This window comes from Mastigoproctus giganteus, chromosome 10, assembly GCF_048544385.1.
Source record: "Mastigoproctus giganteus isolate SK-2022 chromosome 10, ASM4854438v1, whole genome shotgun sequence".
In the NCBI taxonomy this organism is placed as follows: domain Eukaryota; kingdom Metazoa; phylum Arthropoda; class Arachnida; order Uropygi; family Thelyphonidae; genus Mastigoproctus; species Mastigoproctus giganteus.
In genome coordinates, this window is record NC_143584.1 from 31,979,888 (window position 1) to 32,101,783 (window position 121,896).

A 121,896-nucleotide genomic window follows, 5' to 3' on the forward strand; every position below is an offset into this window, starting at 1 on the left:
ATGTCAGTATTTTGAAAATGAAGAAACACGTACACAAAAACAGGAGTGGACATTCATCCATTTCAACTCAGCATGTTAATAATGTCAAGGCAGAAGTATAAAGCAGTTGAAACAGATGATTCTTAACACTGACTGCATTGCCTGGGACATGGTGAAAAAGTTGCTGAGCCTCCAGAAAGTCTGAACACACAAGTGGTTAAGTAATTGGGCAATGATCACATAAACACATTGTGGCCATTGTTTTGCCATTTAATTTTTTTCCATTATAAAGTGAAACAATTATTAATTAGCAAAAGTGTAAATTAACAACAAAAAACTAAGGTATAAATTTAAGAAATTTTATTACATTTTTGTTACACAGGGTAAACATTTTGACATAACTTAAAATATAGATTTTAATAACTTTTCATAAAAATGAATTGTTTTTGGTAAAAGTGACTATTTTAAGCAGATATACTATTAACACAAAATATCTCAGGGTATATTTATAAATATATCTTTCCCCCATTCTTGATAACTTTTGACTACAACAAAAATAAATAAAATACCATTTAATCATCAAATTCTTACAGTATATACAACTGCTGGGGCTTATTAATTTGAGATAATAATATCTCCAAATTTCATAATCACAGAGTAGGAGATTATGAAATGTCGAACTAGTTCCATCATCAAACTTGACTCTTTCATTGGACATTAGATGAAGAATTAACACATTATACCACGTTTTTGAGAGAGCAATAATTTATCTCAACTGTTTTAGAAATTATTTCATATTTTTATTTCATATTTCTACTCTCAGTCACCCTGAGAATGACAATACATATTTCTGAATCAGTAATAATAAATTGTTTTCTCAACAATACAATGCAATCTGTGTTATTCCCTATTAACACTTAGTTTACCATTTCATGATGAAACTAGTTTACAAATATGAATCAAGTTAAGAATTTTACTTAACATATTAAATGTAGAAATCAAAAAATAGCTGCCAGTGAAGATTTCTATACTGTTATATAAAAATGCCATGTGTATCAAATTTCACTTCCACGATAAATTTTTGTTTGTGTAGAAAGTTGTACAAGAAATTTGTACAGTTATATAATTCACTTTCAAAGTACAATACGTGGCTACAGATCTCACACCTAACAAAAGTCATATATTTGGCAATTGTTCACAGGTAGATGTTATTCCATAAAAGATATTGGCAATCGTTCAACAGCACATTTTGCCAAAAAAATATATAACAACACTAAACTCAAAACAGCATCATTCTAGTATCGCACAAACAATGCACTGTTATAGAAACTTTTGTTCTCTTCAATGTATTTAAGAAATCAGCAGTGGGAAAGGATACAGGTTTCCATTAATTTCAAAGTAAAAAAAAAAAAGGAATTCAATAACACCGGTTTACAGTCTATCTGGGGTTTGAGTAAAGTATGTGACAGTTATTTATGCATGTTTACTGATTACTTCACCAAACTTTTTGCATGCACAAAAGTTTGGTGAAGCCAGATAAAATTCTTTTACCTCCAACTGCATATCAAGTTAGGCATAATGAAGCAATTTGTTAAAGCATTGAATAAGGATGGCAATTGCTTTAAGTACCTTTGCAGTAAATTTTCCGGTTTATCTGATGCAAAACTTGAGGGTATCTTCATTGGTCCCCAAATTAGAAAATTGGTTTTAGACAGTCAGTTTGAAACTACTATGACTGACATTGAAAGGGAAGCCTGGATTGCTTTTAAAAGTGTAATGGAAAACTTTCTAGGAAATCATAAATCACAGGATTATGAGAAAATTGTTCAAAATATGCTCGAAAAGCTTTGCAATTTAGGTTGCAATGTGAGCATCAAAATTCACTTTTTGCATGCCGTTCTTGATTCCCCCCCCCCGAAAATCTTGCACAAATGAGTGAAGAACAAGGGGAGAGATTCCATCAAGGACATAAAGGAAATGGAGCAGAGGTACCAGGGAAGGTGGAATACAAGCATGATGGCTGACTACTGCTAGTGTTTAAAAAGAGAGAAACCTGGCACTGTACATAAAATAAAAACGATTAAACGTTCTTTTCAAACAAAGAGACAAAGGTCTGATTAATAAAAGTTTCAGAATTTTGATTAACATATTTTTTGATATATGAAAATGTAATCCTATCAATTTGTCATTACTAAATACAATAAAGTTATATACTTTCGTAAAAAAACTACTTTTTTTATTTTTTAAATTGTGATGTATCTGGATGTGATAGAAAAAATCAAAGTCATATTTGAAATCACAGCAACATATTTCAGCAGTAGGACCTATTGAAATTCAAACCCCAGTGAACAAACTTAAATTTGTAAACTAGTGTAATTAATATAAAATGGCTATATATTATACATAAAATTAATAAATAAAAAATTAAGAATTCCTGTATTCTTTAGATCTTAACTACACAAACTACAGCAATTCAAATCCCATCGCTTATCAGTTCTCAAAAGAAATTCTTCACATTTTTTTATATAAAAAAGAATATCATGACAATGAAATATATATAAAACAAAGTGAATTCAAATTTGTAAAGAGGGCTGAGAAGCAAGGAAAATCTAGTGCTAGTATCTGCAGACTCCATAAATTCTGCTACATGTTTTACCCACAAAAGACAATTCTAAATTATTATGATTCATGAGGTTTTCTGTCTTATGTAAGAAAAAAAATTACAGCTAAGATCATCACTCGAACACTCCACAAACCATTACAAGTATCCTGAACCTTTTTCGATCAGGTTACACAACTACAGGTACACGGAAAAAAGATTTTTTTAAAGTGGTTCATTGCAAGCATTTATATCGCAAAAGTGAATTTTTATTTGTACTGTCTAAGCAATGCAAAATGAAAAATCTACCTTAGAAGTGCAAAATGCCAAATGTGTAATAACAATAAATATATATAAACGAGGAGGGCAAAACCAGTGATTCTTTAATGTGGCTAAATACTGTTTACTGTGCATTCTTTTTCATTGTCATATTTAGCAAATAATATTGTAGGCATGTGAAGATATGGTTACACTAAGACAATTCAGCAATAAATGTTGAATTCTGATGGTATGAACCAGCAGTTAATTTGTAATTGAAAGTAATCAGAATGGCTGATGTATCCAAGTGGTCAAAAATGAAGGATACAGCAGTAAAGCATTTGAGGTTGACCATGGTTCTAGCCTGTGTGACCCCTAAATATGTAATGTTCTTGAATTGTTCTTGGATACTACAATATGGTAACAAAGGAACTGGATGCAAAAAAATAATTTTGATATATACTTAGATTTCAGGAAAGCTTTTGATGCTGTTACACATGGAAGACTGCTGTACAAATGGAGCAGTATGGCATTAGGGGCAAGTTGGAATGGTAGAGTGGGAGAAAACAGAGAGTGGTAATCAATAGACACTGCTCTTTGTGGACTAACATTATTAGTGGAATTCCTCAGGGTCCAGTGTTGGGCCCATTGTTGTTGTTTTCTATATTTAAATATGATACTGATGAGGGTATAACAGGCTTAATGTCCAAGCCTGCAAACAATATAAAGGTTGATAATGACAGTATGCTACTATAACAGGATCTAGAAAAGTTTGGCAGATGGGCTGAGAGGTGGCAACTGAAGTTTAACACTGACAAATGTGAAATACTGCATATGGGTAGCAGTAACCCAGAGTAACATAACAACTGTGTGGTACTACACTCAGGGTAGTGGAAAATGAAAAGGACCTGGGGATAATTGTTCTGTCAGATATTAAGTTTTCTGAGCAGTGCAGACAGGCTGGCATAGAGCAGCTCGTGTGGGGGCATTGTCAATGATATACAACCGGAATTTTGCTAGAAGTGATGGGAGGTGATTTTTCCCTTGTATAAGGCAATGGTCAGGTCACACCTTGAGTACTGCATGCAAGTCTGAAAGCCTCATTTTAGGAAGGATATAGTGCTGCTGAAATGAGTACAGAGAAAGGCAATGAGATTGGTGGGAAGAACAAAGGGTTACTCTTAACAAGAAAGGTTTAAGTTCTGCAGAAGTTTGCTTTTAGCCAGCAGGTGGTTGATTGCTGGAACAAACTTCCATTTGTTGTGGATGTTGATAGCTTAAATAAATTCAAGGAAGAACTGGACAAACTTTTGGAGCAAATGGATGGGTGAAATGGAAAGTTTTTTTTTTTTTGCTGATGCTGTATAAGCATGCTATCTTGCATCATATGCTACTACTAATGCTAATTCCCTTATTTTGTAAATTTCTCTGATCCTATGCGACAATTGCCCCAGCTCACATTTGGTGAGTATGGGCTTGGCACATTCATAGTCCTGAGCTGGATATCATTCTTCTCTTTCTTGGTGATTCCCTTCTACTTCTGATTCTTGTTCTCTCTCTCTCAGGGTAATTCAGAAATTTTTTTTTTTTTGGCTGGTATAGCATAAGCCTCAGGCTTCTTTGCACCATACGTTGTTAATAATAATAATTCTGTAGTAAAATAGAATTTTTTTTTATTTATTTGATAATATTTGTAATATTATCAAATATTACACTGTAATATTTGTATAAAGTGCCTTACACCATATGAGATTGTTATTTGTTTTTTTTTTTTTTTTTTAGGAGCATTAGCAACTAAGGCCATATTGCTCCGGGATATGCGGTGGTCATTCCCTGACCTTTCCGCATCCTCCGTATTTGGTGGTGATGGGCTCGAACCCCGGTCTAATCAAGAAGCGTGTGTTACGCACTGCTGCTCCTTCCCACCTGGCTACGGAGGCGCCGCCATATGAGATATATCTGATGTAGAATATGGGGGGCAACTACAGTAACCATTTCATTGTATTTTAATTTTATTGTGATATGATTATCACGTTTGCTACCACCTAAATGTGAGAAGTCACACAGTGAGTCTTAATTTCTGCTGGGGATGTTGGAACGTTGAATTTTTCAACATTCCAAAAATTCTTACATAATGTTTGAAAATTAAGTTTGGAATTCATTGCTAAAAGCAAACACTTACTTTTGTGCTGAACTATAAATCCGAAAAAATCTTAAAATTTTATAAGTTTATTCATGTATATAAATTAACATCAACACAAGGAAAAGTCAAATAAAACTGTGTGCCAAGTCTATAAAAAAAATGTAAAGCATTCAATTAGTGTGTTGTCAGTTGAATGCTGAAGAACGACCACTCGTATGCATGATGGCATAGTGCTTGGGTGAATTTTGAATGCAGATATGCATTGAGGCAGCGAACATGTTATTGCTAACTTAAAGCCTCATTACTTGATTCCAAAGATTTTTAAAATTGATTGAGCAAATCTCAGCCAGCTTATTTGCCTTCTAAAATAAATTCAAATCAAATAAATAAATAAATACACAGTGTTTCACTGAGCTATGCTCTGTTCAGTACAACTGACTGAAGAAAGAGGAATCAAGTTATTGTCAAGTGTCGATGATGAATTGTAATATGATTATCATGTCTGCTACCACCTAAATGTGAGAAGTTACACAGTGGGTCTTAATTTCTTAAAACAGTATTCACTTGAATACTGTTTACATTAAGAACTTACGCTTTCAAATATAAAAAAAAGTAGGCTTAAATTCTATATCTTTAATAGCAGCCATGATTAAGAAACAGCTGTTCTTGTGCTCAAACCATTCACCATTGTTTACAAAAATAATGCCCAATTGAAAAGAATCAAGTTTATTGTATCAGAAATTTTAATTTGAATGGAGCAAACTTCAACATATGCTAACAATGAAATTTTTTGAATAATTTAAAAACATTTTTACAACTATTAATTTGCTTGAGAGGAGGGACAGCAATATGCAGGAAATAATATATACTAAATAGTAAACAAGTAAAATTTGGAATTAGGTTTAATGGTGAAGCAAGGTAGAATGTTACTGCATGCATGGTGCAACAATCTCTATTCAAGCAATAATGTTACAATTATTTGGTATCCATTAAAATCCAAATTTCACTTGTTTAGTGTATAGTAGATATTACTGCCTGCATAATGATTATTACAGAAACAGTGAACCTGTATACTGCTGTCTTTTCTTTCAATCTTGATGGTTGACCCTTGAAAAAAATTCATTAAGACTGGGCACTATCTATATATTCAATATGAAAGCTGTTTTCTTTACTCTGTCAGTGTGAACAATAGGCTTAACCGATCAGGCTGGAAGTGTTCTCAAATTTAAGATATTTCTTCCCAGGTGTGCACGAAGTTGTTAAAATTTAAAAATTCCGAATAGTTTTATTTTATGGAACATGTCATTTTTGTACTACAAAAGAGAATAGTTCAAAATTCACTTCATAGATGGAGCCACAAGAAGATGTTAACTCTTAAAAAGTTGTTTAAGTTGATAAGGCATTTTTTTCTGATTAACAATTTGCACATTCACAACTGTGTCCTTTGTTCTGAAAAAAAAAATATTAATAAATAAACAAAATAAATAATACAAAAATAATAATAAAACTCTGCTATCAGTTGCAAAATTCTCTACTAGCGCTGTCTACCTTAAAAGAAACAACTAATGGTTAGGATTCCACACAGCTCACTATATGTTCCCACTTTGCACATGCGAGCTCATACACTCATTAAGATTAATACGTTCAGAACTCATAATTTTATCGTTATCAACTTCGAGTTTATTTGTGTTTTTGTTTTGAGGTTATTTAAGGTAAGTAAATTTAAGAATTTAGAAGTATGTCAAAGCCAAAATGCTTCTCTGACTGATTGTGTTGAATGTACCTTGCGGCAAAGGAGAAATGCCTTTTCATATTTCTACAAATGTATTCAGGATCGGTCTTTCAAAATGATCCTGAATACATTTACACATATATATTGATACTACATGGCACTATATTTCTTTAGGACAGATAGAGAAAAACTCTGCTGCTACCAATTGCAAAATTTTCGCAATAGGTATAGCTAGCTGTAGCCATTGTGTACAATAGGCCTAAGTGATTTGGTCAGAAATTAAAGATAATTCTTCCTAGGTGTGCACAAACATGGGAAAATATAAAAATTCCGAATACAGTCAGTCCTCGTATAGCACGATAGTTGCGTTCCTAGAAACCCTCGTGCAATGCAAAATCGTGCAATATAAACAACAGGCCCTATGGGAAAAATGGGGTTAGGTGCCGACCACCCAATATTGAACACACATTTGTAACCAAAACATTACCAAACACAATAAATAATCGTAATAAAATACTTACGCATTTTATTACGACTATTACGTAATAAAATATTGCTAATGCTTTTACTTCTATTGTAAGCAAACTTGTTTTTTGTTTGATTTTCTATCCAAACAGATGACAGGGGTTCCATCTCTTCCAATTCTTTGTGTCTTAATCTAATGGATTTTAATTACACTTTGAGTTGTTCCTGCTATGAAAGTTGTTTTTATTTTCTCTGCGTTCTTTCTAATTCTCGGCGTTGCCTCATTTAGGTCTGTAGCACGTGCAATATCACATGGTCTTTCATTTCGCTCAAAGCGTTTCACAATTTCATATTTTTTCTCTATCGACAGAGGCGGACTGGCCATAAGCCTTACCGGGGAAACCCCGGTGGGCCGGAGGCCGGTGTGATTTTGGCCATAAACCATAGTATGAGGCCACTATAAATTTTCCCGGGTAAGAATTTTTGACCCAGTCCACCTCTGTTTATCGATATTGTTTTTCTTTTTCTCTCTGAATCTGCAGTATCTTCACCAGGAAGCTTCCTTTTCACACCTTTTAAGTATTTTATTCACTTTTAGGGAACAAAGCACACCTACAAAACGAGGAGGCACGCTTGATACACATAAACAAAGCTGCGCGTGTGTAGCAACTGAATAAACAACACCGTAAAGGCTGAGATATACTATTAACACCTCACATTTTACTAAAGCACATTTCTAGGGGTTACTACCATAAAACAATAAAAACAATTTCCAGTTGCGTTTCTGCTAGTGGAATCTGTTATAAACTGGTAGTAAACTTGATCTAATTGCATTTGTGATTATACCGATAGCTGGAATTGTGTTAGTTTTTACGTTATTATGGTGAAATGTGTTTCCCCTTCACTGATATAAAAAACATAAATACATTTTCAGAATCTTCTCTTCATTCCTATCGTGTTGCGTTCGGTTGGGATGATTCCCCGTTCGACTGCCATTTCTTGTAAACACAAAGGCGAATCGTGCATAAGCGAATTCGGTTCGTGTTATATAAGATATCGTTCCCCTATTTATAAGTCGTGTATGATTGAATTCGTGTAGTGTAAACACGTGTTATACCAGGACTGACTGTAGTTTCATTTTACAGAATGGGCCAATTTTCTCTACTAGCGTTGCCTACCTTAAAAGAAAGAATAGTTTTATTTTACAGAAATAAGAAAGGATTCGACGTGTACTGGCTTGCCTGCTCTGCTCAGGGACCAAACGCACTACATTTCTTTAGGACAGCTACAGAAAAACTCTGCTACCAATTGTGAAATTTTTGCAAGGGGTACTGCTAGTGTAGTAATATGCTATGTAAATATGTAACTCAACTTTAATCATGGCTGTAGATATAATTAATTCTGCACTTTGTAGATTCGTTTGGGTATATCATTTTCATTCAGATAGTCTCTTCCAATCTCAATATACAAGGTGTGGCAATAAAGTTCCCAGACTGCTGCAGGTGCAGTCACATTCAAGAGTTTGAAAATAAATGGAAGTGGCATGTTGTAATTCAAACTTCCTCCAACAGATGGTGAAACAGAAATTGCCCTACTAGGCAAATTTCTGGGCAACCATCTGTTGCAAGTAGCAACCAGTTTCGTTAGTAGTTTTAACTTTCTGTGTTAAAATTTTGCAATGAATGAATATCAAATTTTGCTTTAAACTCGGAAAATCAGCAACAGGAACATATGCAATATTAGAAAAGTATTTATGGTGATTAAATGGTTGTACAAATGTGTTTGAATGGTAAAATTGGCTGAAAGATGAACATGAGGATGTTCAAAATGATCCAAGATGTAGGTGTTCAACAACCACTTGAAATGAGGACAGAGTTGCGAAAGTTTGGGAAATTATGGCAAGATATCGTCATTTGATTCTCAGAACAATGGCTGATGAGTTGGATATAAATAAGATGATTCATCAAATTTGGCATGAAGATTTGGGTAAAAGGAAATTCTGAGCAAAATTTGTGCCACACAACCTCGCAGAAACAATGATGAGTGTCATCATGCAAAGACTTCATCCAGACAATCCTAATTTCCTCGACTGTATTATCACTGGAGATGAGTTGGGTGTTTCCAAATGGTGGGATTCACATGGAATCTGGATCTGAAGGGGAGAGAGTCAATGGTGCATTCTGTACAGGTGCTTCGAAGACTATCAAATGCATTTCTTGGGTGTGGCTGTAATTTTAAGAGAAAGGCAGCTGATTCTTGTTGTACAACAATGCCCCTGCCCATTCCACACTTGTTGCAAAGACATTTCTGAAAAAAACATGCCATTGTATAGCTCCACCATCCACACTACTCCCAATCTAGCACCAGTGGACTTCCCTCTCTTTCCCAAGGCGAAAACTGCCCTCAAGTGAAAGAGATTTTGGGATGTTAAGGACATAAAGTAAAATATAACCACTAAACTGAACAATATTTTTTGACGCCTTCACTGACTCTTTCCAGAAACTTTTACAACAGTGTAATAAAACATTCAAATTGGGTAGTGATCACTGTGAATAAAAATAAAACTATTTTTGAACCCTTCAACTCTGTGTTCTTTTTATTGCGCCAGTCCGGGGAACTTTATTGCCACACCTCACATATTCAACATTTTCATTATGGTAATAGAGTTTAATTCAATTGGCAGTGGCCATAGTCAGTCCATATCATATGGATAGGATATGATATGTTACATATTATATCATATGTAACAACATATAGTAATATATTTACACCTATTAAATACCACAATTATATATACATATAAGCTGAATTCAAATAGAATATTTGCCAGTAGCATGGCAAACCAGTAGAGTGAAAAGGAACTTAACCAAATAAAATAACATAACAATAACAGAAAAAAATATATAGGGGAGATAAATATATATGGGGAATAAATTAATTTCTGTCTTTTTAATTAACTGGATTATATATATATATTCATGATGAAGAAATGATCACATGCCAAAACAAGTGCAGTTACATATACCTCAGATATTGTACGATAGAAGAAACAATATGAATTACAGGTATACTAGAATGGGAATAATTTGGTATTGTGGGGGGGGGGAACACTTGTTGATGCATGATTATTTGATTGAGCAATTTCATGTACCACGGTAATTACCAAATTATCTAAAGTTGTCATCTCAAAGGCATATAATGGTGAAAACTAGCAAACAAAGAATGTGCAGATGTGCTAGTAGGAGGAACTCCAACAGGCACTGAATGATTAGTCAGGACTGTATGCAGGAACTTGCAATGTGCCACATTCGAATTCTTTCAAGAATACAAAAATTTTGGATATGGGAATGTAGCAACATTTCCATATCCAACAAAGCCATGAAGAGGAATTATACTTCAGTAATATAGCCTATCAATCTCATCACACTGAAAACCAGATGACAAAGACCAAAATGCATAGGCCAAAATAAGAATCAAATGGTTTTAATGGTTCTGATTTATATTATTGCAAAGAAATATTTTGATTCTGTGGACTTGAAATTCCTGGTTTTGGGAAACTCAATACATGCTGTATATGACAGGGAATTTGGCATCATAGAGAAGAGAAAAATAATAATGTCAGACCATGGTTCTGGAAGAAGTAGCAGAAATGGTTCGAAGTGCTAAAGTTTTCAAGCCAAATAATGTAATAATGATGAAGGATGAGGACTTTTTCGACTTTGCCGCTGAATGTGATAAATTTTTAAACACAGCTCCTCTTAAAATCAGCACCCTCAGCTGGATTAGACTCTCAAGAGCCTATTTCCCTATAATTAAAACAAGACAATCATATAACAACATGGAAATGTGGAAGGAGCATGAACTGTTCAAAAAAGGACAGTCGTTCAAGGTCATCACCAACTTGCAGAGTTTACAACCCCTTGGAAGATGAGGCCAAAAAAAAGGACTTATTATCTATGTTGGATTTCCTAGAAGAAAAGTATCATGCATTTTACAGGAAAATCTGTGCCTAATGTAAAACTTAAGTGAATTATAGTTTCACATAGAACTGATTTCCATATTGGATTTCCTAGAATGAAGAAATTTACAGACAAAATTGCCTAATTTTTTAAACTGAATTTGTAACACATAAACTGAGTGTATAGTTTCAATTTGCAAGCATTTGTTGTAATAAAGTCAGTAACAAAGTGATCACAAATCATTTTTGCTTCCCCTGAAAAGTTTCATTTTTGGCACTTACTACCCTTCCCATGTCAATGCCTCAATTCATAATTGCATCTGGTAGGTTTGCACACTAAAACTTACAGAACTGACGCTGCAAAACAACTACTGTTTCATCCATTTCTTTATCTTTCATAAACCAAGGAGTACTGGAAACTTGTCCACAAAGAAGTTCAAATCTGAAAGTGATGCACTTCCAACTGATGAAATTTGTGCTACCTCACCATTTATAAGAACCATACTTTTCAATGGGAACCTGTACACCATGAAATCACAAGCAGCCATAAAGTACCTCTTCACTAAGCAAAATAACAGAACCTTCTTTTGTTTTATATTTTACACGACACTGGTAAGAGAAATGACGAAGTAGTATTAGTGGCATGTGATGCAATAAAGCAAGTGTATGAGCCTATGCAGCATCAGCCAAAAAAAAAAAAAAACTCACCATTCCCTCCTGTCCAGTTCCTCCATAAATTTATTTAACCTATCAACTTCCACAACAACAGATGGAAGTTTGTTCCAGCAATTAACCATCCGCTGGCTAAAGGCAAATTTCTGCACATCTATTCTACATCTGTCTTTTCTTAATTTGGATTTATGCCCCCTTATGTTCGTAATCTGAACAAGTGGAAGGATCCCATCAGAATTCAGCGTGCTCAACCCATTCAAGGCCTTATACACATCAATCAGATCACCGTGCAGGTGCCTAGTCTCCAGCCACAGCAATTTTCAGAACTTAAGCCTCTCTTGGTAAGAGGATCCCTTCATTCCCCTCACCAATCTTGTTGCCCTTCTCTCTACACACTGAAGAAAATCTACATCCTTCCTAAAATGAGGCCTCCAGACCTGTACGCAGTACTCAAGGCGTAGCCTGACCATTGCCTTATACAGAGGGACAATCGCCTCCTTTTCCCTGCTAGCAAAATTACTATATATCATTGACAAAACCCAATGACCTGCCTTGGCAGCTTTGTCTGCATTGCTCAGAAAACTTCATATCTGACTGCACAATTACTCCGAGATCTTTTTCATTTTCTACCATCTTAAGTAGTACCACACAGTTGGAACGTTTCTCTGGGGTTACTTCTATCCATATGCAGTATTTGCATTTGTCAAGGTTAAACTTCAGTTGCCACTTCTTAGCCCATCTGCCCAAATTTTCTATATCCTGTTGCAGTAGCACACTGCCATTACTGTCATTAACAACCCTGCCAACCTTTGTATCATCTGCAAGCTTCGACACTAAGCCTGATATACCTTCATCAATATCATTGATAAATATACAAAACAACAATGGACCCAACACCGAACCCTGTGGGACTCCACTAATAACATTTAGTCAACGAAGAGCAGCACCCATTGATTACTACCCTCTGTCTTCTCCCACTCAACCATCCTTTTATCCAGTGTAGCAGCAATTTACCCTTACTACCAGTGTAGCAGCAAACTTACCCTTAATACCATTCGGCTCCAATTTGTACAATAGTCTTCCATGTGCAACAGTGTCAAAAGCTTTCCTGAAATCCAAATATATGATATCAAAATTATTTTTTGCATCCAGTTCCTTTGTAACCACATCATAATATCCTATCAAATTTGTCAGACAAGACTCACTCTCCCTTAACAAACCCATGCTGTATCTGAATTATTGCTGTAGTCTTGTCTAGATGATTCTGCAATGCATCTTTAACCAATGACTCCATTATTTTACCAGGAACAGAAATTAAACTAACTGGTCTGTAATTACTCGTGTCACCCTTAGATCCCCCTTTGTGAATTGGGGATACATTTGTACATCTCCAGTCCAAGGATACTTCCCCGGAGTCCAAGGATGCTCTCATAATTATGGCTAAGGGTTTGCTTACTTCCTTTGCCGCCTCCTTTAGGCACATGGGGTGGATAGATCCCATCCACCCCAGGTGCCTTTTTTATGTTTAACTTCCAACAATTTCTCCTCCACTTTGCTCTCAGTTATTACAAAATCATTAAGCACCCTGCTACAATTTGATAACCTTCTGCCATTTTCAAACCTTAATAACTCCTCATAAGTAAATGTAGATGCAAAATACTTATTCAGTTTGTTTGCTATCTGAGCAGAATCATCAACAATCGAACCATCGATACCAAGTGGACCAATCAGATTCATCACCTTCCTTTTAGAGTTTATATATGTAAAGAAATCCTTGCTGCTTTTCTTAGCATCCTTTGCCAAAGAGTGTCAAAGTCACACTCATCCTTCTGGTTTAGTCTGCAATTGCAATTAATTTCCAAAATGGAAGTGAAAGGTATGAAAACTGTTGGTAAAATAAATTCGCACATAAAATTTTTCAACAAATCTCGGAGTAATGACCTCAGTACATGGATGAGAGGTATACTGAATTGAAGAGCTATGTTTGGACTGTTCAGGATTGCTTTTACCAGAAGGATTGTTCAAGACTGTTCAGGATTGCTTTTACCAAATTGAAAAGTGCAACAAACGCTCACAAGTGAGTGGTCAAGGACCACTCGCTTGTTGCACTTTTCAATTTGGTAACTCTGAAAAGTGTTCATATGGTTTTTCTGACCACTTCTAACCTCTTCTTTAAACAGACTTGTTTAAGGTTGCCACTTTTCTATTCTACAAGTCTAATTACACATTTAACCAAAGGCAGCCAACATATACACCCAATGCTTCAAAATCTATTTCATTCCAGTGGCATGCATCAGCTGAAATTGCTTAAATCTATCTTTACTTTTACCATTTCTAGAGAGCAGTACACTTCCATCAAGTATTCATCCACTTTCACAAGAAGACATGCATCTCATTTCAGCACACAGATTAATAGGATGACAAGAACAGCCCATTATCACCAAGTGCTCAATCTCCTCTTTTAATACCCTTGCTCTGACAATTTTTAATGTACCATAACAGGTGCATTATCAGTATTAAGTGCCAAGCAGTTATTGAAGGAATCCATGCTTTCAGGATGTTCAGAAGATTTCTAATGTTGTATCACGTAGAGTCACCTTCCAAATACTGGTACTGAGAGCAGCTTCTTTCAACTTGACATTTTTTTTTTTTTTTTTATTACAAAAGGTCAATACAATGAAATGTGAATAGATATCAATATATATTACAAATATAGCTTGAAATCACTTGATTACTGCTATCTGTAGCAATCAATTTTTCAGAGTCATCACTAACTCTTCTTTGCTAATTAGTATTAGTATTAGTAACGGCCGCATGGCGCAAGAAAGCCTATGGCTTATGCAGCACCAGCCAAAAAAAAAAAAAAAAAATCCGAACAAAACAATGATAAAAAAAAAAAATAATAAAAAATAAAAATAAATAACTAAATAATAATAATTAATAAAAAGAAAAAAAAAAGGAAATTAAACCTATCATCCTATGCGCTTCCCTTACCCGAAAGTACTATCCAGATGACCTTTGAATTTTCCCAAACTGTCGGCCTCTACCACCCATGAAGGCAACTTATTCCAGTAATTTATAACTCGCCGGCTAAAATACAACTTCCTGCAGTCCAATCTAAACATTTCCCCCCATAATTTGAATTTATGTCCCCTAGTTCTAGCATCATTTATAATCTTGAAAATGTTGTCCTCATTCATTTTACTGATGCCTCTCAGAGCCTTAAACACCTCAATCAAATCTCCTCTAAGGTGTCTAGTTTCCAAACACTGCAACCCACATATTCGAAGTCTTTCTTCATAAGGACGCCCTTTTGCCGATCTCACCAGGCGAGTTACCCTTCTTTGCACCCTTTCAAGAAGCTTGATGTCTTTCTTTAGGTGCGGTCTCCATACTTGAACACAGTATTCCAAGTGTGGTCTAACATAAGAGTTATATAATGGGATTATCACGTCCCTATCTCTACTTGCAAAAGTTCGATAGATCATCGATAGGACACCATGGGCCTTCCTTGCAACCTGTTTACAATGCTCAGAGAATTTCATGTCTGACCGTATCGTAACACCCAAGTCCCTTTCCTCTAGTACTGGGTTCAGTTGAACTCCACCAAGTGAATAAGTTTTTTTTGGGATTACTGTTTCCCAGGTGTAATACCTTACACTTTGTTGGATTAAAGCACAGCTGCCATTTTTCTGACCATTCCTGAAGTCTTTCTAGGTCTCTCTGAAGAAGCTCAGCTTGACAGTGAGCATTAACTACTCTACCAATTTTAACATCATCTGCAAATTTAGACATCACGCCCTTCATCAATGTCGTTTATGAAAATTAAAAACAACAGTGGTCCTAATACTGATCCTTGGGGAACCCCACTTCTTACATCAACCCAATCTGAGGAATAGCCATTTATCACAACCCTCTGCCTCCTGCCCTGAAGCCATCCTTCTATCCATCTAAGGATTTACCAGTGATTCCAACCTGTTCCAGCTTATAAAGCAACTGCTCATGTGGGACTGAATCAAAAGCTTTGCTGAAATCTATATAAACAATGTCGAAATTATTCCCTAAATCCAGCTCGTGAGAGACCCTTTCGAAATAGCGAACCAGATTTGTTAAACGTGATTTTCCCTTTACAAAACCATGCTGAGTATCCTTGAGAATTTCAATTCGATCCAAATGATCCTGAATTCCACCCTTGATCATTGCCTCCATGATTTTCCCTACTACTGAAGTCAGACTGACAGGTTGATAATTTCCAACTTCACTTTTAGAGCCACCCTTATGTATGGGAGATACATTTGCACTTTTCCAATCCAAGAGAATCTCCCCAGAGTCTAGTGATGCTTGCATAATTAGCCTCAATGGTTTAATCTATGCAATTTCACTAAAAATGGGTTGTTTTGTTCTTCCAAAAGGATATTTTTTTGTTATTTCACTATCAGAAAACACATTTTTGAACAACATATCTGCAGAGGAAGATTATGTTCTATGACAAAAGATGCAGATAAATGTTTGGCATGAATAACATCATCGTTACCATGAAATTAAAAATCCATTTATGCATTTATTCTTCTATGCACTGCAAGTTGTTGTTGTTGTTATGCTTATTTGTTTACAAATGTCTGATTACATTATGTTTCCTGCTCCTTGAAATTTAAAAGTCACATCGCAATACAGGACATACAGTGAGGGTGTAATCTTTTTCAGATTTTATAATCCATGGAAAATCCTGCATATATGTCATCTGTACTTTTACATTATAGTTCTCCAGCATCTTACTGAAAAAAATTGTTTCAAACTTCACACTACAGAAGTACTGTGAAATGACTGCACAGAAAACAATGCTATTATCATGTGTTGCTATTTTGCAATTTAGGCTACCACAGCACACCCTACGGCCAATTCATTAAAGAAAATAAGCAGAAATTTACAAATAAAATAAAATAATAATTCAATTTTATTGTAGCTTTATTATTTGGGATACTTTTGGAGAATTAAAAGGCCAGCTGGCTCATACCTACACAAAGAGAAAGTCAAATAGGTATTTTACTTTATTAATATTTTTGCCTGGCACAGAAAAAGTGTACTGTTTCACGGCACCATATGGCTAATACTATAGTAGTGACCATCAAAGGCCTATATATGGCTGAGTTACTGGAATGTCAAGTTTCCTTTCTGTCTTGTTTACATAAACTTGATTATTTTTGCATAAAAACTTTGTGAAGTGTTTTTAATCTGTTATCAGAACAGAGTTATTTTGCAAACATGACTTTCTCTCAAGAAATTTAGATATCTTTAAAGATATAGCATTGCTTCAGTTATATTGTATGAAACAGATACAGAATTTTAAAATATTTTTAATCCTGTTGTTCTAAATGAAGAGAATTTTCTTAACTTTGGTTTCTAAGGAAATTTGTCAAGGAACTAGTTATTGTATTTATGCAATTGCTGGAAATCAGATTAGAGGTTATTTAACTAAGTGGAAAAAAATGTGCCTGAAAGCAATTATTAGTAAATAAAAAGATACAATTGTGAAGTTCTTTTAGCTATTAACCCTTGTTCTACATTAGAAGAATAATTTTATTTTACACTTAAATGAAATGTACTTAAGGTATTGTAACCAAGAAATCATCATAATCACAGCACAATCATCTACAAGTGTGTTCAATTCGCTATGATGTCACTAAATTCATGCTTGGGATAACAGTTAACTCTATAGTACTCAACTCCTTTGACACTACATGGCTACCATGGAGCTTAGACTGAAGATATAGACTCAAGGTGTAGAATATACTTCAGATTGTCAATAAGGTGTGCTAGTTTCTATAATTTTGGTATAAACTTGTGTTATTTTCATCAGCTTTAACTGCTTATGTGATGCTAGCCACATTAAAGCACAAGGTCAGTGAATGTTACTTATACAAAAAAGTGCATTTAAACAATCATTAACATGAAATAATTTTAAAGAATTTTATGGAATGTTTTAAGATTTCTGATGTGTGATGTGGTATCTGGGCAACAACAATTCCAATCGTCAAATTATACAGACCTTTCTTTATATCTACAACACATACAATATGATATTTATTTGCAAATTACAATAATATATAGGATCACAGACGTACATGTGAACTTTTTATCCCACTGTAATTTACAAAACCACTGACATCTTATTTCCCATCAAGTTTTTATTATCTACCCCTGAAAAGAACTACCATAGGTAGATTGGCAGGTAATGTTATGGACAATTCTGAGATAACATTATGATATTAATTCCCAGATTGCTTTTTGTTCCTGTATAAACTTGTTCTACAGTTTATAAAATTATTCACTAAAACAAACAGCCTATTCACTAAAACAAAAAAGTGTAGATAAATCTGGTATAACACATGGCTGCAAAATGCAATATAACAACACACACACACACACACCTTTCATCACAAAGACAGTAAAATATATCTGTACAAGTTGCCTACAACTTTGTTGTACTACGTTTTCTGCAAACTCAAATGGGATAAACTTGACAGCAAATCTTTAACATCTGAATCTACCTAAATAATAATAATAATAAAAAAATATATATCCATCTAAATTGTACAGGAAATTACAAAAATTTCAACATGATTTAAAATTTTCAGCATAAAGCATCATCAGGTAAGAATTTCTTCAATATCACCTTTCGTAAGTTAACAGAAGCAGATCCCCGGAATTCAGATCCAGAAATTGGTGAAAATGAATCAAGTAATACATATAAATTGATGTACAAATATTACTGCATAAAAACAGAAAGAATGGTTAAAAGACAATGAAAACTCAGAAAAAGAACTTTCAAGATTATTTTTGATTTTTATGAGAAAAACATATGTTGAACTATCAAGCCAAAATAAGAACAAATTAATATTAAAAGCACTTGTGAACATAAAACACGAAAATTTTCCCTCTTTGAAAAAAATTATATATTTTATATAATGTTAAATTTCTCACATTATAGTACTTTTATAAATATGAATATGTATGGACATAAACGTACCTTTTTGTCATATTTACAAGACCCCACCCCAACTTAGCAGATTATTCATGGTTTTGATTAACTGAACAAATTTATTGCCCATCTACAATGGACAATCAGGAGTCTATGTTGTGCAAGAAGGATAGGTGGAATAGGACAAAGGTGTCTGCCAGGGGCAAAACTGGATGACACTGTAGAGCAGATATCTTTTAAGGCACAAAAGGTGATATTGTTGCACATGTTGGCACTAATGATATTAAGAGTAGGAGATCTGAGGACTTACTTAACAAGTACAGGGCAATGTTGGCAAAAAGTCAAGTGTTAGGATTTGAAAGTGTCTGCAATTCTGCCTAGACATGATAGGAGGGAGTATATGTTGAGACATGCCAATCAATTAAGCCTTGGAGAGAATGATGTACAAGGCTCATTGGGTAAAATTTTTCTCAGTGTGTTCTGTGTTTGTTAACAGGAATGGGATAAACTTGAATAGAAGGGGGTGCAAGAATATTTGCTGATGCTATCGAGGCTGTGACAGGCAAGTCGGAAAACTGCTACCTTTAGGGGGGGATACACAGACTAATAGCTTAACTAGAGCCACAGGCAATGGCGAAAGCGATTCTTGCACTACTACTACTGGTACATGCAGCAGCCTGGAAAGCCAGGTGTCTGGGACTTCAGGCCCACTGTGGATCATCATGGAACAAATAAATACATAGGCTTTGTTAGGGAAACTAAGATTAAGAATGTATGCACATATACAAATATACTTGCATGTACACTAATGCTAGGAGTATTGTAAATAAATTTGACAAATTTGAAGTACTGATTAAGTTGTCAAATGCAGACATTGCAGAATAGTGGAGACATGGCATCACTCAGACATAAGTGATGCTGAATTTGAATATGGGGAGTAAAATGTATACAGGAAGGACAGACAGGATAGGAAAAGTGGAGGGGTTATGCTCCTAGTTAAGAAGAATATTAAATCTAAGGCAGTGCATCCAGTTGACTTGGGTATGAGTGCAACGTTGAGTCAGTTTGGAGACATAAGCACTGGGAAAACAAAATTGAGAGTAGGAGTGTGTTATAGGCCTAATGACCGTAATGAATACACCAAATGGCTATACAAGGAAATACAGTGGGCCAGCAAATCAAAATGTCTCATAATAGGAGATTTTAACTTTCCAGATGTTGACTGGAATTTATGGGTTGGTCACTCACACACTAGCAAGACTTTTGCGATTTCTTGGATGATTGTTTCCTACAGGATTATGTTAGAGCAGCAACAAGAGGAAGCAATACTCTTGATTTGGTTATCACTTGCATGGATATCATAATCATCAATTATGATTTATTATGATATATTATGATCAATTATGATTATAATCAAAGATCTGAGATGTGGTTCTTAAATAGAGACCAAAGCTGTGCAACTTCCTACAAAGGGCAGATTCACTCCTGTTTGCAGAGATTGTTGAAATAACATGTCACCTTTGGGAAACGATGATTCCTTATTATTTAAATCTAATGGATCATTTCTTGACTGTTCATTGTTGTTTTATCTTTTCAGTTTCAGTTGACTTTGGAAGGTTCAAACAGATTAGAGTGGAATGCAACAGTGAGTGATATAACACTTTTATATCTATGCTTACTCTCCAAACAGCAAGTCAGACCTAGATTTTGTGTGAAAGGTGTGACATAGGTAGATAACTTTAGAGCAATAAAATCAATAAACTTCACACAATAAACAGACAAAATATATAATTTACTAGTTCCTATGCAAAATACAATTACTAGAAAAAAAATTTACATAAGGCAATAATCTTGTCCTAAATTTGATGACATTTTGAATCATCTTTGGATTCCTATAAAGTCTAAAGAAAGTAGAAAGAGAAGAAAGGAGGAAAAATATAAATATTAAAAACTCAGTGCACTATAACACTTCGGTTTATAATTAAGGTGTTAGGTTACATTAGATTTTTAAAAATTTATATTATTTCTACTTTCTTCTCTTCCTTTAGACCTGCTAGCAGAGCTCAAACACTATATGAAATGTCAAATATAGGGCAAGATTATCTAGAACCTATTTTGTAGTAATTGCGCTTTGCACTTAGGAATCAATAACTTATAATTTTATCTGTTTATACCATGGGGTTAAGTGTTTTTACTGTTCTTTTATTTGAGTTATCAATTGTACCTCTTCTCTTGTCTGATGATGCTGAAGTCTGTTGGAAAATACATTTAGTATGTCCACTTCTGTTGACTTGCCAGATCGTTGCAGATATACTTGCATCATTTCTATGACCTAAATAGAAAACATACACTAATATATATTTTTTTCATTTGTGTGTGTACATTAATTTTCAAATACATAATAGCAGTAGCTTAGATGCTAAAATTTAAATAATAATAATAAGATTCTTTATTAATAAATTGTACAGTAGTGATTCCTTACACCGAAAGCCAGCAGAATCTTACAATACATTGTCTATACAGAGAAAAAATATAGAGACACAGATTTAAGCTACTTTGAGAAGTTACATTAAAAAAAAAAAAACACAAAAGAAAAAGATAAGTTGAGCAAAAACATAAAATGACATTGGCAAACTAGGACCGACACTTACACAATTGTCCTTTACAAACAGAAAGATGGGCCAAGATGTCATCGCGATATGCCTTGCCCACAGACCACAAGTCAATGTCGATGTTGAGTGTCCAGAGTCATATTTAGGAAATGCCTCTTGAAATTTTGTAATCTCTGGAGCCTTGAGCACAAGGAGGGGGTACGGCAGAGGTGTCTTCATGGCAAACAAGAACCAACCATGTCCGAGATGCTGATGTGATCATGCTTGGATGAGCACAGATGAAGGAATGCCTTTATTTTTAGCACATGGGCACTGTGGGCGTGTATTGCAAGTTGGAGCATAGTGCAGATTTCGACATCGTGTAAATCTGGTGAGACCACAAGTTGGCCTACTTCAGCACCCAGAATTCAAGGCTCCACAGTTTCCTGAGTTTGGTGCGGCGGACCAAACATCCACGACATAGGAGAGCACACTACTGAAGTAAGCCACAAGGTATTTCCTGATTATCTGTTTATTGTGAGTTTTGCACAGATCTATTTTCATTGCCCAGAAGGGCTCTACAGCCTTTGGAATACTAAGCTTGGATTTGTTGTTTGTGAGTTTCACTTCAAGGATTACTCCTAAGAATTTGATGTTGTCTGTGAGTCAGAACATTTCCTGCCAATTCCGAAAGTAGAAAAGATGCAGTATCAGCAGAAGTTTTCCGATTTGAGTAAAGATGAGATAGCTTGACTTCTCTGGATTAATTGACAAGCCAAAAAATTTGGCATACTGACAGAATGTATTCAGGTAGCTGTTTACAGTTTCAGAGCAGGTTTGTCTTTCTTGTGAATCACCAACAAGGCATGGCAAGTAGCACACGATATCATCTGCATATGATAGCAATGCTGGAACTTGATCCATAAGTGGAATAAATACTGCTGAAAACAGTAAGGCTGAGAGAACTGCCTTGTGAGATCCCTACCTCCACACTTTTACAGACTGTAATGTCATTACCTGTGAAGTGAAGCATTCTCCTAGATAACAGATTATTGAGGATCTCGAGTATATTTCCGGATATCCCGTAGAATCTTTCAGGTAAGGCAAGAAGATGATTTGGACCGAGTCGAAAGCAGATTTCATGTCCAGAAAAATGGTGTGAAGATCTTTGTTGTCATTCCACACGTGAAGTATTTTCTGTCGTAAGGACTGTAGGCAGGTTACGGTAGCTTTATTAGGCATGGTATAATGGGTATGTTCAGGCCTACGTGCAAAGATTGCAAGTGCTACATCGTTATAGATGCACTTAGAGACATTTCAAGAAGGGAGAGGCAATTGATACTGGATTGCAGTCAGCCGGTGTTTTAGAATTAGGCTTCTTTGGAACCCATGACTGTATGACAACAAGCTTGATGGCACCTGTGCATGTTTGAATACTTTGTTGTAGAGGTGGGTGATATCTCTGCTGATGAAATAAGAAGCAATTTTTTAGACTAAAAAGAGGTATTACGCAAATTCCTGTGGTGGACTTGTCAGGTAGTGAATTTGTTATTTTTATCAGCTGTTCTTCAGAAATTTCAATATTACTAGTATGCGGAGAAATGTCCCAAGGATATGCTTTGGACATAGTGATCTCTCTTAAAACGCGGCACATGCTCACACCATTCCTGGACATCTAAAGACAGGGGAGGTGCATGCAAGTATGACTTGTGGGCCACACGTTTTCCACTGGATAGTGTTTTGGACAGTGTAGACCTTGCAATGAATTTCATCCATCTCAAAAGCCAGTAGGCAGCCTCACTGATGTTGAGCTCTGCCAGTATGTTCTGGCTGGGTAAAGCTGGAAAACAGTAGTAACTTTTTCAATGTTGATGTATTTTAGATTGTATACTCTCCTGACAGCAATAGGATGGGTGGCAGTTCTTGGTTATGGTCAGGTTTTGCTTTACTGAACAGTTTGAGAAGATGTGCTGAAGGGTGGCCCTGCCATGTGAAGGAGGAACATGAATAAAACCAATGAAAATTTCTGACATGTTCAATGAAAGTGTATCTAAGAGCTTCTTTGAGGCTGGCAGTGGATGGTTAAAGTATCTTAGGATGACAAGCTTTTGACAATGATTGATCATGGATGGCAGTGCTGTCAGATTGAGGACACAATCCTCAGAATGAGGACACAATCCTCAGAAACCGGCAGAGGGAAATAAACAGCACACACAGAGATCGACAAACCAGCAAATCGGCAGATTTCCAGAACTTCTTCTGTCTTCTCCTGGGTAAGTGGATGACTTAATTAGGGGGGAGTGAGCTCCTTTGACAGACTGCTACATCGCCACCTCGTCTCCCAATTCTATTAGCAGCCAGCATGTGATAACCAAGGTTTGAGATGAAGGTAACAATTTCCATTTCATCTCTGAGCCACATTTCAATCAGAATTATGAAGTTGTACTCTGTGCAGGAAACTAAATCAAGTAGGCCATCTAGTTTGTTCTTGACACTCCTAATGTTTTGTAGGAAAAATCGGATATTTATCTCCACAGAGGGTTGTACCAGGATGAGATTACTCTCTGAACAGTATCTGCTTTTCATATACTGATCTGAAATCTTGTCTGGGGACAGATGCTGCATTCAACGGGCCCTGTTGCTGGATATTCTAATTGGAATATGACCAGTCTGACGTTCGCTCGTCATTACCATGCTAGACATCCACGAATTGCACCTACTCCCAGATATAATTTGGGAGACTCCGCCAGAGAAGACAGGTAGCTACGCTGATGCAATTATGCATTGTTGTGGAATGGGGCTCGGACTTGATGAGCATTTAGTCTTCCACAGTATGGCATAACTAACAGGCTTTCTGGGCCAGTATTCGGCATTGTTGGTAATTGGGTCCATCAATCTGAAACCTGAAGGAGGCATAAGACGGATACTTGGTATTGGAAGACTTACCAGGTATGCCTAGTTCCTTCAAGAGTGCCTCTGTTTGTTCAACTTTTGTCAGCAGATACAGCTTACTAATGAAAATATTCGAGTGAGTATTGCAGGTAGTCTGGCGATTTTGTATTCTGAGGCTAGTATGAACTACTCTTGTGCCAATCAAGGTGGTCTTGCTGTTTCTTGAATGCCTTTGGCATGGGGATGCTTGCATCGGTGCTGGTCCTCATTCGTGTCTGCAATCTCGGAGATTTTAGCATAACTCTACAGGCACTGTCTTTAGAGAGCGCAACTATTTCTGTTTCAGGTCATAGCGATGGCTCAGGTGAGGGAGATGGGTGTTCCTGTGAGACAGGACAGGGGAGTCTGTTGTTCAGGGACAAGAGAACTTGTAGTAGGATAAAGGACTTTCATTGGTAGTCTTCAAGCTGGCTCAAACATTCCTTTAGCGAGCTATTTTCTGAGTGTAGTTTTCTTAGAATGCCTTCAATGGTTTCCAGTTTCTCGGTGTTACAACTGCAAAAAGTGCAGCTGACTGAAGCTTGTGATTCTGTTTGCATACAGTTATCAGTAATCCCAGGCAAAAGTTTGCTGTTCATAGCCAGTTCACTGAGAGTGGACTCATTATGTGTGGTGACATTATTAACATCATTCAGAGTTCTAGAGGAAGAGCTGTAGGGGAGGGGAGGAAATGAGACAAGGGAGCAGCCGATATGTCACCTGTATCTGATAAGTCTATTTTTTTGTTTTCAGTAGTGAGCTCATCTCCATTTTGATTTCCTAAGTTGTGCAATCCATTTTAAATCTTTCATGCCACTACAAAAAACTGCAAAAACGAAGCTGGCAAAATCCTGCACATTTTATCAGGTAGCTGGAAGGTTTTTTGCAGCTCAAGCAGGGTTGCATATGTTTCGACAGCATTAGACGCAAAATGCACTAATCACTACAGGGAGAGATATGGCAAGGTTGCTGACAAAGTAAAAACAAAGAGTACTTACTGACCAAGAAATGTTCCTTCAGGCTATAAATTAATAATAAATAACTAAAAAAAGCACAATAATTTATATGAACAGAAAATTAAGGCCCACTTAATTTTTTTTTTTAAGTTCTGCCTTAACTGTATACACGAAACACAAACAAACTGTTTGTGTAATGAAGAATGCAAATTCAGTGGCAATATTGTTGAATTTTAGAGGTTTTAATGATAACCTTCTTTTCCAGATTAGCATTCTTCTAGGAGACCATTGGATAAATTCTTACAAGATGTTGGTTGTTGAATAGACTGGTGGTATCTTATACTGTTATAATTAACAATAACTGCACCTCTTTCAATTTTTATATTGTTAAATTATGGCAAAGAAGCTATTTTTCATGGTAGGATGTCTCATACAACTCTTCCTCCACATATGCCCATTTTGACACAGCTGTTTGAGTGCCTCAAAATTTGGAGGAGATCACTCTACAGAGCTTGTCCACAGTGGAAAACTCTTGAAAGGGTGAATCAGGTGCCGTGAGAGTTGATAAAAATAGGATAAGTATACAATAAGTATACAATATGCATCACACATAAAATTGGTGTAAACACACCATAGACAACACTTAAATAAAAAACTACGTTAGTAGTGTGAAAGGAATCCTTTTATCTGTATCTCACATTGTACTCTTCCTTCACGAGTTGCCACGTATTGCACTACCTCGAATAAGTAACGCTTCACTAAAAGAAAAGACTTGTTACTTATTCTCAGTGGGCACCACCACCCAGACGGCACCGTTTCAAAGCTTGTTTGTATATGTGTGGGATAATAACTCTACTATCCATTTCTCCCTATTAGACTTAGAAAAGCAAAAAGTAGAGGGAAAGTTATAGTAGGATTGGAAGAAGAAAAGAAATGGTATACAAGAATGAAAGGGACAGTAACTCCTTCAACTCACACCACTCAAAAACTCAAATTTTCGAATAGGCAATGCTTCCCCAGTAGAGAAGACTGTTCTTACCTATTCTAGGAAACTCTGTGAATATCCAGCTCCTCCTGGTGACCCTTTCAAGACTTCTTGGCCTTTTATCGGTGGGTGGGCAGGTACCCTGGTGTTCCAGACATAGCAATCCAGTTGTGAAGATAACCACAATATGAGAGATGCCAGGTGTACATGATAATATTTAAGTAAAATTAAATGCAACAAGGCATCATATCTTTAAGAGTATAATAATTTATATAATATTGGTGTAAACACACCATAAACAACTCAAATAAAAAACTACGTTAGTAGTGTGAAGGGCATCATTTTATCTGTGTTTCATATTGTGCTCTTCCTTCACAACAAGATGCCATGTATTGCATTACCTCGAATAAGTAACGCTTCACTAAAAGAGAATACTATTGCTACTTATTCTCAGTGGGCATCACCACCCAGACGGCACCATTTCAAGGCTTGTTGGCCTTTCAGCAGTGGGTGGGCAGGTAACCTGGTATTGCCTTATCATGTACACCTTCTGGCATCTCTCATATTGTGGGATTATCTTCACAACTGGATTGTCATGTCTGCAATACCAGGGTACCTGCCCACCCACTCACCAATGAGAGGCCAACTAGCCTTAAAACGGTCACCAGGGGGAGCCTGATATTCATGGAGTTTCCTACTTCCCTACTAAGAATATAAAATTAAAATTTTTCAAATATTTTAAAACTTTAATTTCATTTACATGATCTAAGAAAATATTGGATTAGAATTAAAACAGTAGGCCACTGTAGGATCAGAAGAGAGGGAGAAATAACACAGATTATCCTATTTCACTTTTGTAATGTCAAACAAGACTGAGAATCACCATTGGAGAAGAAATCACAACTGAGTTTTGATCTGAAGTGTCTAGTGGTCAACTAACATTAATAGCATGCTCTGAAGGGCTGCTGGTGAAGAAAAGATCGAGAGTGTTAGTTTGTGGTTAAGATTGGATTGTGTGGTATCCTGGTGTATAAACAGACAAGCTGTGTCGTGTTATTAATAATAACTACACTGCATTATACAGGGTGATTCACTACCAGTGCGACAAACTTGCAGGAGGTGTAGGGGGCACAAAGACGAATCGGAATCACATAGCATTGCAGGGTCTGAAATGCCTTCGTCATGCGGGAGGGGTCGCGTGAACAAAGAGGCAAAGGCAAAGAAAAAGAACAGAAACAGCAACAGCAACTCGTTAGTGTAACAGAAATCATTTTAATGACAAGTTTTACATTGGCAAAAAGCCATGCTACAGAAGGTGTTCGAAAGTTCGACCAGAAGCAGTCACACAGGCTTCACAGCACCGCCGCACGGAATCCCTAACGTTCTGGAAGATTCCTGGCATGTCTCGAATCTCCCCGGCAGCTACAGAGATGCGAGCGACGAGGTCTTCAACTGAATCAACGGGGGTCTCGTACACCAATGTCTTCATTTGACCCCAGCAGAAGTCCAGCGATCTAGCAGGCCAATGAACCAGACCACCACGACCTATCCAATGCTGTCCAAATGTAACGTTTAGGTGTTGGCGGACGTCATTGGTGTAATGTGGGGGAGCCCCATCATGCTGGAACCACATTGGGCGGCGCAACAACTGAGAAACATGCGCTTCTTCAATAAGTTCGGGCAGGACTTGCTGTAGAAAGATCAAGTATGCCCTACCGTCCAGACGAGGGGGCAGAAGGTACGGTCCAATGAGGTGGTCTCCTACAATGCCAGCCCAAACATTGACAGAGAAGTGGCGTTGAGTTGCACGTATTCACGTACCATGGGGGTTCTCCAAAGCCCACAAATGGACATTATGTTGATTGAAGGTTCCCTCTCTTGTGAAACTTGCCTCATCCGTGAACAATACGGACGCAGCAAATGTGCTGTCTGCCGCACTCTGTTGAAGAAACCAAGTAGCAAAAGTCCTCCGGAGTGGATAATCCACAGGCTCCAATGATTGGATGCGTTGCAGATGGTATGAACTCATTTGGTTTGTTGACAGTATCCTCCATACAGTGGATTGGGAAATACCCAATCATTGGCCTATTGCCCGAGTACTTGTACTCGGATTGCCTTCTGCAAGACGTAGGACATTGTCTGGCATCCTCGTTATTCACTCTCGTGAAACAACCAGTCTCACGTAACCTTCTGTGCACACATGCAAAATCAAATGATGAGGAGCATGCCTGTGCGGGAAACGTTCCTGGTACAAGCGCAGAGCGGCGCGCCCATTACAGTCCACAGCTCCATACGCGAGGTGCATGTCTGCCAGTTGAACGTTTGAATACTCGTCCATCCTACTGCCTCGGGAACCAGTTCGCAAATGCTGACTTCCAGCGAGATCGCTGTTCACGCGACCTCCCGTTCAACGTCCTCTACCGCATGACAAAGGCATTTCGGACCCTGCAATGCTATGTGATTCCGATTCGTCTTTGTGCCCCCTACACCTCCTGCAAGTTTGTCGCACTGGTAGTGAATCACCCTGTATGTATCTGCATATAATCTGATGGAAGCAGTACACATACCTTGAAAAAAGTGACCAACTTTCAAAGAATATATATCTTGCCTTAGTAAGCAGCAATATCCCTTGCAATAAGTTAAGAAAATCCAGTTTTCAAACAAGTTTTGAAATAAATTAACACATTTCAGATGAATTTACCATGAGAAAGAACTATCTCAATGATATCATCAAGACACTGGATGAAAAGTGCATCTGGACGTCTGTTAATGAAATGGAAGATGCTCATCATTGCATATTTATTATGTGAGAAACTATACAGAGAACCTTCTCATCTGCGTTTGATTGCAAGGTTCTCAAAAATGTTAACCACTGCCCAATTTCACGGTCTGTGAATGATTATTTGCAGTTATTTTATTTTTCGTTACTGTTCACATTTCCATAGATATGCAAAAAGTAAGGAAAATAACTAATAAAACATTAAGAGATAAAGTGATCAATTCAGGAAAAAATGTAAAATTAGAACCTATTAATGGATGGATATATAATAGTAAAAAAAAAAAATGGGAAAAATATAATAGAATGGATAATGACAGGCAGGCAAAAATAGTAAATAAATAGAGACCCATTGGCAAGTGAAGTAGAGGAATGCCAAGAAGAAGCTGGAAAGATGATCTATTCTAACTCAACAAGCAGCATGCTTGAAAGAAAGGGGTTCTTCTTTTCCCATGTACCTCCACGGGCTGCTAATTAATTTTTATTATACGTAAAGATATACAATATCATCATGGCACGCTGCCAGGGGTTGTTCAAGCAGCCTGTCTGCATTGCTCAGAGGGTTCTATATAATTTTACACAATTTGACCACATAATACTCCTAGGTCCTTTTCATTCTCCATTACTCTGAGTGCAATATCACAGAGCTAGTATATTAATCTGGGGTTGCTGCAACCCATATACAGAACCTTGCATTTGTTAAACTTCAATTGCCACATCTCATCTAATTTTGGCCAATTATACTACATTAACCATCCTGCAAACCTTTGTATCATCTGCAAACTTAGACATTAAGTCTGATTTTGATTTGGTTTTTAATGGTGCATTGGCAGATATTAAGTCTGATATACCTGCATCGATATCATTAATAAATACAGAAAACAACAATGGGCCTAGCACTAAACCTTGGGAAACTCCACTAATAATAGTAATCTAAGACAAGCAGTGACCATTGATAACCACTCCATCTTCTACCAAACCGTCCCTTTATCCACAGTAGTAACTTTCCCATAATTCCAATTTGTACAGGAATCTTTCATGCGAAACAGTGGCAAAAGCTTTTCTGAAATCTAAGAATACGATGTCAAAATTATATTTTTGCATCCAGTTCCTTTGTTACTGCATCATAGTATCAAATGTGATTGATCAGACAAAACTGCTCCTTACCAAATGCATACTGACACCATAATTTTCTCTGGAACAGAAGTCAAGCTAACAGATCTGTAATTACTCAGAATTACCAATGGCTTGGGTCTGACTGGCTTCTCTTGTCACTCTCTTTAGGTAGAGGCAGTGTATCAGGCAGTAATGATACAAGGGTGGCAGCTGACTGCGTTTTTTGTACTGTCTTTTGAGGATCAATAATTAGTGTATGATGGGCATAAATGATTCCAGTAGAATAGCCATTTCAGTCCATGTTCTTCCACTTCCCTGTAACCTTTTGAACATACATAGGCATATTCCTAATTATTGGTTTTACCAACTATCCTGCCTCTTGATACGAGATGTGTGCTTCTGAATTTTCTTTCCTTCCACATCTAGCATGCTCTAGAGCAGAGGTCACCAATTAGCAGGCCACAAAATTTTTTTTGCAGGCCATGAAGTAAATGAACCTAAATCATTAATTTCAATATACAGTTTATTATATTTAAATAGACTTTGCTTAATGAACTTCTTTATGGAAAATTTTTCTATTATTTCTGAATTGCTGTCAGTTGTACAAATCATTTCTTAAGAAATTCAACATATTTTCCTCTGATTTAAATGATGAGGCACTGCACTTTCCATGTATGAAAGAAATACTGATAGAACTTAATACACACTCAGATAAAAGCGAATACAACAATTTTCTAAGAAAACTAAAACGAATTCAGCAAAAGGTTTGCAGATTTAAAAAAAAATAGGTAAATTAACACAACTCTGCATGTCCATTTTCACTGGAAGCAAATGGGAAATGGACTAATGAGGCAGCAAAATGGTTTAAAAGTAATAAAGCTGCACTGCAACGATTTTCAAGATTTTGTTTTGGGGGAAAAAAAAAAAAAATGAATTGCGTGATTTGCAAGAGTTTTTGGGAAAATATGTGCAATATGAAAAGTACACCTAATTCTGTTTTTACACGATAGATACGTTCCTGAAAAATACGTGTAAAAAAAATTCGTGTAAAAAAATACATTGTATTTATGGAAGAAAAGAAGATTGGTTCCGGATCTAAAAAATCAGTAAAAATAATTTAAAAAAAAACACATAAAAATATTCTTTTTAAGCTTATTATTTTATTTCAACAAAATACACATGTAATAATATGTAATGAAAATGTATTAAAGTAAATTTGTATGCATATGAAATGAATTCTTCATGAACAAAAAAAAATCTGTTTTACACATAACAAAATTTTATTCATTTTCACTTTCTGATAATAAACGGCGAATACGTTTGCGTACGACTGGAATATCACTGCTATCACTAGAAATGTTGTGGACATCGTCTTCTTCCTCTATTAATGAAATTCTTTCTGTGATCTCTTGAGCAAAATCAGCACGAGTCTCCTCTGGCGCTGATGTTTCACCGGTTTTACGAACGAATTCAGTTATTAATCGTTGTGTTCGTGTTTTGGTTAGGCCGTTATATAATTCTCTGTAAGAGGCTGTCAACAATTTCAGTTCAAGTTGAAACTTCTCAGCGCGTTCCTCATTAGGGTCATGTTTGACAAAATGATTACCTAATTTTCTGGCCAGTTCCAGACCTTTTATTAAATCTGCATTTAGAACAGGATCATTTTCTTCATTATCACTACGTTCTGTGGGATAAGGAGTCCCAAGGACAATCTCTAATATTTCATCTTCGCTTAGGGCTTTGTCGGTTAACAATTCATCAATATCTTCAAACGATAGATCATCAAATCCTTCTCCACCAATTTTGTGTGTCATTGTAATGATGTTGGGAAATGCGGTCGTATTAAGGATGATGGGATCTTTGCTTTTTACACATTGTGGCCAAACCGCTTTCCAACACGCATTTAAAGTTGCTGGTTTTAATTCAGTTAACGCTAATCCAACTTGATTGATACAATCCATAATTGAGAATTTCTTCCACACATCAATGGACTGTTAGTGTTTCATCATTCAGTTTGTCCAAAACGTGTTGGAATGTTCGTTTTACGTAGTATGTTTTAATTGTCGCAATTATACCTTGGTCTACCGGTTGTATCAAAGATGTAGTATTAGGTGGCAGAAATAAAATTTGTACGTTTGGGTGTTCCAAGACAGGATGGCTGGGTGCATTATCAAGAATCAGAAGAACTTTAAATTCGAGACCTTTCAAATTCTTATAACGTCTGACTTCTGGGACAAAACATTTGTTGAACCATTCTATAAAGATAGCAGTAGTCACCCAGGCCTTCTTGTTTGCCATCCAGTGAACAGGCAGTTTATTGACATCTACACCTTTCATTGAACGTGGGTTTAGGGCTCGATTTACCAGCAGTGGTTTCATCTCCTGAAGCGTTAGAGGAAAATAATAAGGTCACACGATCCTTAGCTACCTTAAAACCACCAGCAGTTTTCTGCGATTTGGCTACATACGTTCTGTTCGGCATTCGTTTCCAGAAGAAACCAGTTTCATCTGCATTCCACACTTGATCAGGAGTGTATCCTCCATCTTCAATAGTTTTTGCAAGTTCCTGCGGGAATACTTTAGCAGCCGATTCATCTGCAGATGCAGTTTCACCTTTAATTTTTATATTATGAAGAGTATTCCTTTTAAGAAACCCTGTCATCCAACCTGTACTCGCAGAAAATTCATACTTTCTGTTTAATTGAGATGAAGTGCTTGGCTCCTTTTCTTTAATCTGTCTGTAAATTCTTAGTGCTGTTTGCTTGATGGCATTTCCATCTACTGGTACTTTTTTTTTTGTGACTGGTCTTCTATCCATATTACCAGAGCCTTTTCCATTTTTTCCTTGACAATATCTCTTGTATATGATGATGAATTAACACTTACTTTTGTTCCAGAACATACCGACTTCCTAATGCAGCTTCATTTTTCTTAATAGTTCTTACGGTAGCTTCATGTATACCAAAATGCTTTCCTACAGACGTAGCCCCTTGTCCAGTTGCAAGACGATCTAAAATTTGAATTTTAAGTTCCAAAGAAATCGCTTTCCTTTTCATTTTGGTAATAGGCGAATTATTCGACATTATATAAGGGCTACCGAAAAATATCTCAGTTATAATTAATAAAAAAAGGTATGAAAAATTTGTAAACTTACAATTTATTGACTATCGGCAAAATTAATAAATTTTTATGTGCACAAATTTCACTAAAGATTCTTTCACTTTGAAATAGAACGTACTACTAAATGTCTTCCGAAGATACAATGCACAAATACTGTAGATGTGCACCAAATTCAATAAAAACGTTGACGATTCATAGATATCTAGACGTACACATTGGTAAACAAAAGCACGCGTTTCAAAACGCACACACTAGCTGTTATCCAATCTATTGGTGCGTGTAAAATAGAAATGATACTAATATGCCACAAATTAAAAAAAAATTTCTTAGAATTTAGGCAAAAAAAATTAATTGAAATCGTGTTAAATCAAAATGACTCGCGTAAAAAGAGAATGAAATTTTTATTTTGAATTCGTGTTAAATCAAATTCGTGTAAAAAAAGTTCGTGCAAAAACAGAATTAGGTGTATCCTGAAATAAGGAAACTGTGTACTCAATTATGTACAATGTTTGGATCAATATTATATATATATATATATATATATATATACATATACTAAATAGATACGTTATAGTGTAAAGTTAATATCTTTAAAGTTTGAAAATCCATATAGCCATAGTCCTGCCATATCTCCAGTATACATGAAAACCAAAATATAAATCATATTAAGTAAATTAATAAAATAATAAAATAATAAGCCCAACACAGGAAAATTATTTTGCAAGGAACTTTGTCGAGGGCTAAACCCTTACAAAATAACCAACCCCTGCTAGACTGAGCCATCGGTTTCTGTTATCATCTGCCTGTATACTAAAGCCAAAATAGTATAATAGTGGAAATGTGGAATAATTTAGTATAACATTAACGTAAGATTTGAGACAAAAGTAAGTCTAGAATGCCAAAACAACAAGTGTCGTACCGTAATACCTAACAACAATTTATAAATGATACAGGCTGGATGATATTTAGCCCGACCGATCGCTACCACATTATAAGCACAACTGAGTAATTATTAAAATTTTTGCTGAACACAATTTAGCATAAAATTTTGCAGAAAATAGCTAATAAAGCTAACCGAAGGAGAACGGAAAAATGTATAGTAGAGCAATAGTACCTCACTCCCCCTCGAATTACTCTAATAGTTCGCGAGGTATGAAAAATAAGGCAAGAGGAAAGCTAAAAGCAAAAAGAAAGAATGAAAAGGTCAATTTATCGATAGTACATCGGATATTAACCGGGAGCGTAACTTCCCGACCCTAAAAGTAGGGATCCTGGTTAGGTAGTAAAGGCCTGTAAAAATATATCAATCGAATAAAAAGAAAAAGAAGAAAAAGAAAAAGGAAAAAACGGAATGGCTAATTCCTAATAAAGTTTACTTTAAGTAGGACATAAATAATGTCAGATAAAGTCAAATTGTCAGTAATGCTAAGAGAACGAAAGACGGAACCTGTCAGATAAGGTCGAATTGTCAGTAATGCTTAAATAATGTCAGATAAAGTCAAATTGTCAGTAATGCTAAGAGAACGAAAGACGGAACCTGTCAGATAAGGTCGAATTGTCAGTAATGCTTAGAGAACAAAAGAGGGGACATGGTAAAAACCCGTAAGGAATCTACCAAGCATACTTTACCGTAGCCCAAGGCGGGAAAAACAAAACGCCTGCAGCAACCTCACTAGACTTATATAACTACAAAGCGTCATGCGCCACCTAAGATTTGTCAAGAATTAGCCGGTGTTTTTTGGATGAACAAAAGCATAATAGCGCCCTCTATAATAGAGAAAACAAAACCAATAATACTCAGATGTAGAAGAGAAATCCTAGTATAATATAGAATTCATTCCTACTGTAAAGAACCCATATAGGTACCACTTTTCTAAGGCGTAAGCTATATATAGCGAGTTCAAAACAGCAGTCCCTAGTATGTACATGTATATACAAAGGCTAATTAGTACACCACTCGCTATATCTATACCCTATATTAAAAAACAATAATGATTACATTAAGACCACGGCAATATCCAAAATGTATATAACAGTTTAATAAACTGCCTGCCTAATATTTTCGATAATTTCCAACTGGTTTAAATTATCGTGGTACTTTTTTAGTGCTATGGATAAAGCAGTACTCATATGTTTCAAAATGAAATTATATGGGAAACCGTTATCCAATAATTTATGCTTAAGATCGATAAGCGCATATATAACATCACTTTTATTATTACAAATATATACTCTTCTGATAGTTTGTGTCACTATAATGTTTTTAAGTATACGTACAGAGATATTAGTACCCCAACGGGTTAAGTCTATAGTTTTGAAATTGAATTCTTTGCGTTTGTCAAATAGCTTGGTAGATAGTGTATTATTATTAATCTGAATATCTATGTCCAGATATGCTACTTTAAAAGGGTCACCGTTGTTAGTGACTTCTAGAACCAACTCCTGCGGGTAGTGTTTAACCGCTTCTGTAAGAAAGCTAGTATTGTTGAACACAATTAGGTCATCAATATATCTGAACATATGGATATCTTTAACAAAGTTGTTTTCAAAATGATGCAGATATAAGTTGGCGATGAGACACGAGCTACTCGCCCCCATGGCAATGCCAGCATGCTGTATGAAAATATTACTACCATTATAAATATAGCTGTTGGAAATACAAAGATTAATCAAGTTATCCCAATAATTACGTTGGCAGGGTAAAATTTGGCTATATTCTGTAAAATAATTATTTAACACCAATTTTAGACTATCATGTGGGATGCTAGTAAATAAATTTTTGAAATCATATGTATTTATATGTTTGATGCTATTCATATTGTTCTTTATAAAGGTTAAAATAGGTCTATTGTTATTAATAATTCTGGAGGAATCTATAGCCTTGAAAATCATGCTGAGCAATTCAACTAGCTTACTATGTGGGACTTTTGAGTAGCTATTTCTACAAGATGTAATAAATCTGAAACTAATAGGCGATTTGTGAAACTTGGGAATACCATACAAATACGGAAAATTAGTATTATAGTTACTAATTTTTAACCTTTTTTGTATAGCCAGTAGCTTTTTGGTAATAGTACCAAGGTTACAGTTAGATTTAGTATATGTAGCACTGCTATGTAGTTCATTGTATAATAGTGTGGCATAGAATTTTTTGCAGATGAAACTGTAATTATTAGCGGCCTTATCTATAGTTGTTATGATAAATATATCCTGTAACTCCTTTAAATGTCGTTTGATTAACTGCATATTATATCTTTTGCTATCTCTAATGGTATGATGCTTCCTATGTAAAAGCATACTAAATATATGTTGTTTAAAATCGCTATTAGTAAGAACTAGCCAATTATAGAAGGCCTCTAGTGGTAAATTAAACTTATAGGCCAATTTAAGGCAAAAATGCATAAGGTCAGAATGTATTAGTTTGGTTATAAGATTAGCCTTAAGGCTAGTGTTAGGTCTGTATTTAAAACCGTAGGAAAGAACAGATCTCAATTCCTGGTGAGGAACCAGGTTAAGATTACCAGTAATTACATGCCCATGATGTAAGTCAACGAAATCATGGTATTGTGGTAAGTGGCAGTAGCAAATAGCATCCTGGTAGACATTATCTAAGTTGCAGGCTAGCTGCTTATAATTACAAGCAGTAAGCCCAAAAGGTTTATTGTAACTAAACCTAGTTACTATATTCCTATTACTGAGTGGAAAACTGCTAACATGTTTATTTAATATCTCCTTTAACGGTAAGTAGTCAAATATAATGTTACTGAATTTAATATTGATATAGATGTTATGGATAACAGGTTTATTACAAAGACGATATTTAAAAATATCCCTAAGTAAGTGGTCAAGATGCTGGTTACGATGTGAATATGTCTGGTTAATTTTTTCTAAGGCTTTTAACTTGCTATGCTTGAGGCCGAATAAGATATCATGTATGAGTTTAATATTTATAACATTTTTATCCCAAGTATCCAGCATGTCGGTAAATTTTCCTAAAGTATGCTTAGTGCGCATTTGAATGCCAGTACCAGTATTGTTAAAAACTTTGTTTCTCATCTTACTACGTGGCAATTTAGGCTGGGATCTATTAGCCATATGAAAAAGTTTATAAACACAAGTATCTAAACTACCAATATTATAATTACGTCCATTAAACAAACTATTGAGACCATAAGGGTACAGGGTTTTATATTTAAGAATATTGCAGTTTTCACGTTGTAATCTAATGCTGTGTCTATGTTCAATATCTAATATAGTAATAGAAATATTATCGAAACTATGTGTTTGGAAGTGCTGCAGTTCAATGTCATTTTTATTAACAAAATTATTAATATGGGATCTGTGCCCATTAATTCTAATATGTAATTCACCTCCTGTTTGTCCAATATACTTAGCCATACACGTATTACATGTAATTAGGTAAATAGCTCCCCTAGAATGGCAGAAAACCGGATCATAGGTATTATGGGAGACATGTTTAATGTTCATGGCCGGGCAAGTTTGACATCTCATATTGTTGCATTTGTTGAATTTTAAGTATAGCTCCGATGCAAAAGTCCTCGTGTCCAAATGTAAGTTATTGTCTATAGTATCATTAACCGGGCGGTTACTTGGTAAGCCTAATACATTAGATGCAACATGGCTATTTTGGTTACTTATCGGATCACTCATAGCCATAGTAGAATCCGCGGTACAGTTTAGCCTACGCGACCGACGTAGTATCTTATGATTATTCAAAGTGTAGTAACTCATGATAGTATTATAAGGTAACAATAACTAAAAAATGGGGGAAATACAGTTAACCATCGACTATATATCTTACCAAACTCACAGAGTATGATAACTAGCATAATAGTATCCTTATACTTTAATATAGCGAAAACAAAAATATTGATATCAAAAGATGTAGAAATTTAATGTAATTAGATAACGATAACGATAAGGAGAATCCTTGCAGACCAGTCAATACAAAGGCAAACTCCTAATTAATAAAGCATCCATAAAATTACTGAGTTTAGGTTGTAAAGATGTAAAATTATAGTTAAAGTGTAATATATAGAACACCCAATTAATGCCATCAAACGATCGAACATTACATCGGACGTTATGTATATACTAAATAGATACGTTATAGTGTAAAGTTAATATCTTTAAAGTTTGAAAATCCATATAGCCATAGTCCTGCCATATCTCCAGTATACATGAAAACCAAAATATAAATCATATTAAGTAAATTAATAAAATAATAAAATAATAAGCCCAACACAGGAAAATTATTTTGCAAGGAACTTTGTCGAGGGCTAAACCCTTATCGAGGGCTAAACCCTTAAGGGTTTAGCCCTCGATAAGGGTTTAGCCCTCGACAAAGTTCCTTGCAAAATAATTTTCCTGTGTTGGGCTTATTATTTTATTATTTTATTAATTTACTTAATATGATTTATATTTTGGTTTTCATGTATACTGGAGATATGGCAGGACTATGGCTATATGGATTTTCAAACTTTAAAGATATTAACTTTACACTATAACGTATCTATTTAGTATATACATAACGTCCGATGTAATGTTCGATCGTTTGATGGCATTAATTGGGTGTTCTATATATTACACTTTAACTATAATTTTACATCTTTACAACCTAAACTCAGTAATTTTATGGATGCTTTATATATATATATATATGAATCAACATTTTCAAAAATGAGCCATATTAGGAACAAGTTTTGACCTCAGCTAATGAACAATCATCTGCAAAATTTGCTTCAAATGTTCCAGATTTTACAAAAATTGTTTAGAAAAAAATGCCATTTTTTCTCATTAATATGTATATGTACATAAATTTTAACATTGTATCTATAGTAATTACATAAATAAATACAAATATCACTTAATATTTATTAGATGATTTATTAATTTTATTTCAACTTCAAGCATGCAGACTGCGATAAGATATATTTTTCTAATACAGACCACGATAAGATAATTTTTCTAATACAGAAAACGACGAAAACTAACTGGTGACTCTGCTCTAGCATATGCAGGGTGCTCATTTTGATGATAGACAAAAATGCTTTGGTGCAGAATAGAAATTGATCTTGACCTACATGAAGTAGTACTCAAATACAAGTAAGAGTACCATGGCAGGCCTCACAAGAATGTCCCTATTGCATAGTATAGATACCCAGCTATGACAGAATTAGGGGACATCAGGGAATTAAATGTTAGGACGAGATTTCTAGTTGGTTTCCACTAGATTCTATCCCAGTGGACAGATATTCGTTTTACTGCTATCATTCCCCTTGTGATTTTAACTCAGGAGAAAATTGCCTCCTCAGAGACTTCAAAGAGATCCAATTCAGATATTACACTACATGAGGAATTCAATATCTTATGGAGGATTACCATAATTCCTCCCAATAGCAGTAGCTTGGAGGAGCTACACTGAATATGTATTGCTTTTTGCCTTAATCAACAGATTGCTTGATCATAAACATTTTGCAGACACTGGAGAGCTAGCCAAGCCTTTGAGACCCTTTTGTATAAAAAATGGTGAATTTTTTTTCCCTGCTACTTGTTCATCTGTCAAGTGAATAATCAGAAAACTAGGTGCAGAAAACTATCACTACTATATATCATTTAATATCATTTAATTAATAATTATGTAAATGAAATTATTTTACCTGAACTACTTCCAGTTTTAATTGGATTGAAGAACATTTACTGAACCTGATATGGCTTCCAACCTGGGTCAAAATGTTCCGATAGGAAACTTGTTAGGGGAGTATCAGAAGACCCACACCTCAACCAGTATGAATTCTGTTCCTCAGATCATGAGATAGGAGCATTGCATTGACATGGTTGTCCCTTGGTTGTGGACCCACCAGCTGATTAACCTTGAGTGAGCCATCCCAAGATCTCCCATCTTGTCAAAGCAAGGTAAAAAACGGTGTGATGAAGCTGAGCTCTTCAATCACCATGATCCCCCTTTCCAAATTTCACAGGTCACACCACATGGCAGGCACACTGGATTCCTATGATGTTATCCTGGAACCTAGGCTGCAGGTACTGGATCCCAGTAATGATCTCGAGTACCAGCAACATCACTGGAAGGGTTCCCTCACTGCATACAGGGGTCTACATTGATGTGTTTGAAATGTAGAAGCGAGGTTATTTTGAGCCAGAGGATATCAAAAAGAGAAAATTAGAAAGTGCTTGCTTTAAAGACAGAGGCAGGAACAGTATAGCAAGTAATTAAGGCATTCAGATGAATAGTATTCAAGGAAACTGACAGCTGAGACCACATGTATCTGTGAAATGAATTAGGAAATTTCACAAATTAAAGTAAGTTTTATCACTACTATATATCATTTAATTAATAATTATGTAAATGAAATTATTTTACCTGAACTACTTCCAGTTTTAATTGGGTTGAAGAACATTTAGTGTCCATCTGAAGTAACTTCAGTTTGGATTGTGCTAAGTGGAGAGGAGTACGCCCAGAGTTATCTAATGCATTTACATCAGTCCCTAAAATAACATAAGGCCTGTTTTATAATACTTCAAAAATTAATAATGGAAGACAGTTAACCCCTACAGTAGTATATTTTAAAACTGATGATGAACGAATTTGAAATAACAATTAATGGAAATAACATGTATTGTATAGGATGGCACTAAGCTAATAAATTGATAGCCACAGAAAGCGTAAGGAAAGAACAATTGTATAACCAGATAATAAAACTATTTTAACAAAATGTGTGAATGTGCGTGCCAGATACACTGTAAAAACATCATGACCACCTAGCTAATAGCAGACGAGTCCTTTTGCTGCCAGTACTGCCACCACATGATGAGGCATGTACTGCATAAGACATCTGAATGTTGCAGAAAGTATGTTGTACCACATCACCAGAATTGCATCCCATAGATTTGTGAAAGTCCATGGCAGAGGATCCAAATGCCAGATCTGTTGATCCACATAATCCCAGAGATTTCTATGAGATTCATATCTGATTACTTCAACTGCCAAGGTGGCGGGGAACATTATTCAGCTGGAACACAACTGTGCCATCCAGGAAGGCAGTCACCATACAGGGGTGTACCTGATCAGTCACAATGGATAGGCAGTTTTTAGTACTATTAAAACTACTTACCTGTGTATGAGCACTCTGTAAGATTCCCAGAAAAACATCCCCACACCAAAACACTGCCACCACCTGCCTGTGGTCTATTGGACCAGGACATCGAAGTGATTCCTCTCCACAGTTTGTCACTGTACCCTCCATCCATCATCCAAACAGCACAGCAGGAAAAATGATTTATCAAAAAATGCAACTTTTTTCTGGTCATTAATGGTCCAATGATGCTATTCAGGTGCAAACTGTGTTGTTGGTAATGGATGGCCATAAGTATAGTTACTGTGACTGGGTACCTGCTCAAATGGACCATATGGAACAGGGTTTGTTGGATAGTAGTCTTGGAAACACCACTGGTCATTCCCTAATTAAAGTCCATGGTCAACCATTCCAATGTTTCCTGTCTATCAGCTCACACAAGCTGGGACAGTCTACATTTGACATGACCATTGTGGGCACCTGCCACTGGTCCTGTGTTCACTATATATCCCTCTTTGAACACCTTAACTATAGCACTCTGTGAACATCCAATGAAATTTGCAGTATAGATACCCAGCATAGATTAGGATGCCACCCTTCAACTGGTATCTGACAGTCACAAACATTTTCAGCATCACATTTACTGGTTCTTACCATGACACGTACCACCAGTTGGAGAGGAATTTCCGCAAGGTGGGGTTAACTGCTGTTGCATCAATTAAATAATATAATCAACTTCCAAGGACCTGGAACAAATTACAAAAAAAAAAAAAAAAAAAAAATGTGTTATTGGGTTCACATTACGATATTGGCATTAGTGAAGGTTAGTGTTGCCTTAATATCACCATGTTTTTTGCATGGACAATTGATGACAGCTAAAAATCTCTTTGTATTAATGGAAAACAAATCAAAAATTCTGAAGAATAGGGGTGTGGAGGGTGCACTCCACTAAAAAAAATTAAAATATAAAAACATATAATTCAGGTTCGTATGACACAAGGCAGAAGGGAGCGAAGTGACCTTCTGGCTTGTATCAGTACAAAATTTGAGATATGCTGTCTTACACAAGGCACTGTAGTTGAAATATAGAGAAGAAATAGGTTTAAAGCTATAATGGAGTTTCATTGAGTAATTTTGGAAATGCTAAATGGAACTTTGTAAACAGAGTGCAGGAACTCCTTGACTTACGTAATACTCGACTTACACAAATTTGACTTTATGTAAGTTTTTGTCAACCGGTGCAAACTAAAAAAAAATATGGAAACATATTTTGCATCTGTAGGGATAAATGGAAGTATTGTGAAAATATCGTAATGTGAACCCAATAACACATTTTTTTTGTAATTTGTTCCAAGTCCTGGGAAGTTGACTACATTACTTAACTTCGAGAAGTCGACTATATTACTTAATTTGGCTATATTACTAAGCTATTTATCTCTCTAAAAGGTCATATTTATAATGGAAATTGCATTACCCTTTCATCATTATCACATGCTCCCGTTATCAGAATCAATTTTGAACACCAAATCTAAATCTGTGATATTTTTCTAAAGAACGTTTCTGGAGGTCACGACCATAAAACAAAAACAATTTGTACTTTCTGGTTTACTGGGCTTTTCTGTTAGTATATCCAATTATAAATGGCTAGAAAACTATCTTATTGCATTTGCAAAAATACCGATAACTGCAATTGTGTGGGTTTTTACGTTATTATGGTGAAATGTGTTTCCCTTCACTGAAATCTTCAATCGTATAAAAAACAAATTTTCCGAGTCGTCTCTTCATTCCTATTTACATATTACAATGATGAAGGGAAAGTGCAAGTGGTGGCAGTTCCAGGAAACAAAACAAAATTGATTTAGAAATAAAGATGAAAATGATTAAGAAGTACGAAGCAGGACAAAATTTGTCATCAAAGTTTGCCATTTTGCAGGACAAAGTTTGTATTGCAAGGGAATTAGGTCTCGCTGCCTCAACAGTGAATACTATTTTAAAGGACAGTGTGTGTATAAAAGAACATGGCAAAGGATCACAACACACTTAAGATCAACAATGATCATAAAACAGCATTCAGGTGCTATATCGAAGATGGAACAGCTGTTAATATGGATGGAAAATCAGATTCAGAAGTGAGCTCCTGAGTCTAACGACCATTCAAGCAAAAGCAACAAGCATTTACGAAGATAATTAAGGATAAGTACGGTGAACCCCAACCTAAGTTTGTGGCAAGCAATGGGTGATTTAATAGGTTCAAGCATCACACTGGTTTCCCCAACGTTAAATATGCGGTGAAGTCGTCAATGAGGAGCCGAGATGCTAATTCTGCAGCTGAAGAGAAATTTTGTGATGTGTTGGAAAAAATTATTGATGAAAGTGGCTGGCTATTCAATGCAGCAAATTTTTAATGTTGACAAGACTGCTCTGTATTGGAAAAAATGCCAGATCAAACATACATAACCAAAGAGGAAAAGACAATGCCAGGTTTCAAGGCTTCAAAAAGACAGGGCTATGCTCTTGCTTGGGGCTAACGCAGCGTGAGATTACAGATTAAAACCACTGCTCATGTACCATTCTGGAAATTCTTGTGCATTTAAGGGCATCAATAAAGCCACCCTACTCGTGCATTTCTGACTGAATCAGAGAGCATAGATAACAATCTCTCTCTCTCTCTCTCTCTCTCTCTCTCTCTCTCTCTCTCTCTATGAGGATTGGTTTGAATGCTGCTTCATTCCGAGGTTGAAAAATATTGTAAAGACAACAACGTTCCTTTCAAGATTTTGCTTCTATCAGATAATGCTCCTGGACATCCTATGCATCTAGATGATTTCAATTCGAACATGGGAGTCCATGATTCCAACCTATGGATCAGGGTGTTATTTCGAATTTAAAAGCATACTATTTACGCACAAAATTTGCTCAGGCATTGTCTGCAGTAGACGATGAGAAAAATGTTACGTTAAGAGACTTTTGGAAATCTTACAATATTTACCACACCATCTTAAACATTAATAAGGCCTGGGTGGAAATTACTAAAAGTTGCTTAAATGGCGCATTGAAGAAAATATGCCCACGGCATGTAAAAGGCTTTGACGGATTTGAAAAAGACAAATCATATGAAGAGGTTACAGATAAGATTGTAAAGGTTGCAAAGCTACCTCTCAGTTGGAGGTTGATGCCAAAGATGCGGAGGAGTTAATAGAGGAAGAAGAGAAGGAATTATCTAACTAAGAACTTATTGACTTGCAGGCAGCAAAAGTGAAAGAAAATGCTGATGAAGCTCAAGATGAACCAAATGAGGAGCTGAGATGCTTCATCACCAGAGAGATGGCAATGGCATTTCATGAAATTGCATCAGCAATGGCAAGGTTTGAGAAGATGGATGCTGACAGCAAACGATTCTTAAAAGTTAACAGAGGGTTGAATGATATGCTTGCTACAAAAAAATCTATGATGAAAAGAAAAAAGCCACTGTCCAGTCATCCATTAATAATTGTAAGGCTGATCGGCTGATCCCTTCTAAATCTCCACAGCCCTCAATCTCTGCAGTGGCGTACTTATCAGCTGAAGATGTCAATTTTGGCAATGATGCTTGAGGGGTAAAACTTACTGATTTTTTTTTATCTCATGCGCAGGAAAATGTTTTTAATTTTTTCTGCGCATGAGATAAAAAAATTGAATAAATGCAATAAATAATTCTATTCACATGTTCGTCAAACATTTCTTTTTTGATTCAATCAATTCATCGAGCAAAGTTGCAAGTGCTGCACAAGCATGGAGGAAATTCTGACTTATGTAAAATCCGACTTACGTAGAGTTCTGCGGAACCCTCACATAAGTCGAGGAGTTGCTATAATACTGTAAAATTAAAAGCAAGGAATTAGTAAATTGTTTTATATATATTTGTAAGATTAGCAGTGATACATATACAGACATCCTTACAAAAAAAAAAAAAAAAAAAAAAAAGAGAGAAACAGTCAACACTAATTAGAGGACTAAAGCTTTATTTTAAGGAACAAAGCCTTGATTTAGTGAAAGGTGATAAATAAACAATTGTTGGATTATGGAAAAATCAGGTCTGAAGTTCTAATTTTTGTCAAAATTCCAAACAACACTATTCATCAGTCAACTTACAAATGCAATTAAATTAAAAAATATCATTTAGGAGAGGCTGTGAATTTGCTTATTTATCAAAATTAACCTAATGCTTTATTTAATATGAAATCTGCATATGCTAAATTGTTTCAGCATAAACATATTTGTTTTCTCATTGAACTACTAGCAGTGTTATCATTCTGATTAATCACTCAGAGGTTGATAACTGGGAAACTACATGAAAAATTAATATTTGAAGAAACTGGAACCTGTAATTATAGTGAGAACTGTTAGCTACATTTAAAGAATATTACAAAGGATTAATTTGATGAAGTCTGCTCCAGTATCTCAGTTTCTTGAATTACGTTTGTAGAATGTCATTTGATTTTTGGTCTAATTTACCCAAGTAGAATTTACAGACATAAGTTATCTGAATGCATCATGTACAGAAAATGTATGCACAGTAAATTAACTGAAGTTATTATTGCGGCATTATTACATTACATCTCATATTGTGAAATCTTACAGAACAAGTTGCCTGTCTCGCACTTCAAATCAATAAACAGCCCTGAAATGGCTATCTGGGTGGTGGATCAAAAATCTGTTACACAATTACTACTTTATGGCACAGTGGGATAATGTGTTTGCTTAACCAATATCCCTTTACTTACAACACATTTGTGCATTCCAGTGTGAAATGGAGAAACCATTCTTTATTCACTGTAGTTATAACCCAGTCATACAAAAATACTATCTGCGAATTATCAGAATGATTTGAATAAAAATAGAATTCTGAATTTCATTATGAATAAGTGTAAAATGATATAACTTGAAACAGTGTTTCATTTCACATGGAATTATTCTATCAAAAGTTAATTAATATCATCTTTGGTTTCTATTCTAAAATATCTAAGATTTTTTTTTTTTTTTTTTTCTGTTTTAAATACAAAAAAAATCAACTTCAATACTCACCAGCTTTCAGTAATAAAGTAATCATTTCAATGTGGCTTGTACAAGCAGCTAAAAGAAATAATTTATCATCATTTAAAATCACTGAACTGTTGTTAAATTAAACTTATTTAGTGTATTAAGCTGAATTAAAAATTAATTACAGAGAACAAAAAGCAATTACACACCACTATCAATACTATTGTAAAGATCATGTAGTAGAATACTCATTTGATGAAAGTTTTCACAACCCATGCATGGCCCATTGTTAACTAAGTGGATGTGCAAGTATATACAGAAACTAATTAAGCAGAATCATTCTGAACATAGAAGGGCTCCATAAGTATGATTAAATGTGTCCACTGACGACTCAAAAGGATATTACTTCTGGCATCTATTGTAAACTAGGGGTATATGGTTATAGTGCTATAACTTTTTAATAGCATAATGATATGAACAAAATAAAAAAATACCAGGTAATAATAGACAGCAATCATATAAGTAAACTTAATATAATCTATGAAAAATTTTCTTAAGTGTTCAGACGCCATAAGAATTTCTAAAGCTTGACTCATCCATTCTGCTCTTCATTTTCCATCAGTAAAACTTCAATATCAAAGGAGAGAAAAAAAAAAAAAAAGAAAGAAAGAAAGAAAAGAAAAGATGCCTTCTGAACAAAATGCTGCCTGCAGTCCACTTTCATGTGCTTATTGAAATTTCCCAATCATTCTTAAAAATTACAAAGATTAATTTTTTTTTTTAATGAAGACAGAGGTACATATAAAATAAGAATGCGCAAACAGAAACATGAGTAAAAATGTTTTGCTAGCAGAGAACAATATCTAGTAGACTACTAGTAGTTGTCTTCCTCTTTCCAAGGTTTATACATGTGGTTAACAAATGAATGAGAACTATTTGCATGTATTTTTTTAATGAAAACCCCAAACACAGAAGGTATTAGAACCTATAGTACTTAGTACCATGAAAGATGAAAGAAGACTTGAGCACATTAAACTTGAATTTCTGTAGACTGTAATGTTCAGGAAATACATGAAGGGAATTCCATTTTCTGGAAATACACGTTCCAGAAAATGGAAGTTGAAAGAATTAATGAGGAAGAAGAAAAGTTGGTTCTGTAAGTTTGAAGTTGGACAGTAAAAGGATGCCGACTGGTTGTGGCATGTGTTCAGACTGGTTTGGGGGGGGGGGGGGGGGAGAATTACAGAAGCTAATTCAGAAGAACAATGCCAATGTAAGTACTACAGAAAAAGAATGCCCACGGAACCAGAATGTCAATGACAGAGAGTGGAGACTATAAGAGATGGATCATTAATTAACATGAATTGCCATCTTCTGTTGTTGTTATTTGGTTTTTAGGAGTATTAGCAACTAAGGCCATATTGCCCTGGGGATATGCAGTGGTCATTCCCTAACCTTTCCGCATCCTCCATATTTGGTGGTCACAGGCTCAAACCCCAGTCTAATCAAGAAGCGTATGCTATGCCCTGCTGCTCCTACCCACCTGGCTATGGAGGCACCTTGCCTTCTTCTGAATGGAGTCTAGAAGCCTGAGAGAAGTTACAGGGCACTGGAGGATTGAAATTAACTAAGTTATCTTTTCCCACTGGAGAATTACCTGGAGATCAAAATTTAAGGAACTTAAATTTTGATCTCCAGAAAAAAAAATTTAAACTGGTAGCGGAAATTTGAGAAGTTGAAACTACTTGTACAGGGCAGGGTTTCTCAAACTGGAAGGTGAAATGAAATGTGCTATTATCAATATCAAAATCAGCAAAACTATGGATAGGATTTCTAGTCAACAGAAGGTCATTAATATATAAAAGGAAAAGATTGGGAGTAGGAACTGAACCTTGGGGAATGCCAGCATTAGTGGAGAAGTAAGAAGACAAAGAGCCATAAACCATCACCAGCAGTGAGCAGTCAGAGAGAAAACTGAATACCCAATTTCAAAAAACAGATGGCAAATCATAAGATGGAAGCTTGTTTAAAAGACCTTTATGCCAAACACGATCAAAGGCCTTTGAAATATCAAGAGCAACTACTTGAGTTTCACCAAACTTTTCCATTAAATTTGTTCATAGATGAGTAACATAAGCCAGTAATAACTACATACATTGGCACTGATGGAATCCATAATGGTAATCATTGATCCTGTGCATCAGGCAAAACAGGGGCAATCTCCAAGGAAGAATGTGTTGGTCCCAAAGGAACTAGTTATTGTTGGTGACTATTGTCAGGGAGATGGGAAAAATACTATGCAAGAAGGATAGGTGGAACAGGACCAGGGTATGTCTGCCAGGGGCAAAAGTTGACGAAGTAGAGCACATATCATCTTTTAAGGGCACAAAAGGTGATGCTGTTGTACACGTTGGAACTAATGACATTAAGAATAAGAAATCTGCAGATTTATTCAACAAGTACGGGTCAATGTTGAAAAAAAGTCGCAAGTTAGGGTTGAATGTGAAAGTGTCTGCAATTCTGCCCAGATGCAATAGGAGGGAGTATATGATGAGAGCCTCGTCAATCAATTCAACCCTGGAGAAATGGTGTAAGGCTCAATAGGTAGAATTTTTTTCAGCCTGGTCTGTGCTTATTGACAGGAGAGACTGCTTCTACAGGGATGGATTACACTTAAACAGAAAGGGTGCAAGAATATTTGCTGATGCTATCAAGGCAGTGTTAGGGGGGGTCAGAAAACTGCTAGATTAGGGGGATACACAGAATAAAAGGTTAACAGTGGTCACTGGCAGAGGCAAAAGTGATTATTGCACTGCTTCTATTAGAATGAACAGCAGCCTGGAAAGCAAGGTAATGGAGATTTTCAGGACTGCTGGGAGTCATAGTGGAAAAAGTGAATACATGGGCTGTGTTAGGGTAACTAAGAGTAGGAACAGGTGCGTGTATACTTGCATGTACACCAATGCTAGGAGTAGAGTTAATAAATTTGACGAGCTTGAAGTGCTAATCAAGACATCAAAGGCAGATATTGTTGGGATATCAGAGACATGGTGTCACACAGATAAAAGAAGTGCAGAATCGGAATTTGGGAAGTACAATGTGTTATGCTGTTAATTAAGAAACACAAAATCTAAGGAAGTGCATCCAATTGATGTTGAGTCTGTCTGGTGTGAAATAAGCACTGAGAAAAGAAAAATGAGAGTAGGTGTATGTTATAGGCCTAATGAATCTGATGAGTATAATGAGCAATTGTGCAGAGAAATAGCGTGGGCCAGTAAACCAGAACGTCTTATAATGGGGGATTTTAACTTTCCAGATATTGACTGGAACTTGTCGGTTGGTCACTCATACACTAGCAAGATTTTTTGAAATGAAATAATGATAACATATAAATCCAGTAAAATATCTTTAATTATAAATACTTTGTAGCTTTCGAGACAGTCGTGTCTCTTTTACAACAGAATTTGAACTTAATGGCTACAGTTATGCGTGCAGTGAGGCGAGTGAAGGCACGTTATTCAATCATTAAACTGGTGTTCATTGTTGCTGCAGGGACATGCGCAGTTCTTCTCCAGCACTTGTCGAGGTATAAAACGGTTGTCTCCAAGATGGGGTGCAGTCTCATGCCCTTGGCTCTCAAATTGCTCAATATGTTGAGTGACTCTAACCATAGGCGGTGGTGGGAGTGCCTGGAGTGGTCTATTATTTCATGGTCTCACTTGGGATTGAGGTTGTGGTGGGTAGCCCAGAAGTACTCTGCGATTACGGCCTGGTCGGTCTCAGCAAGGCAGATTGCTCTGTCGTGTTCCGCAAGGCGGTCTTGAAGTCTCTCTCTCTCTCCTACGTAGCAGCTGTCAGTCTCTACAGGTTATGCGGTATATTACACTGCTGCGTAAGAGAGGGATGACAGGGGTCTTTACACTGGAGACTAGAGAACGTAGGCTTCTACAGGGCAACTGTACGCATTTTATGTGGTATTCCCCAAGGATTTTTGAGATCCGGCCTGACACGCCTGGATAGTAGGGAACGTAGGCAGTATGTGTGTTGTCTTGGGTTGGTGGTCTCGGGTGGACTGTGAGCTCTTGTGCTTGCAATAGGCACTTGTCTAGTACATGTGTTGGGTAGCCACAATTGATTAAGTCTGTCCTCACATGAGAAATCTCGCTGCACCTACATCTTGGAGCCATTCCAGCATCTGTGCTGGAATGGCTCCAAGCTCTGGAGAATAGAGTGCGGGCAGTGCTGTTGAGATGACTGGGGGTATGGCCGGATCTGTAGTTTGTGAATTGCCCTCACCACATAGGCTTACGGTATACTGGGTTCCCAGGTGTGGGCCCACACGTTTTACTAGGACATCCAGGAACGGGAGTGATCCGTTAACCTCTAACTCTAGAGAGTGAACTGGATGAACCCAGACAGGGAATTGAGATAGTCTAGTAATGTTGTTTCAGAGCCATGTGAGATGACGGTGAAGACGTCATCAACATATCTGCACCATGTTGTAATAGGTACAGGTGGGTTCAGGAACATCTGTTCTTCTAATTCTTCCATGGCAATGTTGGCTACAACGGAACTAACAGGGGCGCCCATAGCAGTGCCATGTACTTGTTGGTATACGGAATCCTCGAAAGTGAAGATGCTGCTTGACAAACACAGGTTGAAGGCGGTACAGATGTCATCAGTAGACAGTGATGTTCTGTTTGGAAGGTTTAGGTCATTCTCAAGGAGCCTCGGTGCAGTGTGTGGCCTGCTGGACAGGGATTGATATAAATAGCGATGCTACATCAAATGATGCCATAACAGAGTTGTCAGGAATTGAGGTCTTTAATAAGGCGAATAAATTCGCCACTGTTATTGACGGTGTGCGTGGTATTTCCTATAAGAGGTGAGAGGAGACGTGCAATATACTTGGACAGTTCAAACGTAGGTGCATTGCAGCAGGACACTATGGGTTTGAGAGGAACGCCTGGATTATGGATTTTCAGTAATCCATAAAACTGTGGCAGTTGGCAGCCCGTGGCATGAAGGAAAATTTCCGTGCTGAGTTGGAGCGGAGATTTTCTTTTTCTTTAAACATGCATGGACAAGCTTATTGACGCATGACTCCAGATGTTTTAAGACCTTAAGGGGTGGATCTGTCACAGGTTCATATATGCTGGGGTCTAGTAGGAGGGCCAGGGCTTTCTTTCGGTAGGCTGACCAGTCTAATACGACAGTCCGACGGCCTTTGTCAGCAGGAAGTACAACGATGGTGTTGTCCTTTCTTATAGAGGAAAGGGCGGCATGTTGATGGTGGTTAAGGTTTGAGCAGGTGGGCCGTGTGCTACGGAGGATGGCGGCTGTTCTGAAACGGATTTCATTAGCAGTTTCTTCAGGGAGGTTGGTAATACTTGCCTCTACTCCCATAGTGAGCCGCGTGATCGGTGGTTTTGATGACACAACGGCGAACTTCATACCAGTGGACAAGACGTTGAGCTGCTCCATGGTTAGTTGTTTGCTGCTTAGGTTTAGGACGAAGGAAGTCGTGTCAGTTGAACGGGTGTTTGCTCTCGAGGAGTTGGCCTCTCCATCTGAATTAATAAATTTTCATTGTTGCCGCGAACGATAAGTATCGGAGATGTCGTTAGCTCGGCAACAGATGGTATGTACCAGGTTGGTAAATTCGATAGGTGAGATCTTACCTTGTAGTTCTTGTAAGAGTCTGAATTTGTTGTAGCCAACTCTCTTGATTTCGTAGTGGAGATGGGTTATCCATAATTTCAAGGTCTGCAGACTAAAGTTAAAGCAGGCATGGTCCATGCGAGTGTTGCTAAATGGGACTTTATAGCGGAACTCTTCAGGGATTATGCGGTTGATTTTGCATCTATGTGCAAAGCGCAGATGTTGTCTGTTGCAGGCTATCAAATTGAAGGACTTCTGCAGCTGGACACAATCACTGTAAATGTTATGGCCATAAAGAGAACGTATAAGTACAAATGGGCCTACTGTACTGGGATCCATGGTCAAATGAAATAATGATAATGTATAAATCCAGTAAAATATCTTTAATTATAAATACTTTGTAGCTTTCAAGACAATCGTGTCTCTTTTTCAACAGAATCTGAACTTAACGGATACAGTTATGCGTGCAGCATAAGTATCGGAGATGTGGTTAGCTTGGTGACAGATGGAATGTACCAGGTTGGTAAATACGATAGGTGAGATCTTACCTTGTAGTTCTTGTAAGAGTCTGAATTTGTTGTAGCCAGCTCTCTTGATTTCGTAGTGGAGATGGGTTATCCATAATTTCAAGGTCTGCAGACTGAAGTTTAAGCAGGCATGGTCCACTCTGGACATGGGATGTTCTAAAGGCTCCTAGTGCCGTATGAAGGGCACTGTGTTGGATGGTGTTCAGTCTGGTTAGTGCACTTTTCCTAGCCGTGTCGTGTCATAGACAACAGCTCCATAATCTAAGTGAGACCTGATAAGAGCACAATACAAATGTAAAAGAGTATATTTATCAGCACTCCATGCCATAGCAGAAACGGACTGAAGAATATTTAGTTTCTTTAAACAAACAGTTCAGAGGTGCGTTATGTGAGAAACAAAGTTAAGTTTGATGTCCAATATTAAACCTAGGAAATGAAGATTACTAATTAGTGAGAGGTATCAGGTGGTTCTTTAGCCGAAGTTCTGGTTCTGGATGATTTTTTGCAGAAGTGAATTGCAACTGTTTTTTGTTCTGACATACAGTATCCATTCTTCAGTGTCCATATTTCTAGATTATTTATGGAGAGTTATAGCTGTCTTTCAATAGTATGAATATTTTTTGAACTGCAAGATATAGTTAGATCATCAGCATACATCTATAATTCTACAGTATTGGGAATGTTGTGGGTTATAGTGTTCTCAGCCTCAGTGAAAAAGAGTAGCACTAAGTATTAAACCTTGTGGGACACCTTCTTGGGTATAGATACGAGAAAGTATTGTTTGATAACGGACCTGAAAGGTTCTGATTTGGAGAAAGTTTTGAATAAATTTCGGTAAATGTCCTCGCAATCCTAGAGAATTAAGTTCTCGCAATGTACCATACCTCCAGGTTGTGTCAAAAGCCTGTTCAAATATCCAAACTTATCATTACAAGATGTTCATTTTTCACATAAGCATTATGGATATTAGTCTCTGCTTTCACCATGAGATCTAAAGTGGATCTATTTTGTTGGAATCCAAATTGATTGTTGTTTAACAGCTTTTGAGTTTCAAGAACCCAGGTTAGTCGTATGAGCATCATCCTTTCTAGAGTTTTACCATAGGGAACTGGTGAGGGAGACTGATCAGTAATTGATCCTTCCTGGTTTGGAAAAGGCTAAAATAATGGAGTGATGCCAGGTAGAAGGATATGTACCTTCAAAAAGGATCCAGTTAAAGAATGTTATTAGTAAATTCAGAGCTTCATTGTTTAGAAGTTTTAGCATTACGTAAAAGGTTCAATCAGCTCCAGCAGCGCTATTAGGTGATCTGGTTAATGATGTTTGAAGTTCAAAAAGATAAAAAGGTTGATTGCAGGCAAGAGATTGGATAGTTTGGAAATTTATCTTGTATCTTTCTGCTATGGCTTTGATTTGTAGAAAGGAAGCATCATAAACTGTAGTGGCAGACATTTCAGAAAAAGTCTCCGCAAGCACGTTAGCTATACCTTGCAGTGAAAATATTTCTTGTCCATCCTTGGTTAAAATTGGAGCAGAAACTGGTAAATATTTGCCATTTATTTGTTGACTTTTTTCCCAAATAATTTTACTGCTAGTGTCTCGTTTGTGATAGAGGAGGTGAACTGTATCCATGAATCTTTTTTGGCTTTTCTTCTAATTTGTTGTGCTTTTACCTTAAGCCTTTTAAACCGGATTAGGTTGTCAGTGGTTGGAAACTTATGGAGCAGATTCCAGGCTTTATTTCTTTCCTTTATGCTATGGCACAAGCACCATTCCACCAGTGTTTAAGGTTTCTGTGTTTGAAAGCAGAAGACTGTGGTATTGCTTCGGAAGCTGCTGCTAGTATTTGCAGTAATGTGCTCAGTTACATCATCAATGGATGCTAGTCGTATCAATTGGCCACAAAAAAGATAGTGGCAAAATACTTTTCCCAATCTGCTTTAGAGAATTTACATATTACCCAATGATCAGGGGACGGCATCTTCATTGTTTGAATTCTGCATATAACTGGGAAATGATCGCTGTCGTGCAGATCAATTAAACTGTTCAATTTATAATAGGAAGTAATTGAGGGAAACAAATAGATAAGACAATTGCTGATATAGATCCTGTGGAGAGATGAGTGTAGGTGTTATGACCAGTGTTCAGCAATGTTAGGGTCAGTTGGTCTATGAGCTTTTCTATCAAGTGTCCTCCATTATCCATGTGAGCAGATCCCCATAGAGAATGATGTGCAATGAAGTCACTAAGAAGACAAAAAGGAGATGGTATTTGTTTTATAAGATCTTCAAATTCTTTCAACGTGTAGATATTGTTAGGTGGAAGGTATAATGAGACTAGAGTTATTGTTTGTACATATACTGCAACAACTTCTAAGTGGGTCTGAAGCGGAATGTTTCTAGTTGGTATTTTACAATCATTGGTATTTTAAATCACGTGTGCATGATTCAATTCGATTGTAAAATACCAATGCGTGCGTAGCTTGAAGAATTTCTATCTTTTCTATAGGCTGTATAATGCTTAATTGAAAAAGTTACTTGTGGATTAAGTAAATCTCTTGTAAGCAAATGGCTACAGGATTATATACTGAGATCAAATCGTAGATATCATCAGTATTACTACATAAACTTCTGCAATTCCATTGTACAATGTGCTGCATTACTTGGTTTTAAAAAGGGAAAATGAGTCTGTTTCTTGTAGGAGGGAGCAGTTTGCTTTTGATGATCATATTTAGTCTTATCCTTTCTGGGATAAAAAAGAAGAGCGTCGATATTCCGTACTCCCTTCTATATCATCAGTTGCAGTAAGTGAACATCCAGTCTCCATGTCATCTTCTACATGAAGAATGTTTCTTCTTGTGCATTTACACCTTCGCTGTCCATGCTGCTTGAATTTGGTTGTGGCAATTTAGTGGCACGTTGCTTTTGTGGTTTCCTTTGTACTTCATCAGTTGATGTAATTTTAGGTGGAACTGAGAGTGGGGTATTGTTCATTTTGTTGATCGAAACAGGTTTGTTAGGGGGCTGATTTGTCAATAGTATAGATCATGCCCATTCTGCAATGGATGTGTTAGTTGGGATTGACACCTCTGTTTGGATCACAACAGTTTGACAGTTTTGGGTAGTAGTAGCACAGCTGCGTTTGGGGATAGTTACCTTGACTTGCCTTCTTGCTTCTTGAAATGATACTTTGTTTTCGATCTAAAACTTCTGTATCTTTTTTATTTATTTATTTTTTTCCATTTTCCACAGATCACATGATTTTGAACAAGCTGGGTGATCCCTCTTACAATTTGGGCACTCTGGAGATTTTACAGTACAATCTGTTTGAGAATGATCTTTCGACCCACAATCAGGACATGTAATTTTGCCTCTGCATGTTGTTTGGGAATGACCGAATTTTTGGCATTTGAAACATCTTAAGGGATTTGGAATGTATGCATGGATTTAGCAGTGCAGATAGTCTGTTTGTTTGTTATTTGGTTTTTAGGAGCATTAGCAACTAAGGCCATATTGCTCCGGGATATGCAGTGGTCATTCCCTGACCTTTCCGCATCCTCCGTATTTGGTGGTGACGGGCTCAAACCCCGGTCTAATCAAGAAGCGTGTGCTACGCACTACTGCTCCTTCCCACCTGGCTACGGAGGCGCCACAGCAGATAGTCTGCTTTCACTGAGTTTGGTAAATTTGGTGTACTGAAAGTCAATATGATATTTCGTGTTGGAACTAGTTTATTGTCCTTCCACATCATAATTCACCTTGCTTGTGTTACTTTTTCCCCCCCGTAATTCCGTAACTATCTTCTCTTCAGTGACGTTCAATAAATCCCACTTACTTATTGCTCCTTTTGAGGAGTTCATTGTATTATGAGTCATGACTTGGATTGGGATTCTGCTTATAGATGACAGTTTCAACAACAGTTCAGAGTGTCTTGCTTGTGTGGTTTCAATTAATAGATCTCCTGACTGGAGTCGTTTTACCATAGCTAGTACTCGCCCTAGAGAAACACTAGAAAATCGCACTATAAATCGCTTGGCACTCAGGGCCAAGACGGGAGCATAGGTTTTGGGAACAAGTGGAGAAATACCATCAGGACCAAGGACTTTTTTGGCATCAAGGTTGTTCAAAATCCTTCTGACATCCTTTTGATGGAGGACCACGGGAGACATTGAATGGAGCATACTGGGCTTTATCTTTAGCTGAGGAGGCAAATGAACCATCAAGTTTTAACAGAGTTGGAATAGATGAGGAAAAGTTGTAACCAATAGCTTTGGCAAGAGATCCGAACACTCTTCTGCCATTTGTATAAGAAGCAAGTTTTCTACATTTAGCCTTTCAAAATCAAGTTTGGACTGATTAATAACTGCTTTTTAATTGTTCCAAGCTTTAGTGTAGACAGAAAATGATTTGAATATTTGAAAGCAAGCCAACTGCGATACGTAACATTCTTATCTTGAACAGCCCTAGCACATTTATCGGAAAACCAAGGTTTAGATAAAGGAAGAAATTTTAAAGTGGAGCATGGAATTGAGAATTTCATCTCTACAAGGATAATTTCACTGACACAATATCTGAGCAAACATTAATATCACAAGATTTAAAATAGTAAACCAACCAAGGACAAGAAGAATAAAAATCTTAAAGATAATCATGCATGTTTATTAAAAGAGAATAAAAGTAATTCACATTTGAATTTTTCCAGTTTAAAGGATGGCCACCTTGCTCCTTTCAAGTATGCATTATTTAAATCCCTATAAACACTGGACTGTGTTAACATCATCTAATAATAGGTTTGGTAAAATTTAGTTTGGGCTGTGATAACAAATGCTAACGAAATTAAGAAAATTTATAATTGAATTTTTGTGGCTTTAAGGAAGGTTGAACAAATAAATGGAAAATCACTTAACATTACAAATTTGTGTTCTGGAACGAATGATCTGAAACAAATTTTGTGTACGAAACACACACTGTGTGCAAGCGAAAAGCAATTATGTAAACATCAAGAATGAGAATGTCTGGCTGTGCACGAAAGTGCATGGCAACAGGTCTAGGACTGAGTTTGAGAATGGCCATCCTTCTGTACCCTGTGCATGATGTCATTAGATCTGAATTTTGCTCCTGCATTCAGTTTTACAAATGTATTGCAGATAGTGCTGATGTGCATATCAAACAATGACATGCCATTGAATTTTTTCTGCAGAAGGGACTATGCCAATAAAGATTCATAATTACTTTAAAAAAATGTTACAGGATGATGAATATGTCACTAGAAGCATATCAAGGTATTGGGTAAATTCAATTAAGGAAAGGTGATATGGAACAATAAGCCTTGTGCATGATGGCCCACAATAGCCATGTAAGAACAACTGATCAGTTGATCCAAACTGATAGACAAATCTTAACTTTCAAAATGAATGCTTATGATGGAATAAAAAAAAAAAAAAGGGGGGGTGTACAAAGTAACGAACCTGGTTATTCAAAAGCATGTGACAAATGCCATAACTGTTAACTCCTGATGGCAGTAAATGTGCACAAAATACTCATTCACTTTAAAAAGAAGACTTATAATTCCCCTCCTCCCTTTCAGCATACAAATTAATCAGTCACAAGGACAACCTATTGTGATCATGCGTTCAATCTCCTCTTTTAATATCTTTGCAACTCCAGTTAACTGGCCTATCATAACAGGAACATTATCCACACTAATTGTCAGGCTAATTTTTTTGGCTCAATGCACAGAACAAGTATAGCTTTGTGCACTTACTTCATACTGTTGTGCAGCTGGTCGCATTACAAAAAAAAAAAGAAACAAAATTGTTATTGTGTGATTATGATTTTGATTTTTTTTCCACGTGAATTGGAAAACAGAAGATTTAATCACAGATATTTATAACCACTAGATGACAGACTATACAAATGTAAAATTAATGCTTTAAAAACCATTCTTGACAGTTTTAACAAATTTTATTAACTACAAAGTGAACATTCAGAAAATTTGCTGATGATGCTTAGATCTGAAAGAGACCCATGAACATTATAATAGGGATAGAAGAAACAGTAGTACCAACAAATTCTGATTTGCATGGGCTGCAACTAGGTGTGAGCTCCAAACCAAAAATGATGCAAATGATGATTCCCATGTTACAATTAGACCATTTTAACTCAAGTTTGTTGTTGGAAGTCAATGCAAAGAAATGCATACTTAGAAAATTTCCTACGAATTCCTTTTAAGACAAGAACAGAAATGCAACAGAATTTTTTGTTGTTAAACAAATAAATTTGACACACACACAATCATGAATCAGAAAATGTATATTATTTAAGACTTACCAAGGTGTAAGGGAGTATTTCCAACAACATCCCGTTGGTTTGGATCTGCACCCCTTTCCAAGAGTATTCTTGCTGAAATACAAAATTTGATATTACTGCCAAGAAAATGTACAAAAAATGAAATAAATAATAAACATAATTTGCATATAATTAAATTTAATCTATAATTTCAAATCAATTAATGCTTATTAAAAACTTTTGCATATGAATGTAATGTATTACGCTTATATTCTTAATATACATATAATTAATGATCAACTAAAACAATATGTTCGGTGTTTTCAAAATGCAATCCAATTTTCAGGACTTTAGCTGACGATGAATGGCCAAAAGTCACATTCCTAGCATTATTTTCTTGTTTGTACACTAATGCTAGGCACACAGTACATAAATCTGAGAATTCGAAGTATTGTTAAATCATTAAAAGATTATATAACAGGCATAATAGAAACATGGTGATTATAAAGTGTACAGAAAGGACAAACATGGCAGGGGGGGGGGGTTTGTGATGCTTTTACTTAAGTACACAGATGCTAAAACAGTACAACTAGTAAATACAGATTGCCATTGTAATACTGAGTTAGTCTGGCGAGACATAAATACTGGGAAAACAGTGTTTTCCCACTATTTACGAGAGTTGAAGTCTGTTATAGGAATGGGCTTCCATAGCCGAGTGGTCAGGAGCGGGAGTGCAGTAGCACACACTCTTTGAGTAGACCGGGATTCAAGCCCCTGACTGCTGAATACAGTCGATCTGCCAACCCACAATGGATCAGTGTGGCAGATTATGGTCCATTTCCCTCAGCATGAATTATTGAGGCTTCCATCCTGCAGTGGGTTGATAATGGCTGCACTTTACCTTTTTATAGGGTAAATGATGGTGATGAGTATAATAAACAACTATAGAGATAAATATAGTGTAGGCCAGAAAATTAGTCTTACCACAAAGGATTTTAGCTTTCCAGATATCTGTTAGAAACTTGTGAGCTGGCAGCTCAATCAGTAGCAAAACAATTTTCAATTTGCTGAATGACTGTTTCTACACCTACAGGTTAGAGTCATCAAATGAAAGCAATATTCTTGATCTGGTTATTAGCAGTGATTCATCACAGATTAAATAAGGAAACCTTCAGGTGTAGTGATCACAGCATACTGAAGTCGAATTTATTCAAAGAAATTTCCCAGAGTAAAGGGAAAGGTTTTGTTTCCACAAAGATAATTATAATGGGGGTCAGACATTTTAAAAATTTTTGAGTGGAACCATCTGATGTTGAAAATTGTAAATTCCAAAGCTAAGTGTTCAGAGAAGCAATCATGGAGGCCAGTAAAAGTTATGTCAACTAAGAGATTCTGTTCAAGATTTAGATCAAAACAGAAGTCAGACAAACTGATGAGCTTAGTGGCAGAGAAGAAAAATGCATGGGATGATTATAAATTGTCAGGAGATACAAGAGTCCTGCAATATTTACAAACAAGAAAATCATAAAGGAATTCTTTGTATATGTTAATAGAAGGTAAAGGATTAATCACATTGGTCCAGTGGATATGAATGGCAAAACTGTTGATGATGCAGTTCAGATTGCTGATAAACTGAATACATATTTTGCATCTATATTCATACATGAATGTTTTTAGATATGTGGTTAGCAGAGTCTGTCTAATGGTAACTGGGAGTTAAATGATTTTATAATAACAATTAATGCTGCAGCTAAAAGTGGACAAAGCACCTTGGCTGATTTTCACAATTCTCATTTAAAATGTTAAGAACCTTTAGGTTCATTGTGATGATGTGAGTAGACAATTAACATGTTCATTTAGTCAATATGAAAAAAAATAACAATTGTACAATGAAGAACTTCAATCAATTTCTCTCAATTGATTGATTTCTTCAATCAATGGTATAACTTAGCAATAATAACATATTACTAAGTTTTGTCCTTGTCACTATTAACTAATCATACAAGTTGTATGTTAAAATAAGTGCCATTATGATCCATATTTTGGGATATTTACTGCATAAGTTGCTTGTTCCAGGCAAAAAGGTGACATTCCTATTTTTTTTTGTACTATTATTCAGTGAACTTCAAAACATAGTTCCAACTTCTAGGACTATTAACTAGTCTAATATTACTTTAGAACAGTTGGAAAAATGAGTTTGATCACAAAAAAGTAAGAGGAAAAAAACATACATACACCAATTTGCTGGACATCAGAATTTTACAATTCTGATCATGGAGGTATTGATAAAATTTTTATATCTTTTGTCTTTTAACTTGATTTAGTAAAGTTCCTGAAGCAGCTTCTGTGATTAAGCTCCTCTACAAATAGAAACTTAATTTATGCACACAAAAAAATTTAACTCCATACAACTAAAGTAAAATTTCACAAATGTAACGAAATGCACATTTTATCAGCTATACCCATACACTGGACATTCTATCTTCACTTTCATCTGTTTATGCAAGGCAAACTGGTCACCATTTATACCAAAATATGGATACTTTTTCTTTAGCATATATGTACACATAATAAACAACATGGCTATTGCATTAATGTACAGCTTTCATATGTTGAGCTACATGATTATTATGGTGACAAAAATGAAACTCTGAAATCTTTATTACATGAAAAAAGATGAGATTTTACATACTCCAACAGTTATTTTATTAATATTAATATATAAAATTAATATAATTAATTTTATGTGTGTGTGTGAAACATGAGTTTTGAACCTTAGTGATTAGTTAATTTTTATTTCAGTGGCGTCAATAAAATGGATTATGTGTGTGCCTGTAATGCAACTTAGAGGTATGTGAATTCCCCAATTCCACAAGCAATTCTTGGGGAAGTGGATAAAAATGCAAAATTCAGAGGTGACACACACAGTATATAGTAGCAAATTTTCATTATAGTTACATTCAACTTGATTATAACAATGTTTGGCTATAGTTGGTTTCAACAGTCTTTTTGAATTAGACAATTTATTTACAGTCAGAGAATGATAGCGACTTCAAGCACATTACATTTTAAATAATTTTATATTGAATTAATGATAAATAGCATATTTAACTCTTTGCTGCAGAAAATACAATTAATTTCTCTGGGGTCTTCTGCCACACTTAAAATGTTTACTGCAGATGAGATGAAAATGGTATTTATCAAAAACTACTACTACAAAAACTTCTTCAGTATTCTTACATGACTGATCAAAACCTGCATCCAAAATCATATGAAAAGTATTATGTGATATTGTAATCTTAACCCATCAATATTTCATTACTTCATACAGGAAACAAAAAAAAAAAAAAAAAAAAAAAACCAACAACATACACATCTCTGCTTACCAACATCAGCATATCCTCTACAAGCTGCAAAATGCAATGCTGTTCTTTTTCTTTCATCTGGTGCACAAGGATCTACCCCTGCATCTAGAAGATTCTGAACTGAAATTAAATTTTAATGCATTAATCAATAATGAATTCCTAAAATAAAACTGTCAAATCATAAAAATTGGAAAGTTCAAGTCACAACATACTACAAATTTTGTTTTAAGAAAATTTAAAGAATTAGCTGAACATTTTGGTTATTATTATTAGCCATATGGTGCAAGGAAGCCTGAGGCTTATGCTGCACCAGCCAAAAAAAAAATTCCTGAGTCACCCTGAGAGAGAGAGAGAGAGAGAGAGAGAGAGAGAGAGAGAGAGCAAGAGTCAGAAGTAGAAAGAAATCACCAAGAAAGATAAGAATGATGTTATAATGCTTTTTACATTAATATCATACAGTGAACAGAAATGTAATTTAAACAACAGGTTCAATCACTTTTATATAACTGGTGGGTTACAATTGGAATACTAGTGCAGTTGTTAATTACTGGAATAAGTTAATTCCATGAGTAGTTAAGGCTGACAGCTGGGGAGAAATTCAAAGGTCAGTAGAATTGACACCTACGTGAGGAGAAAGTCAAATAGGGCAGTTTATTTTATTGTTTATATATTATTTTTTTTAATTTTAATTATTTTGGTTGGTGCAGCAAAAGCCTAGGGCTTCCTTGTATCACATGATATCTTGTATCTAACAGACAAATATGTAAAGAGACTATCTTCACCATGTCTGTCTGCATGTAACAACTCAGCTCTCAGTGAATGAATTTTCATTAAATTTTACATTTGTCTTTTAGCAATTTTTTTTTAGCTAGTATAGTAAGTCAAGGAGTCTCAAATTTCATTAAAAACCAAACCATCAGAAATCAGTTATCCCCCCCCCCAAAAAAAATTCCAATAAAGTTATCGCTCTACATGTATGGAACTGTTTCAAGTGTTTCAGCATTACTCGACAAAAAAAAAAAAAAAAAAAAAAAAGAAGTCATATCAATACTAAATTTTCAATGTACGTTTTGTTATTCCCTGGGAAAATTTCAGAAATGATTTTTATTTGATAGTCTCTCCCTCTCAGCTGCCCCACCCCTCACAAGTCTATATTAGTTTCAAGAATTCAAGCATTACTCAAGAGAAAAAGAGCCAGATCGACACCGAACTCTGTCTGTTCTCCAAAGAGAAATCAATATCAGTTCCAGATGTTCAAACACTTGGGAAGCAAAAGAATGATAAGTACAATAGATACCAAATTTTCCACCTACACTTCAATGGTCTGTGGGAAGCTCTTAACACCAATTATGAATCCACAGCTCTCCAGTTTTCCACCATCCCCATCCTACTCCAAAAAGAAAGCTATATAACAAAGAAACACTAGTTAGGAAAAGGAGGATTACCTACAATGAAACACTTTATCTATGCTATCAGTATTTTTTTATGAAAACCACAAACATGAACAGTAGTAGAACCTACAGTACTAATTAGTACTGTGCATGGGTCAAATGCTAAGAAAACAAAAAATTTGTTGACATCAGACTTGAATTTTTGCAGATTGTAATTTTCAGGAAATATATGTGCAGGAAGGTTGCTGTAGGAACAGAAGTAGAATGGATAAATGAGAAAGAGGAGAAGTGGGTTCTGTGAGTTTGGAGTTGGGTAGTGAATTGGTGCTGACTGGTTATGGTGCATATTTGGAGTGGTTTGCAAGAGAATTGGGGAATTACAGACAACATTCAGAAGAACATTACTCACAGAAATATCTATAGAAATGGCACACAGCAGAAACCAAGCATCCATGAGACAGAGAAACGTTGTAAGGGATGGGTCATTAATTAACCTGGCTGCCCTCTTTTGAACAGAGTCCAGAAACTTGAGGTTTAGAAAGTACTAGATGTGAGAAAACATCCCAATGGTAGGCTAAATTTGAGATTTGTATAGTGTAAGTAGTTGTTTAGGAGCAAAGTGATACCCAGAATGAAAATTCAGTGTTCTTATGGAGAGGAAGCAATATTTGTGTGTGTGTGTGTGTGTGTGTGAGAGAGAGAGAGAGAGAGAGAGAGAGAGAGAGAGAGAGAGAGAGAGAGAGAGAGAGAGCGCGCGCGCGCAGGGTAATCCCTAATAGAAATATGTGATATTGTTTAGAATTCTGAGGGTCATTGAAGATTAGCACGGGAGCAGTAGACTTTTTTTTTTTGTGACAAAAAAGACCAGACTGAGTTTTAGAAGGATTGAAGTTAACTAAGTTTCCTTCACTCCACTACTGGAGAATTATCTGGAGATTTCCACTTAAGGAATTGGTGGGAGATATTTGAGAAGTTGAGACTTTGTGCAAGGTTTCTCAAGCTGGAATGTACTGTGCTATCATCAACAAAACTATGGGTAGGATTTCTAGTCAGTGGAAGAAAGTCATTAATATACAAGGGGAAAAGAGTGGCATAAAGAACTGAACCTTGGAGCACAACAGCATTGGTGGAGAAGCTGGAAGACAGAGGGCTATACCAATGCCTTCAGTGAGAAAACTGAATATCTAATTGCAAAAACAGCTGGCAGAACAAGATGAGAACATTTAGATCTTTGTGAAACATAATAAAAAAAACATCAGAAATATCAAGAGCAACTCCTTGAGTATCACCAAATCTCTCCACTGAATTTGTCCAAAGGTGAATAAATATAAACTAATATATCACCAGTGTGATATACTGACACTGATGGAATCCATATTGGCAGTGACTGATCAAATGGAAGGTACTGAGAGAACTTAAGAGTAGGTGGTTGATGGATTTCTCCATTACTTTGGAAAGAGTAGAGGTAAGAGCATCGGGATGACAACTGGAGGGAAGGGATTTGTCACTCTTTTTTAGAAACTGACCAGAGATACCAAAATTTCCAAACAAAAGGAAATACATCATTGAAATAAGAAAAAGGTGATAGAGAACAGAAGCAATTTGGGCAGCACAAATTTTCAGAACAAGTGATGAAATGTCATCCATGAAACACATGGAGCTTCCTTACCATCAAGATTGTTCAGAATTATGTTGGAAGGCCATGAGAAGTATTGAGCGGAGTGTATTGGGTATGACAGTTGGTGGTTTACCAAGATCGGTGATACAAGAGAAAAGAAAAATAGGATGCTAGTAAGTTGGCTTTGTCTTTAGATGACGAGGCAACAGATCCATCCGGTTGTAAAAGATATGAGATTATTTATGGGTAGAATTTACAGCTAATAGCTTTGGCAAAAGACTAGAATGTTCAACTATCACATGAACAAGAAGTTCATGTGGTAGTTGATCTGCAAAATTTCTACTCTTAGCCTGTTCCAAATCAAGTCTCAACCATTTAATAATAACAGCCTTAGTGTAAGCAGAAAATGAAGTTGCAGATTAGATGCAAGCCAACTACAATATGATACATTCTTATCTTGAACACATTTAGCACAACCGTTGGAAAAACCAAGGTTTAGAAAAGGGATGAGATTTAATGTAAAATGTGGAATAAAGGATTTCAACCCTACAAGAATAATTTCAAGGACATGATCTGAGGGATCAGAAGATTTAAAAAAAAAAAAAAAAAAACAGTAATTCATCTGAGACAAAGAAGAATATAAATCACACAGTTAATCCCATTTCATATTATTGTAATGCCAAATGACACGAGGCTGAGAATGGCCATATCAGGGATGCACCATTAGAGATCAGACCATCACGAAGTTGATCTGAAGTGTCTAGAGGACCATTAATGTTGACCATGTACTTTGAAGGATCATTGGTGAGAAAATAATCAAGAGTGTTGGATGTGCATGATTAGGATTGCTGGTATTCAGGTAGGTAAACAAACAAACTGTATGTGTTAATTTGCAAAAGCCTCAGCATCTTGACCAGCTGGGTCTACAGGAAAACTGAATCCAACTGGAGTTATGACCATTAAAATTGTCAAGGAAAATTACCTCACTGTTACAAAAGGTAAGCATGGAGAAAGTTGAGTTTCAAAGAAAGGAAGCCAAAGAGTGATTACATGTGATTAGTGTAGTTGGGTGAATGATAAGGGCAACAGATAAATTTGAAAGAATGGAGAAGAGAAATTTTAAGGTAGAGGAAATCAAAAAGAGATTTTAAATTAGGAAGTCTCTGACAAGGACTATCAGAGCAGACATATTCACAAGTACCACCTTTGAAGCAAAAGCAATCAGAGCAAATACTTAAGGCAACTGAGACAAATAATAATTGAGGCAAGTGATAATTGTCAGAAAAAGTGAGGCTCAGTAGATTGTAGGTGGAATTGGAACTGAGACCATATATATCTATGAAATGAATGAGGAGGATTTTGGGAGGTTCAGATCTTTTTGTAGATAAGTTTGGTTTTTTAGTTTAACTATTCATAGTGCATTCAGTAGCTAAACTAAAAGTGTGGGGAGGACATGTATTACTGAAATTTTTGGTTATGTAGAACACTAGTTCCTTGACAATTACTGAAATTTTTGGTTATGAAGTAAACACAGTTTCTTGGCATAAAGTAGCCTCAACATATACACTACTCAGACTATCTCCAGTCAGTAGCTGTCAAAGCAGAGGTAACAAGATTATTCACAAGTTGATCTGGTTTTCCACCACCCCCCTCCATAAATTTACCAACAGGTTTGGTGCAGTGGATACTCTAGTGGCTGATTCAGATACCATTTTAGAGCCATACTCTCAAAATGTAAGGCATACTCAGGGGCTCACATCTAGTGAGTGTGGGCTTGGTACACCCAGGTTCTGAGCTGGATATCATCATTCTTCTCCTTTTTGATGATTCCCTTCTACTTATGATTCTTGTGTTCTCTCTTTCTCTCTCTCTCTCTCTCACAGGGTAACTGAGACATTTTTTTTGGCTGGTGCAGCAAAAGCCTCAGGCTTCCTTGCACCATATGGCTAATAATAATAATACTGGATCTTACCACAATGCCTATAATAACTTCAAAAGACATTGCACATACTACATGATGGAAGTATGAGTGATGGCTATCGACTTTGCTCCAGCAACCACAGTTTCTGTGGTTGCTGGAGCTTTGCTCTAGAGACTAAACATGGGGTTCACTAATTGAAGCCTCCAATAAGCAACATCATTGGGCAATGAGAGTCATCTACCACCTAGTATTTATGTATTTCAGTCATTTAGAACATTTTATTTTGGTCTCATTTATTTTTCTACAATTTGAAAAACCCAGTCTCCCACTATTAATTTTTTTTTTTTACTGGTAGGCAAAACTGTATTTGTTAAGTGAAATTGTGATTTATAGCAATCTTGTACATCATTTAGTTATACGTATATTTATTTCACCATCTCAAATACACTATCTGCAGCTCATGGTAAAAAAAGTTAGTCAATCTTCATGGAAGTTCAGCCTGTTGTTTTTGTATTATTATACTTTTAAGTTAAGAGAGAGATCAATTCTCTTTTCATGTGTAACTTGCAGCCAGCAAGATTTAATTACCTGTTAATGAAGTGGCCTCATCACTCATAGCAGACCTCTGCAACAAGTTGCTCTGGTATTGCGCTACTTTCAAACAATCTTTTAAATAAATGGCAGATTAACCTTTTGGCAATGTTATGTTTTGGTGTTGCACTATTTATTAAAAAAAAAAAAAAAAAAAAAAAGAAGAGGCATTACCAAAAGGTAATCTGCCATTTATTTAAAATTTATTTGAAATTAGCACAATACCAGGGCAATGAATTCTATTTCAATTTGGTATCTATTTCTCTTTTCTGTCTGCAAAATTTTTGCTGTTTCCTACTTTCTATTAGCAATTTCAGATTTAGATAGTCTGAGGACCCTGATATACATTTTTAGCAGCCCTGAAAATAAGTTCATGGTAGTCCTGGGGAAGCCTTCCCAGCACTACCATTAGCTGCACTACTTGGGGCCTCAGTGATCTTGGGTTCTTGGAGCAACACACCACTGCACCTCAGTAAACTTGGCTGTGTCCATCAGAGGATTGAGATTTTGAGCTTTTTTTTTTTATCTATAATGAAAACATGTTCACAGAGTAGTATCTGATCTTTTAAATAAATGACAGATTAACCTTTTGAAGATGACCATTTAAAGGTATTGCAATACCAGGGTAACTCAATGAAAAAGTAAAGTTTGTGTGGCTGTCAGCAATAAGACCATTCTGCGTTAATTACACGGGTTAAAGTCATGCTAACTGCAAAACACTTAAAGGGAAAAATTAGTCTTCCTAGCTTGACAAAATGAAGTGCGGAATATATATTTTTTTCTTTCTTCACAGGTTCTAAATCTGAAAACATACAATACACATATTCCTTATAAGAAAATAAATGATTTAACCCTTTCAGCATGTTTTATTGGTCCTCAAAGAGGTTTCAAATCCAATTCTCATTCCATATGCCTGCCATCAAGTTTCCTTCTTAAATAAATTCACACACACACACATGTACACACCTTGTGCAGAAAAAATGTTATTCTCATAAATAGCTGGTTCAGAAGCCACAAGCAGCAATCCTATCCAGGAGAGATTACAACTTACTCAAAATGTACACAAGATAAAATATAGGGCTTTCTTAGATGGAACTGTATGATAGCTGGTCTTATATGACATATAGGACCAGCTATCATACAGTGGAAGGATTTTGGAAAAGGTTCACTCTCTGGAACAGTGAAATTGGCAATACGGGATGTATATCAATATTCTCCAATCAATATATGAAAAGGCAACTGCACCAATACAGGTGCAGTTGCCTTTTCATATATTGATTGGAACTATTTTATCCAAAACTATTTTATGCCTATTTATAGGAATTCTTTTGCAAGCTAAATTGGAATAATAAAGGACTCAAGATAAATGGAGATTACCTGAATCACTTGGGATTTGTAGATGATATTATTCTCTTTGCCAATGATCTGGAAGAATTGGTGACTGCAGCATGAAAGCAAAAAGTTTGGTTTGAAGATTAAAAAAACGCAGGTTATGTTCAACGAATTTACCAGACCAAAGAAAATCATGGGCAATGGATAAGAATTAGAAGAGTGAAAAGGTTGTGTAACTTGAGCAGGAAATTTCAACAGATGGAAACTGAACAGCATATAAATTGGAATGGCAAGCATTTGGAAAGCTTAATGTAGTCTTCAAGACAAATTTGCCACTCTGTCTCAAACAAAAAGTTTTGATCGATGTATCCTCCCTCTCCTAACATATGGTCATGAAGCATGGACACTGAATACCAGAGCTTTACAAAGACTGTGGACCACAAAAAGAAGTATGGAGTGCCAAATTTTGAACATAACCAAAAAAAAAAAAAAAAAAAACCCACGCTTAAAATGGAAATGGGCAGGTCACATATCAAGAACTGATGATAGATGAGCTAAAGAATTTTGGAATGGTTATTGTTTGACTCTAAACACCCAAGAAACAGGTGAAAGATGAAACTGTGAAATTTGCTGGTGTACAATGGCAATGGAAAGCACAAGACTGCAGTTGCTGGAAACATATCGAGGAGGCCTTCAATCATGCAGTGGATTGACAATGGCCAATGATGATAATATATGGGGTGTTGAGAATCATAATGCCGTAAGTCAGTAATTTTTTAAATATGAGCTGTTGATATTTCCTGCCTTCTCTAGGTGTCCACTGTTCAGTTTCATAGCAAAGTAACTCAAAGTTACAGTTCTAACCAAGAGCTGTCAACACTTGTTTCAAATAGTTAACAATATGAGCAAAAGGTTTAGAATCATAGTGGAGTAAGTCTGACTTACACCATTCTGTTTCTAAACAGCTTGTGTGATGGAAGTTATGTTTCAAGTTTGTATTGTTGTAGCAAGATGTCTTTTTTTAGTTGAAATTTCAAGAAATGGAGGATTATTTACTCAATAGTGAAAAGGACCCAGATTCTGTGTTGTTAACTGATGATAGTGATTCAGAAGGTAAATTATTTTAATTATATTACAAACCATTATATATTAGGTAAATTGTAGGCTATATTTTTATTGGTTATGTTTAAACTTTACTATTGGTTTGAGATTCTACTATGAAAATATTTAACTAAACACATTCGAAATTTTAGCAGTAGGGTATTAGACAACAATTTTGTGTTATTCATTGCCTTTATTAGGCTAGGTTCTGATTTGAAATGTGTTTATTTCAGATGGGGATGCACAAGAAGATGGAGGTGATAATATGAATGTAGGAAAGGATTCAGCAGTCAACAGGACAACCAAGTAGAGGAAACATGCCAGGAAACTTCCTTCAAACCTAAAAAACATCAAAGGAAAGAGTAAAAAAGAGTTGTAGCCAGAAGACTGCAATTCGTGTCAGGCATATGTGAACTCAAAAGGAACACAAGTTGAGTGTAAGCGGTTTGAAAACTTAGACTGTGGTTGTAAAAAAAGATGCATAGGATCCTTAACAGAAGATGAAAGGAGAAAGCAATTTGATAATTTTATATCCATGGCTGATTTTTCTCGACAGAATGCATATTTATGCAGTCTCATACATCAAGAACCTACTTTTGTTGTATCTGATGGAGGGGTGACAAGAGCTTTAGAAAACGTAAGGAAGGGGAAAGTCTGCAGGAGAAGATTTAAGGGGTAAACATGTAGTGGCATAAAAGATAGCTGACGAACAAAAACAGTAATTTAAGGATCACATTAATATTTCCTTAGCAATATAAAGTCATTACACCAAAAAGATAATCCAAACAGGAAGTTCCTTAGCCTTGACTTGAATGTAAGTAAAATGTATGTGCTTTATTGTGAATGGTGTGAGAAAAAAGAGACTGAACCTCAAAAAGCATTACTATATACATGTCTTCAACACAGAATTTAATTTACATTTTTACTTTGCTCAAAAGAACACTTGCAAAGCCTGTGACAAGTATAAACAGTCAATCAATGTAGAAAATGACGAAGAAAAAAAAGGTGATTTGGAAAGGCAACATGTTTAGCATTAGGCAAAAGCAGAGAAAGCAAGAGATCAACTAAAGGCTGAATGGGAAAAGGCCCAAGGCCATTCTGATATCTATACAATCATGAGAGATTTACAAACGCCCTGCAATTCCCAAAATTAACCTATAGTAGGTTTCTGAGACCTACTATAGGCAAAATATGTACTGCTATAATTTAGGTTTGCATGACATCACAAATTGGTCCTTGAGGTTGTCACAGACATTTCTCTCAGATAGGCCAGACAAACTGTATTTGCTACCTGGGAGTCTAAAACACTGATGGAACTGATATTTGGGTGACATTCAAGTCAGTGGACCCAATTTTGGCAAAGTCCGGACGGTCTGTAACAGCCAAATCCTCTGCTTGCACCTTCGCGATGGTGGGAGTGTTAGTAATCCTGGGTATAACCTCCATGCACAAGCACACTGTGGGTGACCACACAACATGGAGGAATGCAGCCTCTGTGTTACCAGGCAATACTAGGTGGTAGATGACTCTCATCAACTAGTGCAATACCACCACTTTGCTTATTGGAGGTCTGAAGTGGTAGAACCCAGGTTTAGTCTCTAGAGCTAAGTTGCGGTCGACCCTTCCCCATCTCTTCCGTCATGCAGTATGACTGATGACTTTTGAGGTTATGATGAACATCATGGCGAGATCCAATCTTCTTTACATTTCAAGGGTACAGCTCTAAAATGGTGTTCGAAGGCTGGCCGCTAGTTAGTACACTGGACCAAACCTACTGGTAACTCTTTAGGAGGCTTCCGGATCAGCTAGTGTATAAGCTTGCTACCTCTACTCTGCCAGATAGCAACCGCAGGGAGTCTGAGTAGTGTGTATGCAGGGGGGCATTGTCGAGGACACATTATGTCAAGGATCTGGGTATATTCTTACCATGTGTATACCATGTCCAAAAATTTCATTACTTCATATAGCATTTCCCCCCACACTTTTCCTTACTATTGAATACACCATGAATTGCCAAACTAATACAGTAAGCTTATCTGCGAAAAGATCTAAATCTCCCAAACACTTCCTAGTTTATTTCACGAATATACGTGGTCTCAATTCTAATCTCAATGATGTCCATTTCCACTTGCAGTCTGCCAAACCCCATGTACTTTTTCTGACAGAATCTCAGTTGTCGGTTGATTCAACTAATGCTCATCTCAGTTGCCCAAATTATTTGTGTTATGATTCCTCTCGCCTCAAAGGCGGTACTTGTGCATATGTCTGTTCCGTTATATTCCCTGTCAGAGACTTGGTAATTTGAAATCTCCTCTTTTCGATCTTCTGACTTAAAATCTCTCTGCCTCATTGTGTCAAATTCATCTGTTTTCTCTACCGTTCTCCCAACTCCACTAATTACTTGGAACTCGTTGACTTCCTCTCTTTGCAATTAGACTTTCTCCAGTCCAACTTTACTACTAACAGTGAGGTAATTTTCCTTGGTGATTTTAATGTTCACAACTCCAGCTGGCTTCCGTTTTCTAGTCACACTGACCCATCTGGTCGAGATGCTGAGGCTTTGCAATTACTAATGACCTTGCACAGATTGTTCATTTACCTACAAGAATACTGGACAATCTTAACCATACAGCCAACACACTTGATCTTTTTCTCACAAACAACCCTTCTAAGTACACGATTGAAGTGAGTGGTCCTTTAGGCACCTCAGATCACAACTTGGTGATTGTCTCTTCTCCAATGGAGCCTTTATCTCATGGCTATTCCCAACCTTGTGTTGTTTGGCATTACAAGAATGCAAAATGGGATGACCTGCAAGATTTATTTTATTTTTTTCCTTGGTCAGATTACTGTTTCAAAACTTCTGATGTCAACATTTGCTCAGATTGTGTCAGTGAAATTATTCTTGTAAGAATGGAATCCTTTATTCCACACTCCTCTTTAAAATCTCGTCCTTTATATAAACATTGGTTTCCCAATACATGTGCTAAGGCTGTTCATCAAGAGAAGAACGTTGCATATTGTAATTGGCTTGTTTCCAATTCTTCAGTTTCATTTTCTGCCTGCACAAAGCTCACAACAATTGTAAAGCAGTTATTAATCAGTTCAAACTAGATTTTGAACAGGATAAGAGTAGAAAACTTGCTTCTTGCCCTAATGTTAGCAGAGCATTCTGGTCTCTTGTCAAAGCTATTGGCTGCACCTTTTGCCCACCTCTGTCAAAACCAGATGGTACTGTTGTCACTTCAGCCAAGGATAAAGCTGACCTGCTAGCATCCCATTTTTCTTCCAATTCACGTATTAATGATCTTGGTAAAACACTTCCCACCATTCCTAGCATGCTACATTTATTGCCTCCTGTGGTCTTCATCAAAATGATATCAGAAGGATTTTGACGCTAAGAAAGCTCCTGGTCCTGATGGTATTTCTCCACTTATTCTCAAAACCTGTGCTCCTGAACTTACTCCTGTTCTTTGCCACCTTTTTTTCACTTTCTTATTCCAAAGGTGTTTTTCCTTCTGCTTGGAAATTTGCTCATATATAGCCAATTCCTAAAAAGGGTGACAAATCCCTCCAATACAATTATCGCCCCATTGTAATTCTACTCTTTCTAAAGTAATGGAGAAATCAATTAACCACCAACTCTTAAACTACCTAGAAACCTTCCGTCTGATCAACTATTGCCAGTACGGATTCCGTCAGTGTCGATCCACTGGTGATATTATGGCTTATGTTACTCATTTATGGACAAATTCAATGGAAATGTTTGGTGAAACATAAGCAGTTGCTCTTGACATCTCAAAGGCTTTTGATTGTGTTTAGCGTAAAGGTTTTCTAAAGAAGCTCCAACATAAGGTCTTCTCAACCTCCAACCCAAGCATGGTACTAAGTACTATAGGTTCTAATACCGCTCATGTTTGAGGTTTTCATAAAAAAAAAATAACCTTGGTCAAATGTATGTTTGGGATGAGACCATTGCATCAAGAGGTGCACAAGGGATTGCTTCTTGCCTAAGCATATTAAGTTGAACAAAAAAAAAGAATGTGATAATATACAGCGACACATGCACTGGCTAAAACTGGAACATCAAGGTTTCCTTATCATTAATGAAACTGATTTAAGAAACTTCAGTTTGACCACCAATTCATGGTTTCTGGCCACCCTTACCTTCCAAATGACTCAGACTTTGGGTTGATTGAGCAAGCTGGAAAAAACAAGATTATCTATATTCCAGACGGATGGCATGATACTATGAAGATGTAAAGATGCAACAAGATGACTTTTTGAAAACAGATGCTCCTGAAAAAGGAATAACAAAACAGAAGAAAAGAATGTTGAAGGTGAAAAATGTAAACTGGTTGAAGTACAGTGGCTCCATTATGAAAGGAAAACCTATTTACGATTTTCTACAAGTGTGCATTGGATGAAGACATCCCTTTCAGCGAACTGAATGTCAAACCCAATAAGGAGGGAGGACCTAAGATCTTGAAAAGTATTTGAACAAGAAAAGTTGTATGATGGTCCTAGAGTGCTAAACTTTCTAAAGAAAAGAGACAGGCTATACCTTCTCAAATACATCCCTCCAGTTCACTATGCCTTCTTTAAAGGTATTAGAAGCTCAAAAGAAGTTGATGATCTAGATCCCTTATCTGACTATGAGGAAGAAGATGAAGCATAAACAGTAGTTTGTTTTTGGTGACAGTGCTTTATAATTATTGAATTAGTGATGACTTTTTAATTTTTTTTTTTTTTTTTAAATGAGTACATCAACAAAACGTAACATTTTTTTTTAATTTTCCGACCATCTTTTACATTATAATTAAATTCATTATGTTCATTAGCTTTTTCATGATCATTCTGCAAGCAACTAAAACAATCTTAACTATTTTGACTAAAAAATTCCCAATGTACCTGTCGCTCAGGTTTTTTAAAATTTTGTTATAGTGTACTTTATACGGGGAAAAAATATAATCTCTTCTGTATGAAATTATAGTTTTGATAACACAGTCATCTCCTTACAATAATTTACCATTTTAAAATAGGTAAACTACTTAGAAACATAATGGTGTAAGTCAAATATATCACACTCCAGACCAAAAAATTGAATATTAACAAAAATTGTCCAGCTCATGTAAATTTTAAGTTTTTTTAACCTCCAAGTATATCACAATTCATTAAATCATATTTTTTGAGTTTTTTATGAATGCAAACACAAAACACCTTGTTCTCAAAACTCAGAATGGACTGACTTACATCACCATGATTCTCAACAACCCATATGTAAATGACCTTTGCTAGTATAATAAATATTTTTTTATTCCATTTTGTGTGTGCCTCATTTACCCTTGAGAAATTCATATTTATGTCTGACATACATATTTTTTAAATCACTATCAGTTATTGGACCACCTGATCACAAAGAACCAAGCAGTCATGTGGGGCTCTGTGCTTTTGAGGGAGCATGTCATGAAGACTGACAATAACTGCTGTGAAACAATACTAAAGAAAAGTGAAAGCATAATAATAAGACAGACTGGAATAAATAAATAAATAAATGAAAAATTAATCATTATAGCAGAATAAAATAATGTTAAAATATATTATTTTACTATTAAAAGGATATTTATTTAGTTTTATCTTATATGGCTCAGTCCCTGCATTTTAAGTCAAGATTTTACTAATACTTAATAAGGATTACTGAAAACGGAGAACAGAATTCACATCTTCCTGTAAATTACATTTTCCTTGTCCCCTATGTGATTAAAACCATATTTATCATTAACATAAAGCAAGCATGCTGTTCTTTGTAATCATCCCCACTCTAAATATTATGTCATTCAAATAACCTGCTATGGACTTCTGATAACTTTTCATCAAAATCAGCATACTTATTTTGAGCTTTCTATCTAAGGAAAGATTCTGCCATTTTCTGAACTACCAGAAACCTTTTCATACTTTTGAAGGATATAGATAGTCCTAATATACATACTTATATTGTCTTTGCAATATGAATTCTAAACTCATTTGATTTTATTAAAATTCTCTTCACAATATCTAGAAATGACAGAATGAAATATGCTTATTTCATTTCACTGAAGTCATGTGTCATTCATTAATAATTTTTTTTACATTTTTTATGTTCAACAATGTACTGTATTACACTCACGTAGTCGAGTGGTCAGGAGTGCGAGTGCAGCAGCACACGCCCTTTGAGTGGGTGGGGTTCAAGCCCGTGACTGGTAAATACAATTAATATTTGTGTTGATGATTTACTGTAAACTCCACTGACCTCGTGGTCATACCAGAGTATAAACAAGAACACTCTAAAATATTAAAATGCCACAGTACTTTTAATAAATAAAATTCTACACAGAAAATTTTAATACCTGCTTCAATACTATTAGCATTCGCAGCTTGTCGTAGTTTTCTTTCACCTGAAATACATATAAATCATTAAATAAGCAGTACAAGGAAACTATGATGGTTACAACAATTTGAAATTTAAAGTGCACAGTAAGTCAATTACTATACAATATACATGTGTCTATAAAGTATTGAAAAAAAAAAAAAAAAAAAAAGAGGGCAACACACAGACTGCAAAGAAACAGTGCACTCTGGGTGATAGCACTCAACTGAGCAACAAGCCTTTTCTATTGGGAAAGTATTACTTATTATTCAAAGTGTAAAGTAACTCTTTGCAGAGTTTCACAAAAAATTTGTTCATACAAATTGGAGCAGTGTGGCATCATGGACAAATTACTACTATGAATAAAGCGAGAACACAGAGTTATCAATAGACACTGCTCTTTTTGGACTTGTGTTATTAGTGGTATCCTCCTGGATTTGGTGCTGGATCCACTGTTGTTTTGTGCATTTATTAATAACATTAATGATGGAATATCAGGCTTAGTTTTCAAATGATACTAAGGTTGGCAGAGTGGTTAATCACAGTAATCAGGGAATGCTACTGCAATAAGATCTAGAAAAACTAGGCAGATGGGCTGAGAAGTGGTAACTGAAGTTTAATATTCACAAATTTAAGATAACGTACATGGGTAGCAAGTAATCCAAGATTAATGTACCAACTGTGTGGTACCACATGCACGGTAATTATACAGTCAAACATGATGTTCTCTAAATAAAATGTGAGGGGAGGAGTGTGTTTTATGGCCTAATGATCTGATGAGTACAATCTTAAATAATAGGTGAAAACCTCATACTTTTTTTAGTAGGACTGTTAATCTCTCAACACTCAATTGCGAATGATTATAATATGAACTTACCCCCCCACATAAATCAAGTCATAAATAAATTTTTCCTTAGCGAGAATCTAATCCCAAAATTTGCGAGGGTATCATTAAGACAAAGGGTAGCGGGCATTAAGAAATTAGCACATGCGGTTTTGCAAAAAATTGTTAAGTTAACCTTGGATTTCAGAGATTGAAAAGAGAAGAGTTACTTTTGTCAACTACAACGTTTACATAATAAGATAAAGGGTTATTTACATATTAATGATTGAGCTTATCTAAAATCAAATATCGAAATAAGACATACTAATAAACTACACGCTTACTTCGTATGAGGAATAATAACATGGCAGTAGAGGTTTGGCATAGGGGGAATAATACAAGACAATATGAAGGGAGAGTGGGTCTACAGCATATGATTACGGAGAGGCTGACACGATATAACACAAAAGAATCTTGTGTAACACATACAGAGGAGAATATTATCGACCAAGGTGTGGTCAATTTATCCTCTTATGAATTGTACATTCCACAAATTAATCTTTTATGTAAGGGGCTCAATTATAATTTAACTCCCAGATGTCTTCCAAAAAAGCAAATAGTTTTTGCAAATTTTTTGCAAAACCGCATGGGCTGGTGCTGTATAAGCCTCGGGCTTCCTTGCACCATATCACTAATAATAATAACAATAATTATAATAATTCAAATTTGGCTTAAGGAATGCTATAAATAGGGGAGGGTTGATACAGCAGATCAATGGAATTATCAATCAGAATAGGGACCCGTATATACCTAGGTGATCAAAAGCATTGGTCTCCAAAAATATGAACATTCTACAGTAGATATCATGATGATATCTTAATAATTACTAATAAATATATAGTACAGAAGGTCCTGGATACATTTAATAACATTCATACTCGACTTAAGTTCACCCAAAAATGGAAATCTCACATCACAAATCCATAAATTTTCTAAATTTTACTTTAACCAGAGTTAATGAAAACATACTTTTTAAAATTTATAGGAAGCCAACGAATACTGGAAAATTTTTGCACCGTTCAAGCTGCCACACTTTTACACATAAAAGGAGCATTATTTTTAATCAGTTTCATAATGCATATAGATACAGCTCTACTCAAGCATCCTTACTGAATGAGCTCACGGAACTGACAAAAAGATTTTTAAATAGGGGTTATTCATTAGGTACCATTATGCAGATTAGTCAACAGGCAAAATATAAATTAGAGATGGGTACAACAAATGACAGGGTGGATCACAAACATTTTATTCAAGTTCCGTATATACAACATTGGTATAGCCAATTTATTAACATATTTAAGAACACTGAATTTAAGATTGTTCCACATCCCATGAATAAGCTCTATGCCATCTTGAAATATAGGGCATATGTAGTTCATACCATGGAAGCTCACAATATTTCTTGTGGTGGGTGCAATTCTACTTATATTGGCTTGACCCAAAATTTACTTTCGGTAAGGATACAGCAGCATTTGGCATCAGTTAGGGCAAGTAGGATGAGTGCCTCTGAGCTTGCGTTTCATCGAAGGTTCTTAACAAACAGCAGGAATATTTTAAATTATTAATTTTTTTTTTTTTTTTTTTTTATGAAAACCCCAAACACGAAAGGTATCAAAAAACCTATAGTACTTAGTACCGTGCATGGGTTGAAGGAGAAGTATGGAGGGAGGGGGATGCCGGAAACTTTGCTCTAGAGACTAAACATGGGTTTCACCACTTCAAGCCTCCAATAAGCAAAGTGGTGGTATTTCACCGGTTGATGAAAGTCATCTACTAATTGCTGAAACATTAGAAATTAGATTAAATGCTAACTCTATTAATATACGCAGACCCTATAATATTTTGGACTCGTGGACACTTACGTGCATGCATGAATAGCAATTCATACATTGGTTTATATAAATAATTTTGTGTCAGGTGTCGTTAATTTTATATAAAACAGGGGGGGGGATATCAGTGGACTGAGACAGTATTTAAATTCTATACAGTGGGACCAACTGATGATGTTACCAACAGCAAATGCAAAATGGGAAGCATTCAAAGAACTTATCTTGGAAGCTACTAGGCTTTACATACCAACTAAGAAATATTGTTCAAGGTTTAGGCCTAAATGGATGTCAGATGAACTAATGAGGCATATGGCAGAGAAGAAACATGCATGGGATACATACAAATTAACAGATGACACAGAAGCCTATGATAGATACAAGTTGATCTGTAACCAAGTTACCAAGGAGGTTAGGCAGGCGAAGGCAGATTACGAGAAATCTTTGGCAAGGGATGCAAAGAAAAACAGCAAAGAGTTCTTTACTTATGTAAACTCTAGAAGGAAGGGGATGAATCAGATTGGTCCACTTGACATCGAAGGGTCAACTGTTGATGATCCTGCTCAGGTAGCTAACAAACTAAATGAATATTTTGCATCGACATTCACACATGAGGAGTTATTTAGCGAGGGGAAAGCCAGAGGTGTATTCAACTCTAGCAGTAAGCTAGAGAATCTTTTAATAACTGAGAGTAAAGTGGAGGAGAAATTGTTGAAGATAAACACAAGAAAGGCACAGGGGTGGATGGGATCTATCCAGTTATATTAAAGGAGGCAGCAGAGGAAGTAAGCAAACCCTTAGCCATAATTATGAGAGCTTCCTTGGACTCAGGGGAGGTACCCACAGACTGGAGATGTGCAAATGTGACCCCAATTCACAAAGGAGGATCAAAGGCTGACACAAGTAATTATAGACCTGTGAGTTTAACTTCTGTTCCAGGAAAATTAATGGAGGCACTAGTTAAAGAAGCACTGCAGGATCATTTAGACAAGACTTCAGTTATAGCTCGGACACAGCATGGTTTTGTTAAGGGGAAGTCTTGCCTGACCAATTTGATTGGATACTATGATGCAGTCACAAAGGAACTGGATGCAGGGAATAACTTTGATATTATATACTTGGATCTTAGAAAGGCTTTTGATACTGTTGCACATGGAAGACTGCTGCACAAATTGGAGCAGTGTGGCATTGGAGGCAAATTGCTGCTGTGCATAAAGGGGTGGCTGAGGGGGAGAAGACAGAGAGTGGTAATCAATGGACACTGCTCGTCGTGGACTAATGTTATTAGTGGAGTCCCTCAGGGCTCAGTGTTGGGTCCATTATTGTTTTCTGTATTTATAAATGATATTGATGATGGTATATCAAGCTTGCACGTCTGCTTGCAACCCTGCCTACCTTTGTATTGTGTGCAAATGTCGAAGTTTGCACACAATACAAAGGTAGGCAGGGTTGTCAAGGACACTACTGACACTATGCTGCTGCAACAGGATCTGGAAAGGTTGAGCAGATGGGCTGAGAGGTGGCAAATGAAGTTTAACATTGACAAATGTAAAGTACTACACATGGGAAACAGCAACCCCAGAGCAACGTATCAACTCTGTGGTACTACACTGACAGTGGTAGAGAATGAAAGGGATCTGGGGGTGGTTGTGCAGGCAGATATGAAGTTCTCTGAGCAGTGCAGACAGGCTGCAAGAGTAGCTCATGGTGTATTGTCAATAATATATAGGAAGTTTTCTAGCAGGGATAAGGAGGTGATTATTCCCTTGTATAAGGCAATGGTCAGGCCACACCTAGAGTACTGTATACAGGTCTGGAGCCTCATTTCAAGAAGGATGTAGAGCTGCTGGAACGAGTACAGAGAAGGGCAACAAGATTAGTGAATGGAACAAAGGGGTGCTCTTACGAAGAAAGGCTTAAGTTTTGCAAATTACAGTGTCTGGAGACTAGGCACCAGCGAGGTGATCTGATAGAGGTGTATAAAGCCTTGAATGGTTTGAGCATGCTCAATGCTGATGGGATTCTTCCTCTCGCTCAGAATAATCACCTGAGAGGGCATAAATTCAAATTGAGGAAAGACAGATGTAGGATAGACGTGCGTAAATTTGCCTTTAGCCAGCGGGTGGTTGGTTGGTGGAACAGACTTCCATCCCTTGTCGTGGAAGTTGATAGCCTAAATAAGTTTGTAAGGCTCAGCTGGACAGGTATTTTGGACGAACAGAGGGATGAAGTGGAAGTGGTTTTTTTTTTTTTTTTTGGCTGATGCTGCATAAGCTTTTTTTTTTTTGCATCAAATGCCTCTACTAATGCTAATCATTCGCGAATCACTTTTGTACTTCTTGTGAACACGGTAACAAACCGAATAAGGTGGTCTCTTAAAAGTTAAAAAACAATTTTAATGTTTAACTTATATGTGAATTAATTTATTTGTTTCGCCATTTTTAGAATTTTGCGACAATTGTTTTTCAATTCTCATGATGGCTTGTGATGTTGGTTGGTGGCCACCGTCTTTCCATAATTCTTTCCGATTCCCTTGGTGTGATATGAGAGTTGAATGCATGCTTATTTTAATTAATATCTATTTTAACTTGATTTATTTATGACTATGCATGGGGTGGGTGGGTAAGTTCATATTATAATCATTCGTGATTGAGTGTTGAGAGATTAACAGTCCTACTAAAAATGTATGAAGTTTTCATCTATAATTTAAGATTATTATAATAATACAGGCATACCTCGAATAACGAATAGGATGCGTTCCACGAAATTACTTCGTTAAGCAAAACTTCGTTTTCAGAGGTAAAAATACTATGGCCAGAATAGGGATACGTTCCTACGTAAAGAAAATGAAAAGCTTTTTTTTCGAACAAAGAAAAGTTTTATTAAATAAACAGTCAACTTACATACAAAGTGAAATCACATTTTAAAATACGAGTCTAAAGTTGTTGTTTATGCTCTTTTTTCTCTTTCATTTAACAATTGCCTATACGGAGTTATTGCATTTAACACTGATCGCTTAACAATAACACTTCTTCCTAAATCAGGATCATTTTCACTAAAAAAATTTAAAACGTTTTCAATGTCATTTAAGCACCTTTTTAAATCTTTGGTTGTTAACACTTTTTCGGCAGGAACTTCTTTAACCTCGTCTTCATTATCTTTGTCTTCGTTGCTAACAAGGTTTTCTAAATCTTCCACTGAAAAACCATCATCTTCTGCATTCAATAAATTTCTAACATCCTCTTCATCGACATTTTCGAAACCTATTGATTGAGCCATCTGGATAACTTCATTTCTAATTTCTTGGATGTTATTTTCTTCTTCTAGTACAACTTCTGGCCATATTTGCGCCAAACTCCATTTAAGCATTTCTTAGTGATTTCTTTCCAAGAACTATCAATGGTTTCAATTGCGTTTTTAATGGTGTAGTTTTTCCAAAAAGTTTTAACTGTCATTTCCTCTTTATCCTCTAGTTCAGTTAAACTGCTTAATGTTCGACGCAGATAATAAGCTTTAAATGATGCTATTACTCCCTGATCCAATGGTTGAATCAGGGAAGTTGTGTTTGCTGGAAGAAACACAACTTTGACAGGAATGCATGTGTCCAACGTGTTAAGATCAGTAGGATGTCCCGGAGCATTGTCTAACAACAAAAGAGCTTTTTCTTCAAAGTTGTTTTTTTTTGACAATACCGTTTTACTTCAGGACAAAAGTGGTTAACAAACCAATCAGTAAATAACTCCTTGGTAACCCACGCTTTTCTATTTGCTTTTCATATTACAGGTAAATTCATTTTTACGTTACCTTTTAACGCCCTCAGATTTTCTGAATGGTAAACTAATAACAATTTTAATTTATAATCGCCAGAGTCTTTGGCTGCTTTGAACCCAGCAGCTGATTTTTCTTCAATAGAAATGAAGCTTTTTGTTGGTGGCCGTTTCCAGAACAAACCGCTTTCGTCAACATTGAACACTAAATTTGGAAAATTTTGACGTTCAATGATTTCCTTTAGTTTTTCTGGAAACTTATTTGCAGCTTCTCCTGTTAATTTTACACTATGAATCCTGGCCTGTTTTTTAAATTTCTCGAACCAACCACGAGAAGCCCCAAAGGTTTCCGTAATTTCTTCAATTTGTTTAGATTTCAGGTGATTGAACTGGAATATATTTTTTTTTATGTTAAATGGGGCTTGAAATTGCCGACTTCATTATATCGAAGCTTCGTTATCAGAGGTAACGTTAACCGAGGTATGCCTGTAATAGGACTTATTGGGCTTCATAGTCCCTTTTGATTTGGATGAGTATGATGAACAACCGTACAGAGAAATAGAGAGGGTCAGTAAATCAGAATGTCTTATAATGGGAGATTTTAACTTTCCAGATGTTAACTGGAACTTGTGGGTTGATCACTCACATACTAGCAAGACTTTTGTGGATTAATTGGATAACTGTTTCCAACAGCAGCATGTTCAAGAAGCAACCAGAGGGAGTAATACTCATGATCTAGTTATCAGCAGTAATTATTCATGCATTAAGAATCTGCACATAAAGAAACCACTAGGTGGTAGTGATCACAATGTACTGATGTGGGATTTATTTAAAGATGTAACTACAATCAAGGGTAAAAGGAAGGTTTTTTTTTGCTTTTGTAAAGGTGACTCAAGTGATCGAAGACAATTTTTAAATTCTATACAGTGGGACTAACTGATGATGCTGCCAACAGCAAATTCTAAATGGGAAGCACGCATGGAATTAATCATTGAAGCTACTAAGCTTTTCATACCAACTAAGAAATACTATTAAAGGTTTTGGCCTAAATAGATGTCAGATGAACAAATGAGACTTGTGGCAGAGAAGAAAAATTGCATGGGATGCATATAAATTATCAGGCGACACAGAAGCCTATGGTAGATATAAGCTAGTCAGTAATCAAGTCATGTTAGGCAAGAGAAGGCAGATTATGAGAAATCTTTGGCAAAGGATGCAAAGAAAAACAGCAAAGACTTCTTTACATATGTAAACTCTAGACGGAAGGGGTTAGATCAGATTGGTCCACTTGATATTGATTTTTTGATTGTTGATGATCCTGCACAGGTAACTAACAAACTAAATGAGTATTTTATTTCTACTTCACACATGAGGTATTCTCTAGGGAAGTGGAGGCCAGAAGTTTATCAAACTCTAAAAGGGAACTAAACTGAGAGGAAAGTGGAAGAGAAATTGTTGAAGTTAAGAAAGACATTCGGGATGGGATGGATGGGATCTATCCAATTATATTAGGAGAGGCAGTAAAGGAAGTAAGTAAACCCTTGGCAATAATTATGAGAGCTTTTCTGAATTGGGGGAGGTCCCCTAAATCAAGAAAAGATTGAAGATGGGCAAATGTATTTCCAATTCACAAAAGGGAATCAAGGGGTGACGAGCAATTACAGACCTGTTAATTTAATTTCTGTTTCAGAGAAAATAATGGAGTCACTAGTTAAATAACTAATGTAGGATCATCTAGACCTTGCCTTGTTAGTCATTGGTGCATCAGCTTCTATGGCCATAATGCATTTCCCAAAGTTTTTGCATTTTACTGTGATCCAAGCCCGAGGCGGGAATCGAACCCACGACCATTGGGTTGCCAGGCAGGCACTTTACCTATCTGGCTAGCCCGGTCGGCAGGATCATCTAGACAAGAATGGTTATAGTTCATGAGTTTGTTAATGGGAAATCGTTTGACCAATTTGATTGGATACTAGAATGTGGTCACAAAGGAACTGAATGCAAAAAATAATTCTGATATTAGCATTAGCAGAGGCATACGAGGCAAGAAAGCAAGCTTATGCAGCATCAGACAAAAAAAAAAAATCCCCCCCATTTTACCCATCTGTTCACTCTAAATGCTTGTCCAGCACAGCCTTAAATTTATTTAAGGCTATCAACTTCCACAACAACAGACGGAAGTCTGTTCCAGCAATCAACTAACCCCCTGGCTAAAGGCAAATTTCCACACATCTATTCTACAACTGCCTTTCCTCAGTTTGAATCTATGCCCCCTCAAGTTCTTAATCTGAGCAAGAGGAAGAATCCCATCAGCAGTGAGCTTGCTCAACCCATTCAAGGCCTTATACACCTCAATCAGATCACCTCACGTGTGCATAATCTCCAGGTGCTGTAATTTGCAGAACTTCAGCCTATCTTGGTAAAAGCACCCCTTTGTTCCCCCTCACCAATCTTGTTGCCCTCCTTTGTACTCGTTCTATCAACTCTACATCCTTCCTAAAATGAGGCCTCCAAACATGTACACAGTTTTCAAGATGTGGCCTGACAATTGCCTTGTACAATGGGATAATCACCTCCTTGTCCCTGCTAGCAAAATTCCTATATATCATTGACAACACTCCATGACCTGCTCTGGCCACCCATTGCACTGCTCAGCAAATTTCATATCTGACTGCACAATTACTCGCAGGTCTTTTTCACTCTCCACCTCCCTGAGTGTAGTACCATACAGTTGGTACGTTTCTCTTGGGTTACTACTACCCATATGCAGTATTTTTGCATTTGTCGATGTTAAACTTCAATTGCCATTTATCAGCCCGTTTTCACAACTTATCTAGATTCAGATGCAGAAGCATACTGTCTTTACTGTTGTTAACAACCCTGGCAACCTATGTATCATCTGCAAACTTGGATCTTAAGCCTGATATACCTTCATCAATATCATTGATGAATACACAAAACAATGGGCTCAGCAACGGACTCTGGGGATCTTGACTAATAACGTTAGTCCACGAAGAGTAGGGTCCATTGATTACTACTCTGTCATCTCCCACTCAACCATCCCTTTATCCATTGTAGTAGCAACTTTCCCTTAATGCCATATAGCTCCAATTTATACAGTAGTCTTCCAAGTGCAACAGTATCAAAAGCATTCCTGAAATCCAAGTATATGATATCAAAATTATTTTTGACATTCAGTTCCATTGTGACCACATCATAGTATCCAATTAAATTGGTCAGACAAGACCTCCTTTTAACAAACCCATGCTGTGTCTTAACTATTACTGCTCTCTTGTCTAGATGATCCTGCAATGCTTCTTTGACCAGTGACTCCATTATTTTCCCTGGAACAGAGGGTGATATGAGGTCTGTAATTACTCGTGTCATCCTTTGTGAATTGAAGATACATTTGCACACTTCCAGTCCATGGGGACCTCCTCTGAGTCCAAGGAAGCTCTCGTAATTATGGCTAAATGTTTGCTTGCTTACTTTGTTGTTTGTTTGTTATTTGGTTTTTAGGAGCATTAACAACTAAGGCCATATTGCTCCTGGGATATGCTGTGGTCATTCCCTGACCTTTCTGCATCCTCCATATTTGGTGGTCACAGGCTGGAACCCCAGTGTAATCAAAAAGAGTGTGCTACACACTGCTGCTCCTGCCCACCTGGCTATGGAGGTGCTTACTTCCTTTGCTGCCTCCTTTAATATAACTGGATAGATCCCATTCAACCCAGGTCCCTTCCTTATGTTTAGCTTCAACAATTTCTACTCCACTTTGCTCTCAGTGATTACAAAATCACTTAGCTCCCTGTTAGAGTTTTATAAGCTTCTGCCATTCTCCTCCTTGAATAACTCCTCGTTTGTGAATGTAGATGCAAAATACTCATTCAGTTTACCAGCTACCTGAGCATCATCAATAGTCAAACCATCTATGTTAAGTGGACTTATCTGGTTCATCTCTTTCCTTCTAGAGTTTAACATAAGTAAAGAACTCTTTGCTGTTTTTCATATATCATATACTTGGATTTCATGAAAGCTTTTGATACTGTTGCATATAAGACTGCTGTACAAATTGGAGCAGTGTGGCATTAAGGGCAATTTACGGATATGGATAAAGGGATGGCTGAGTGGGAGTAGACAGAGTGGTAATCAATGGACACTGCTTTTCATGAACTAATGTTATTAATGGAGTCCCCCAGGGTTTGGTATCGGCTCGTTGTTTTCTACATTTATTACTGATAACGATGAAGGTATATCAGGCTGAATGTCCAAGTTTGTAGATGATACAAAGGTTGGCTGGGTTGTTAAGGAAAATAATGACAGCATGCTACTGCAATGGGATCTAGAAAAGCTATGCAGATGGGCAGAGAAGTGGCAACTGAAGTTTAACATTTACAAATGCAAAGTATTGCATATGGGTAGTGGTAACCACAGAGTAATGTACCAACTATGTGACACTAAACTCAGATTAGTAGAAAACAAAAAAGACCTGGGTGTAATTGTGCAGTCAGATATGAAGTTCTCTGAGCAGTGCAGATAGGCTGTCATGGCAGCTCATCGGTTTTGTCAATGATATACAGGAATTTTGCTAGCAGAATTAAGGCAGTAATTATCACTTTGTATAAGGCAATGATCATGCCACATATTGAGTACTGCATACAGGTCTGGAGTTCTCATTTTAGGAAAGATGTAGAGCTGCTGGAACAAGTACAGAGAAGGGAAATGAGATTGGTAAGGGGGAACAAAGGGGTGCTTTTACCGAGAAAAGTTTCTGCAAATTGCAGACTAAGCACCCGTGAAGTGATCTGATTGAGGTATTTAAGGCTTTATATGGTTTGAGCAAGCTCAATGCTGGTGGGATTCTTCCTTTTGCTCAGATTGCACACTTGAGGTGGCATAAATTCAAATTGAGGAAAGCCAGTTGCAAAATAGATGTGTGGAAATTTGCCTTTAGCTAATGGGTGGTTGATTGCTAGAACAAACTTCCATCTCTTGTTGTGAAAGTTGATAGTTTAAATCAATTTAAGGAAACTTTTAGAGAAAATGGATAAGTAAAATGGGAAGTGTGTTTTTTGCATCATATGCCACATCTAATGCTGATGTACATAATTGCTACACATTTCTGCACAAAAATAAGGTCATATATGGAATCACTGAAATTCATAAAAGAATACCAAGAAATGTCGATAAACAGAACTTTTTTGAAATTTTGTCATGTAACATTATTGCTGATAAAATATAAAAAGTGAAAAAAAATATAAAATCTCTTCTGACACCCACAGAATGTGCTTCTAAAGTTAAAGTGCAGAAATCAGTCAGTGTAAACTGTATGATAGCTTGGTGTTTAAATAAAAAAATTATTGGTGCATGTATGTGATATTTCATTTAGAAAGGTTATATAAGAAAAAGAGCTAACCAAAAACAGATGTATAGTAGGCATTTCATCATTGGGTAAAAATCTACTTTAAATAGCCACTCATGTTTCAGAATTTGACGCAGCCCCTACCATGTTAATCAGCACAGTCAGATACTGCCTGCAACATTAGCAGACTTATACTGTATGTATGTACTATTTTGTTAATAAATGAAACTTCAGATAATTAACACTGATAAGGTCTGGATAAAAGAAGCTGAAAAATAGAGTATACTACAGAAATTTGATTTCTGCACAAAATATTGATATGCTTTTAAAATTATCTAATCAGTTAACCATAGTAAAAACTCAAAAAATACAGGTGCATACCTAACCTAATTCAACTTGGTGCACAAGGTATTCCACTTCAGATTTCCCTTCAGACAATCCTTATGCACAGGTCACTATCATTTTTCTTGTTTAGACTGCCTGTTACCTAGTATTACCCTTTGTAAAAATGTGTAATACAATAAGGAGTGTTGTCATTGGATAAAAACTGGGACTTGGAACATTTTCATTAAAATATAATTATAACTTTAATAGGGAATAAATATAAAATAAACAAATAATCTCTAAAGAAAAAGCTGACATTATACTTCAGCATTAAACTAACATGGTAAAACTGGAGAGTTTACATAATTTTTTTTTTTTTTGTTTTTAAACACAGAAAGGAAGGATGAAGTACAAGACATCTATGGTCAAAGAATTCCAAAATTATCATTATATACATCATGCACATTTGCATCTTTCTGTTGTGCAATCAGAAAAACATCACAAAACAGTATTTCATCACTGTAGCGAGTGTCTTTTATATATAAAATATACATACAGCAGGCCCTCGTTATAACACGGTTCACTCTACGCTGATTCGCTATGACACTGTTCTTATATTATAACCCATATCTCACTCTAACGCTGTCACAACTCACTGTAATGCTCTTTTACAGATTGAATTTTTGGCATGTTTAACGAAAATGTTTCATCTGATGTAGTTGATAGCTTGAAAATGAATAGCAAAGTTTCCCACGCTCAGTGAAATTTTCTCAAAGAGACTTGTTATGTAGTTTCGAGATCAACATTTTAAAAAATGATCAAGTATATTGCTTGTAATATTTGCGTTATATGCATTTATCCGAAGTCTAGTCATCACTCAGTACAGTGTTAGACATCATCCGTAACAGACAGTTTACTCAAAAGCTGTATCATAATTAATGCAATGCAGTTACATTTTCGAAGATTAATAATGGTGGATAAGAATTAAAAAGGAACAACGTCTGGATGCAGTACGAAGCCTATCAAGGTAAGAAAAATACTGAATTTGAAAATTAAATTATACGTTTTGAAGCGAATCGATTCCATTCAACGACAAGTGGATGTGTGCAATAATTTAGGATTGTAAGAACAATTATAAAAAATAAAGAATTAATTTTAGCAGGGGCAAAAACAGCTGTTCCACTGCAAGCAACTAGGCCAGCTATTATAATTGAAATGGAGAGACTTCTAAATAATTTTATTGAAGGTAATATCCAACGCACAATTCCGTTAAGTTAAATATTATTTTAAAGAAAAAGCGATTAGCCTATATGATGATCTGAAGAAAGCTCGCCTTTAAAAAAATAATAATAAAATGTGGAACCATTTAAAGCTGGTAAAATAAATTTAAAATCCAGGGAGAAGCCGCAAGTGCAGATCAAGAAGGAGCCAAAACTTTTCAATAATTTTTGGAAGTTCTTTTTTTAGAGTGGTGTTAAACATCTCAACAAGTTTTTAACATAGGTGAAACAGGACTTTTTTGGAAGCGAATGCCTAAAAGAAGTCTCATATCAAAAGAAGAAAAAAAAAACATGCCAGGCTTCAAAGCCGCGAAGCATCGGTTGACTTCATTGTTCGGTGGTAACGCTGCGGGGATTTTAAAGTAAAACCCCTTTTAGTTTACTAAGAAGACGGCCAAAGTACAACGCAAAATCGACCAAAGTTACAAAAACTTGACAGCCCAGGGCTGTCGAGTTTGATTTTAATTGGCATTTTAAGTTTAATTTTGATACATAATGTAGTTACTTACACATAATTATATACATATACATAACAGAGAATATTTTATATGTACAGATTTTTAATATTAAATATTTTGATTGACCTTTGTGCGTCTTTTCACTACTGTTTATTATTAATTAGGAAATATCCTATGGCATAGACTCACAAATACATATTTTACAAGACTCACAAATACATATGTTACATTATGGGAATATGGCGCTCGCTTAGTGCGATTCACTTAGCACTATTTTTCGGGAATGAATTATCAGCATTAAGTGGGGGTCACCTGTATACACTGGTGTTCAAAGAAAGTGCATCACTCCTTAAAATTGTAATTGTCATCCGGATAACGTAAGTACATGGCAATATTTCTTACATATTGCATCAGCTGTTACTTTCAGTTATATAAGCACACTCTGCAAGAGTTGCAGTCATTCCTTGACTGTGTCAGGATGGAGAGTTATGCGCAGTTGATGCCACTAAGAAAGAGTGCCATTGTTGCTTTACGTGAGGAAGGATGTTCTCCTCGTCATATTGCTTATAGAGTGTCTTGCAATCAGTCGACAGTGAGTAGATTTCTTTCCAAACTCAAGAATACTACTGGTTCTGCTGATAGGAAAAAAAGGAACCGGACACAAACGAGTCTCTACAGCAAAACAGGGCCACGTTTTGAAGCGCTTATGACTTGAAACCCATTAAAACTTCTTTGTCTGAGCTGAAAAGAGAATGGGAAGAACATACAGGAGTGGTAGTAAGTGCAGTAACAAACAGAAGATACCTCTTCAAAAATGGACTTGTCGCCCATCGTCCTAAGAAGAAGCCCTTCCTCACACAAAAAATGAAAAAGACCTGATTAATTTGGTGCAAGGAGCATGTCAAATGAACCCCCTGAGCAGTGGAGGTCAGTTATTTTCTCGGATGAGAAATTCAACCTGCACGGCTCTGATGGGAGACAAACGATTGGCTGTAGACATGGTGAAGAATACCATCCAGACTGTATGGTGTCTACATTGAAATTCCCTACCAGCCAAATGATATGAGGGAGCATTTCATATTACAGAGTAGGTCACCTGGCTATACTGGAAGGAAAATTGCTGCCAACCATTAGAGACCATTTCAACCTTTCAAGTAACTGCATCTTTCAGGATGACTCTGCTCCTTGTTATCAGGCAAAAAGTGTACATAGGCACTTCTGCAGTTACTTTAGCTTCACTTCTGCATTAGAGATTTGACAGTAATGTGTTTACATTTGTTACAGGCGAAAAATAGGTTGGAAGAATGGTCCATTACAACTCTTAGCTGGCCAGGAAACAGCTTGGACCTGAATCCTATAGAGAACTGTTGGCATCGTGTGGAATCTGCAGTTGCCAGAAAGAAACCAAAGACCTTTCGTGAACTTCAGGAAGCCATAATTCATGTTTGGAACCACGAACTATCAGTTGATTACCTTCAGAAATTGATCTTGTCAATGCCTTGACAGTGTGCTGCTGTCATCAGGGCCAGAGGCGGTTCAATTAAATATCAGTTTTGCACCTGGTGAACTTTTCATTTTGTTTTCCATTTAAAATGATAAAATGAAGCAAACTGAGGGCTTCTGATAACATTTCAGCCATAATTGTCATTTTTACCAAAACTGTTGTATGAAGATTGCAAATGCTCATTTTGGAATATTTTGAGAGCACCTGTCAAATAATACTTAGCTTTGCTTTAACTATTAATAAATATCTTTTGTTTATATTTCTATTTGTGATGCTAGTCATTAATGTAACATACCATCACAAAAAAGGGTTAGAAATGTGAAATTCCTAGGTGATGCACTTTCTTTGAACACCAGTGTAATAAAAAAACAATTTATTTTTTTATTACTATCACAAATTAACCTTATTTATTATGATTTTTTTGATTTTTAATTTGGTGCTATTGGTATGTGGCATTAATGCTACTGCAATATTTAATTAAACATTATATGCATATTATTCTACTTAGGGCAGGGTCCTTAGTAATTTAGGATCTGTTTTTGAGTTGCAGGTGCATTTATAACATGGATGGATGCATTTCAGGCATTAAGCCCTAATGGTGTTGACTAACAATTTAGTGTGTTAGCGGCAACCAGTTCACCTAGGTTTTTACAAATTAATCCTAATTTATATAATCTTATATCTTACATAATTGGTAAAAAGAAATACAAAGAAAATAAAAGAGAAAATAAAATGAAATAACAGGGCAAAGTGAAGGGAGAGAAAAGAATAGAAAAGGGGATAATAGAAGAAAATGGAAAAATACATTCATGCACATGGCCATCCCGCTGCTACATCAGGGACTTTGAATGGACAGATAATTATACAAAATGAACATCCTATGCATACCCATTTCTGTAGTCCCAATAGCAGTTTTACTACTTTTATTTATCTATTTGCATCTTTAGTACAGCCAAAATAAATTTTGATAACTTATGACTGTTAACCGTACGTTGACTGTACGTACAGCAAACTGGGATTGGAATCCAAAGCCCAATGGGTATGCATCAGCGTAGAGTACTACAGTATAATTTAATAAAATACACTATTTACCTGAAATCTCAAAAATATCCAAAAAAAAACCACACTGTGGGTGGCACCTGCAGGAAAAGAGAGCATTTTCCAGTCTGATGCTGGATTTATTGGGATTGCAGGAGCACTACCTGGCCAGTTGTAACCTGCACTAGCCTGGTAGTTAGAATAATTAATTTTAATTAAATCTAAGCATTCACTGCTCTAAATTAATGTATTTTTTGGATGAATAGCACTTTTGAATAGAATATTATTATTATTTTTTTTATGAATTAACTTCATATTAACGAATAATTTTGAAAATATTTATGTAATTGTAAAGGCAATTTTTGAGTAGACAAAGATTAAAGTCAAATATAGAGAGGATTAAGAAAGAAATAAGACATTATGTGATTAATTACATAAACAATGTAATATTAATATAGGAGGCCCCCGTTATAATGCGGTTCGCTTTACACTGATTCGCTATAACGCTGTTCTTATATTATAACCCGTATCTGACTATAACGCTCTTTTACAGATTGCATTTTTGGCATATTTAACGAAATCATTTCATTTGATGGAGTCGATAGCTTGAAAATGAATATAAAAATACGGTTAAAATGTTTCCCACGCAGACTTGAGAAATATTCCCAGGCTCAATGAAATTCTCTCGCGCGCTAATTTAATTGCAGTACAGTGACTTGTTACATAGTTCCGAGATCAACATTTAAAAAAAAATAATCATGTATATTTGCGTTATATGCATTTATCCGAAGTCTAGTCATCACTCAGTACAGCATTAGACATTGTGTGTAACGGACAGTTTACTTGAACATTGTATCATAATTAATGCAACCAACGCAGTTACATTTTCGAAGAGTTAATAAGAATGAAAAAGCAACAACGTCTGGGTGCAGTACGAAGACTATAAATGTAAGAAAAATACTACTGAATTTGAAAAATTAAATTAGACGTTTTGAAGCGAATCGATCCGGTCAAAGACAAGCGGATGTGTGCCATAATTTAGGACTTGCAAGTTTAACTGTAAGAACAATTATGAAAAAATAAAGAATTAATTTTAGCAGTGTGAAAGATAGCTGTTCCACTGCAAGCAACTAGGACTAGGCCGGCTATTAGGATTGAAATGGAAAGACTAACTAATTTTATTGAAGATAATATCCAATGCAGAATTCAGTTAAGTTAAATATTATAAATAATAAAAAAAAAGAGAGAGAGATTAGCCTATATGATATGATCAGAAGAAAACTCACCTAAAAAAAAAAAAAAAAAATAGGGAGAAGCCGCAAGTGCAGATCAAGGAACCGAAACTTTCAAAAAAGAACTTGTTAAAATTATTGAAGAGGGGTATTGTGTGTTATACTTCTCAACAAGTTTATAACATAGATGAAGCAGGACTTTTGTGGAAACGAATGCCTAAAAGAAGTTTCATATTGAAAGAAGAAAAAAACATGCCAGGTTTCAAAGCGGCGAAGGATCGGTTGACTTTATTGTTGGGTGGTAATTAAACTGCTGGGGATTTAAAATTAATACCCCTTTTAGTTTATTTGGAAGAGGGCCAAAGTTCAACCCAAAATCGACACATTTTTCATGATTAAATTCATCAATTAAATTAAATCAATTTAGATCAATTAAATTCATGATTTTAATTGAAATTTTAAGTTTAATTTTGATACGTAAGTAGTTACCACATAATTATATACATATGTAATGCAGAATATTTTATATGTACAAATATTTGAATATTAAATATTTTGACTGACATTTGTGCATCTTTTCACTGCCGTTTATTATTGATTAGGAAATATCCTATGGCACCGACCGCAACTCACAAATACATATGTTACCTTATGGGAAAGTGGTGCTCGCTTAGTGCGGATTCACTTAGCACTCTGCTTTTCTGGAACGCATTATCAGCATTAAGCGGGGGTCACCTGTACTAACTTATAATGCTATCCACTGGGCAAGGGCTGGTAAAGCCTTTCTACAGTTTAACAGTCAATGTATGCCCAGTGGGATAACTATTATATATATAAAACCTCCCAACAAGATGATTTTCTAGGCCTATGGTCCATAAGAAACTAACTTCTGACTTTTGGGAAAAACATACTATTAGCATGTTTGGTGAAGCAGGTTTGTGTTGTATGTGTATATTTGAGATATGATTTTTGTTAAAATTTTTTGTTTATGGTAAATAATATGCCATAAGTTATATGCCCAAATTTCTTTGGGTGTATAATTTCTGCAGAGAAATTTATAGAGGAAAGGGGTGTAATCCATAATGGGTCAGACAGCAATTACAGTGGTTTTGTATATAAGTAAGTTTCAAAATTGTACTGTATGATTATTACTACTGGGATTAAATTTGGACATCTGGGTTACAGAGCAGTCAGTCATTGAGCCTTGTCTGAGTGCAATAAATCCGAGGGACTAATAGGGGCTGAGGTGTTCTGTGACCCAATTACGGACCTTCAATCAAAGGCAATTTATATTCTTATGATGTGCATAGTAAGCCATCATTTTCCTATTACTGTCTTACTTTTTTTTTTATTCTTTCTTTCTTTATACAACTTCCAGCTGTTTTCACCACCATAAACACTGTCATTCACATATCTGATCAGTTCAAATGCACTTTAACTGTGCAAATTTGAGATCCAATTTATTCTTTGGATCTATATGTATATGTTTGAAGATTTTTCCCCCTTCCTCCTATGCTTCTTCCCATTGTTATCTTGCTGTTGCAGTCACAAAAAAATATATATATAAAAAAAGGAGTGCTTGTTATTTTAGGTATGTAAATAACTGTTTATGGTCCTATGGAAACAGCTGGCAGTTGTAAAAAGCAAGAAAAAAAAAATGAAAAGAGGTAGCAACAGGAAAATGGAGGCTTACTATGCACATCATAAGAATAAAAATTGCCTCTGGTGCAGTTCCATACTATTAGATTTGCTTGTAGAGCAGGACATCAGTATTCCTCTATACAAGATGACTGCATTTACATTTGGAGTATTGCCACATTATAGCCCTAGTTGCTGATGCACCATTAAAACCCAAATAACCAAACAACATTTGGAGTATTACATTCATGTCTAGAGGTTGCACATAAAAAAAGAACATGGAAGGTTTGGAGAGGGGCTCAAAGGATGACCAGATTAGTGACAAGTGCAAATTGATGTACATACGATGAATGGCTTAGGTGTGGATTGCAAATTTTGACAACCAGACATCTAAAGGGAGATCTGACTGAGGTGTATAAAGTGCTGAAGGGGTTGAGAAAATAAATGAGGAAGATCTGACCTCCCTTATATTAAAGAACTAGGGAACACAAATATAAAACTTCAGGAAATAACAGAAGACTGGATCTCGTTAAATTCATCTAAGGCAGTGGGTCGTTGAATACTAGAATAACTACTTCCCAACATGGTAGAGCAGTGAGTTTGACTAAATTCAAAGCGGAACTGGATGGTTACCTTGTGAGATTAGTATGAATATTCTGTTTTGTTTTATCATTTTATTTAATTTTTTCAGCTAATATAGGAAAGTCTGCTTCCTTCCATCATTTGGTCTCATTAAAACTAAAAAGATCATATTAACAAAACATTACTTTGGTACAATAGCAAGATAATAGCAAACGTACAAAATATTTGACACAGATTCTAAAATTTACACATATGAAGTTTCTTTTTTCTTATTTGAAGCATTTGGCTCAAAGATAAACTGTGTAACATGCTGGTCAAAAATTATAATGTCATTCATACAGTCAGTACAATATCAGAAATAAGCTTTGTTAGCAGTAAAGCATATATACATTTTGTAACAACAATGTGAATATGATGTATATGAAGAAGAAAGGAAATCCTTAGCAATAGCTAATAATTACATTTATAGAACAAAGGAAAGTATATAATTCTATATTTACTTTAGACATATCATTTGAATTACATTCATAAATACATAGCAGCAATAGATAATGCACTAATGGCAGCTATCAAAGACAATATAAATATCATATAATGTACTTTATACAAGTTTCCTCAATAAGATTGATTACATTTTTCAGTTACATTTTGGCTATATGCCAAAAAAGCAAAAAAACTGATGAATTAACACCTACAGTAAAAGCATCTTATGAAATTTCATTTCATCTTGCTTGTAAGAAAAAAAAAATATATTCTGACGGAGAAAGGAATTATTAAACATAGCCAGAAAACATAGTAGTGACTTGAAATAAAAAGAATGGTTGGCATCACACTTGAGCAAAAGTGTAATGAGAAAAATTAATGACACATCGTACAATGTTGAGAAACAAAACAGTTCTTCTCCAGACTCATGTAAATATTTTTCATTTGCCACTGACAAAAGTTGTGACAATATTGATAATGCTCAGCTTATCGTATTTGTCTGCAGCATTAATGACAATTTTGATATCACTGAAGAACTTTTATATCTATATCAATCAATTTCATGCAATGAGAGGAAGGAAAAACAGCTGTGTAACTTTAATAGAAAAATACTTGAATTGTAAGGTATAAATATCACTGTATCATTCACCAGGAGGCTCTGTGTGCCAAAGATTTAGATTTATCTCATGTATTTGATCCAGTAGTACACTGTATAAATAGAATTTGATCTCAGGCACTAAACCAATGTGAATTTCATAACTCAATTGTTAAAAACATAGATTTAGGCAATAATAATGAGTTATTTATGCATTGTAGGTTATCAACGGGAAAAGGAACTACCAGATGACTGCAGATTTCTGAAGAATGAAAAATGATCATCTCATCTTGCTTTCCTTATGGATATCAAGGCACATTTAAACAACTTTAATTTGTGCTTACAAGGTAAAAATAATTTATTTCCTACTATATGCAAAATAATGTCATTCAAACCAAAACTTCAGCTTTTTTTAAAAACATTCTGCCCAAAATCAGGTGACTCATTTCAAATCACATGCAACAAACTGAAAATGAAAGTAGTAACCAAGCAAATTTTGAAAAGTATAAAATTTTAGTGAATATTTTCTCTGAAGTAAGATTTGAAGACATCCAAGAAGACAAATACAATTTTGAACTATATGTAAACCCTTCTGCAACAGAAATTGCCAATCTCAACAGGTTACCAGCAGAAATTCAAACTGAAATTCTTGGTCACCGAACCACACTACTGCATAGTAAATATATAAAATAATTTCCACTCCTGCAAGTCAAGATTATATAATTTTTGGAAATTTCTTCCTATGAATGAATATCCAAATTTACAAAAACTAGTTCTCCGATATTCATAAAAATTTGGCTCCATATATTTGCGAAAAATTGTTTTCGAGAACGAACTGACTGATGATCAGTTAAAAAATTTAATACTACCAGTGCTCAAATACAAATCCAAACATTGATGATATAATAATAAGTAATATACAGTTGCAAGTGCTTCATTTAGAAATATTTGTTTGTTTTTTCATTTGAAAATATATACTAATAAATAAATGATATGAAATAAAATTGCTATACAGAATTTTATTTTACCTTTTTATCAATTTATTTGCATAACGATAAAAATTTTTAATTGGCACATGATAAATTTTTGAGCTGCTTTTGGAACATGTCAGAAAATGGTTGGCCACTACTGGTTTATATTATATTGAATATCGTGGTAGCTTAGTATTCAGGTAGTAGCAGAATCACACCTTGTTGAGCATAATCCTAATTGTATTAAATCATAATAATTAATAATTATAATTATTAATATCATAACCCTAATTGTATTAATAGAGCATGCGATGCAAGAAAGCAAGCTTATGTAGCATCAACAAAAAAAAAAAAAAAACCCATTCCCTCTAAAAGTTTGTTTAGTTCCTCTCTGAACTTCAACAACAACAAATTGGAAGTTTGTTCCAGCAATCAACTACCCACTGGCTAAAGGAAATTTTCCAGACATCTATTCTACAATTGCCTTTCATCAATTTGAATTTATACCCACTCAGGTTCGTAATCCAAGCAATTCAGCGCCTTATACATCTTAATCAATTCACCTCGCAAGTGACTAGTCTCCAGATGCTGCAATTGGCAGTACTTAAGCCTTTCTTGGTAAGAGGACCCCTTCGTTCCCCTCACTAATCTTGTTGCCCTTCTCTGTACTCACTCAAGCAACTCTACATCCTTCCTAAAATGAAGCCTCCAGACCTGTATGAAGCACTCAAGGCGTGGCCTGACCATTGCCTTATAAAAATGGATAATCACCTCCTTTTTCTTACTAGAAAAATTCCTGTAGATCATTGACAACACCCCATGACTTGCTGGTGCACCCTGTCTGCACTACTCAGAAAACTTAATATCTGACTGCAGAATTACTCCCAGGTCCTTTTCATTTTCTACCACCTTAAGGGTAGTACCACACAGTTGGTATGTTACTCTGGGGTTACTTCTACCCACCCATAAACAGTACTTTGCATTTGTCAATGTTAAACTACAGTTGCCACTTCTTAGCCCACCTGCCCAACTTTTCTAGATCCTGTTGCAGTAGCATACTGCCAATACTGTCATTAAAAACCCTGCCAACCTTTGTATCATCTGCAAACTTCAACATTAAGCCTGATATACCTTCATTAATATCATTAAAAAATATACAAAACAACGGTGGCCCAACACCGAACCCAGGGCGACTCCACTAATAACATTAGTCCAAGAAGAGCATCATCCATTGATTACCACTCAACCACAATTTTATCCATTGTAACAGCTTGCCCTTAATACCATACTGCTCCAATCTGTACAGTAGTCTTCCATGTGCAACAGTACCAAAATCTTTCCTGAAATCCAAGTATATGAATCATATCAAAATTATCTTTTGCATCCAGTTCCTTTGTAACCATATCATAGTATTCAATCAAATTTGTTAGACAAGACTTTCCCTTAACAAACTCATGCTGTGTCTGAATTATTACTGCAGTCTTGTCTAGATGATCCTGCAATGCTTCTTTAACAGTGACTCCATTATTTTTCCTGGAACAGATGTTAAACTAACAGGTCTGTAATTACTCATGTCACCCTTTGACCCACCTTTCTGAATTAGGGATACATTTGCACATCTCCAGGCTGCAGGAACTTCCCCTGAATCCAAGGATGCTCTCATAATTATGGCTAAAGGTTTGCTTACTTCCTTTGCCACCTCCTTTAATATAACTGGATAGATCCCATCCACCCTAGGTGCCTTTCTTATGTTTAATTTCAGCAATTTGTTCTCCACTTTGCTGTCAGTTATTACAAAATCATTAAGCTAGAATTTAATAATTAAGTTAGAGTTTAATAAGCTTCTGTCCTCCACTTCCCCACAGAATTCCTCATATGTGACTGTAGATGTAATATACTCATTCAGTTTGTCAGCTATCTGAGCAACAGTTGAACTATCAATATCAAGTGGGCCAATCTGATTCATTCCCGTCCTTCTAGAGTTCATATAAGTAAAGAAGTCCTTGCTGTTTTTCTTAGCATTCTTTGCCAAAGATTTCTCATAATCTGCCTTTGCTTGCCTAACCTCCTTTGCACTTGATTACAGACCAGCTTATATCTACCATAGGCTACTGTGTCGCCTGATAATTTATATGCATCCCATGCAGTTTTCTTCTCTGACACAAGTCCCATTAGTTCATCTGACATATATTTAGGCCTAAACCTTGAACAGCATTTCTTAATTGCTACGAAAAGCCTAGTAGCTTCTACAATTAATTCCTTGAATGCTTCCCATTTAGAATTTGCTGTTGGTAACATAATCAGTTTGTCCCGCTGTATAGAATTTAAAACTATCTGAGACCAATGTAGTCACCTTTACGAAAGCAAAAACCCTTCCCTTTACCCCTGATGGTAGTAATATCTTTAAGTAAATCCCACATCTGTATACTGTGATCACTGCCATCCAGTGGTTCCTTTATCTGTAAATTCTTAATGCATGAATATTCACTGCTGATAGCCAGATCAAGAGTATTAGTCTTGCTAGTGTGAGATTGACCAACCTACAAGTTCCAGTCAATATCTGGGAAGTTAAAATCCCCCATTATTAGACATTCTGATTTACTGGACCACTCTATTTCTCTGTACATTTGTTTTTCTGTATCAGTTTTGTGTTTCTTTTCCATAATAGTCCTGGAAATAGCGTATTTCTTTGATTCTAAGACACGCCTTAATTTCAGAAAATGATTCTAAAAAAAAAATAAATAAAACAAAACACTAAAATAAATCTAACAAATATTTTTATTATAATAGAATTCAATTTATTAACAACAATAATACCGGTATTTATGAGTAGTTATGTTATTCATCACTTTCTTCTGAATCTTCTGAGCTGTCTGCATCTGAATCAATATCAGAGTCTACTTCACATTCAGGGTCAAATTCTTCTGAGCCGTCGTTATCTTCATCATTCCATAATATATCATCTTCCGAGCCATTGAGAGCATTGGTGATGCAATGCTCTCGATGAATGCTTTAAATTTTAAATTAATGCCTTACTATTGTTTCTGGGATCAGTTTCCAAGCTGTTGATACCCATTCTGCAAATTTTGATGCCAGCACTTTAATTTTTCCCGAAGGTTGTCAGTCAACAGCCAGGATTCATATTTCTTTCTCAAGTAATCCCTAAGTGGTTTGTTGACTGAAACGTTGAGTGGCTGCAGTTGACTAGTCATGCCACCAGAATCACAACCAATCACCACGTTTTTGCACGATTTTATTTTTAACACATTCGGACGAATGTCCACGAAATGCATCAAGTACTAACATGCTAGTTGGGTTATGAAGACTTCCAGGATGTATATTCCACACAACATTTAGCCAGTATTCCATAAGCTCTGACGACATCCATCCATTTTTTCTGCACGCACAATAACATCTTTGGGGAAAATTTCATCCTTCGGTATGGTTTTTCTATTTAAAATTAAATACGGTGGCAGCTTTCGACCATCAGCGGTGATATGCTGCTTTTCGTAGCCCGTGCTTATAATCTTGATTTCTTTATCACCTTTAGCGTTGACTGTGTAATTTCGAGGCCTAATGAAGACTGGGTTTTCATCAGCATTTCCAATTTGACTAAACTCAGTTTCTTTTTTTCCTTAATTTCATCACTTGTCGCTGAAAGTTAATCAGCTTCCTTCTGTTGAAAGTCTGCAGGAATTTTTTGACAGATACATGTTCGGTGCCTTAACGATAATCCTCTACGATGCACGGTCTGTCGCACCAGCCGCGACTGCCTTTAAAAATTATTTTCTCTATTCTGAGTGACTTGGCAATTTCTCCGGCTTTCAATTGCATGGCTTGTCGAGTGATGGGTAATCCTTTTGCACATGTCTCCGTTACAAAACATATCACAGCTTCATCGACTTGTGGAAATGTTCCTTTCTTATGCCCTGTAAAGTTCTTGGTTGTTGCTTTGCACGAAAATATGGAATTGCGATCATTTCTCCAACGACGAACATTTACTTCACTAATGTCAAAATGTCGACCCGCAGCTCTATTTCCATGTTCTTTTGCATACACAAAAACTTTTCGTTTCAATGCGGCTTCGTAGTGCAATCTTTTTGACATTTTAATAAGCAATAAGGGATCAAAATTAACGAGATACAGTAACTCCACTTCTTACGTACTTTCGAAGATACAAACAAAACTTCCTAGTTTTCGCTGAGTGAGTTCCACTATAATGAAATAACGGTGGCTTCACATTTCGAAAGCGCGTGAAATCACCGACGCCACTTTATTCTCCAATGGAATTGGAGAATGCGATAATGGTCAAACTTGGAGATGAGGTTTCCACCTAAAACAAAACGTATGGTGCCATGCAAAGTGTGGGAAAATTCGAAAAAAAAAAAAAAAAAAACTGCGATTCTAAGACGCACCCCATTTTTAGAGACGTTTATAGTCGAAAAAAAGTGAGTCTTAGAATCGAAGAAATACAGTATAACCACATTTGTTTTAAAATAAAGTTATGAATTTCTAAAATAAAAACTGACAACTGGAAAGGGCTTACTATATTATAGAACTTTTTTTAACCATAATACAGACTAAACCTGCAATTTAATAAAACCTGTAATCTGAACCTGTTTTAAAACACAAAAATCAGTGTGTGTTTTAAACTGAAAATTTAAAATGTGCTAGTACTCACTGAAAATGGATAAGAAAGGAAAAAGGAGTTCACCACATCAGTAAAGGCTATAATCACAGAAATGGGAGTGGTTACATACATGGACATTGGTATGCATGATGTAAGATTCAAGCCATATGCTGTTACAAAACTACACTGCTCACTGTTAATTGTTCTGTTATGTATCAGCTGCAAGAAAACAATTTCAATGAAGTTTTAAACTTCTCTGGTTCTTGACACACAGAGTAAAAACATACATTTATTTTATTTTTTTCTAATTCAACTAAAACATACCTATAACATCCCTCACTCTGGGATAAATTCCATCTATATGTTTCCACCTTGCTGCATGTTCTCTGAGTGTGATTCGAGGTCTCATCTTTCCAAGATGATCACTTTGCTGATAGTCACTATATACAAAATGACTGGATACGGACTGAAAATCCAAAAATGATTCTTCCGAACACAGATTTGGTACAGGTAACTGAAATGATTCTGCTTTTCCACTGTCCTCTTGTTCCTTTGAAAGGAAAAAACATGTATAATTGATTAGATTGATTATGGTAGTGAGTAAATTTTTCTTCTATGTGTTTTCAGTCTTTTATTAAAAGTTAGTTGCACTCAGCAAGATAACAGCAAAAAAAAAAATAATAATAATAAAGCTAAATGATTTGTTTAGTAATTATGGCATTAAGAATTGAAATTTATAAACAACCTGGGCATGATTTATAAATGTACACAGATGGCAGCAAATTGAAGGATGCCTCTGCAGAGCACACTCAAATAAGAAACAGATCTTATTTAAATTACAATCTTCAACAATTCTAATTTTAATATCATAAATTATTGTAATGTAAAAAGCTTCTCTATCATAAATAAAACCTAGGTGATAACTCATTTGTGTGTAGTAGTAGTAATAACAAACGATGCAAGAAAGCAAGCTTATATAGCATCAACAAAAAAAAAAAAAAAAAACACAGTTCACCCATCCATACCCTCCTAGAATTTGTCTAGTTCTCCCTTGAATTTATTCAACCCATCCACTTCCACGACAACAGATGAAAGCCCTGTTCCAATAATCAACCACCCGCTGGCTGAAGACAAACTTCTGCACATCTGTCGTGCAACCACTCTTCCTCAACTTGAATTTACGCCCCTCTTGTGTAGTCTCAGCAAGTGGAAGAATACCATTAACATTCAGCTTATCAATCCATTCAAGGCTTTAAACACCTCAGTCATATCTCGCTGCAGGTGCCTACTTTTGAGATGTTGCAATTTGTAGAACTGAAGCCTTTCTAGGTAAGAGCACCCTTTTGTTCTCTTCACCAATCTGGTTGCCATTCTGTGTGTGATTGTGCGCATGCATGTGTGAGAGAGAGAGAGAGAGAGAGAGAGAAATAAATATAAAATACAATTATGTTTTGAAAAAATTACCTCCTGGTGTAGTTTACAAAAGAAGTTTATTAGAGTGATTAAAAAAAAAAAACTTTGCTATAATCTAGCTCAGATTATGGGTCTCAAGACAAATGCTCAATGAATTTGAAGTAAAGTACAATCTGCTTCCCCCAATGCTAGATAAGATGCCATTAGGAGGTGTTTAGGCCCCTCATGCACTCTGTCTAGAGTTGATGGATGTGTTGTGTGATGGAGGAATGTCAACTTCTTATCAAATATGATTCCCAAGAATCTCATCAAAGGGACTACTAGGATAGCTTTTTTCCAACTTTAGTTCTGGTTTAAAATGTAGGTTTCATTTGTGACAGAAATGTATGCGGCCTTCAGAGGCGAGAAGCTGACGCTATTAGTAACTGCCCAGGGTTGCTGCAGTTGTCTTTCGATAACTCTCACGTTGCATGACCTACAGCACAAAAACTGGCACTTGAGACTGATCCTTGGGGAAATCCATTCTGCTTGCAAAATGGCTGAGACAGAGCAAACCCCACACAAACTGGGAATGACTGATTAGATATGAAGTTTTATATTAAAAATGAAGTGCAACCCCTAAAGACAAAGGTCAAAAATTCCTTTCAAAATTTAAATTTTTATGTGGAAACCCCAAACATGACTTGAATTTCTGTAGATTGCAGTTTTCAAGAAATACATGTGAAGGATGCCCCAGAAAACAGAAGCTGAAGGGATAAATGAGGACGAAAATAAGGAGGTTCAGTGAGTTTGATGTTGGATAGTAAATGGCTGTGGACTGGTTGCAGCAAATGTTTGAACTTGTTTGGAAGACAGAGGGAATTGTACACAGTGTGGCAATTAGAAAATGAGACTAATGTTATGAGATGAGTACCAGTACTGCCATCTACTAGAAGTAGACATGAAATTAGAATGATTGTTCCTCAGGCACTGCAGTCAAGGTCAGTAGAAACTACTGCCATTTCAGAACATAGTGTGAGCTGAACTGCATGTCTCTCCTGTGTATGGGTTGTGGAAAAACAATGTAACAAAGAGCAAACATCAAGTTTCATGTTTGAAAGGGCAAAAGGGCCACAAACGTTTCAAATGATGAAGCAAGTGCATGGAGAGTATTGCCTATCTCAGCATTTCTCTTCTCAAACTGTGTTCTGCAAAAAATCATAATTAATAATAATAATAATGATAAAATAAATAAATTTTGCATATTTGAAGCTTGCACCACTTTTGTATCATTATAATATTTAACATAATTTTTTTCAGTTTTAATATACTGGCATAGACTAATAATCAAATAGACCATGGACCACTTAATTTTGGCAAGCTTTGCATAGAGAAGTATGTGTAGAGGTAATGACACCTACGAAAAAGTAGCAATGTGGTGATCTAGTACGCCATTCGTATGCGATTTAGCCTGGAGTACACGGGTTGAAGGAAGCGAACCAATATCATAACTAAACTCACTTCCTTGTATAAATTTTTTTCTGATAACTATTAGTATTTCAAAATATTATTATTAAAATATGTGACCATGGACTGGTGGTTGAAAAAAGAAACTTTAAAACGAGAAACAGAGTACTTCTAGTAGTGCAACTGTGGCCAATGAAAATGAACACAATATTATCACACTTCAAAGAGAGAATGAACAATTGCAGCCTTTTGTTCAGGAACCAACTAATAAAAGACCAAAACGAAAGTATAATGACAGTTATTTGAATTTCTGCTTTACATGTATTGGAAATAAAAATGCTCCTGATACATAGTGCGTTGTATGTAATAAAATATTAGCAAACAGTTCTTTGGCTCCCGCTAAACTTGTGTTTCGTAACTGTTCCGTGAACATGTTATGAGAAGAAAAGCGTTCCGTGAGTAAAAAAGTTTGGGAAATACTGGTCTATCTCATGTACATGTGTTTGAGTAGCATAAACATTTTGCCCATGGAAGAGAATCACTGGAAGACTATGAACATCTGGGCCCAGCAAAAAACAGTGAGAACACCAGAGTTGATTGAAAAGTATGGGAAATCATTACCAATGACCGACGTGCAATGCTCTGAATGATTTCAGAATGATTGTGCATTAATAAGGAAACCATTCAACAAATAACCCAATATTTAAAGAAAACAAGGCATGCGCACGATTTGTGACACATTCGTTAACAGTCAGTCAATGATGGTTGTGAGTTGAACACTGCAGAGAAATCACCGAAGCCAATGAAAGTAAATCCAACTTCCTGAGTTCGATCATTACACATGGTGAGACATGGTGTTTTCAGTATGATCCTACAATCAAGCGATAACGTGCAGAGTGGAAGTCAGTAAACTCTCCCAAAAGCCAAAAAAGTTCAAAAAAGATGGTCATCAAGAAATGTCAAAAATGAAAACCACACTCACCACTTTCTATGATAGCAAAGGAATTGTGCACAAAGAGTTTGTGTCCAATGGCCAAAGTGTTACTGCTGCTTACTATCTGGACATTTTGAATGTCTGTTGCAGAGAATCCATCATGTGCGGCCTCAGTATGGAGAAGATAATAGTTGGTTCCTCTTGCATGACAATGCACCAAGCCTGAAGGTTATCATTGTTCAAAATTTCTTTAGCTAGTAAAAAAGTCTGAATACTGTCACACCCAGCGTATTCATCAAACTTAGCCCTGTGTGACTTCTTGTTCCCGAAGCTCACAGAACTACTGAAAGACTTATTTTCATGACATTGACATCATTCAAAGAGCTGTGATCTGAACAGCATAACAGTTGCAGCCTTTCACCAGTCTTTCCAGTCATTTTTGCACATAGCGTGAGGAAGTTATTATGAATAAACCAATGTTAGTTTACTCATAAGTGAATCATTATTTTTTTAGCATCAGTCTCATTTTCCAATTGTTGCATTGTGTAGATAACAATTCAGAAGAAAAGTGTCCAACTAGAGAAAATGCATGCAGCAGAAACAGAACATCCGTGAGACAGAAAGTGGAGACTCTTTGCAAGTGTTGGGTCAATTACCTTGAGTGACTTCTTTTGTTGTTTGTTGTTTTTAGGAGCATTAGCAACTAAGGCCATATTGCTCCGGGATATACGGTGGTCATTCCCTGACCTTTCCGCATCCTCCGTATTTGGTGGTGACGGGCTCGAACCCCGGTCTAATCAAGAAGCGTGTGCTACGCACTGCTGCTCCTTCCCACCCGGCTATGGAGGTGCCTACTTCTTTTGAATGGAGACTAGATGACTGAGAGAGGTTACGGATACATCATCCCAGGTGAGGAACAACATTCCATGGTAGGGGATGTGAGATTTGTACAGAGTGAGAAGCTGTTTAAAAGAAAAGTAATGCCAAGGGCAAAAGAGAAAACACAGTTTGTAGAAGCAAAGGAAGCAATATTTGTAATGTGCTTATGCCAAGTGAGATTAGTAGTCAGGGATATTTCTAATAGAGATATGTAATCTGGTCTAGAGATCTGACAGTCGATGAAAAAAATATAGAAACAGACTCCTTTTTGTAAGATATAATACAAGTGAGCTTTAGAATGTAAAAAAAGTAAAGCACAGCCATTATCAACCCACTGCAGGATGGAAGCCTACTCAACAACTCATGCTAAGGGAAATGGACCATAATCTGCCATGCTGGTTCAGTGCAGGTTGGCAGATCGACAGTATTCAGCAATCAGGGGCTTGAACCCCGGTCTACTCAAAGAGCGTGTGCTACTGTACTCTGGCTCCTGACCACTCTGCTACGGAGGCCGTTTTGAAATTTAACTAAGTTATCTTTGCCTCACTGGAGAATCAAATTTAAGAAACTGGTGATAGATATTCAAGAAGAGACAGATGTTTGCATAGAGCAAAGTTTCTCAAACTTAAAGGTGGAACTAGGAACAGGATTTCCAGTCAGTGGAAGATGGTCCTTAACATACAAGAGAAAAATAGAGGAAGAAATTATTATATCCTCTTTCTTCTCCCAATGGGTTTTTCCCCTCACTCCATGACGAGTACTGGTACCAGGTATGTGGGTTGGTTGTAATGTTTGGTACTACTATTGGGCAAGGAACACTGACAATCCTATAGGTGTTTAGGATCGCGGCTTTTTGGAGTTCTATGTAAACGTTCTCTGCATAGGTCTTACCTCTAATGTATATAATATAATTTAAATATTTTGTTGTTCTTATGAAAGCTGCCTTGGCAGTGGCAGTTGATACAGTGATTGGGATGGTCATTACTTGTTCCATATGCCCCATTTCTTTGATTTCCTGTCTTAGGTCTGTGTGCTTCCTGATCTTTTCCTCTTAGGTGTTCTGGAGGTTGCTGGTGTTGGTCACCATTACATCAATTGGATAGGTAGCCATTTCCTTCTTGCCAATGAGGGTTATGTTTGATTTGTTGTGCGGGATCATCTTGTCTGTTATTATGGTGCAGTCCCGTATAGTTTGTGAGTGGAGGTCTCTAATACTGCCTGAGATTAATGCTTGTAATACAGTACTTTCTTTGATCAGCTGATATTTTTGCGCTAGCTTCGAGATGTATTAACCTGGCAACCTGGTCATGTCTATGAGTATAATCAGTCTAGTGATAACCCTGCAGTGATGTTGGATTGTTTCCGGGGCCAGATGGCATCATCAACATGCCACTGATACTGTCTCTTCACCAGTCTGTCATCTTTACTCTGGGGTCCTTGGTGTATGTATTTCCTGTAGTTCCTGGTGCTGATTACCTGATCTTGAGTGGTGAGCAAGAACACTTCGGGGGAAGAGCCTCCCACCTGTGAGCCATACATTTGAAGCCATCTTATTTATATGGTCTTGATAGTGTCTTCACCCATCTGTCTGAGTATGGTCTCCTTGTTCTTGAGGTTGAGTGGTGTATGCCATCTGTCTATCTTCCTAATAGTTTGGTAGACTAGCATTATGTTTTCCTGGAAGTAATTCCTCACATTCTTAATCACCTACTTCTGTTGTTCAATGAGGTATATCAAACCCCTCTCCTCTTCTTTTCAAGCTATGGTCAATCTCTCAAGGGCCGACTTCAGATGGTATTGGCTGCCCTTGGTTATCATTATCTTGATTGATCTCCAGTTCCGTGTTGGTCCAATCTATGATCCTGAAGGAGTATGTTAGTACTGGAACTGTGCAGGTGTTATGGCTCTGACCATGTTCCCACCATTCCGCTTTAATTTCAGCAGGCTTCACTGATATAATCCACGAGACTTGCATTTGTCTAGGCCAAATTCCAACCACAATGCCAGCACTGAACGTTCGGTGATCCAGAGTAGCTGCTGGAGTTGATTCTCGGTTGCCACATAGTCTGATCTCATCCATGTACGTCAGGTGAGAGAGAGTGTACAGGTTGTTCCACTGTTCATTTAAGGTATATCCATACTCAGTGTTGTTAAGAAAGGTGGAGAAACGGGTGAGTGTATCCAGAACAACAGAGGTCTCAGGGCATCTTCCTGGAAGATTCCTCTTCTGATGGCAATCAGTCTGGTCATGATGTTCTTGACCTTGATGGTGGTCTTCCATTTTGCCATGGTTGCTTCTAGGAAGTGTGTCAAGGTTGAATTTGTAGACCTTCAGTGTCTCTAACAGCCAGCTACGGGTTTTGGAGTTGGCCTTGTAGTTGATGCAGGCCATGTACAGGTTCTGGTGCTTCTTATAGGATTGCTCCATAACTGTCGCGACAATGGTCAACTGCTCCTTGCATCCTTTGCTCATCTGTTTACATCCCTTCTGCTGCTTGGCCATGTTCTGGTTCTACAAGTGTTCTGATGTATTCTTGGCTATACAGCTAGTCAGTATACTTTATGTTGTTGAGAGACAGGTGATCAGTTTGTACTTCAAGGGTTTGTGGTGTCTTTGTCCTTAGCCTTTGGATAAATCATTCCTTGAGGCAGAGACTGGGATTGTGTCAGGGTGCCTTATCATCTGAGTGAACTGCTCCACTAATTAATATGATGTTTTTAGTTATTTAAAAGTGAAATTTTTGTAGCTGATTGGAAGTTTAATATAATATTATACAGATGTTTTATATAATATTTAATTCATGACTTCTGTGTTATAAATTTTTGTTATTACTTTTACATTGTGTGAGTTTTTCACCTTATACAGGCATTTACTTCATTTATCTACTGCATGGATGCATGACTCTGGGTGTCGGTATTGTTTTATTTGCTGTATATAATATAATTTAAATATTTTGTTGTTCTGCAAGTTTCTGTTAGTATTTTATTTTATTTGGTTAATTTGTTTGTTGCATGATGCATTCTGTTTACAACATTACAGTTATTGGATATCATACTTGTAATAAACCATGCTTCCAAGAGGTTACTTTCCTTGTACATAATTTTATTATAGTTGATCTTGATCTTATAAAGCGCTTATCAAATTCTGTTTAATCTTAGATGTCTATCGTATGAAGACATTTTTTGATCAATATGAAGGTCTCCTTCATCAATATGAAATCGTGAAGTTTACAGAAAGAAGTTCTTCCGTGGCAGAAGATTTAGTTTGAACAATCAATGAAATACTTTCTGGTAATGCAGAGAATATTTTAAATCTTCTGTTTCTCTCTTTTTCCCCTTTTTTTTTTTTTTTTTTTTTTAATATATAGGCAGTGTGTTGGATGTCTGAAGACCATTATTTGCTCCATTACAGGTTTTAGATAGTTATAAGTAGGTTTTGGTTGTCACATTCACTTTTTTTTGCCCCCCATCCATCAGGCTTGGGCCACTAGAGGTGGGGTTTGGGAGAGGGGAATCAGGTTTGGCGAGTTTCTCACGTGGCTTGTCAATATGATTCCCTATTACGGGATCTGGACCAAATTTCTGTGGTGGTGGTGGACAAGTACACCGAAGCAGTTGCGGGATGACTGATGCTCTGTGTAGCTAAGAGGCCAGCACAACGAAACAACATAACACTACTTACTACACAAACATGACAATGCACATATCTGGCCTTTTTTACATAGTTTATAGTATCACAATGACATGCAGTGGATTTGAACTAATGTTCTGGATGCCACCTTTACCTATATATATATATATATATATATATATATATATATATATATATATATAGGTAAATGCTCCACTATGTACATGTGTGTACAACTCAACTTTTTGTACCAACACTTGTCAATGTTATCTATCCCTGGGGTTCACCAGTTGTGACACTTCCTGAATCCACTGTTGTACTTCTTCCTCTGAAATCTTCCATTCTGTCACCTCCTGTAAGTCCTTGGTTTTCTTCCATTCTAGGTCTAGCCAGTGGGCACAGCCGTTATGGCTAACTCTGCTGCTCACGGGTTGCCCCAGATCTTCTCAAGTACCTTCTGGTAGGGGGCTTTGTTCCCTTCCTTCTCCTCTTATCCAGTTTTCTTGTAGAAGGCGCTCTGGTTTTTGTCAAAAATCCAGTTTTCTGTTTTGTTCTGCACACTCTTCCTGTATTGTAAAGTCTCTTGATAAGTGCCAGGAGGTTCTGCTTGAGGGTGTCAAGCTGTTCTTCAACCCTCTGATTATAGGTCCTGTGTTTGCTGTCCTTCTTGAGGATGGTTTTCATTTTTCTGCTCAGTTTCTTGCTTCTGTTACCCCATTGGTACTGGGTAAGTTGGTCTATCTTCCCTCTTAGATCTATCTTCTTTTGTAGCTTTCTTTTCCAGGCTGGTGGTTTTTGTCTTTGCATTTTGTGTTTCTGTTGCTCTCTGGTTTCTCTTGCATTCAATCTGGTGGCTGCTACAGCAACACAGTAAGCAGCAGTGTGGTGTTACTTCATTGTTGTTGACAATCCAGTATTATTCACCAACTGAGGTGGTCGGTGACTTGCATTGTATGGAATTAGTCTTTGTGGGGTACATTACCTCAAATTCTGCTAGGGCCTTCGTTCACTCTTCTTCTATTCTGAATAATGCAACCTCGTTTCTTTCCACTTTGGCTGCAGTGAGTTTACTTCTTGTATTTGCTGTTCCTCTTCTAATTCTGTTTCAGCTGTGTCCATATTCCTTGTCCTTTGTAGTTGATTGCTCACATCCCACTTGATTTTATCCAAGGCTGCAAGAGTTATCAGGTTCTTCATAATGAAGGTCCATCCATCTCTGGTCTGCTATTTACTGTTCAGTGACCTGAACAGTTCAAACCACTTGGTGTGTAGTTTCATCCTTTACACTGTCATATCCTTCTAGCTTGATTACTTCATAGTATGCTCGCATGATGAATGTATTCATTTCGATGCTCCACTTCGCAAATTGGTTTCTTCTTCCCTCTTGGATGATCACTAGTGTTGTGCAGGAAGCACTTCCAGTTGGTTGGGCTGGATGGTCTTGCCCTTTAGTTGTGGTAGCCATACGGGAAACAGCACCACTTGTTCCACTGTCATCTTCAGGAGACAGTCTCCAACCTTTCAAACCAACCCCTCTGCCTAAGGCCTGAATGCAAGTGACTTTATCCTGCACCATACTCAATGCAGTATGTTCAATGTTTCTACTTCTCATCTTCATCCAGCTATGGAAGTTGACCTGTTTAGCTTTGGCTTTTGCATCCAGTGGTGAGTGGAAGTTGTTGGAAGCAACAACAGATGCCACAAGTCCCTGCCTCAACCATCACTTCTACTTTGGGGAGGTAGGCCAATGAAGTGACTTCTGCATTGGTCCCCTTGTGGCGGAATTCAAACTCAGGTCTATTACATTGGTGGTCTGGCATTGTAACCACTGGGCTAATCATGCTCCTTTTAATTATTACTATTATTATTACTAGTAGTAGTGGTGGTAGTGGTGGAACATGATAGAGGAAAGCAAGCTTATAAAGCATTAACAAAAAAAAAAACCCTTCAAGTACCATTTCTCAGCCCGTCTGCCTAATTTTTTTGGATCTTGTTGCAGTAGCTTACCCTGATTATTGTCATTAACCATCCTGCCAAACTTTCTATCAGTTACTAACTTAGATATTAGGCCTCATATATCTTCACCAATATTCATTAATAAATATGTAATTTGAAAATGAAATGCACAAGGCATAATTCTTATGGGTTTTGGTAATTAACTATATAGTATCAGTGTAAATACACCATAGTTAACTAACCCATAAATTTGAACTGCGTAAGTAGTGTAGAAGGCATCATTTTAATTGTATCTCATATTGAGGTTGCCTTCACAACGAGATAGCGGTATTGCACTACTTCAAATAAATAACGCTTCTCTAGTAGAGAAGACTACTGTTATTTATTTTCAGAGGATACCACCACCAAGACGATCATTTGATGAGATTGCACACGTCTTCACAATGAGATAGCAATACCGCTATTGTGAAGGCAACCACAATATGAGATATAATTAAAACGATGGCTTTTACACTACTTACGTAGTTCAAATTTATGGGTTAACTATAGTGTATTTACACCGATACTATATAGTTAATTAATAAATATAGAAAATAACAATGATCCCAGCATAGAATCCCCTGAATAACTCTACTATTAACATTAAGTCCATGAAGAGCAGTGTCCATTAATAACCACACTCCGTCTTCTTCCACTCAACCATCCCTTTATCCAGAGCAGTAAAGTGCAGCCATTATCAACCCACTGCAGGATGGAAGCCTCCTCAACAATTCATGCTGAGGGAAATGGACCATAATCTGCCACGCTGGTCCAGTGCGGGTTGGCAGATCGACCGTATTCGGCAGTCAGGGGCTTGAACCCCGGTCTACTCAAAGAGCGTGTGCTACTGCACTCCCGCTCCTGCCCACTCGGCTACGGAGGACACTCCGTCTTCTTCCACTCAACCATCCCTTTATCCAGAGCAGTACTTGCCATTAAAGCTACACTGCTCTAATTTGTACGGCAGTCTTTCATGTGCAACAGTAACAAAAGCTTTCCTGAAATTCAAGTAAATGATATCAAAATTATTTTTTTTAAATCCGGTTCCTTTCTTACTACATCATAATATCCAATCAGATTTGTCACACAAGATGGCCCCCTTAGCAAATCTATGCTGTGAGTATAATTGAATTCCTTCCTGTTATGTCAGCATTTCAAATTCATTTGAAAAACCAGTATTTAAAATTCATTAACCATTGTCCTAGCATTACTATATTCTTTTTAACCCTCATATATATCCCATGCTTGCTTCGCGGTATTTAGTTGAGAAAGTTTTTAATTGGATATTTGATTACTTCTAGTACACTCCAAACTGTTCAGTAATTCCTCATTACTTTTAATACTCTTACAGCCAATTCTAACTTTAGGCAGATTAGTCATGGTTGCCAGAAAGGTTGAGTATTTTGCATCTACATTCACACGTGAGGAATTATTAAGGTTTGAAAATGGCAGAAGGTTATCAAATTGTAGCAGGGTGATTAATGATCTTGTAATAACTGAGAGCAAAGTGGAAGAGAAATTGTTGAAGTTAAACGTAAGAAAAGCACCTGGGGTGGATGGGATCTATCCAGTTATATTAAAGGAGGTGGCAAAGCAACTAAGCAAACCCTTAGCCATAATTATGAGAGCATCCTTGGACTCAGGGGAGGTTCCCATGGACTGGAGATGTGCAAATGTATCCCCAATTCACAAAGGGGGATCGAAGGGTGATAGGAGTAATTACAGACCAGTTAGTTTAACTTCTGTTCCGGGTAAAATAATGGAGTCGCTGGTTAAAGATGCATTGCAGGATCATCTAGACAAGACTGCAGCAATAATTCAGACACAGCATGGGTTTGTTAAGGGAAAGTCTTGTCTGACAAATTTGATAGGATATTATGATGTGGTTACAAAGGAACTGGATGCAAAAAATAATTTTGATATCATATATTTGGATTTCAGGAAAGCTTTTGACACTGTTGCGCATGGAAGACTATTGTACAAATTGGAGCAGAATGGTATTAAGGGTAAGTTGCTACAATGGATAAAAGGATGGTTAAGTGCGAGAAGACAGAGGGTGGTAATCAATGGGTGCTGCTCTTCTTGGACTAATGTTATTAGTGGAGTCCCACAGGGTTCGGTGTTAGGTCCGCTGTTGTTTTGTATATTTATCAATGATATTGATGAAGGTATATCAGGCTTAATGTCGAAGTTTGCAGATGATACAAAGGTTAGCAGGGTTGTTAATGACAGTAAAGGCAGTGTGCTACTGCAACAGGATCTAGATAATTTGGGCAGATGGGCTAAGAAGTGGCAACTGAAGTTTAACCTTGACAAATGCAAAGTACTGCATATGGATAGAAGTAACCCCAGAGAAACGTACCAACTGTGTGGTACTACACTTAAGGTGGTAGAAAATGAAAAAGACCTGGGAGTAATTGTGCAGTCAGATATGAAGTTCTCTGAGCAATGCAGACAGGCTGCCAGGGCAGGTCATGGGGTTTTGTCAATGATATATAGGAATTTTGCTAGCAGGGAAAAGGAGGTGATTATCCCTCTGTATAAGGCAATGGTCAGGCCACGCCTTGAGTACTGCGTACAGGTCTGGAGGCCTCATTTTAGGAAGGATGTAGATTTACTTGAGCGTGTACAGATTGTTGTTTGTTGTTTGGTTTTTAGGAGCATTAGCAACTAAGGCCATATTGCTCCGGGATATGCGGTGGTCATTCCCTGACCTTTCCGCATCCTCCATATTTGGTGGTGACGGGCTCGAACCCAGGTCTAATCAAGAAGCGTGTGCTATGCACTGCTGCTCCTTCCCACCTGGCTACGGAGGCGCCAGCGTGTACAGAGAAGGGCAACAAGATTGGTGAGGGGAATGAAGGGATCCTCTTACCAAGAGAGGCTTAAGTTCTGCAAATTGCAGTGGCTGGAGACTAGGCACCTGCGTGGTGATCTGATTGAGGTATATAAGGCCTTGAATGGGTTAAGCACGCTGAATTCTGATGGGATCCTTCCACTTGTTCAGATTACGAACCTAAGGGGGCATAAATTCAAATTAAGAAAAGACAGATGTAGAATAGATGTGCGGAAATTTGCCTTTAGCCAGCGGGTGGTTAATTGCTGGAACAAACTTCCATCTGTCGTTGTGGAAGTTGATAGGTTGAATAAATTTAAGGAGGAACTGGACAGGCATTTGGAGGGAATGGTGTGATTTTTTTTTTTTTTTTTGGCTGATGCTGCATAAGCTCATACATTTGCTTTCTTGCATCACATGCCACTACTACTACTACGAAAAGAAAAGATATGAACTTCAGTAGTCCAATTTTATGTATACACAATGTTATCAGAAGTACTGGGATTTTTATTATTATTAGCTGTATGGTGCAAGGAAGCCTAAGGCTTATGCTGCACCAGCCAAAAAAAAAAAAAAAAAAAAAAATTTCCCGAGTTACCCTGAGAGAGAGAGAGAGAAGTAGAAGGGAATCGCCAAGAACACATGATAATCACATGGTTTGAAGAGGTCAGGTCTGAGTTCAGTTTCTGTAAGAAACTGGTAGAACTCTTTAAAGGCCTATTCAATCATTTCTGTGGTTAGTAGCAGTAAAATTCAAGAAACCAGGATTATTAAGAATCAACCAAATAAAAAAAAAAAAGATCTCCCACATCACCTGTCCGATTCCAATAATTTGTCTAGTTCTTCCTTTATTTCATTCAAACTACTCAATTCCACAACAGATGGAAGTTTGTTTCAAAAATCAAGCACCCACTGGCTGAAAGTAAATTTCAATACATCTATTCTGCAACTGCCCTTCCTCAATTTGAATTTGTGCCCACTCATATGTGCATTCTGAGCGTGAGAAAGAATACCATCAGCACTGCACTTACTCAATCCATTCAAGCCTTAAACACCTCAATCAGATCTTGCAAGTGCCTAGTCTCCAGATGCTACAATTTCTAGAACTGAAGCCTTTCTTGGTAAGACCACTTTTTTGTTCCCTTCAATCCACAGTCCTCTGCATCCCCATTCCTGCAGATATACATAATTTCTAAAATGAGGCTTTGAGACCTGAATGGAGTACTCAAGATGAGGCCTAACCATTACCTTGTACAAGGGAATAATCACCTCCTTTTCCCTACTACAAAAGTTCTTGTATATAATTGATAAAACCCCATGAGTTGTCATGGCATCCTTTCTGCACTGCTCAAAAAAATTATATATGACTGCACATTTACCTCCAAGTCTCTTTTCATTTTCCACTAACCTGAGTGTAGTACCACACAGTTCGTATGTTAAAGTGGGATTACTGTTATCCATATGTAGTACCTTGTATTTGACAATGTTAACTTCAACTGCCATTTCTCAGCCCATCTGACTAATTTTTCTAGACCTTGTTGCTGTAACATACCTTGGTTAATGTCATTAACCACCCTGCCAAACTTTGTATCATTTGCAAACTTAGCCATAAACATGATATATCTTTATCAATATCATTAATAAATATAGAAAACAACAATGGGCCCGGCACAGAACCACCCTAGATGTGGAAACGATATTCCATGGTAAGGCAGATTTGAGATTTGTATTGAGTGAATAACTATTTGAAAGAAAAGTAACACTGAGAATGAAAGAGAAATTTTAGATGCAGAGAAAGAAATATTTGTGATGTGCTTATTCCAAGAGGGATCAGAAGTCAGGGTAATCCCCAGTAGGGCGCCTCCGTAGCCAGGTGGGCAGGAGCAGCAGTGCCATAGCACACGCTTCTTGATTAGACCGGGGTTCGAGCCCGTGACCACCAAATATGGAGAATGCAGAAAGGTCAGGGAATGACCACTGCATATCCCCGGAGCAATATGGCCTTAGTTGCTAATGCTCCTAAAAAAAAAACCAAAACAAAAAAAAACAAAAGCAACAACTGAGTATCATCGAAGATAAGCTAGGGGAAGAAGAATCCTTTTTGTGAGATGTAAGACAGGACTGTGTTTTAGAAGGATTGAAATCAATTAAGATATCCTTGCCCCACACAAGAATTGCCTGGAAATCGACATTTAAGGAACTGGTAGTGGATATTCGAGAAGTCTAAGCTGTCTGTGCAGGGCAAGGTTTCTCAAAATGGAAAGTGGAATGCAATGTGCTATCATCAGCAAAACTATGGATAAAATTTCCAGTCAATGGAAGAAAGTCATTAACAAACAAGACGAAAAGAGTAGGATAAAGAAATAAACCATGGTGGATGCCAGCATTAGTGGAAAAGTTAGAAGGCATCTACCATCACCTGCAGTGAGCGGTCAGAGAAAAAACTGGTTACCCAATTAAAAAAGTTAGCAAACCATAAGATGGAGGCTTGTTTAGAAGACCTTTATGCCAAACACAATCAAAAGCCCTTGAAATATCAACAGCAACTGCTTGAGTTTTACTAAAATTTTCTATTGAATTGGTTCATAGTTGGGTAATACAAGCCAGTATATCACCAGTTGATCGATAATGATGGAGTCCATACTGGCAATCATTGATCAGATGGAAGATTTCTACGCAGTTTAAGAGTTGGCTCAGTAAAACAAGCACTTGGCAGTTAATGGATTTCTCCATTACTTTAGAAAAATAGAAATAAATGTAATGTGATGATAATTAGAAGGACAAATTTATCATCCTTTCACTGAATGCAAACATTTTATGTTTAAATTTTATACATGAGAGGAACTGGTGGGATATGAGCAAATTTCTATGCAGAAAGGAAAACAGCAGTAAAATAAGAAAGTGTAAAAAGGTGACACAGAACAGGAGTACGATCAGGACCAAGGGTTTTGAGAACTAGTTGAGAAATACCATCACGACCTGGTGCTTTCTTGGCATCCTTTTGATGGAAGACCACAGGAGGCACTGGACAGAGTGTACTGGGAATGGTAGGATATTTACCAAGAACATCAATACATAAGTTAGAAGAAAAGTAGGATGCTAGTAGGTCAGCTTTATCTTTAGCTGAGGTACAAACAGAACCACATTCCTTAAATTTAATTGGGCTAACAAAAACTTGGTGTCACCTAGAAGGGTGACACCAAGTGCCATTTTAAATACATCATAATGTATTTAAAATGGTTAGACAAGACAGAAGGGATGGGGCTTTTTATATTCCAAATTAAAAGATTCAGTATACTGCTTTTGTTGTAAATTATTTAATTTTGCAACATTGCTAACAATGGGTTTAGTGATTGGCAATACAACGTAACATTTGACTAGGCAGGAGAATGACGCTCTTACTGTTAGCAATACACTTATTGCAATATTTATATGACATCCATTTTCAAGTAATTTAATAAATAATTTAAGTATATGCAATTGTGGTAAATATGTAATTTTCATTTTCTTCCTTGCACACAAACATTATTATTATTATTAGGCATATGGTGCAAGGAAGCCTGAGGCTTATGCTGCACCAGCAAAAAAAAAATTCCCGAGTTACCCTGAAAGAGAGAGAGAGAGAGAGAGAGAGAGAGAGAGAGAGAGAGAGAAAAAATCAGAAGTAGAAAGGAATCACCAAGAAAGAGAAGAATGATGATATCCAGCTCAGGACCCTGGGTGTGCCAAGCCCATACTCACCAGATGTGAGCCCCTGGGGTTGAAGTACGTATACAAAATTTTTGTTGGAGAATTGGGAGAAGGGTGCCAAATATCACAGATCGGTCCTGATCATAAAATTATCTTCCAGTTATAACTTAGTATACTTTTGGCATTCTTATCCATAAAAACTTCACTTATGGATGTAGATGTAAAATATTTGCCCAGTTTGTCAGCAACCTGAACAGAATCAATAATTACGCCATTCATACCAGTGGGCCAATGTGGTTCACCCTTTATAGTAATGTTACCATCAGCAAAGAATCCTTTGCTACTTTTCTTTGCATTCTTAGCCAAATATTTCTCATAATTTGTGTTAGCTTGCCTAACCCCCTTGACTTAATTGCAGAGGGGGTTTGCACTTACTGTCGGTTTTTGCATCTCTTGATAATTTACAACCATCCAATGCATTAATTCGCTATTTAATAACTGCACTATCAATTTGTGAAGTATGTGCTATCATCCTCCCCTTACTTACCATAGCAGAATTTATCATATCTGTCAAGCATACTCAATTAAAGGGTGTAATATGCGCAAGTAAAAATCCTATCTGGGCTGATCTTTAAAATAGGGTCCACCCTATTCTAAAGATCAGCCAAGATAGGATCTCCCCCTCCCCTCCAGACTGCCTCAGTCGTACGGTGTTTATCCCCCCCCTCCCCTGTTTTAAAAAAGGAAAACGAGTTCTCCTGATTTAAAAACAGTAGCAATGAAAGGCAGAGATAAACACCCTAACTAACACTTAACCATAGCGGGTTAGGTATGTCAATCGCTGCCTTCTTCCTCTCGCCACTATTTTGGAGGGGGAACCCTGTTCTAAAGTTTTAAATATCTGTGTCACACCATGACTCAGGTAAACAATAGCACAAAAAGCAAGATAAATGCAATATATTAACTGTGGAGCAAAATTATTATTTGAACTATAAGCGTCGTTCCTAACTTCAATCAAAAAAACTTGGTACGTAACAATAACCTTAATGAGCTAACCTATTACAAAACACACAAAAAAAGCGTTAATCTATAATGGCAATACGTTTTATAACTTACTTTATCTTCATGACGCGGAGGAGATTCCACTGACATACTGGTACTTTCGTTGCTGTCACTACCTGTATCTACGCCAGAATCACTATCAGACATCGCGCAAATAATAATATATCTGACGAACAAAAATTTATATAAAAATGATGACGTGAAACAAATTATATGATAACAAACCCACACCAACACTGCCACCAAAACGGATAAATAACGATTAAACTACAACACAGATTGTTTGCATACGAAACCAGTGTGCCCTCTAACGGGCAAAGTCTGAACTAAAATATAAAATTTTGAATATAAAAGTTTACTAATATAAAATGAAGTCTATCTAGAGGCTATAAGGTGGCAGCCCCACCACTAGACTTACCCCGCGAAAGGCTGGTAACCTATCCGTGGAACATTCTAAATACTCGAAATAAGCTCAAGGGAAAAAACTGGACGGATCTCAAGGGTAACAACCTAGGCAATGGATATAGGACTACGATTAAGGAACTTAAAGTAGCAACTTGGAATGTTAGGGGAACAAATCACAAATTAGATGAATTGACCATGGAACTAGAAAATAGAAACATTGACATAGAAGTCATTACCGAAACAAAAAAGAAGAACAAAGGATCCAAAGAAATAGGTAACTTCATAATGATATACTCCGGCGTATCAACTCCCGATGATGCCCACATCATCGGGAGTTGCTATTATAATAAAGAAAAAATGGGAAAGAATATCACCCAGAATATTGAAATTAAGACTAAAAATTCTATCTTATACAATAACAATCATTGGCATCTACGCA

The 121,896-nt window shown here is 36.3% G+C and overlaps 1 protein-coding gene across 1 annotated transcript; it reads right to left on the minus strand.

Annotated features, from left to right (window-relative positions):
* Positions 1–18,235: 18,235 nt before the first annotated feature.
* LOC150078935 (ankyrin repeat domain-containing protein 54-like) lies at positions 18,236–121,287 on the minus strand. The gene is made up of 9 exons (XM_090383049.1): positions 121,107–121,287; positions 103,491–103,716; positions 76,574–76,621; positions 62,255–62,353; positions 58,911–58,982; positions 46,439–46,486; positions 40,663–40,787; positions 21,010–21,117; positions 18,236–18,354 (listed from the first exon to the last, which is right to left on the minus strand). Exons 1-9 carry the CDS (start codon positions 121,197–121,199, stop codon positions 18,292–18,294), a joined length of 882 nt encoding a protein of 293 aa, XP_090239175.1. The 5' UTR covers positions 121,200–121,287; the 3' UTR covers positions 18,236–18,291.
* Between the last annotated feature and the right edge of the window lie 609 nt (positions 121,288–121,896).

Bases quoted from the DNA above. Each gene is read 5' to 3' on its own strand.
- LOC150078935 (XM_090383049.1), bottom strand. From the start codon at position 121,199: ATGTCTGATAGTGATTCTGGCGTAGATACAGGTAGTGACAGCAACGAA. The intron at 103,717-121,106 runs GTAAGTTATAAA...TTCCTTTCAAAG, and splicing joins CTCCGCGTCATGAAGATAAA to GAACAAGAGGACAGTGGAAA. The intron at 62,354-76,573 runs GTATTAAAATTT...ATTTAATTTCAG, and splicing joins TGCTAATAGTATTGAAGCAG to TTCAGAATCTTCTAGATGCA.